This window comes from Callospermophilus lateralis, chromosome 3, assembly GCF_048772815.1.
Source record: "Callospermophilus lateralis isolate mCalLat2 chromosome 3, mCalLat2.hap1, whole genome shotgun sequence".
Classification (NCBI taxonomy): domain Eukaryota; kingdom Metazoa; phylum Chordata; class Mammalia; order Rodentia; family Sciuridae; genus Callospermophilus; species Callospermophilus lateralis.
Genome location: NC_135307.1, coordinates 160,992,298 through 161,119,591, shown reverse-complemented (window position 1 = coordinate 161,119,591; position 127,294 = coordinate 160,992,298). Strand labels below are relative to the sequence as shown.

At 36.3% G+C, this 127,294-nt stretch overlaps 2 protein-coding genes and 2 non-coding genes across 4 annotated transcripts; all 4 read right to left on the bottom strand.

The window, feature by feature from the left end:
* Nucleotides 1-9,878: 9,878 nt before the first annotated feature.
* LOC143394330 (large ribosomal subunit protein eL42-like) lies at nucleotides 9,879-10,212 on the bottom strand. Its single transcript, XM_076848945.2, has one exon. The coding sequence runs from the start codon at nucleotides 10,197-10,199 to the stop codon at nucleotides 9,879-9,881; it is 321 nt and encodes a 106-aa protein (XP_076705060.1). The 5' UTR covers nucleotides 10,200-10,212.
* Nucleotides 10,213-17,184: 6,972 nt separating this feature from the next.
* Nucleotides 17,185-79,880, bottom strand: Sel1l2 (SEL1L2 adaptor subunit of SYVN1 ubiquitin ligase). Its single transcript, XM_076848944.2, has 18 exons — nucleotides 79,718-79,880; nucleotides 66,378-66,480; nucleotides 61,494-61,656; nucleotides 52,531-52,584; nucleotides 52,067-52,126; nucleotides 51,902-51,983; nucleotides 50,434-50,588; nucleotides 49,735-49,791; nucleotides 42,529-42,597; nucleotides 41,451-41,528; nucleotides 36,255-36,317; nucleotides 35,622-35,709; nucleotides 33,065-33,213; nucleotides 31,712-31,877; nucleotides 31,527-31,601; nucleotides 27,263-27,435; nucleotides 17,898-18,026; nucleotides 17,185-17,304 (listed from the first exon to the last, which is right to left on the bottom strand). The coding sequence occupies exons 1-18, from the start codon at nucleotides 79,764-79,766 to the stop codon at nucleotides 17,185-17,187; spliced, it is 1,833 nt and encodes a 610-aa protein (XP_076705059.2). The 5' UTR covers nucleotides 79,767-79,880.
* On the bottom strand, nucleotides 38,147-38,250 carry LOC143396184 (small nucleolar RNA U13). The gene has a single exon (XR_013091056.1). It is a non-coding gene; the product is annotated as a small nucleolar RNA U13 (small nucleolar RNA).
* Nucleotides 79,881-115,329: 35,449 nt separating the features above from the next.
* Nucleotides 115,330-115,402, bottom strand: Trnav-cac (transfer RNA valine (anticodon CAC)). The gene has a single exon. It is a non-coding gene; the product is annotated as a tRNA-Val (tRNA).
* Between the last annotated feature and the right edge of the window lie 11,892 nt (nucleotides 115,403-127,294).

The following is a 127,294-nucleotide window of genomic DNA, read 5'->3' as shown; positions in this document are numbered from 1 at the left end:
CTCTAGGCTGTTTCTACTGCACATATGTTCAGTATGCCCACTGCTAGTCTGTGAGAGCCAGCCTGGCAGAATAACTATCAGGAGCAATTACCAGGTCTGATTGTGAGGAGGAAAATTCCACAGGAGAATTTGTCAACCTTTGGCATAAAACACTGTAAAAGTAGAAGAAAGGGTAGTTGCCTGGGAGTTGGGTGGCCTGGGTTCAGTCCCGGCCCTGCTTCTTAATAAAATTCAGATCTCTTTGACTCATCTCTCAGATCTTAGTATTTTCATCTGTAAAATTACAGTTTGGGTACTCAATCCAACAAAAGGCTACCAACCTTCTTCCAAGTTCCTGTGTGATTTTTTCAAACAAAACTTTTAGCTTCCTTTCCTTGGTTGAGAATCATGATTTCAGGTAGCTCTCATCACTGAGGTGGGAAAATGCTTGTGAGCCATTGGACAGGATGATCTGAGAGGAGCTGTCAGCCTGACCCCAAGACAAAATGGGCAGCATTGTCCTCCCATCTTTTTTTGTTTTATATTTTTTTTAGTTGCCAATGGATTTTTTTACTTTCTTTATTTTTATGTGGTGCTGAGGAGCGAACCCAGGGCCTCACACATGCCAGGCAAGCACTCTTTCACTGAGCCACAACTCCAGTCTCTATCCTCCCATCTTTTCAATTTCTCAAACTCACAGTCAAATTGAGGACTGCTTTTCCCTTTGAAGTTAACTATGATTTCATCCAAAAACAAGGTTTGAGAAAGAAGTATGATTAACCTTGAATTCTCTAATCTTAAAAGTGGCCAGCATGCATTTTTATTTTAATTTTATAAGCCACAAAGGAGGGCTCCAGATTCTTACATATTCAGCATGGATGGTACATTTTCTAAAGAAAATAACATTTTCTCACAGTCATCAAGCTTTAAAAAGTGGGGCCAAATGGAAGTTAGATCATTGAGGCCATGACCTTGAAAAGAATATTGAGACTCCAGCCTCTTCTTTTTTTTCCTCTTTATGTTTTCTGGCCCCCATGAGTTAAATATCTTTCTCTGCCACTCACTCCCTGCCATGTGGTCCTGCCTTGTCACAGGCCCAAAGGCAATGAAGCCATGTGACTATAGACTAAAACACTTGAAACTGAGCTAAAGTGAACCTTTCCTCCTCATAAGTTGATTCTCTCAGGTACTTTGTCACAGCAACAAAGCAAACACACCACCATATTAGCAACATGTTAGAATCATTAAAATGATTCTATCTACTGTCTCCAACATGTTTTGTCCTGTCCCTGAATCTTTGTCCCTGCATAACTGCCTGTCCTCAAAATTCTTTGCCTTGCATTGTAAGCTCAGGCATCTTTCAAGTCCAGCTCAGATTCATTTCACTTGTTCCAGGTCATCTTGGACTTTTGTTTATTCTATCTCATTTAGCACTTTATACAGTTGTTTCCTACCCATAAGTTCTGCTTCTTTAGCTAAAGCTCTTTGAGCATTCACTCTCCTATAACCAGGGCTCCCGTAGCTACCAAAAAAGTCCAAGTGGAGTCACAGTGATCCCTGTGAGTGCAGCAAACAGTACCCTGGCAGAAGAGGCTACATTAGCACATTCAACCGCAAATTCTCAGAATCAGTCACTCCGCTGGAATTCAAGAGTCTTTTATCTCAGGAATCTGGGTACTGAATTGGACAATTAGGCAGAAATATAATTGCTGGGCCTGGGAGACATGGCAGGGCCTGGTCCTAGAGAACCACAATGTGAGGTCAAAGCAGGGCTATCTGGACATGATACTATGGCACAGGCAAATTCCCAGCTCCAGACAAGGTATCTAGCTATCATTAGATACAACAGTGACCTGAGTTCTGAAATCATGCTTCACCATCAAATCCCATTTCTATCACTAAGTGGCCTATCTTTAATAAGTTTTTCAACTGCTGTGAAATGGGTCTTTCTTTTTTTGTTGTTTTTTAAATACATGACAACGGAATGCATTACAATTCTTATTACACATATAGAGCACAGTTTTTAATATCTCTGTATATTATGTTCACACCAATCCATATCTTCATACATGTACTTTGGATAATAATGTCCATCACATTCCACCATGCTTGGTAATCCCCTGCCCCCTCTCTTCTCCTCCCATCCCTCTGCCTATCTAGAGTTCATCTATTCCTCCCATACTCCCCTCCCTACCCCACTATGAATCAGCCTCCTTATATCAAAGAAAACATTTGCCATTTGTTTTGGGATTGGCTAACTTCATTTAGCATTATCTTCTCCAACTGCATCCATTTACATGCAAATGCCATTATTTTATTCTCTTTTATCGCTGAGTAATATTCCATTGTGTATATATGCCACATTTTTTAATCCATTCATCTACTGAAGGGCATCTAGGTTGGTTCCATAGTTTAGCTGTTGTGAATTGTGCTGCTATAAACATTGATGTGGCTATGACCCTGTAGTATGCTGTTTTTAAGTCCTTTGAGTATAGACTGAGGAGATAGCTAGGTGAAATGGTGGTTCCATTCCAAGTTTTCCAAGGAATCTCCATACTGCTTTCCATGTTGGCTGCACCAATTTGCAGTCCCACCAGCAATGTATGAGTGTGCCTTTTTCCCCACATCCTTGCCAACACTTATTGTTGTTTGTCTTCATAATAGCTGCCATCTGACTGGAGTGAGATGGTATCTTAGTTTTGATTTGTATTTCTCTAACTGCTAGAGATGATGAAAATTTTTTCATATATTTGTTGATTGATTGAATATCCTCTTCTGAGCAGTGCCTATTCATGTCCTTGGCCCATTTATTGACTGGGTTATTTGGTTTTCTGGTGCTTAACTTTTTGAGTTCTTTATATACCCTAGAGATTAGTGCTCTATCTGATGTGTGAGGGGTAAAAATTTGCTTCCAAGATGTAGGCTCTCTTATTCACCTCACAGATTGTTTCTTTTGCTGAGAAGAAACTTTTTAATTTGACTCCATCCAAATGGGAGTCTTTCTTAGAAGTAATGTACAACACTTGACAGAAAATAAGCATCAGTCATTATTTCTCATATCTAGAAAGCCAAGCTCATTAGACACTATATATCTGATGCAATACCTTAACAGGATGTTCATAGATGTTAAAAATAAGATGGGGGCTGGAGCTTTGGAGAGAGAAAGTTTCCAGAGGTAATATGGTTGGAAAAGCTGAATTAAAATTAAGCGGGTCTCTCTCCTGTAAAACTTCTAAGAACCTACAAATCTTCCAAAAGAACCTATTTTTTATGGCATCTTTCAGACTTAAATGACCCAGTAACCCTTTTATCAAGGAACATCTTGTAAGACCTTGAACCTGTTTTGGGAAGTATTAGCCTAGCACAATGCTATGAATTGTAGAGACTTATTAAATAGTTTGAATAATTCTGTAAAAACTTGACATGACAGCTGCAAAATTGTTCATGAACTTTCTCAAGGCAGTCAACACAGTATTTAAATCTTGGCCATGGGCCTTGGATAAGTTATTTGACCCTAGTTTCATCTTCTGTAGGAGAGGTGATGGTACAAATATTCTCCCAGAAAGGTAGTTATAAAGATCAAATGAGTTAATAATATTACTTGGTTAGAACAGTACCTGGCACATAATAAGCATGATAATGTTGGCTATTACTTTAAATATAATGAATTTTAGAGTAGCTTTCAAGAATAAATTATTGACTGCTGTTATGCTAGCTTACCATTTGTCCTTACCTTTTGCTCACACTGGATGACTGATTAATAAAAAAAAAAATATTTTCCTTCTATGGCAAACTCCGAATAGAACTCAAATATGAGATGTAATGCTCTGTAAGGTGAAGGTTGAACATTTCTTATTTTAGAGGCACTTTATCTTCACCTAGAAATTATTTTCTGATTAATGAAATACAAGTTAGGATGACTCATTTCACACAGGAACACCAAAAAAAAAAAAATAGGAAATGATTATTTTTGTATCAAAACAGGTACAAAATGCCAGATGAAATTCATTTGGGGCAGGGCAAGATTTCAAATAAGATAGCCTGGAAAATAATTCTGTTCTTGGCACACATGGGAAGATTTTGAACCATTGTTTTTGTTATAGACCTTATTTCTCACCTGACAGGCTAGACTGAATTTTTTTTTAAGTTATAAGACAATAGAGCATTCTGGCTTGCAGTTGAAGAAACTAAATCCCACAGAGAGGGACTGATTTGCCTGCCACAACAAGCTTATAGTAGACACAACTAGAATATAGGTGTTCCACAGGCTTGGACAGCAACTTATGGCAGGCTTGGCATCACTGATGCAACTCCAGCAGAGCTACAGGCCCAACTGGTGCACTTGCCCTGCCCAGGAGATAGAATGGAGAAAGGTGTGGCAAGTGAACGTTATAGGTCCCCAAGGGAGCTGTCCATTCCAAAGGGCTTTAGGATGAAGTCCTTCACAGATTCACCCCTCATGTTGCATTGTTTCAGAGCTCATTTCTAGGTTGCAGGTTGCAATAGACCTCAACCTGGCTTGCATGTTGAGAACTGGAAAAAAATTAATTTGCTTGGTTCTTGTTCCCAGAGATTCTGGTTAACTTTGGAATCAGGGGTTTTAAAAGTTGTACATACTGCTCCAGAGCAAGAGTTTTCTGAGGAAAGAAAACTTCTATGTAAATCACAAATAAACCCCATCTTACCCTATCTTCTGTAACAGTTGGGAATCTTGAAGGATGTCTGTTGTTGTGTTGGTTGTAAAAACACATGTGTCTGGGGCTGGAGTTGTAGCTCATTGGTGGAGCACTTGCCTCACATGTGTGAGGCACTGGGTAGATCCTCAGCACCACATAAAAATAAATAAAAGTATCGTGTCCATGGACAATTAAAATATATATATACACATATGTATGTACACATATATATGTACACATATATATGTATATATATGTTTTAAGTGTCATGAACTTCCTGATGAGGTTGTATTAGGAAGAGTGTTTCAGGCTAGGTCAGGAGTAATGAAGGTGGGTATGTACAAGTTATCATTGTTCAGTACCTGCTGTAGTTTGAATCTTGAATGTCTTCCAAAGGCCCAAGAGGGCCTGGTTCCCAGCCTGTGGTGTTACTGGGAGATAGAGCCTAATGCGAGGAAGTTAAATCATAGAGGGATGCCCTTGAAAGGGCATGACAGACTTAAAGGCAATAGGGCCAAGCAGCCATCAACAAAAATCTCCTAAAACATGGTTAAAGTAAATTTTTTCTTTTTATAAGTTGATTATCTTAGGTATTTTGTTACAGTAACAGAAAGCTAAGAATACTTATTGAGCACCTACTATATATACCAGGCCCTGAACACCTAAAGATGTGAAGGATCTAATTACTGCCTTCAAAGGGCCCAGAGCCCTGCTGTCTAGAGATCATGGTAAAGTTGATGTGCATTTTTTTTAATAACCAACCATACTTTGATTGAGGCACCTATGTGGAAGGCACTATGCAAAACAGTGCATGACAAATCTCAGATAAATAAAATAAGATCCTGTCTCCATTCATTGTACAGGGCAGCACAAGCATCCAACTATAGTTAAGGTAGAGTATGAGAAATGCCAGAAGAGAGGCCTGATAAAGCACCTTGGAAATTCAGAGGAGAGAGAGTATGTGCAGTGTGTGTGGTGGAAGGGTGGTATCAGGGAAAGCTTTGTCCTTTTTTTGTATGTTCTGTGCAATCCACTCAGCATTGCTATACCTCAGGCACTGTGCCACGTACTAGGGCATAATGAACCCAGCCATTAAGGGTCCTCCAGTCAAGTGGAATAGAACAACAATAAATAGTACAATATTTCTTTAATTTTAAATACCTTTGATTATGAGTTGCATCCTCATATTGTAGATGTCAAAATTTGGAAAAGATGTATTTTAGGATTAATGAAATAAAGTATTAATAATCCAGAGTGGTAATGGAAAATCACTGTCCTAAGAGCTTGCATGCACCAAGTTTTGCATATTTAATAAAAAGGCAATGATATGCAGTGAAAGTAGCTTGCACTAAGAAGGCTTTTAGAAAACATGATGAATAAATATGAAAATGAATGAATCCTAACCCTCCGTCTTCTACCATTTGACCATCTGGAGAAGACAGTTCCTTATCTAAAAACTTAAATCCTTACAAATGGTAACTTCAAAACTTTAGTGTTGTCAAGGAAGCCATCAGAGACTATATCTCTGTAAAGGACTCATTATGTATTTCTACAAGTCCAAAAGAAGTAGGATTTTAAAAGAGATATATGTGGGGTGGGGGTGAGGGGAGGGGAGAGAGAGGATACAAAGTGTTTTATTTTTAAATATTTTTTAATTGTCAATGGGTCTTTATTTTTATTTATTTATATGTGGTGCTGAGAATTGAACCCAGTGCTTCACACATGCCAGGCAAGCGCCCTTCCACTGAGCTACAACCCCAGCCCCATATACAAAGGTTTTTGTGTTGAAAGTTTGATCCCAGATGATGATACTGGGGGATTGTGGAACTTTTAGGAAGTACAGTCTAGTGGGAGGAAGCTATTGGAGATGTGCCCTTCAATGGGATACTGAGATCCTATCCCACTCCTGTCTCACTCTGCTTTCTGGCCACCATGAAGTGAGCAGCTTTGTTCCAAACACAAATGATGTCTGCCTTGCTTCAGGCCTCAAACATTGGAGCCAACCAACCATGGACCGAAACTTTGAAACTGTGAGCCAAAATAAATCTTTTCACCTCATAAGTTGTTTATTTCAGGTATTTTGACACAAAACTACTGTCAACAACTGCTGAACATTCAGAACTTGTGAATAAATGAAGAACAAATGAATGAATGAATGAACATACCCTTACTATACTGATTATAATTGTTTATTAGATCTTTATTGTTATATCATTGCTCTTTTTTTTTAAATTTCCTTTTATTATTAAGAATGAGTTCACATGTTTCTCTGTGGAAACTTTGACATTTGATTAAGAACCAAGTTCAAATACACATACTAGTTGTATTATTTTGAGTCTTACATAGTACTTCACTAAGCCTTAATTACCTTTTTTTAAAATGAACATGAAAATAGTATCTTCCTTAAAGAACTACTGTGCAGATGATGATATAACAACACAGTACTAATCACAGTGCCTATAAATAGTAGCACAAATAAATGTTGTTTTACATTGATTATTTAGATATTCAAATACTTTGTGCCATTTTTCTATGTTGTTGTTTATTTTTAAATATTATAGAATGTAACACGTCACACACTATAGATATTTTCCCTCATTTCTCTTATTTTGTATATAGTGGCTTTCTTAAATCACCATAATTTTATTTCATTCTAGTTTTATCTATACAGCTTTTTCTTTGTTATGAATTTCATTGCTTTTATGCTTAAAAATTATTTCCCCATTCTGGGATGTCAAACATTATTTTTAGGTTGCTTTTATTTTTCTTGGCTGTCTCTTCCTCCTCTTCCTCCTCCCTCCCCCTCCTCCTTCTTCTCCTCCTCCGATATTGAACCCAGGGGCACTCTACCACTAAGCTGCGTTCCCACCTTTTATTTTTTATTTTGAGACAGGGTCTTTTTAAGTTGCTGAGACTGGCCTCTAACTTGAGATCCTTCTGCCTCAGCCTCCTGAGTCACTGGATTTACAGATATTGCTACTGCACCTGGCTTTTAGGCTATTTTTAATAACTATACAAAATGGTTTAATCTATCTAATCAAGGTAATTAACATTATTTACTTTTGTTTGTGGTGCCACAGTTACAAATAAACTGGCAGCAGTTACAAATAAACTGAAATATCAGTGGCTTAGTGCAACAAAAGTTTTTGTTTGTTTTTTCCTCATTCAGGTGTCTGTACATTGGGGAGGTGGCCACTATCTAGATAGTAAGGGATCCATACACCCTCTATCTGGTACCTGAGCCATCTCATTCTGTGGTTTCTAAGGTTGACAGAAAAAAAAGGAGGATGGAGAAAGCATAGCTTTTGAATTGTCTTGGCTTTCTAGAATTGGCAGATATCACTTTTACTCACAGTGCATTGGCTAGACCTAGTCATATGGGACCATCATAGCCCTCAGGGAGACTGGGAAATTTAGGGGAGCATGTGAAACATTTTGATAGCACCAATTGTCTATACTAAAGGGAGTGAAGAAATAACCTGTATTTTTTTCTGTCTCAGCATCCCTTGTCTTCTAATGTAATTTAAAAGTTATAGTAAAGTTTAAAGAATAAAATGATGATCACATTCCCCCATGCCCTAACTAAACAAGTGTTAAGATTTTGTCATATTTGTCTCCATTTGATTATTTGTAAAATGGCTATCATGAAGCTATAATGCATGTAATATAAAGTTTCCCCTTTTAAAGGCAATGAGTCGATGGATTTTGGTATAGACACAGGTTGTGCAGATATAGAATGTTAGATCATTTTTATGATCTCCAAGAGAAACACCATACTTGTTAACAGTCATTCACTGCTCCCCACTGATACCCAAGACCTGAAAACAACAAATCTACTTTCTGTCTCTGTACATTTGCCTTTTCTGAATATTTCACATAAATGGAATCATACTATATAAGGACATAAGTGACTGGCTTTATTCACATAGCATTATGTCTATAATTTTCATCGATGTTGTTGTGTATATCAGGACTTTTTCTCTTTTATTGATGAGTAATATTCCATTGTATGGATATATACCATATTTTGTGTCTTCATTCATCTGTTGATGGACATTGGATGTTTCTACTTTTTGGCTCTCATGGATAAAGCTGCTATGACCATTTGTGTACAGATATTTGTGTAAACATGTTTTCAATTTTTGTGGTTATACACTAAGCTGTAGAATTTCTGGGTCATATGGTAACTCTAGTGAAATTTTTTTGAGAAACTGCCAAACTTTTCCACATAGTATAGTCTGCTGTTGTTGGATGGGAGGGTCTATAGTTATCTGTTAGATCTAGTTGGTTTGTAATGTTATTCAGCTCTTCTATTTCTTTATGATCCTTTGAGCACTTATTCCACACCCTATTGGACATGGAGTACTGAACAATTGAATTTTCTATTTCTTCTTTCAGTTCTATCAGTTTTTTCCCCGTGTATTTTTTTTTGTTATGTGTACATATAATTGCTGTCTTCCTCATAAGTTGCCCCTTTTTCATATAATCTCCTTTTCCTCAAATAATAATTTTTGTTTTTATTTTGTCTGATATTAGCATAGCTACTTTTACTTTTATAGTTACTGTTTGCATAGTGTATTCTAACTTTTTGACTTTAAAATCTGTGTGTCTTTGAATCTAAGGTGTTTCCTTATTAAATAAATTTTATTTGTCACATTAAATCTTTGCCTCTCTAGAATTTATTTTAGTATGATTTTGAAGTAGGGATTTCATTTTTTTTAAGCAGGCTAACCCATACTGTCATACAAACAAAATAACTTACTATTTCTCCATTGACTTGAAGTGCCAGTTTTTCTTCATGTACTTGGATCATTTCTAATGCTTTATTCTATTATGACTTATTCAAATGGCATAATTATCATACCTTCATATTTTACTGGCTTATTTATCTATTTTTCCCACATTATCTCCTTTGCCAGGACTGTCCTTACTAGTAATCTATTTTTCCTTACAAATTTTGGAAGCAACAGCATAGTCTTAAAAGTATTCTGGTATTTTTATTAATAATGTTGTCTTAGTCCATTTCATGTTGTTATAATAAAAAAAAAATATTAAGTCTGGGTAATTTTTGCAAAGAGTAGAGGATTATTTAAGTCACACTTAAATAATCTGTGGCACCAGCTTCTGCTCAGCTCTAGTGAGGGCTTCTTTTTTTTTTTTTTTTTTTAAAGCGAAGATAACCTCAGCATTTTATTATCTTCATAACAAAACAAATGATGAAGCTTAGAACTGGATCACTTGGCCCTTTCTCTTCTTATCTCCTCCCAGTTCAAAATCCTTGCATCTCTTAATAGCCAGCATTCTTTTAGATCTGCAGTTAGGCTCAACACACTCGAGCCTCAGCACAATCTTCTTTATAGTTTTAGCCTTTTTCCTGAAAATTGGCTTGGTCTGCCCACCATAACCACTCTGTTTCCTGTCATACCGCCGCTTTCCCTGTGCATACAGAGAATCCTTGCCCTTCTTGTACTGTGTCACTTTATGGGGTTGGTGTTTGCCACATTTCTTACAGAACGTCCGGCGAGTCTTAGGAACGTTCACCATGTTTGCGACAGTGTTATCGGCAAGGAAAAAAAGGAGTGAGGGCTTCTTGACAGATTCCATCACAATGATAGAAGGGCATGCAAGAGCAATCATATGGCAAGATATGAAGCCAGAAAGATTCAGGGGCCAGACTTGCTGTTTTTGTAACAATCCACTCATAGGAACCGACTAGGGTCAAGGGAGCTACATTAATCTCTTCCAAGAGTGATACCCTCACCATCTAATTCCCTTCCACGAGACCCCACCTCTTAAAAATTCCACCATCAATTAATACTGCCACATTGGGAACCAAGTTTCCAACACATTTACCCTGCAGAACAAACCACATGCAAACTATAGCAAATGTACATATAATTTAGAAAAAAATAACCTCTCTGTATTTTGGCATTTTCCTTTTCAAACTCAAAAGATATGTTTCCATTTATTCAACTCTTACAGATGATGGTTTAAATTACTTCATTTTATGTGATATTGTTGTGTAATAAGAAATACATATTTGGTTTTCATTCCCAGTTCCTGGCACAGGACTTCTAAGACCTTTGTAATCTCCTAAGTGATAGAGGTGCTAGAAGCACTTTTTGTTCTACTATTTGGTCTGGTTCCTGATATGGGTCTTCTAAACCCCTTGGAATTTCCTGGGTGATAGGAGTGTATTTTTTCCAATGAGGTGGTTCTTAAAGGGCTTCTTGGATAGCTTTAGGATGGGTGCTGGTTGCCAGAAAGACCCAGTCATGAGTAGAATCTGGAAACTTTTAAGTGTCACCCCCATCTTCCAGGAAGAGCAGAGGGGCTAGCAATTATGTTAATAATCACACCTCTGTGGTAAAGCTTCCATATAAATCCCTAAAAGATTGAGTTTAGAGATCTTTTGGATTGTGAACACATCCACATCCTGGAAGGGTGGAGACAAACAAGAAAACTTCAAGGGTACAGAAGCTCTTGCGTTAAGAACCCTACCAGATCTTGCCCTATACCCCTTCTCTAATCCTTTAATAATATCCTTTTTTTAAAAGAGAGAGAGAGAATTTTTTAATATTTATTTTTTAGTTTTCAGCGGACATAACATCTTTGTTTGTATGTGGTGCTGAGGGTCGAACCTAGGCCGCACGCATGCCAGGCGAGCGCGCTACCGCTTCAGCCACATCTCCAGCCCTAATAATAATATCCTTTTAAAACGAATGTTTCTCTGAGTTTTGTGAGCCTTTATAGTGGGTGGAGGGAGGTTTGTGCAAACCCCTGATTTCTGTCCACATTGGACAGAAGTGGATAACCTGAGGATCTACTACCTCTGATGGCATCAGAAGTGGGGAGCAGTCTTTGGGACTGAGATATTCAACTTGTGGGATCTAAAGTTAACTAATTCCAAGCACTAGTGTCAGACCTGGACACCCAATTAGCGTCCAGAGAGTTGGAGAATTTGTTAATGTGGGAAAACCTTCCACACATTTGATATCAAGAGTGTTCTGTGAGAATAGAGGAAAGCAGTTTGTTTTCTGTTTCGTTCATATTTCTCTTTTATAATCCAGTCCCTTTCTTTGGCATTAATTAGGACAATTTGTCATCTTCATGTTAGGAGAGAACAATGAACCCTTATCTATTAGTTCACTGTTTTATTCATTCATTTATCCATTTAAAAAGTGTTTGAGACTAGGGCTGAATGTAGGTTGGTGGTAAAGTGCTTGCTTTGCATGCATGAAGCCCTGGGTTCAATCCCTGATTCCAGACCCACCCCCTCAAAAAAAAAAAAAAAAAAAAAATGTTTGAAGCCAATTATGTACAGGTACAGTGTTGGGTGCTGAAGATACAATGTTGAACAAATCAATCACCTCGTGTATAATCAAGAGTTCACATTTCATTCTGAGCTGTTAATGATTTACATGACAAAATTAATGATGATTTTCATGTTTTTGTATGTTAGTCAGGTTTTCTCTATGGTAGTTTGATATGTGGGTTATAAGCTGTTACTCCCAACTTGGTTATTATTTCTGTGTCCTCTGTATGTTTAACATGATCTTTCCTTAAACTTTTGGTTTGAGTTCCCCCCAAACCACACCCTGAGATAAGGATTTGAGTGCAAGTTAGTTTATTTGGATAGGGAATTTATTTGGAATGCAAAGTAGTGGGAAAGTGGGAGGGAAGAAAGCCATTAACTGTGTGTTAGTGAGCAGCTTTCTGCAGTGGACAACTGGGGCTCAATCTGCTGGGAACCTCCTGAGAAGCTTTACTGAATACATTCTGTCAATTAGCCCACTGAGGAGCAAGGAAATTAGGGAATCCCTGTCTCTCCCTGGTTGAGGGTTGCTCCCGGGAGTGTATACTCCATGGCACTTATGGTCTGCTTTTTTTGTGGCCAACAGTGATCCTGCAGCCAGAGGGCCTCCTCACCTGAAGGAAGGCAGGTACTGGAGGTAGGAAGCCAAAGATTGCAAGGGGACTCCCTCATAGAAGAAGTCAGTTATTTCAGAACTGTGCTGAGGGCACAAGGGTAGAACATTGATGATAACTGCCACAGACACCATCCATCTGGAGAGAGAGCTGTATCTGAAAAGCACATTTACATAGAGTCGCAAGAAGGAAGAAAATGGGAGGAAAGTCTGTGTAGCTTACAGGACAATTTCAATAAATAGTATTAGTCAATAGTATTGATTGATCACAATATTTCACATTTCATTCTGCTCATTAATGAACTACATGACAAAATGATATCTTTTATGTTTTGTATGTTTTCTCTATCATGCTTCGAAATATTATTTAAAAAGATTTTCCAAAAGAAGGCTATAAATTCTAATTTTTGTCACTATAATACTTTTAATGGAAAAGTTAAAAGATATGACAATGACAGCTATTTTTGACAATAATAAGTTAATAGTTTTGGGGGAGGATAAAATGAAAGAATACTAGTTTGGGGGTTGGTTCCAAGTTTGAATCCTAAATCTGCTAACTGGCAATGTGACCTTAGGTAAATTGCTGATCTGCAGTCTGAACCAAGATGTCCTTATCTGGAAAATATAATACTCTTCAGTAGATTTCCCCAGAAGCAGAGCTTGAGAAGAAAAGCTGTTGGGGCTTAGGAATTGAGAAATTTTAAAACTTCAGGTATAGTGTATCTCTGGAAATGCATAATCAGCACATGACTATTGCTCTTAGAGGAATCACTATTTTTAGTTTTATGATTTTTTTTCTTGTTAATAACAAACTATTGTTAGAATGGCACATTTATTTTTGCTGTGGATTGGTACCTTTTCTTATAAAAAGGCTGTGTCTTAGAGGAGGTGAATACTTTTTCTATTTTAATCATATAAAAACATAACACTATAGCATTCTGACTTTTCCCTTCTGAAGTGAAGGGAAGACAGAAGTGGGAAAAACTCTAACCCCTCATTGAGTAAAATTCATTGTGACATCCAAGGCTCTCCCTTTGTCCCTTCCTGTCTTCTTCTTTCCTTCCTTCCATCTGCCTCTTCTTCCTTACCTCACTTTTTTGATAACCATTACCTCTAAATTAAAAAAAAAATTGAATTCCCTTTCTGGTGCCTCAGATTTTTCTGTGTGACTATAATATTTAGTTGGCAAAGACTATTTTTATGAACCCATTACAAACTTACACACAGGGTTTTAGCTGGTACACAAACATCAATTATTTAGGTTTAAGCAGATTTTTATTTCCAATCTACCGGTAGATAGTCCCTTCTTAGTTCTGAAGGTGCATATATGCATGTTGTTTGTTTTATGGTGATGGAATTGTAAACTCATCCAATATTCTTATTTACCTGAGAAGAAAACTGGCAAGCTGGATATCTAAAATATGGAGGCCACAGCATTGTTCCTGGTATATCTAGGGTTGGAGCAATTCACTGCTTCTCAGCCCAGAAATCTGGGCAATAAACTAGAATTCTTTCAGCGTTGATTTGGACTGAAGCTCAAATAATTTTCAAATAATAATGAGTCCTGGAATCACCTTTCAAATGAGCTATCAGTATTCAAATTCTTGCTTCAGCCTCTGCTTCTGGGAAATCCCAGAAGGTTCCCAGTAGGAAATCTCCAAGAACATCACAGAAGTGCTCCACAGGAGTGAACTTCCATGCTCAGCAGGCCCCTTCACAGGATGACGTCTGTGCCAGTTTAGTAAAATCCTTCTTGTCGCTTAAACCTCCCACCACCCCTTCCCTTCAACCATGAAGGAGCCAGAGACATGTAGGGTGGGAAAGCAGGAGGAAGTAGAGCAGAACTGACCATTCCCCACACTCCCAACCACTCAGAGTTCCAGGCTGAAGCCAGCAAACTGCAGCCTTCTTACAGCATTTAGTTCTTTTGATACATGGCTTACATTTGCCAACCCATTTACTAAATTGGTATTTGCATTTTTTCCAAAGGCAAAAAACTGTTCATCAACTGGTATCACAATACTATAATTCTGCTTTTAAATATCCTCTGCTAATGGTTAGACTATCTGAAGAAATATATCAGATCATTATACTACGTGTCTATAAAACAGGAGGAAGAATCCCACCTCATTGTGTCTAGAAGGATAAAGCGAGGTAACCCTGGGGGGGCGGGAAAGCTTGGCACATGTGATGCCATAATAATAGGGTATTCTTTCTTCTACACCACATATTGCAAACTTCCTGAGACAAGGATTGCACAGAGCTCATATTTGTTTTCCAAATTCTTGGCATAGCTCTTAGAGTGAGTACTCTGTAGATTGTCAGTGAACTGTGAATAGGGTCCCAAAAACGGCCCTAGAACACTGTGATGGTGCCCTGCCCCAGTCCCTCAGCCCTTCCCATTGTTATTGGGAGGCAAAGCACTAACTGTGAGCACCTGCATCAGTTTGAGCAAGGGCTTCCTCTGATGGTTCCACCTGTCTATATGGCAGGTTGGAAGTGATAATTAATCCCCACCCCCAAAAAGTACTTGTCAACCAAACACTTCTAGGAGTTGTAAATAAATGCCTGTTTTATCCCTTGGGTGAGATAATTATGAGTCTCATTTTCTACCCAGACTACTCAGAGATCTCCAGTAAGGTAGAGCTCCATTGACCTGCAGTGGTAACCTTCTTGATAATCACTCTGTTTTTCCTATGTGTATTTCTTGAGATCCTTCCTAAATAGACTGCTTACAATCAAATCTCCCACGGTCAGCTTCTAGGGGAACCTAAACTAAGGAAATCACATCACTTAGATTTGACATGTATGTGAAGCTATCTAAAGTGAGGCCCTTTCCTTCTCTCAGTAACCATCCCTCTTCCTTTGATCTATGTATAATCTGTCAATTACTTGGTCTAACTCACATGCCAAGTCACAGAAGCCTCTGTGGGACTGAGGCAATAATCTACTTTGGTTGGTTGGTTTGTGGAACCAGGCCTGCAGTGGCCCCACAACTCTTGTAAGGAAACAAGTCTCCCTGTTCTCTGGACATGAAGGTAGCCTCAGCTTGCTCAGGAGTCATTGGCTTAGTTTGATTTGCCTGCTGTGGTGAAGACAGAAGCTGGATGTTGTTACTTTTCTCTGGAAACTCTACATTTGCTGTGGGTCAGTGTGCTCTCTCTGCTAAACCATGTGGGAAACAATACAAGGTGGTATTTTGCAATAACCAGGAAATATGGCAGGAGATTCTTCTCCCGTGTCAGTCATCTTGAAACTTCCCCCATGGTGGTAGGAACAACTACAGTTGGTGGCACCAGAGAAGAGGCACAGAAATGGACATTTTAATGAACTTAAATATCTTAATCCCTCCCTGCTTTCAAAGCCTGAACATTCCTCCAGGTTATTCCAGGTTCTCTCACCATCTTGTGCTGTTCCTCACATCATTTTTAAAAAATTAACTCTTTTTGCTTCTAAGTTGGATTTTCAAGTAGTTAAGCAGAGTCTCTTCCTACCAAAGCACCCAGTATTTTGGCTGGAGGACTAATAGAAAAGAACAGAAGCTACACAGATTATCAGTTCAGCTCCCTTCTGAATTCTGATTTGCCCTGAGTTTTTAAAGCATATTCAAAGCTACCACTTACGGAAGTTATTCTAGGTGCCAGGCCCTGTTTTACTCACTTTGCATATATTAATTCATTTAACACTCATACTAGCTTTCTAAGGTATTATTCTTCCCATTTTGCAGATCAGAAAATAGAGACATGGGAGGGCAAATAGCTAGAGAGGTGTGGAGCTGGAGTTCAGTCCTGGCCCTGGACATAAGTCCTGGGCCTCTTGTATTCTCTCTGCTTACTCATGAACCACTCCCTAGCCCTGGGCCCCTGTTTTGCCTATTAGAAGAGCCAGAGAATCTAGACTTTCTATTTCTTTCCCAGGAGGCTGGTATCATCTTCCTATGTGGGGGCTCCAGGAGAGATTCTCCAGGGAGAACAGGGTTCCACTGAGGAGTGGGGAGGAGGTATGGTGCTATATAGACCACCAAGTGGCTTTGTTCATCACCCAACAACTAAGGGAACTTTGGTAGAAAGCCCCTTGGTGAGGGGTCAGGTCAGCCACACTCCTTTCTTTCCATGCACAACATGCCATGAGAAGTGCTGCTGCTCATTAGGGCTGCAATTTGAAATCATCGTTCTTATTATCTTCTGGGTTACCTGTATTCCAGTCTTCCCTGAACTCCCCCTTCTCCTCACCTCAGTATGTCTGTAGGAGCCAAGAAATCCATCTTGAAAGGAGAGGATAACTTTGTGAGGAAACCACTTTTATTACAATTACCATGAAGATGGTGCTCTTTATTCCTAACTCAGGACTAGATCATCAAGATGACAAGTTTGTAGCAAGGTCTTAGGCTGTGACCAGTCCCCAGAATTCCCCCACGTGGCCCCCTCAACTAAACAGGAAGTCTGAAGTTGTTTCTCTAGGATGGGTCTCAGGCCTTGTCCACTTTCCATCACAGGTCTGTGTGGGAAATCAGCAGGCTCTTGATTTGGATGAGGAAATTCTTTATTTAGTGAAGATAGCTTGGCGTGAAACCATGAGCAGGTTTTCCTATGATCCAGATCCTACCTATGCCGGTTTTTAATCAAGAAGATCAGCATGACAACAATTAGACCAATCACAAATAAATCCCAGTATGGTCCAAGCACGTTGTCCAATTTCATCCATTTCCATCTCAAAGTAAACTGCTGGCAAGAAACATTTAGTCAAAACAAACCACAGCTCCCACTTCACTCAGAACCATTATGTCCTCCCAAACCTACCACCATCACCCTGCCCCCTGCATCTGTTCCCCTGCTTGCTTAAGTCTTGGAAGATATGATCTTTGCTGGCTATGACTCTCACATGGGACTTAACTAACACCTTTGAATAATCTCTAAGATTTATAAAATTTCATTTCTACTTTTTGCAATTATAGTTCTTTGTGGTACCACTTGCCACCTGCCATCTGCTTACCAGTCTCAGATTTTGATGGCAAGAGCTATGTTTTGAACAAGTATATATAGCACATGTTACTTTGCTTAAGGCTTTGAACATAGTATATGCTGGAAAGAATATCTGCCAAGTGAATACATTGGTTGTACTATGCAGTGTCAACACATATTCAATATAACAGCAGAATTGCTTGGCAGGGTAAGTATAAGACTTTGAATTCTACTTATCAAAGAAATTCTAGTCCAAAAAAATACTCTTTCCATGAGCCTTAGCACTTTGTCCCTAAGAGTTGCTCACTGGAGTTTGCATTTAGAAATTCAGGACCTATTTGAGACAAACTTACATTAAAAAACAGGATATCTCGGAGCAAATGCATAGTTTCCAGTTTCATGAGGGCAAAGAACACAGGTATGTGAGCATCTGGACTTGTCTGAGCAGCCATGTCATATAATCTCCTGGCCAAGTGAATGTCCTAGAAACAGAAGAACAGCCCATCCTCATTAGGTACATATTCTTAAACAATGAATAGACAGAAACCATTCTTAGAAATATAATTTATATTTGGTAGGCAGATTGCACCCACAAAGATATCCATGATCTCATCCCTAAAGCCTGTGAATAAATCATGTTATGCGATATGACTAAGTGGAATTTGCAAATGCAATTAAGGTTACAGACCCTAAAATAGAGTATCCTGGATTACTTAGGTAGACCCTATGTCATTGTATAAATCTTTTTAATTTATTTATTTATTTATTTTATTTTTGGTATCAGGGATTGAACCCGGGGGCAATTAACCACTGAGCCACATCCCTAGTCCTTTTGAGACAGGGTCTCGCCAAGTTGCTTAAGGCCTCACTAAATTGCCAAGGCTGTCCTTGAACTTGTGATCCTCTTGTTCCAGCCTCCTGAGCCACTGGGATTACAGAAGTGTAATCCTGTAATACTGGTTCATTGTATAAACCTTTAAACAGAGTTATAGAAGTACTGATAGTAGAAGAAATTCAGAGATATGGCACAAGAAATAAGGTCTCAACTTGCCATTTCTAGAAAAGGCCACATTGAGCAGAATGAGAAGGAATTCAAGCAGCCAGCAAGGACGTTGGGACTTCTGTCATACAACTTCAAGGAGACTAGATCAGCCAACTACCTGAATGAACTTGAAGGCAAATTCTTCCCCACAGCCTCCAGGAAAAAACATAGCCTGTGATTTTAATCACATGAGACCATAAGTAGAGAACCCAATCAAGCTTCCTGGACTTTTGACCTACAAAATCCATGAGATAATAAATGTGTTTTGTGTTAAACCATTAAATTAGTGATAATTTGTTACAGCAGCTGTAAAAACTTGCACAATCTCCAAATGCCTTCTTGGATACCCCTAGAACAGCTCATACGTGTAATTCTAATGGAAGGGACAGAGAACACTAGATACTAAGAGTAAATTTCCCTAAAACAAATACAAATATAAATAATAAGTAATAATCATTAATTATATGTAATTATTGTCGTAGTACTTATTATACCTGAAATTATAGAATTTGTTTATTTATTTGTCTATTTCCAGGTCCTTGAAAGACCTGTTCATCCCTAATTCCCAGTGCTTAATAAACTATCTACTACATAGCAGGGCTTCAATAATACTTACTGAATAAATGAGTTAATACTTTTGGCCTTCAAGTTGGCATTTGATTCCTCACATGATACACTACTGTATTTTCAGGGACTTTTTTTTTTCATTAAATTATGGCATAGCAGATACATATTTTTAAAAATTTTCTAACTACTGCGGTTTATTTTGTTTGCTCAAACAGTAATGAAAAGGTAAGAAGCTTTTATTTTAAAGGTTAAAGTATCCTGGCCGTGTCCCAGAATTATGTTGTGCTTGGGTGCCCATGGATTATTTTCAAAAGAAAGGGAAGAAGAGGAAAGGTTCTTCAGAAATTGCCATTCAAATGTCTTTTTTATCTTTCCTGTTCCATCACCTAGGCTTCAATAGTCATATACCTATGGACCTTTGCTAAACCTGTTTCTTGAGCAGTGCCTTCTCTCTGCTGTGTTCTGCTTATCATTTCTTAAAATTTTCCAAAGCTTTGAGGTCTGGTAAATAGATATGTTAGAGAAAGAGGAATGTTCTTGTTTAAAATACTTAAAATTCAGGAGATTGTTTAGAGCAAATCTTCCTGGCAACAGAGAAAATAGATGTCGTAAAAACTCTTAATATGTGTGTGTCTAATTCCAGCATCTTTGGTGAGTGTTCATATGACAGATGCCTGCAGATTATAACAGCTGTGGCAGCCCCACATGTGAAAGGCATATTGACTCAAATGCAAGGTTCAGGGAAAGGCAGCTTTTGTCAAAATGTCATGCATTCATTTTTAAATTAATGATTATTAAATTATTTCTTGAGACACAAACATCACCATTCACTCACTCACTTCATAATATAAAAAAGCAAGGAGTGGGCTGAGGTTGTAGCTCAGTGGCAAAGTACTTGCCTAGCATGTGTGAGGCACTGGGTTCGATCCTCAGCACCACATAAAAATAAATAAATAAAATGAAGGTATTGTGTCCATCTGCAACTTAAAAAAAATAAAAATTTTAAAAAGCAAGAAGTATCCTTAAAGTGGGATGAACTTAGTACTTTCTGAGGACCCCAATGTTTGCAGCATGTTAGAGTAGGATGTGAACATCTTTCTTTAAAATTCCCAAAGAAAGAAATTCCTGTTTGTTTCAGGATAATCTAGAACTTTGACAAAATAATTTTTTATTGCTAAACTACAGGAAAGACTTCTCATTCTTTGACCCTGTTTATTAAAAATCCAAGTTATTGAAACAAAAAAAATCTTCTCTTAATTTGTGTTTTGAAGGTGGCCAGCATCTAGTAAATGGGAAGTCCACAGCATATCGAATCCACTTAGATTTAACCTGTCTGTGATATATTTGAATCTATTTTGCTTTACATTTAGCTATTTAAGAGGTTATGTAAACCAATCTTCAGACTCTTCTTAAATAACCTGTTTCTAACTAAAATGTCAAGTGTGCATCAATATGCTTAATGTTCAAATGTTCAAAATAACTTCTTAAAATTCAAAGATAGAGAATTCTCCAGCAATAAAGAGCTGGTTTATGAAAATTGTTCATTTTCACTATGGAGGGGTTCTCCAGGCCCAATTTTTTGTATGTTATCAAAAATTGATGATTATGAATATACCATAACAGTTTCCTGTATATATAGGCATATATATATACATACACACACACACACACACACACACACACATATATATATATATATACATATACATACATATTCATATATACATCTTTTAATTTCAGGATTATTTTTTTACTCTGCATAAATTTTGGGTGGGGGGTACTAGAGATTGAACTCAGTGGCATTCAACCACTGAGCCACATCCCCAGCCCTATTTTGTCTTTTATTTAGAGACAGGGTCTCACTGAGTTTCTTAGTGCCTTGCTCTTGCTGAGACTGGCTTTGAACTTGTGATCCTCCTGCCTCAGCTTCCCAAGTTGCTGGGATTACAAGGGTATGCCACCATGCCCAGCTAATACTTTGTCTTCTGCTTTTTTAGCCCAACAATATTGTAAACACTATACCATGTTTTAAAATTTTTTATAAAATAATTTTCAGTAATTGCATACAATACTATAATAATGACTAATATTTAATACTGAGTGCTGGTCTTCACTGTCATTTAATCATCATGGTGATTTTATAGGGCAGATGGTAATTTTCTTTTCCTTTTCTTTCTTTATTCTTTGGGTACTAGGGATTGAACTGGGTACAATGATAGAGCTAGGGACACTTCTAACACTGAGCTACATCCCAACTCTTATTTATTTTTTAGATATTTATTTTTTAGTTGTAGGTGGACAAGATATCTTTATTTCATTTTTATGTGGTGCTGAGGTTTGAACCCAGTGCCTCACGTGTGCTAGGCGAGCACTCTACTACTGAGCCACAACCCCAGCCCCCTCAACTCTTATTTTGAGTCATGGTCTTGCTAAATTGCTAAGGCTGATCTTGATCTTGCAATTCTCCTGCCTCAACCTCATGAGTAGCTGGGATTATAGGTATGCACACCTACAACCAGTTGAACAGGTAACATTTTGAAGATGAAGATATTGAGGCACAGAGAGGTCAAGAGATTAAGGAATTTGCCCGAATTCCTCTGAATTTTAAGTAGTGGATCTAGGATTGAAATACCAATAGTCAGTTTCTTGCCTCTCACTTAAGCACCAGGTATAGAAGACATAACACTGTACAATAATTTATATAACATGTCATCTACTTCAGAGCATTTTGGGTTTTTTGTAAGTTTTTTCCTATAATAAATAAAGCTACACACCAAACTTTTTGCATATTTCTGGTTATTTTATTAGCTAATAGACGTTTACTTCATGAATGGTTAAGACATTTTTTTTTTATGGTACTGGGGATTAAACCCAGGGGTACTCTACCACTGAGCTATGTCTCCAGCCCTTTTTAATTCTGAGAAGAATCACTTACTATTCTATACCTAGTGCTTAAATGAGTAGGATAGAAACAGACTATTAAGATTTGAATCCTAGATCCACCACTTAGAAGTCAAGGGAATTTGGCTAAAAGACTTAACCTTTCTTGCCAAAGTTGGTCTCAAACTTGGGATCCCCCTGCTTCAGCCTCCCCGGTCACTGGGATTACAGTCATTCACCACTGTGCCAAGAGGTTGTGACCATTTCACTTTTTTTTTTTTTAAACCAGGGATTGAACCCAGGAGTTCTCAACCACTGAGCCACATTGCCAGCCCTTTTTAAAAATTTTTGTTTGTTTGTTTTGAGACAGTCTCACTAAGTTGCTTAGGGCCTCACCAAGTTGCAGAGGCCAGCTTTGAACTGAGATCCTCCTGCCTCAGCCTCCTGAACTGCTAGAATTACAGGCATGCACCACTGTGCCCAGCTGTCCTACCATATTTCTGGAAGGAACATTTAACTACCTAACTTTAACCTATCCTTTCTAGATGATAATTTTACTCTGGTATCTAAGAATTCAGCTGTAATGCTCCATAGGTGGTCAGAGCAGACAAATGAGAAATAAAAATGTTTTATGCCATAATTACTTTTATTTTTGACAGACCTATTTATAATTTATTCAGTAATGTGATTTTGTTTTCTCTGCAGGACTCCTTAAATATGTTATCTAGTAAATCTCAGTGTGTATGTATATGTATGTGTGTGTGTGTATATATATATATATATATTTGAAATTCATCTCCAATGAAAATTTCCCTTCAACTTTTGTCTTACTTTAAGATAGCTTTCCTAGTCTTTTTTTTTTTTTTTTTTTGGCACTGGGGATTAAACTCAGGGGCGCTTAACCACTGAGCCACATCCCCAGTCCCTTTTAATATTTTATTTAGAGTCAGGGTCTCCCTGAGTTGCTCAGGGCCCCGCTATGTTGCTGAAGCTGACTTGGAACTCACGATCCTCCTGCGTCAGTCTCCCCAGCCTCTGGGATTTCAGGCATCAGTCACCATGCCTGACCTAGTCATTGTCTTTAAGCATATATGCTTTCCTCCCTTTAGAAAAGTTCATCGTGTGTTTCTCATACATACTCCATGTTACAAAACATTTTAGAATGGCACTTGAGAGTACTAATTTCCTCCTCCCATGAAATGAATTGTCCTCTCCTTAACATGTTGATGATACTTTACTTCTAATTCTTTTCAGGTGAACCCACACTCATATACATAAACACACACACCATTTTGGTCTTTACCTATAGCTATGGCCATATCCTTATTCTGCTCCTGTCCTCAGAACCAAGCACAGTGCTTCCTGACACAAAACAAGCACTTCATAAGTATTCTAGTGAATGAATGAATGAATGAATGAAAAGCAGAGCACAATTCCATTGCAGTTTAGAAGTAGGTATCTTTTAAATTGGGGGGATCACTGGAGGCTTCATAGAGATAATGACATCAAACTATTCTTTGAAAAGTGTGCTGATCTTTAATGGTCCCCCAGTCCCGCATAAAGTGTACTATGATCAAGAGTCAGAAGAGTTCAGTTTAAAGTCTTTGGGGGAAAAGAATAAGTAGCTTACAATTTAGGGGGAAAGGTGACATATCAACCATTATTATCAAGGTAGTTTAGGTCAAGGAAGGTTATGAATTTAGGGTAAGAAGTCTAGACTTCATTAGGCAAAAGGAAGCCAATAAGATTCTTTTGTATGTTTGCATTTTTGTGTGTGGGGAGCGGTTTTACAATACCAGAGTTATATTTTATCAAGAAAATCGTGTTAATTAAGGTGATGCTAACATCTATAACAAACCCTGAATTTCAGTGGCCTAATACCACAGAATTTTGTTTCTTTCGTTCAGTATTCCAATATGGGATGTTCCTAGGTGCTGCTGAATTTTCATCACACAGTAACTGGGGACTCAATCTCTGTCCATCATGTTGTTCTGCAACTCCCAGGAGCCTTTGTACCTTCTGCTTCATTCAGTCAATGGAAGAGGAAAGAGTCTAGGAAGAAGCTCCACCTTGTTCTTAGTTCCCTTAGTCCTCTAATGGCATCCTTCTGTTTTACTTCCATACCACTTCTAAGAACTAGTCATGTGGATGCAATGAGTGCTGGGAGAGGTAGCCTCTGGCTAGGCAGGCAAACCCTAACAACTATGCTAAGTAAGGATCTGTGATTCTAAACAAGTCTTTGGTGGGCAGAGCCATCTCTGTTTAAAAGAAAAACATTAGAATGGGAGACCCCAAATAGCCTTTGCAACAAACCCATGTGAGCAGAATTCAGACCCTAACCAGAGTAAAGATAGAAGGAATGGTCAGGAGAGTTGAACAACAGGTTTCATTCATGATTCAATTTCTGAAGTAATTCCAAATCAAATATAATTTGATTAGTCCTTGTCCTCATTTAGGTCAAGCAGCTCACTGAGCTAATGGTTCTCTCTGAAGCTATTAGGATAACTCACCTGCATTAACTAGTCCCACCTTCTTTTCCTAAAGAAAAATGAGAACAACAGTGATCCATATTTTTTTTAATTTTTTTTGTAGTTGTAGATGGACAGCATGCCTTTATTTTATTTGTTTATTTTTATGTGGTGCTAGGGATTGAACCCAGTGCCTCACATGTGCTAGGCAAGCGCTCTACCACTAAGCTATAGCCCCAGCCCCCAGTGACCCATATTTTTACACTGATTTACTGAGAGTTGATTTATTTCTCATTTCTTCCTCAGAGATCTTAAATACAGAGTTTACAAAAACATGATTCCACCAACCTTCTTTGATTCTCAGAGAAACTCTGGTAATATTATATTCATCTTTCTCACTGATTTACAAGAGGATTAACTAATAAGGATTTTTAGGCATTTTGCTTAATTTCACAATCACAAATAATAAGGACTATTCTCCTAACCTCTTTGCTTTCATTGGTAAAGTTTGGGGCTTTTAATTTTCACAATATTTATTTTAAGAATTATAATTTTCTTGTTAATTTGACTGTGAGATGGCAAGATTAATAAACTTTGCCCTTGGGTACTCAGTGATTATTTTTCTAATTGCTAAACAAAGAAAATTAATGAAGATAAAGAGCAATGGTTCCTCATTAGATAACTCTAAAATTCCTTATTCAAATCTGAGGCTGTTTTTTTCCCTTTAATGTAGACACTTTCTATAGGAATAAACAGATCTCAACTGAGTGATCCTGATCAAAATGAACTACCCACAATTTAACAGGAACTCTGTCAGAAAAGAATAGAGAAGGGACCAGAAGGAAACGTCAAAGGTTTTTTCCTGAATGTATGAAATGGCTGTCTCAATAGCTGCTATTTGACATTGGGAAGAAAGTGCTTAGCAGAGAGATCCTTGGTGACTCCAAGGAGGAAAACCAAAGTCTCCACTGTGGTCAGCCAGCTGGGCCCCAGCAAATGGCATGTCCTCTCCTGTACCATTGGTCATGTGTCCTGATAGGATGCCCCACCTCAGCTCCAGGAACTCAGGACAGAAATGGCTTCACAGTGGTGGGGTAGTGGCTTTCAGGGAAACAACGTCCTTTTTGAAGCATAAGGGGTGGGAGAGCTAACTTGAACTTAACACATGGAGTGGAGTCATTCATATCCTTTCTATAAACAATGCTTCTCTCAAGTTATTATATTTTGAATGGGAAATGATGAATAAAAGCTTTAATCTTATTGAAGACTTACTTAGCAATTGCTTAAATTCCCTCCTGATCTAAAAAACAGTCATTCCACACACTGTTTAACTACAAAGCCCTTTCACAAAGGCTTATTTGTTTTATTCTCAAAGCCAGGGGCAGGCCAGGTATGATTAGTTCTGTTTTACAGACGTGGATGGCAGAAGGTCGGGGGTGGAGGGTGGCTAAGTAACATCTAAAGAATCATCTAATTTGGGTATTGGGTCCAGTCCATTCTCTCCAAAAATTTCCACAGTTAGCTCAAATCTGCTAGGTAAAGGGGAATAGGCTGGATTTGGATTTGACATTTTTCTATTGCTTTGGACCCTGAAACCAATGAAAAATGATCAGGCAAAAGGTAGACTGCAGGGGAGAACAAGACAGCAGGAATCTCTTCTGCTGGATAATCAGTACCTGCATCAGAAGCTTTGGCTGCAGTGTGCACTGTCTTAGTAGTTCTCAGATAGGAAATTCCCTACTATTCAATTATTAGCATAATTGGAAGAAAGAAGAGCATTTAAAAAGCCAATAATCTCCACATTATATGATTCTAGAAATGCATCCAGGAGTATAAATCCTGAAGAGAAATGTATACTTGAACGCTAAGAATGATTCAGTATAGGGCCCAAAAAACTTGGGATTATACAGGCCTATTTTGTTGAAATTCTGGCTCCACCACTGATGAACTCTGCTAGGTTGGCCAAATGATCTAACCACTGTACTGTGGTTTCCTGATTCATATAGTGAGGACATTATAGGGCTTACCTCATCAAGTGGCTGTGTGATTTAAAAGGCAGTGTACATAATACATCTAACCCAGTACCTGACTATTATTATCATTATTGACATTTTAACACCCCTTTCTCATCCTGTCAACCTCAGTGCCATCTTCTGAGTAATTATACTTGCTGACTAAAGGATTTGCCCAATAACACCATGTAATGTTAGCTCCCTTTCCTTATGAATATACTTCAAGTCAAATGTAGTCTTTCCTTAGAAGATGGAAAGCCATTCTCTTGGGACTTTTTATACTGCCCAGTGCTGTATCATGGAACTGTGGGTGCTTCAAAAGACATTTCTGGATTAATGCCACCTCAGTCTTCAGCTCTTATCTCATTCTGCTTTGTCTTTGTTACTGAAAGTTTGAGTGTTGGTGGAAATTTCAGTGGAAAATGGCCTGAAAGTGGAAAGAAATAAAGGCAGGGGTCCCACTAGAAAAAGTATGTGCTGGAAAAAGTAGAAAACTATGAATCAAATTGGCCTAGACTATACTTCTCCTATTCATTCATTATGTCCTTAGCATAAATGGAGAAAATAATATAATTTTCATAGAGTTCATAGTAGAGTAAGTAATATGTGTTGGCACATGGGAGAAACTCAGCAAATGCTAAGTCTTTGCCTTTCTCCTCTAAACTGAAGACATGAATGAAATTAAAAATATTTTTAAATGTTTCCTTCCCACACAGCTGTCTTTACTAGGCTCAAATCAATGCAATTACCTTTGCAATACCTAAGCCATGTTCATACATATAGGCCAGATTGAACATGGCTTGTGCACTCTGATATTTGTCAGCTGCAATGCTGTAATGTGTGGCTGCTGTTTCATAATCTTTCTTAGTCCCGTAGCCATAGTAATGGTAATCTCCAATTTTTACTCTAGCGAATGCGTTGCCTAGTGGAAACATAAGAAAGATAACAATCATAACTCAAATGGTTCATGTGTAATTCCCAGTAAGTTAACCTAATGATCCTTGAAAATAACACACACACTCACACACACACACACACACACACACACACACACACACACATATTCAGAATCAGTATTAGATATAATTTATAAAATAAAAAATATATCACTTGATGCTAGTTGTCTTCATTGTAGGAAAATATTCATGGTATAGTATAAGTGTTCTTAAAAAACAATATATTACAAATTTTACCTTTTAAATTCATTTTTTTTGTAGGTAGCTCAACTCTCAACCCCACCCCTTCCATTCCTAGTCTCCATTCCTGAAGACCTACTTTTCTATATCACTGGTTTCTTCCTCTGTACCCTATCAACCGCATTGGATTTGAACATGCTCTGGTATCTTCTAGAAATAAAAATAAATATGCTCTTTTACCCATGGTATTTCCTAGCTACTGCCACATTTCTCTGCTCCTCTTTATGATCGACATTTTCAAAAGTGTGTTCTATACCCACTATCTCCAGACCTTCACCTCCCATGTACTCTTCAACACATTTCAATCTGACCTCTGCCCCTTACACAATGAAAGTGCTATTTTCAAGATGGTTGGTGACTTCCATGCAACCAAATCTCTGTCTTCATATTACTGAACCTCCAAGCAGCATTGGAGCCACAGAACACAACTGCCCAAGAGCTTTCCTTTCTTGGCATCAATGATATGGCCTTCATTTGATTTCTCTCCACCTCACAGATCTTTCCTTTTCAAACTCTTGCCCAACTCCTTCTTCCCAGTTTCTAGATATTAGCATGTCAAGAACTTGCTCCTATTTCTCTTTCTTCTTTTCTCTCCCCACCCGCTCTCCTTTATCTCAATTCTTTCTCTAAGAGACCTTATCTAGTCCCCTGGTCATCTGTATATTAGCTATTTCTGAATTTTTATCTATGTCTTTCCGGGGCCCAGACTCTTATATGTAATTCCTTCTGATTGCTTGGATCTTAAATTTAAGATGTCTGCAGAGATTTCCTAAAACTTTTTCTTCCCATAATACTAGCATCATCATTGTTCACACTATAAATCTAGGGAAATCATTCATACTTTCTCTTTTTACCTCAACTCCATCATCCAATTTGCAAGTCCTGTTGGTTCTACCTCTACAACACACATCTCTTGACATCTCCTCACCATCTAGTTTAAGACTGGAATACTAGAATAGACTTCAAACATTTTTATGTCTCCATATTTCAATCCATTCTCCACACAAGGTGATCTTTTTAAAATGCAAAATTAAGTCACATTATTTTTCTGTTTAAAATCCTCAGTGGCTTCATTTTCTACTTGGAATAATATCCAGCTCTTTACCTGACCTATGAATCATACCTAACATGTCTCTTACCTCCCTGACTTACCTCACTGCATGTCACTAGGAGTCTAGAAAGTTCTAGACTTCTGGCCTTAATAATTATTCAAACACAACAAAACTCCTCTGCCTCAGGGTCCCTCAAGTCCCTCTGCCTAGTGTGTCTGAAATTCTTCCAATTCTTCACATGGCTGCATTTTTGTCATTTGATTCTCAGCACAAGGCCACTTCCCTACCTAGTGGCTTTCTCTGACTACCTTCCTAATGCAACCCCTCAGCCCCCACCCCAATAGTAACCTATCCCATCTCCATGCTTTTATATCCTTCACAATACATATCTTTGTTATCATATTTGTTTCCTAGTTTATTTTCTTTCTCCCTCATGAGGGCAGTAACTCTATGAAGGCAAAACTAAAGTCATCTCAGAACCTGGAATGGTATAAATTTTCATGGAATAAATGAGTAGAAATGGTAGAAAATGTTTTAGAAAATGCTTTCCTCAGGGGTTAAGTAATTTCGGATATTGCTCTCCAACAAACACGAGTATGTCAAGGAGAAAAGAGCCACTTGACGTTTTCAGAAATGCTATCTCAGTCTTTTGAAGACCACGTAGGGATGACTCCTAAATGGGGTGGGGTCCTTATTTCTATTCTCCAGAAGAACATTAACTAAAAAGATGAGGGAAAACGCACCTTTGACATTCATCTCAGCTGCAGCAATCCTTTGCATAGTCAGTCTAGGCTTACTTGGAAAAAAGAGGAAGTAGCCTTTATGGTATAGTCTGAGGTGTTTCATTAAGTGATCCAGGAATCCTTTCAAAATTTCTCCCCATTTTCCTTTGGGGGTATAAATTTCTTTTAATCTTGTATAATCCCATTAAAATGTAAATATCTTTAAGAGAGCCAACTTTAGTTCTCTCAGAGTCCAGTTAATGTTATAAAATTTCTTAAAAGTGACAAAGACATGAGTTATCAGGGTTTGCTCGCCATATGCTTCAAAATGTATAGGCAACTGGGAGTAAGTCCTTTGGGGAATGGTACCAGGAAAGAATCCTAGAAAGGCCTGGAGAGGTAGGAGGTCCATAGAAGCCTAAAGAGAAATGCACTCCATTTCTAATTTTGTCCCAAACTGCCCTTCTTTGTTATAACCACAAAGGGTGCAGACTTTCCTGTGCATTTTCAAGCTTTACAAGCTCCAAGCAGGATCCCAGAAGTCTGAGATTGCAAGGCAGTGAACAAGCTGATTCTCTGAGGATTCAGCTCCACCTTAATGAGCAGGACCTACCAGGGGCATGTGGTGATTCTGACAGGCTCCTGGGGGGATCTGTTGACAGTAGAGGGATTTCTATTTTGGTTTCACAGTTACAAGGTGGTGACTGAGTCCTGATGGCTCAGTGCTCTCTTCACATGAAACAACTGCTAAAAGAAGCACCACTAGTGACTAATTGGAAAATTTCATTATTAGATTTCCTAACCCCCAAGTGAGATACTCACAGCCACATCTTCAGGGACATTTAATGCCTGACCTCTCTGTGACACATAACTCATTTTAGAGGCCTGACTTTTTTATACTGGGGAATTTGTTTAATATTAATGTCCCCTCATTTTCAGTATCTCTCTTCCTTGGTCCAATTCACACCATTTCGTATCTTGGAATAAACCTGCATTTGTTGCAACTAAACTGATTTGCCATGGCTGAGAGGTTGCTAGTGTTGTTTTCCCACTCTAAATAAGGTCTTTATTGCATTTTAGAAAGCAAAGGCTTTCTAAAATGCAATAAAAAAGAAAGGGAAATTCTCTCTAAAATTGCACTGATGGCTTGCTGCTGTGCTACTGGCTCAACTAGATCTGAGAAGGCACAACTGTGACTTTTTCCTCTGCCTCATATTAGCATCAGCTGAGAATCATTTTTTATCCTATTCATTTCCTGTTAAAAGGGATGATTTGGTCTTAGCATGATAGATTTTAAGAAACTTAATTGGAAGCAAAATTGCTCTCTTATTGTAAGAGTTCTCCCCATATCTAAATGCCAATTGTGACAGCTTTATAATATTGCTCTAGTTTTAATAGTATAATTTTAGGAGAAAAATGACACAGTGATGCAAATGCCTCCTGTCAAGGCTTTTCCCACCAATGGTATTTTATATTCTTTACCACATGGAAAACCAATAAGTGGGAGGGACATGAGAATTCCAGGTAAGGGAAAAGGATCTTCCCACTCATTTCTGCTTTGTTTTTGTTTGATTTTTGGTTCAAACGTGTTAATGGTTATAGTAAATATCTGAGTTTTATACTAATCATCAATGTGATATTTTAGAAGATAAATCAAATGAGTCTCAGATACATGACTAATTTTGCTTATAAACTCACAAAGGCATAGGTCCCGATTAGTCCAGTAAACAACTCAGCAAATGAGTGACTGAAGCCAGACTAAGAAAATTGTTTTCTTGAGTAAAAGAAATGTTTCAAACAACTGCTCTGGTGCCATGGAGACAGAGCTATTAAAAAAAAAAAAAATTCCTAGGGTTCGCAAAACCAAGGGACTTTGAGAATAATGAAGAAAATAAATTCCTGAAAATGACCTCTAACATCAGTATAGTTCAAATGTCACCTACTTGATAGTCTGCATGTCCCAAAACATTGCTGAAGCAAATCAGATGAATAATAGTGGACAGGGAGAAGGTATTTTCTTATTTTTATCTAGGTTTTATATACCTTGAATGGCAGCTCGATTCCATAGAAGAAGTGCCATTGGATACATCTTCTCTTTTTCAAGAATTTTAGCCTTTTCTAGAAAAAAAAAAAAAAAAAGACATTCCATTAAGAAGGCTTAAAATGCCTCTGTAGTAAAGTCATACATGCATATGTATGATTAGAGAATTTTAACTTATCTTTCTTACTAGATTCCAAAATGAATGCTGAATTGCTTTGAGCTACTTCATACCCCATTTCTGCAAGCAGTGCATACTGAACAAGAGAAGAATCTATATCACCATCCTTATAGGCAAAGTAAGCTGTCAGGAATTTCTCAGCCCAGTGGCCTAGTTCACAGACACCTTTATAAAGCTGTATGTGGGAAAAGAAATCAAGCAGACTAGTTAGCCAGTATATTTCATCCCAGGAAAATGATAATGAAATTTGTGTTCAGCTTCCACTGGCTGATCAGGCAAGAATTTTAAGCCTGATGCATGGTTTTTGCAAATTATTTAGAGTGAAGAGTTAATACTTTTTACAGGCACAAAAAATTACAAGTGTGTGTGTGTGTGTGTGTGTGTGTTGGTTTTTTGTTTTTGTTTTTTTGTCTTGAGAGAAACTTCCTCAAGCTTACTTTAAATTTGCATAATAAACTTTCCTGGCAGGAGGCTATTTGGCAGGACAAGAATGTACTGAGTTCAGGGTTGTTTGTTTGTTTGTTTGTTTGTTCTTTAAAGGGCCTTTGTGGGTACTGCTGCTCTGCTTGGGCAAGTTACAAGGCCACAGCTGATGTGAAAAGGAGAGAAAGAAGGGAATACAGTGCCTCAGGGTATAGGTGACATAACTGCGAGGGAGGTGTGCAAAGCTCTACAGGGACAAATGTCAACGTAGCTGAATAGCCCTTATGTAACCAAAAGAGGTTAGCCATACATAATTCATTAGGAAGTTGGCAAAGGAGCAAATCTAAAGATAGATTATTAGCTGGCAGCTTTTGAAATGAGTTTCAGAGGGACCAGATTGCAACATGGAGGTATTTATACTGTTGCAGCAGACATATTTAATAAATCAATGAAGGGCAATAGGTCCTAAAAGCTTTTTTTTGAAAAGTCCATTACTGGCTCAGGCTTAAAGAATCCACTCTCTCAATTGTCATCCAAATCATCAAACACCTAAGGACCTGGCTTTCTGGGAAAAAAATGGGCTACATTTTCTAGGCTAAATCAAGCCTTTCGTTTCCCAAGTAGCAATTCCCAATCCCACTAGAAGTGCCAAATTACCCTGGTGATTTGATTGAAGGCTGAAACAGAACTCCTTAACTAAATTCTGAGGCGAGCTCTGAACGTGATAAAAAGCCAAATGCAAAAGAGGAGAGATCACTTCCTTTCTCTTTTCCCAATCCAAGTTACATCACTGTTTTTTCTCTCTGGCAAATGTCAGTGTTCACAATGTCAATGCGAAGAAAAGAGGTAATTCCCATAAAAATAAAAAGCGCCCACAATTTAAGGACAGTATCCCCGTGTGCGAAATGATAAGAACTTGAAAAACAGACCAGTATTTACCTCCACGGCAGTTCTGCAGGATCTTAATACTCCTGTTCCTGTTGCATACATCTCAGCAAGATAATAAATGGCAAGGGGCTGCCCGCTCTGGGATGCCAAGTAAAAATATTTGAAGGCAAGTTTGTAATCCTTCCATACTCCAGAGCCAGCTGAAAATTAAAACTGTTTTGAGATATTCCCTATTTGTTTTTTTTTTAACGTTATAATCTATGACTATAATAGTCATAGTGATACCTGCTAGCTTAAATAGACTGGGAAAAGCCAATCAAAAGTCAAATCCACTCTTGGGGGGTGGGGAGCTGATTTAGGATGCAAGAATTTAGAAATGCGTGAACTTGACTTATCAGAAAACTAAGAAAAAGAAGTTTAATCTCATTAAAATATTTCCTCAATATGGTATAATTCATTAATGAGAAGGAGACCAAGTGGTGGTCTCTAAGGAACAGGAGTTTCACCATGATCTACTCACCATCCTTGTCATCTTTCCATGCCAGGATACCAGTATAGCTTACCCAGCCACAATCATGGAGCATGGAGAAGAAAATCCCCAGCTCCAGGAAACCCATCTCTGACCCAACTCATGGTTGGAGCAAGGAGAGGCATTTGGTACTGAAGCAAATGAATCAGGAGATTCCCAGCATTAGAAAATCTTGTCCTGACTCTCCTATTACTCCTCTTTTTGAGTTAGACACACCTGGCATTTTACTTGCAAAAGCTTTCCCTAAATGGTCCTTAAACTTCCTCCCAGCTCTAACATTTCTTGGCCTTTAGAGGCAATGCCATGTAGTGATTAAAAGTAAAAGTTATGGAGGCACATTGCTTGAATCCTAGCTCCACTAACTGTGTGGTCCTAGACAACATGTCCAACTCAGTTTGTTCATCTATAAACAATGTGCTATGCCCCCCACCCCACTACCTGGTGTGTTGAGAGGATTAAATGAGTGAAAGCATAAAAAGATTTAATATACATTAGGATTACTATTACTCTTTCCCTGGGAGCTTTAGGAATGACAGATCCTGACCTGAGGACTTGGCATGAATTACAAGAAAAAGTCCTCAATGCTCTCCCCAATATAGTGCAACAAAAAGAGCCTTTGTGTGAGCTACTTTGGAAAATGTCAGCTGACCTCTTGACCATATTTGACATTTATGATATGGTCAGTTGCATTCTGGCTACACCTCTGATATGAAGGACTTGGTGGGGATATGTTCAGTTCTCTTAATATTTGTCCTGACCACTCTCTCAGCCTCCAGAGAGATTATTAAAAACACCCTACCCCAACCTCTCTACCTCTGCTTTCAGAAGACAATATTTTACCTAGGAAATTATTGAGGAAAACTTCATATTATCCTTCCTCAATAAATTCTGAGGCGAGCTCTGAACATGATGAAAAGCCAAATGCAAAAGAGGAGAGATCTCCCCATCCTCCTGCCCCATATTTACATTACACCATCCTTTCCTCCCTCCTTCCAGTCTTCAAGGATGAGAAATCCTACTTCTCTATCAAGGTTAATGAGGTGTCCACTGACATGGGCCCAATCAGATCCTAATACCATTAACTTTTCCAGAAACTTTTTTCATCAATTATAATTATGTTTAGGTCTCTCATGCAAAAACAACTTGCTCTTGGTTCTTGTCCCCCTTTGTTCTGTAATTCCATCTCTCTCTTTTACTTTAAAGGTGCACTTTTTAAAAATTAATTTTTATTGTTGGTTGTTCAAAACATTACATAGTTCTTGATATATCATATTTCACACTTTGATTCAAGTGGGATATGAACTCCCATTTTTACCCCGTATACAGATTGCAGAATCACATCAGTTGCACATCCATTGATTTACATATTGCCATACTAGTGTCTGTTGTATTCTGCTGCCTTTCCTATCCTCTACTATCTCCCCTCCCCTCTTCTCTCTCTACCCCCTCTACTGTAATTCATTTCTTTTGATAAGAACATTTTAATTCATGTATTTCCTCACCTTCCATTCACACTCTAACCCATTGTCATCTGGCTTCCACCCCAAACAGTCTAATATTCTCACCAAGATTCTCCATATTGCCGCTCATTCATTTACTCTCTATGGAAAGCTCTGCCTCTTTGGCTATTTTTTAGATCATTTCCCCCCCTGTCCCTCTGACCATGCTGTTTTATTCTTCCTGATGATCTCTCTTCCTCTGCCTAGCCTTTAAAAATGACTTGGAGGATCACCGGATTTCTGGCCAGACCTCACTGTGCTTCTCTCCATACTTTCTTTTCCCTTTGTGGTCTCAGATACTTTTAACTCACACCTATTTTGTTGATGCCTCCTAAATCTTTCTCTTCAATTTCAACTTTTCTCGTGAGTTTCATACTTGCTTTTGGATATGTGCATTGACTAACACAAGAACCTCAAATTGATGCCTTTTCTTCAGTCTTCCTCAAATCCCTCTTCAAATTGCTGCCTGACTGTTCCTTCTAAACCACTCACACCAACCATTTGGTTTTTGTTGTAAAAGAAGCAGACTTGCTAATGCATATGTCATTCTAAATAAAGTATCTGTATTTGTAGTACCTACAGTAGTACATGAAGCCTAACTGGAACTGTGCATTGGGCCATCCTTTTTCTGCAGCTTTCTGAAAGTATTTAAGTGCTTCGGCATAATTCTGCAAGATAATTACACTCTATTACTCAAAGCTATATGTATAACTCCATGGTAACAATTGCCTTCCACTTTTTAAAAGAGTGCCATATGGGCTAATTAAAATAGCATCAGAAATGTAATACATTTTATTTTATTATTACATTAGATTCTGTTAGGAAATAATTATCTCATTTTCAGTGTAAATTACGTATTTTTCTACATTGTCAGTAGGTTTCCTTAGATGTCAGGAGAAGGTCACTCAAAAGACATGTTAAACTAAGATGACAAATTTCTCTATCAAAATCCTCAGGAGACAGATATTTCTAAGGCTATTTAGAATCTATGATTCTAAGATATAATTAAAGTTGCTATTTTTGTCACAAGCTTATTCTCCTACGTCTCTTTGGCAAAGATTCTACTGAATTATTTTTTTCTCTATTATCAAATACAATAGTTTGATGAACCAGGTAATAGAGACTAATTCCCATAAATTAATGAATTACCATGAATTTTACCTTATAAATTGCTAGAAATATGTTGAAAATATAATGAAATTATTTAACTTACCACAGGAACTCCTTTTCCATAAAAGTAAAGGAGACCAAGTCCATGAAGACCAATTGCATTGCCCTAGAAGAGTTACAAAAATCTAAGTAAAATCCCAGAAGAATTCATGATAAGGAAAATTACTTCAAAGTCATTTAAAATGTTTGAAATGTACCCAGTAAGAGATTAATCAAGGCAGGTTAATCAGGCAGCTGGCAACTTATTCTGACCCTCTCTAGTTTATCTTTTATACCTTCATAACCCCCTCTGACAAGAAAATAAGAGGGAAAAGAATGTCAAATCCTTACTCCATTCTTTCATCCAATGCTCATTTAGTATTTGTTATGTGTGTGATTCCATAATAGGCATTGGGCAGAAGAAGTAAGAGGTTAAAAATGAATGAACTGTGATCCCTGCCTTGAGGAGCTTACAGACTTGTGGATTCTGAGCCATGTCAGAGGGACGGGTCAGATTTCTAAAAGTCATGTCAAATGTGCTAACTTCTAAAGTGAAATCAATTGAGAGAGTTGTGCTCACCTAGAAGAAGGACATTCAAATGCCCAGAGAGGCTAGGAATTGAAGAGGATTGAATTGTCAGGGTGAAGACATTTGAGTTGGATCTTGAAGGACATACAGGAGCTTTCCAAAAGGGGAAAGTGTATCCAGACAGTTCTTTCCTACTTTGGTCAAAGGAGGTTGCCATAAATAGCCAAATAACATTTTAGAGACTGTGGATTTCAATCCAGCCACTACAGATAGTGAAGCATTGTTGGTAAATGTTCCTTCATTCAAATTTGACGGCTCATAGTGTCAAACAATGTTTTCTTTTCCACTTGATGCTAAATTAATTACCATTTATTTTCTGATTAATGTCTCTGAGTACATTTAGCACATTTAGTACTAGAAGACAGTGTTCCACAAGCAAGTGTTCAAATATATTGGTATTTAGCATATCAATCCCAGGGGAAGAGTGAACCTTGAAAGTGACTTCCTCAATTAGAAAACTCTCATTTTCTTTCTATCTCCCCTCATGTGCTTCACTCTCAGGTAACTGTGTAAGGAGCCATGGCTTGGCCCCCTGGCTTGCTTTCAGCATATCTATATGTTTGTTTGGCAGGTTTATGATATTTCCTCAGGAACTTAAGTTCTAATAGAAAGCTTTCTGAATTTCTTCTTACCATCTAAATTTGGTTATTATGGATTCAAGCAGAGTGTTCTTTCCATTTCAAAACTGTTTCAAGAATCCAAACTTTGGGCCTATGCATGTAACCAAAGGACCCAGTATTATAAGAGTTCTTAAGGATAATCAATCTGTATTTAAAATAAATGGCATCTCTGTTCTCTTCTTCCCTTTTCTCTCCTGACCATGTCTACCTGTGACTTATCTCTAGGAATCATGTGTCATGCTGTTTGGGGAGTATTAAGACTTTGTATGAGGGGTTTGGCAAAGATTAGTGAGCCTATCTTCTTCTAATTAACTTCTTTTAGATGTTGAGAAAAATGGAAGGGAAGGGGATGAAAATGAGAGAAGGTTAAAAAAAAAGGGGAAAGAAGAAGAAGAAAGTTAGAATAGCTGGAACAAATATTTTTCTTCTTTAGGAGAGTCCCTGGGAAACTGAGGCTCTTTGGACTACTCATCACCTGTTTAATGCCCAGAGTGCTTGTTTAGAACATTCAGGTCAAGGGTAGCCAATTTAGGCATCTGCAGGAGCCATTCTGGTAATGTAAGAAGTATATTAAGCCAGGAGAGAATGGTGGAGTCCAGTGCAAACCAGAGTGTGCCTCCCCTGTCCAAAGACAGCAGCACTTACTTGACCACTCTGATCCAGCCAGTCACACAAAATGGCACTCCTATACAGTCACTCTTGCCATTTTCCAAGAAAATCGGAATGTCCAAATCAATTCTTTTCTCACATCTGATGAGTAATATGCTGGCATCATAACAAATTTTGAGGAAGGCCCATCTCACACAGTAGTGTGAACACTCAATCATCATGCTTACAAATCACAAAAGAATCTCAGTGTCCAAATTTCAATGTGAAATTTATTTGTTTTTCAAACTGCTTCTGAGCCAAATAAAACATATGTGCAGTAAGTCACCAGAATATACAACTTCCACATTAGAGCTTAGGTTTAACTGACACGAACCTAGGGAGAAGATAGTTCTTTATTAGACAGATATTTAATGAACCCTGGCTATGTCCTTGTTGAGTTGAGGAGATATGGCCTTCGGACAGGAGGACAGAAGCCAGAAGATAGAAAGCTGCAGAATCCCAGCAGTAGAGAGTGATTGTGGGGTGAATTAAGAAGGGAAAGATGATGTGAGTCAGCAGGGGTGAGGAGGCTTTCTAAAGAGAAAGAGGATTGAGCTCTATAGGATCTGGAATGGGGGAATCTGGCAAGGGAGTAGGTATGACAAAAGTATGGATATGGGGTTGGGCTGGATATGTTCAGAAGTGTAAGAAGAGTCTAAGGCATATGATCCCATACAGGCTTAATGTCCCATAATTTTTAGATTTTAAATTGTTTTCTACATACATTGTTTTTGTTTTTTAACATTAGTGTTTAAAGTAAATTAGACCAAAGTGGGTATAAAGTCTGTAACTTTGTGTCCTGGTACTAATATTACTTTCAAAACAAAATTTAGTATGTTTTTTTAAAGTAGTAAAAGGAAAATATGCATGAGAAATCTAACAGATTGTTCACACAGTGACCAAGGAGTATGTGTCTGTATCCACCCAGTGTCATTAAGAATAATTACCTTAAGTACAATTTTATATTTCTTTCATAAAGAAAGGAAGCTCAGGTTTTCAATGGGGTGGCACAAATCACTGCTAGTTACAAAGCCCTGAATAATTAGGGAACTGACTTAATCTACATACCCAGCTTCCCAGCATTATTCCTTTGGACTGACAAATCAGCATTATTTGCCAGTTTATAGGAGATCTTCCTCAGTTACCTTTTTTTTCTGTCTGCTGTCCCTTGTCCTTCTAATGTAATGGTACTCCAGATGACTGTCTTGCTGAGCAACAATTTCATATAAATTACAAGGGAGAGGAGCAGAGTACTAGCTTTCCCAGTAATTTACACCACAAGAGCAGCAGCTAGAGGTGCTAGTCATGTATAAATAGGCTCCTAAGCAGCGTGTAGGCTTTTAAAAACTGAGAACGGTTGAAAATACTCCTCAATTTGAAGACACCTTTATTGCCAGTGTTGCACTACAAAATTCTAAGACAAATAAATGATTCCTACTGTGTAGTGGATAGAAAGTTTATAAAGGCCATTTGCCAAAATTAGGTTGATGGTTGTTGGGATGAGGACATTCTTTAGGTATTAAAGGGTCAGAATCATTAACTAATTTTTTACTTGACTGATAACAGCTTCCTGGTGCTAAGGTTTTGATAGCAAGTGATGTCTATCACAGTCATCACTCAGTATGAAGCAGTTTAGTTCCAGGACCCCCAGAAATACCAAGATCCACAGGTGCTCGAGTCCACTATGTAAAATGACAAAGTAATTGTATAAACCTATGCACCTTCTCCTGTATACTTTAAATCATCTCTAAATTATTTTTAATATATTTCTTTTAGTTGCTGATGGAACTTTATTTTTATTTATGTATATGTGGTGCTGATAATCGAACCCAGTGCCTCACACATGCCAGGCAAGCGCTCTTCCACTGAGCTACAACTCCAGCCCTTTAAATTATTTTTAATATCATGCTATATAAATAGGTGCTGCACTATATTATTTAAGGAATGACAAGAAAAAAATAAGTCTGTACTAGTTCATTCAATATAGATGCAATTTGTTATGGCTCGGGCATAATGTGTCCCCCCAAAACTCCTGTTAATGCAGGAATATTCAGAAGTGAAGTGAATTAGATTATGCGAGCTGTAAACTAATCAATAAGTCCATACTAATTTGAACGGACTGACCGGGTGGTAACTGCAGGCAGGTAGGGCTAGGCTGGAGCAGGCAGGTTACTGGGGGAGTGCCCTGGAAGGGTTCATTTCCCTTATGGCCTCTTCCCCTCTTTCTGCTTTCTGACCCCCATCATGAGCTGAGCAGTTTTCCTCCACTGGGTCCTTCCCCCATAATGTGCTGCCTCCACTGGGCCCTTCCCACATGTTGGGCGGCCTCACCTTGGGCCCAGAGCAATGTAGTCATCCATCTATGAGCTGAGACCTCTGATCTGTGAGCCCCAAATTTTCCACCTCTAAGTTGTTCTTGTTAGATATTTTGGTCATAGGAATGTAAAAGCTAACTAAAACACAGTCTTGTTTGTTTTGTTTTTTTGGATACATGGTTGTTGGAATCCATGGGTATGCAACCTGGTATACACAGGGCCAACTGTTACACCATTTCTGTATTCCCTCATAGTTCCAATCCATTCTGCCTTGGTTATATTTCTAAGTTCAGTCTACCTAACTGGTCTCAAACTTCAAAAGATAATAACTGATTCACAGCACTTACTATGTGCCAAGAGCACTGCTTTAAGTATTTTATGATACGAGGTGTGTGTGTGCGCGCGCGCGCTTACGTGTACACGCGCGCTCACGTGTACACGCACGCAAGTCTTAAATTCTGATGACAATGTTATCCAGAAAATTTTTTTATTTGCTATTTTTGGATAGTGAGGCACAAAAAGTTTAAATAGGTTAGTCATAGTCACCAAGTAGGTGGCAGGGTTGACATTCAAGTCAGGAATTCTGTCTCCATTACCATGTTCTTGATCTCCTTGCCCTGACCACCTTCCTGACAACCTCCTTCCTGGGCCAGGAAGAGCTCTGGCTATTGGGTGAGATATGACAGGAGAAAACTGGATATTCCCTGGTTTTCTTCATCCCGAACTTACTGCAGTTATTGACTGAACTACCCCTTCCTCTCTCTCCATCTTTTTCATTTCCTGTTCTTGAGCTAGAAAGCATCACCTACTACAGAGAGGAAAAGAAAGCAGAACTTTTGTTTGGGTTTTTGCTAGCCCCAACGAGGGCAGCACAAGTCACTCTCCTTTTTGTTTACCAATAAGACAAATGGTGTCTTCCCCACCCAACCCATCTTTTATTATCAAACCCACTCATTGCTCTAAGACACAAAGCTTCCAGGCCCATTATCTGGGCTTGGGACTTCAAAGTCAACTCTTGGGCATCAGTCTATATACTAACAAAAGCCAATTAAATTTTATGTGTTTATAGCAGTAATTTGAGGACCTACCTTACTGGCTGCCATGGAAAAGTATTTAAAGGCAGTAGCATTATTTTGAGGTGCAGCAGCATTCCCCTCTAAGTACATCTAGGAAAAAAGTAGAAAAGGGTGTAAAAAACAAAAGAATTTCAGGGTGATATAAATATTTTTGAGCTAAATAAAGTTAATGATTGCACAACATTGTGAATATAGTAAATACTACTGAATTGTACACTTTGAAAGTTAATTTTAAGCTAATTGAATTTTGCCTTAATTTAAAACATAAAATAAAAAAGACTAAAGATACCATCTACTATATATATTCCAAAGTGACCTTGCCCAAGGGCAAAAAAAAAATGGACCTTATTTGTGTTTTCTCATGTTTCTTGCATCTTAATTACTATAGGTAGCCCTTCTGGAAGCAGGGCATTTATCCCCTTGGTTACTAATGCAAATTGGCTGCAGGGAGCCAAGGGCAGCATTGGGGAGGTGGGAGGGAGTGGTCTTTGAAGAGGGAGAACACTTCTCTCTAGAAAAATCCTCTACAAAGCCTGCTCAGCAGTGGTAGGAGACTCCCAGCAGAGGTGGCATAAGGATAGACTTTGGTTAGTGCAGAACTGGGTCTCATTCCAAGGGTGGGAGAAACCTGATAGGCCAGCTTCATTTTCAAGGCTATTCCTGCTGCCTCAGATAAAGGTGGATGGAGCTTCCTCTCAACCTGTCAACTCAAGAAAACCACCCTCACATTGCATCTGAATAGCCCTCAGCTCCTTCCGGGAAAGAGGGGGCAGTCCTGTCACCCTACACTAAGTTTATTTAACTGGTACCATTCATTTCTTAGGCTGCTTGTTTGTTTTTTCAGTCCTCCGGATCAAATCCAGGGCTTATGAATGCTGGGTAAGCTCTCTATCACTGAGCTACACCTTGAAATCTCTTTTAAATTTTTTCTTGAGACAAGTTCTCCCTAAGTTTCTCAGGCTGGTCTCGAACTTGTGATTCTCCTGCCTCAGTTTTCCCAGTAGCTGGAATCACAGGTGGGTGCCACCAGACCTGGCCACTTCTTAGATTTTTAAGAAATGAAAAATATCGACCAACTTGAAGCATGTACCTTTCCTATAAATGCCATGGCATTTGCACTCCCGGCCTTTGCTGCCTTTAAGAAGTAGTATAATGCTTTCTGGAGAGAAAAGGAACAGTATTATTTCCAGTCACAAATAAATCTTATGCAGTGGTCTTTTGAACCATGCTTTATTTATTCAATATGCATTCAAAAATATCTAAAATGCCCACTTCTTTTCAGGGCACTATTCCAAGTGCTATTTCAGGCATAAGCAGGAGAGGGAGAATATATATCTCAGAATTTATATATGAGAATATTTATATACATACATATATATATTCTGAAGAGTGGGAGATATATCACATATATATGTATGATTATATATATTTATCTCACATATATAATTTTAGAAGCTGAATATTCATTTTTCACATTTGGGAAGGCATGATAGGCATGTGGCTTGTAAGGAAGAGATAAATCCCAGTTATAGAGCTAAATAGTTCATTATTTTTAAAAATATAGGCGTTTATGTTAACAGTGTGTACTTATTTTATAAGACAGTTTGTACTACAGTTAGCAGTAGTATGTTTTTAAGATAAAATAAAACCAGACATACCTGGCTGCCTGCTGAGACTAGGTCTTTCTGCAGAGGTAAGCTTCAAGGCAATCTCTTCTAAATCAAATTAAAGGGGGCGAGCAAAGCCTCTGATTTTTGTCTAGGTCATGACATTCAATGAAACACTCAGTCTAGAACACATAGGGCTGCACTTGTCCCTTGCTACCACATTCTCTAGGCCTCGTCCTGACCTCCTAGAAAATCCTTTCAGAAGAAACCACATGAAGTAATAAAAGAGATCAGCCCCACGAATGAGACATAAAAACACTTTCCAAAATGACTTATTAGGACACAATTCTTCTGTTCTTTGACAGGTTTGACTGGGTTGATGTGTAAGAATGTTCCTTCCCAAAAAGAAGAGAATGTTTGAGGAAGAAGCAGGCAATTTTTTTTTTTTTTTTTGGTACTGGGGATTGAACTCAAGGGTAATCAACCACTGGGCCAAATCCCCAGCCCTATTTTGTATTTTATTTAGAGACAGGGTCTCACTGAGTTGCTTAGTGCCTCGCAGTTACTGAGGCTGCCTTTGAACGAGTGATTCTCCTATCTCAGCCTCCCAAGACGCTGGGATTACAGTCGTGTGCCACTGTGCCTAGCCAGGCAGAACTTTATACAAAAACTTGCTCTAGACACGTTGCCAACTTATTTGAGAGCCACACCCTTATTACTAAAATCAGTCTGCCTTGTAGACATACATACAACACCACTTTTGCTGAATCTCATTGTATCATGGATCCATTCATCCATCCATCTCCATTTATATATCTTCATTTATACTTTTTCAAAAACTTGATTGAAATCTGATATATGCATGGTGGTATGTTATGTATTATAGGTGATTCATACATCAATAAAAGGACCATGTTTTCTCCCTGACAATGATGCTGAGAAGAAAAAAAATATGTTAATAGCAATACAGGTGTAGGTGATAGATGAGATCAAAGGAATGCCATAAAGAATTAGAAGGGTGTAGAGTAACAGATAATAGAAATTTACCTAGTTTTCTAATATGGGTTTACAAACCATTTCTTTCCTGATCTTTACAATATCACCATGAAGCAGGTTATTAATATCTGATGCTATTTTATGGCACCTAGAATCATGTGGCTAGTACTAGAGTCCCATAACCTGCCTGAATAAAATTCCCATTATTTGGCACCCTGCCTCTATGGTATAAAGCATAAAGCAAAAATGATTAAGTTGGAGATGAGTCACCAATACAGAGGTCATTACAGGCTAGGGAAATGTCAGGGGCCAGGGAATGGTGATAGGAACCAAGCTGTGTCCGGAAAATAGAATAGTAGGAAAATAGAAGGAGTAGGGAAAATTTTAAAAGTAGGAAATAGAAATAGCATAGCTGAAATAGAACATCCAAATTTAAAAGTTGTAAAAGTTAGAAGGGGCCTTACTTAGACTTGAATACCAGGCTTTTATTTTATTTGGCAAAATGCAGAAGTTATTGGAAATTTGTGAGCATTAGGGAATTGTAAAGCTAAAACATTTGTTATAATCCAAGTGTCAATTGGATGGGAGAAAGTTATAGTAATGTATGATTTGCCAAATTAGAGAATATTAATATAAAAAAGATACTTCTTATGACTATCTCTATGGGCCAGACCTGAATACGTCCCCAGATAAGTGCATAATTTATTCAAGTCCCATTATCTCCATGTTTTGGTTTCCTCATTTAGATTCTGCTCCTCTGTACTCTCAGGGCCCCCTGACCTGTCTCTACCATGACATTCATCTACTGATTTAATGTCTTTGTCTCACTGAATGTTGGATCCTCCATACTTAGCATAGTGTCTGCAATATGTTAAGCACTCAGAAAATATTTTAAGAGTGAGTGAATGAATAAATGTTTATGAATCTCTAAAATGAAGGAGCTGGACTTTAATCTTTATGGGTCCTTCCAGCTCAAGTATTATGAGGCAGTGAAATTGTTTTCAAAGTCCAGTTTAGTAATTTGGCTCTCAATTGTCTCAATTGAACTCTCAATAGAGAGTTCTAAAAAAAGTTTCATTCTGGGAAAACAGATTTGAACTTCTAAAAGAAAATACTATAGTCGCCAGAAGCAAATAAAACTGGGATTTCCTCCACCCTTCAATATTGTGTTCCCAGAAAGATCAAAAGTTGAATTTTTCTCACATACTGCTCCACTGTCATGGCTTTCTTGGAATTTCAATTATCTGTTCTTTTAAAATTTACTTGTCCTTAAAGGTGTTACTTCCATTATGTAAAAATGTACTAGATACCGTGTCAAAGTTCCATGCAAGCAATTTTGATAGGTATATATGTGCCAATATGAGTTCTTGATCTTAAAGAGTTTAGATCAGGTATTTTGTATCCATTCATCCATCCATCCATCCTTCACATATTTACTGAACACCTATCATCATGTTTTAGTAATTCTAAGTTATACCTCTCTCTCTATCTCATTTTAATCAGGACACTTCTATCAATAGCATATTATAATTTATTTTGACAGTTTTTTCTTTCTCAGTAGAACATAAAATAATGCTGTGTCTTACAATTGATGGTATCTTAGATTGAAAGTTAATAAATTCTTAGGTGGGCTGGGGATGTAACTCAAGCGGTAGTGCGCTCGCCTGGCATGAGCAGGGCGCTGGGTTCGATCCTCAGCACCACATACAAATAAAATAAAGATGTTGTGTCCACCGAAAACTAAAAAATAAATATTAAAAAATTCTCTCTCTTCTCTCTTTAAAATAAATAAATAAATAAATAATTTGGTTGAAAGATAATTATGTTAAGTAATGTTTTAGTATTTGAACTCATGTCTTGATGTATTTTTTTATTGGTGCTTTATAACTATACATAAGATTTATTATATCATAGTTGTACATGCACATAATATAATTAGATTAATCTTATTCTTCAGCACCTTCCTTTTCCCTTTCCTCCTTCCTCCCCTGATTCACTTGCTCTATTCCACTGATCTCCCATCTATTATTTTTACGGTTTTGTTTTGTTTCGTTGTGGGTTTTTTTTTTTTTTTTTTTTGTAGTGGGGATTGAAATCAGGGCACTCGACCACTAAGCCACATCCCCAGTCCTATTTTATATTTTATTTAGAGACAAGGTCTCACTGAGTTGCTTAGCACCTCACTTTCGCTGAAGCTGGCTTTGAACTCTTGATCCTTCCACCTCCTGAGCTGTTGGGATTACAGGCATGTGCCATTGCACCTGGCTTTTTATTGTTATTTTAATTAATGTGTTATAATTAAGTCAGTCTATCTATCTATCTAAGATTCATTGTAGTATATTCATATAGAGACATTGTATAATTTTAATATCCCAGTATTTCCCAATGCATTCCCTTCTTCCCTTTAAGACTCATGTCTTTAAAAAAAAAAATGAGTGTGATTTTTCATTTGCTCTAAGAAAATCCATAGTTTAATCAGTTTATAACATTTCCCCTAGAAAGAAGTGACAAGAAAATGTATTTTTCTAAAAACATTTTGAACACTTCTTTTATCCCAACCTCTGTAAATCATCCTGAAATAGGATGATATTAGCTTTTTTTTTTTTAAGTGAATGATAGGGTAAATAAAACATTTGTCCTTAAATATTTGATATTATTCCTTTGCCAGGTTTAATTTAATTATGCTTTATCTTCTTTAATAATATGCAATCAAAACCCCTGATTTTCTAATCCAATTCATCTGAACTTTCAGATCCATTTGCATTTAGGAATGCAAATGACATTAAAATTTATGTGTAGAAAAATTAAAGATAATGTCATCAAGAATTTCATACACAATACTTTCCAATAACTAAGAATTTGGTCAGGAGAAGGGTAAAAATGTTGCCTATGTTGACCACTCATAAGAGAGGTTTATTTAACCAAAGTGAGAAAAGTCGGGGAAAGGCAAGGTAATTATTTCCAGGTATTTTGATATTGACTAAGCAGTAAACTTGGGCTTTGCACTTACAAAGAGCCTTTAACTAATAATTTCTTTGGTGGACTAAAACAGCATATTGACTCAAGTGGTGGTTTGCAGGTGAAAAGGAACATATAATGTTTAGCATTTAAGCATCTTAAGTGCAGCAGGCACTATTCTAAGGACATAGTAAAAAAAGACAAGAATGTTTACTGCATTGTGGGGACATAGATAATAATAAAAATCAGTACAACTCAAGGAGTTATTTGTGTTATGAGGAAAATTAACAACTGTGGTAAGATAAGTGATAGAAAAATAGGTCAATCAAAATTTTCTCTGAGGAGATAAAACTTGAGGATGAGAATCCTGGCTTAGTTAAAAGCTGCCTTTCAGAAATGAGGTTTATACTTACTTTTATCTTCCCTCTCCCTTATGATTCTCCCCTGCCCCTCCAAGTTGATTCTGGTGCCACTAAATTATGGGAATTTTGAAAACTGACTACAATACTTTGCTACTCTGCCCTCTAAGAGAAGCCCACTTCCCTGTCCCTTCAATCTTGCTCAGATGAGTTCTCATCTGAGGTGTCAGGAGACTTCTGCTCTTGGTTTTTTTAGAAATGTTGACTGCCATGTAAAAAGCTAGGATCAGAGGGCTGGAGAAAGAAACCACTTGGAGAGAGGCCCTAGCCAATCTAGGTATATAACAGATAAAACCAATATAAACCAGGTACCTCTGGCTAATACTCTAGCTAACTGCAGATACATGAACAAATTCAGCTAAGATTAGCCAAGCCTGGCCCAGACCAGTATTGTTAAACCAAGCATAGCCCAAATCATTGACCTCTTCAGATCATGAATTAAGTAAATGACTATTGTTTTAAGCCACCTAATTTTGGAAGTGGTTTTTTTTTTTTTTTTTTTCATGCAGACTAAGATAACTGATACATAAACCTCTCAAGTCTTAAGGTTTGAGATTTTAACTGGAGCCTCCTATCAAGTTCAGATTTATTAGGTTGAGGAAAGTAGAAAAGACCAGCTTGAGTTGACCCAGAGAGTGACAGCCTGAGCCACTAGAATAGTTCTTGAATATAATTTGCCTTCTTGGAATGTCTGAATTGGAAGCAAGAAGCCCAACCCAAGATAAAGGAATCTTTGAGATCATGTTATTCCTTCTTGCTTTTTAAACAGAGAAACAGATGATAGAGGATTCCTTTTGGGGGGCTTAGGTCATAAGGATATAAAGTTTAACAGGAAGAGCATAGGTTTGGAATGCTTAAGGTCTGAGTTCAAATTCTGCATAAACAACCTTACATTTCAGCTGTGAGCCTTGAAGCAATTACCTCTACAGCTTCAGGTCCTCATTTGTAAAACATATAAGACATCCTCTGTGAAAAAGCCTTACTAAGCGTCTGGTGATGACCAGCTGCTGGGCTGTTGCCACTACAGCCCTGGAATCCTTCAGTGCTGGCCCTGGGCTTCACTCTCACCTGAGGTGGCTTCAGCTCGAATCTGGATGTTCATGGTGGATTAGGTTTGACTGGAAGTACATAACTTTATAGGGTTTATTGTGCTGTACAAAATTGGTGTGGCATCCTTATGGTTGAGGTATGGATGACTTGACACCCACAATTAATGTTTTTGGAAAATGAGAAACTCTTCCCAGTTATGCATCCTATGATTAACATGAGAAACTCATTGCAGGTTGGAATCTGACATCGGAGTAATATTATGAATTCAGAACTTTCCATCTAAGAAGCTAAAAGCTTATTTATGATTAGAATTTTAGAAATCTGAAAACCTTCAATTGAACTAACTTGTAATTTAAATGCTAATTTAAATTGCTATGTATTGTATCACATTTTATGAAATTAAATTTGATATTTACCTGATGCTTATTATACCTTATATAAAATACAAAATATAGTATCAAAGACATTCATAAAATACCAATATAAAGTGAAATGGAAAATAATAACAGATCCTTTTTTATGTAACAGCCTTATAAAGGAGTAATTTTCATCACTTAGCCATTGAGATTATGTTGAATAGTTTGTGTTCCTTTGAGACAATGAGTGCATAGCTCCCATAAAAATGACAAGGACTACAAAATCATCTTTTCAAAAGAATTCCAATATTTTCCTAGGTCTTTGATATGATTAGGGCTTTGAAACTGCAATCATAATACAGACAAAAACTTCTCCTGTACTCTGGCATCTTACTGAGGATGATCCTGTGCAGGTCAAGTTTATTTGCTTTTTTTTTTTCCTCTACTCTAAATTTGACTGGTTAATTAATCCTCTAACCTCATCAGGATAAGGTAAGTTTATGCAAAATGATTTAAAGGAGTTTTGCAAATTTATAGATGTTTAACATATTTTTAATTATATTAAAAGCAGTAAGTCCTCAGTTTAAACCAAAGAGGGATGAGTGTGGTCCCCAGGCTTTTCAGCAGGAACTTCCCTGGTGGACTTTCTGCAGAATTGCTAACCATAGTCCAACAGTTCTGTTGTAGCATGGATACCTCCCCAAATGCTCCTCAGAAGTTCCTACCCCTTTGTACTTCAAAACAGCTAGGAAAACACTCCCTGTGGTGAAGCAGATCTGACCAAGGAAACAGCAGGGGTGCTTTCCTTAGCAATTCTTCCACCTTTCTTTCTTCCCCTTTGACTGTTGCACCAGCCTCCTTCATCACTATCCTCCCCACCCCATATGACTGAATTTTGAGATTGACTTACATAGTAATCCTGATCTAGACCTTTCCTCCCAATTAGATGTAATTGTCCAAGAGATACCTAGGAATAATGAATTTTAAAAATGATTTAGCAGTAATATTAATTTAGATAAAAGAAAACATTGGTGATTTTACTACAGCATGTTGATTCAGTTTGATACAGTTGACATGTTTTGAAAGAAGCAGGGAAACATTCCAGACTATATCTTGTACTGGGTAATTGGTTGCTCTTGGGCATATGGCTTCCTCAGTGGCAGGAAGCCTGGTAGCTGGTGTACAGCAATGCCCAGACACATGAACCTAGGTTCCTTTAGTCTTGGCTCGCAAAGGTCACACAAATGCTGTTCCATTCCCAGAGACAGAATGCTCCTGGATCCTTGTAGGAATTCATTTGTATTAAAACCAACATTGGATGGTACTTTTTTTTCTTCTATAATTTAAACCTAGGGTTTTTTTTTTTAAATGAATTTTTCAGAAAGAAATGAAAAAAAAATTTTGCTATTACTATGGCAACTAGCTCTTCAATAGACCAAAAGAACTTCAAATGACAGGAGACAAAATAGGAGTAGGGCAAAGAGGGGAGGGTGTCTCTTTCCATTCCCATTCAGGATGGGGCATTGTTAACCCCCCCCTAGCACTCAGAGGAAACCAAGTCCCTCTCATTTGCATGTTCTAAGAATTCAGTCTCATCTGTATACATTACTTGTATCTGAGCATCTCCTCTTTCTGCCAAAAATTTATAGTATTGGTATATGTCCCAATCCAATATCTCACTGTTAGAACTCAGATTTTCAGGTCTCTCAGTTAGTCTCACTTTTTCCACTGGAATACCTTCACTTTTTTCCAAATTGTCAGCAACTGTGAATAGAAACAAGCCAGAGAACAGCTAGAAAACTCAGGCTGCAAGAGATAACAGTCAACTTAGAGGAAACAGTGTTAGGTTTATTCTGCTTAAATTGCACAGAAATATGATCTTTTGACAGAGAAAAAAGATTCATGGGAAACCAAAATTTGCTGAATTTTATTTGGTTCAGAGAAATGTGAAAGAAACCTAATTTTTCTTTGCAATCCTGTAAATATTGTTAACATATATCAGATGCTCCTGAATATGTTGGCCAAGGGTGATCAAGGAAGAGATTTTAGAAGCAAACAACTGACCCCATCTATAACTCTGATATTTCTAGGACTGAAATATAGAAATAATAACTTCTCTTTAATTATTTCTTACAGATAGTCTGAAAAGAATATAAATGTGTTTGAATACACCTAACAAACTGTGCAGTTCAAAATATATACACAGGGATTCCCATTTTATTGAGCATATGAAATGATCTTGTTATACACAGCATCTTGAATTTAAAAAGAGTTTTTTTCCTCTTTCTTTTCTCCGATCCCAATATTGCCAAAGGTATATATTTAGATGTCATTCTAATTACAGAAATCAACCAAATGGACTTCACATTATTCACTTCTTGGAAGACTTATATTTAAAAAACTCTATTATGTAAGCAACTTCAGTGATGTTGCAAGATGAAATGTCCCAAACAACTTTCAAAGTGATTCTAGAAACACAGCCTCATGCTCTATATTTTTTTTCTTTTTGTAGACAAAAGGGCAATAGAATAATTAGTACCTGAATTGTTCTCAAGTGCAGTGATAGATATCTCTAATGTATGCATCTTACATTCATTTCATTAAGAACTTTTAACAAGCCATTTCATATTTTAAATGTTAGATTTAGGGGAACTGCTTAATATTTATTAGTGCTACATTCAAATTCTTGGTTTAAGAAATGAATATCACAAGAACAAGACAAAAATATTTGGGGATTTATGTACTAACAAAAATAAAAGAGAAGCACAATCATTTAAACTTTTTGAAAAATATTAAGGGAACAGAAACTCCATACTGTATTACATGAATTGCATTATAGTAGATGTTAAAAACATAGATCTTTAACATTTTCATATGTTTATGTCAACTGGTATTTATTTATTAATTTAATTTTAATTCCTTGGCAAGTATGATTTGGTTTGTCGTTCGTTTTTTTGTAGTGTTGGATACTGAATACAGGTTTTTGCGCAAGCTAGGCAAACACTCTATGAACCACTGAGCTACATTCCCCAGTCCCAAGACTGTTTATCTTAAAATAAATTATTAAAATTACTCACTATAATCTGCCACTTTCTTGTAATGATTTAGGGCAACTTCACAATTCTGTAGAACATTGATTCCTGACAAATATCTGTACCCCTAAAACACAAGCATGTATATTCTTAATTAATGCTATCTTTATAATATACCTACTTTGGCCCGAGAATATTTCATTTACAAACCAAAATCATCTGGGACATCATGCTTCCTCCAGCACTTCCAAAAGTATAATATATCAGAGCCTAAAAATAAATAAATAAAATAAAGTAAAAAATAAATAAATAAAATGAAAATATATTAGTTTTCTAAATTTGAAATTCAAACAGACCATTGCTTTTTTACTTCTACCCATAATGAACCTTGAGCCATTTCAAAATAAATTCCAATTTTTCACTCTGTTTTATTGAGATGGTTACCATCTTTTGGGGAGTTATCAGGCTGAGGAGTCTGTGAAAAGGGCAGTACATATGATATTTCATCATCCAAAAATCCCTATAAAGAAATTTATGGTAGAAGAATGCTTAATTTCTGTTGAGTGGTGCTGCCAACCATCACAGTAGAGTGGGCCCCTTTATTTAAAGAATAGATTCTGTTCAATGCCTCTTTTAAAGAAATCAGTTTTGCTTTAGAAAAAAAATAACTTTACCTTGGCTTGATCATATTCCATTCCTATTCCATAAGAAGACAAAAATCCTAATGCCTAAAGTGAAAAAGAAAAAAATGAAATTCAACGAATCAATTTATTTCACAATTCCATCTATATTGATAAGGCACACTTAAAACACCTGCTCCATAAGAGCATAAGTTGTAATATTTTTTTCTTATGCCATAACAAAGTGTAAGACTATAAGATTTTGGAAAAGGTCACAGTAGTGAGAGGATTGTATAATATATGTGAATATAAGTTAATTCTTACTGTACTTTAGAAAAGATCATGATAATCAAACATTATAAACCAGTGGTCTTGCCCTGTGCAGTAGCACATACCTATAATCCAGCAGCTTGGGCAGCTGAAGCAGGAGGATCACAGGTTCAGAGCCAACCTCAGCAACTTGGCAAGACTCTGAGCAACTTAGCAAGACCCTGCCTCAAAATAAAATATAAAAGCCGGTGCAGTGGCACACGCTTGTAATCCCAGCCGTTCAGTTCAGGAGGCTGAGACAGGAGAATCATGAGTTCAAAGCCAGCCTCTGCAAAGGTGAGGAACTAAGTAATTCAGTGAGACCCTGTCTCTATTAAATAAAGACAAAATAGAGTTGGGGATGTGGGTCAGTGGTCAAGTGCCCCTGAGTTCAATCCCCAGTACCAAAACATAAAATAAAATAAAATATAAAAAAGGGTTGGGGAGGGGCTGGAGCTAGGGCTCAGCAGTAGTGCACTTGCCTGGTGTGAGTGAGGCACTGGCTTTGATTCCCAGCACTACTTGTAAATAAATAAAATAAAAGTCTATCAACAGCTAAAAAAAAAAATACACATTTTTTCAAATATTTTTTAGATATATGGACCTTTATTTTACTCATTTATTTATATGTGGTGCTGAGAATTGAACCCAGTGCCTCACACATGCTACAAGCACTCTACACTGAGCCACAGCCTCAGCCCCTAAAAAAAAAAAATATTAAAAAAAAAAAGGGGGCTGGGATGTGGCTCAGTGGTTAAGTGCCCCTGGGTTCAATCCCTGGTACTGTGGGAAAATAAAACCACAGCAGTGGTCTTTATGTGTTTTTCTTTCCTGGAAATAAGTTTTTTTTTTCTTTCAGTATTTTAAGAATTGAATTTAGATATTTATAATTCATATTTTTAAAATAAAATGTGATTGATATAAAATATTAAAACATTAAGAAGCATATTGATTAAAAAGTGAAAGTCCAATCACAGAGCAAAATGGAATAGGAAGCCCCAGATTGCGTCCCACAAGAGACACATAATATATGATTCAAAAGCCTTTCTGAGAACTTCAGAACCCAGTTAAGAAGTCATCCAGCATCAGGATGGAGCACTAAACTGAGCAGGGATCTGTAAGTCTAGGATAGATGGTTTCCAACTTATGATGATCTAGCCTATGTATGATTTTTCAGCTTTACACTGGTATAAAGCAATATACATTCAGTAAAAGCTATACTTCAAATTTTGAATTTTGGCCCTTTCCTTGGCTAGTAATATAGGACATAATACTTTTCTTGGTATGCTGGACTGAACAGTAGCAGTGAGCTACACCTCCCAGTCGGTCATGTGATCATGGAGGTAAACAACCAATCTTCTACGTATACTACGTTTCTGACCTATGATGTTGGCAGGTGATGTGTATTAAATGCGTTTTCAACTTACGGTGGATTTATTGGGATTTACTATCTCTCAAATTCATTTCTTCCAGTACCTTTCTGCTGTGAGCTATTCGTACCTGGACTAGTACAAATCTCCAGGCTTGTTCTCCTCCTATCCATTCTTCAACTATCACTTACTATAACCACTTTCCATCTACCATTATCAAGCCCACATTTATATTTTTTCATCCAAGTTCTTGAGAATGTCATGTGAGCCTTTGTCAAATGACTAAAATCAAGATGCATCAAGGTCTAATAAATCAATCAAGTAAAAAAATGAACAATTTCTTAAACTTTTTACTGCAATTTCTAGGATAAAGAAATTTGTTACTTTTTAAATTAGGAAATTGACTGAGAGTTCACTTTCCAAAAGGATAATAGCTCTAATATGTATGAATCATTTATATAAATATGCTGAAAATTAAAAATATCTTCTATGATTTTGCAAATTCCTCTTTAGTCTTAAAAATTCTCTTTTTAGGAAAGTTAATCATAAAGGCTATTACAAATGGCAAGCATCTGCAATCCTTTTACTCCTTTAACCCTTGCAATATATGTTTTAAAATGGCTAAATTGGTTCTTTTTAAGGACATCTCTAGCCAATATTAGATTTTTAAATTTTTCTTGCGACTCTTTTTTATTTTGCTCAATTTAGAATCTTGTTCAGTTATTCAGAAACTTTGACAGTAAACAAATATTCTGACCTTTATATAAGAAAATGAAGGTAGAGTTCTATTCAGTAAGCTTGTATTTTAAGATACTTTCACCAATAGTGTATCTTTTTGTGCATAGCCTATCACACAATTTGGTCTGATCCCCCTGGGAAAATATGTGACCTCATGAAGTTGTAAAGAGGGATTGTGTGGAGTTACAATTCCACTGTGACTGGGGAGGGGAGTGTTCCTCTGTATAAAGCTCACTCTAAAAAAATAGGGTTTAAAACCATAATAACCAAACCTTGGTTATACTTACTCTTCAATAGAAAAATAACACTGAATGATTTTGAACTAATTCTATGAAGGACTCAACTTTCATTTCATTTTATTTTTTTATGTTGCTTAAAGCATGCCAGAGAACTAGAGGAAATCAAAAGATGTGAACTGTAAAGTAGTAAAATATACTGCTCATTGTCAGCATTATCCTAGTTCTCTACATTTGGGGATTGTTACCTCACAACTTCACAATCACCAGTTTTTAGTATTCAATAATTCAGAGGTAAGAGTGAAATAAGATGGATTGTTGAATGATTAAATCTTAATCCAGTAGAGAGAAAGGTCTGAGTCAAAGGGAAGTTACAAAATAGTGATGACAGCAAGGACACTTGCAGTGGTTTTAAAAGGTCAAGCTCTGCCAATTGGATTGTTCATAAGACTTGACTCTGAACTCGACCATTGTGGCATGGTTTCTAAGGAACTGTTTCAGTAGTTGAGATTTAAATGTAGAGTTGCGTGTAAAGGATATTTTATTGTACTTCAAAACAAATTACTCAGGTTCCATAATAATAATTTGAAAATTAAATATTCCCTCTTTTACCTTTTTATAGAAGAAATTACTAAAGGAGAAAAAAACTTAGACAATGTTCCTTTAATTACTGTATGAGGCTTGAAAGCACCTGTGATCATTAGTTTTTGCTCAAATCGCATACCAAAGAAAAGCTTGAATAAACCCTAATGAGAAACTCAGATACTGTCTGTACTCTTAATAGAAAAGGTACATAAACATCCAGGAGGAATGTCCTATACAGGTAATCCTAGAATTATCAAACTGATCACCAGATTGATACTAAAGTGACCCTTTTTCATTAGTAGCATAGTGCTAGTAACTGTAGTCCTTCCACGAAACACTTCAAGAAGTGCCAGGCTCAGAAAAGTATTTTTTTAAATAAGAAAATAATAGTCATGCATAATACTAGCACTTAGAGATCATCATCATGAACTTAAATGTTAAGAGTAATAAAATGTGAATTATCCATTTCTTGATTCCTAAAGCAAAAGAGGTTTAATTTTAGTTTTCTGTTTGGAAAATTAACGAATTTCCTGTTGAGCACAGTTCATCAATATGAAGGGACAAGAGAATTTCTAATTCTGGAGTAAAAAAAATAAATAACTTGTCTACCTCTAGCCTTTTAAGACACAATATCTTGGGACATCCACTAGGATCTGACTGAAAAATCCTCAATTTCCATTATTTTCATGAAGATTATTAATTACTAGTTCTCATTATTATAGATCCTTTGAAAACCAATACAAGGACTGTCTTTATAACTTTAATTACTTTTGTTGTTCTTATCAGGATTTCCTTCAGTTTATTTGGATTTTTACTAGGTGAATGAAAAGAAGTAAGTATGCCTCTTTTCCTCATTTAGCTTCCCTTTGTACAATAGCCTGAAATTGCATTGTCCCTATCCCCTCAATGCCACTTTCCAATATGAATTCTTACCTTTTTTTTGGTTTTGTTTTTCTTCATTAATTTGTGTCTGTACTAGATCTCTGACACTCCAGGGTCCTCTCATTATTATATTTCAGTATTACTGATTTCTCTTTACCTTCTTTCCATTTCCCATGAGAGTTGGTAGTTTTTCTCTCTCCCTACCTCTGCCATTCCCTTCCTCCCTCTCTACCCCTCCCCGCCTCATTCTTTTTCATTATCATTCTGTCACATTCCAGTTTCTTTAGCCATGTTTTTGTTGCAACATGGTTCTCACAGTTTCCAGAAATACTTTCAGCAGTGCAGGCAAGATTCCTATATCAGATTGGCATAAATAGTAGAAGAAGTCCCATTTCAGAGTTGTAATCAATATGGATGGCCTGTATCAAGCTTGATCGAGTCATCAGTCATCAAATTAAGCATTGTTTGTGGCACAAAATCTCTTTAAGTAGTTGTTCTTTGTACAAAAATAAATAAATAAAGTGCAAGAGGACTTGCTATTGGAAACAGATTTTCCTATAGTGATGAAGAAATGGTAGTCAAAATATGGACTCAGAGCCACATTAGAATTAGAATTGAATACAACTGTTGTGCTGAAGCAGGGTCCTGAAATCTTCCTGTTCATGGAGAGTTTTGGATGAAGAGCATCTGAGTGAGGAGTAAGGGTGTCCACGTCAGGGAGGGCAGAAGAGGGACTTGGTAGAGGCTTCTTACAATATTGTATTTCAGCATTTCAGCAGTGTGGCTGAATTTTGCACATAGGATCTTTTGGATCATAAACTTTTTCTTCTGACCCTATCCTCCTTGAGACCATACACACATATACTAGACAAATATCCCCATTTTACAGATGAGGAAATTGAGACTCAGAAAAGATAAGTCATGAGGAGCCAGTGTTGAAACTGAGATGCAAAGAAGGACTGACTAACCCCAAAGATGAAACTGTTGAGACTAAAATTGTTTTACAACAGTATTCATTAATGTTTAGTTCTTACAGCAACCTTATGAAATATTATGGATATTATTATCAATCCCTTTTTTTAGGCTTGGGAAATTTGAGATTTGGGGAAGTAATTCTTCAGGGATACCAAAAGAATAAACAAAAGATGTTAGAAATACTAGGTTTTAGAATCTGGTGTCATCAACAATCAAACCTACTGGCTTGGGAATACCTGCTCTGCTTCCTACACCATGACACCCTGAAGCCTGTAACTGTACATTTCCTGGAACACTGACCCTATAATGCCTGTTTCTCTCTTAAAAAAAAAAATGACTGTGATAATACATGGCTAGTTGTCTTATATGTAAAGCTGTTCCCTCTGGCATTAAGTTAGCACTCAGCCAGTATTCTCCCATTGTATTCTCCTTAAAGCCAATGGCAAGCAATTGGATTAGAGAGTGGTGTGTGAATGTATAATAAGCACTCTAACTAGGGTAACAATAACGAGGTATAACTGACTAAAGGTAACCACATTAACTGAAGGAATTAACTGGATGCAATAACCACATGAGCTAGAGTGAAACTGTAGTTACTCAGGGTTGCTTCGGCTATTCTGGATCTCTTATTATTCCAAGTGAATTTCATAACTGCTTTTTTCTAGTTCTGTGAAGAATGTCTTGGGTTTTGATGGGGACTGCATTGAATCTGTATACTGCTTTTGGTAGTAGGGCCATTTAAACAACATTAAATCTGCCTATGCAAGAACATGGAAGGCCTTCCCATCTTGTGGCTTCTTGCTTTTTTTTTTTTTTTTTCTGTTTTCTTTGTAGAGGTCCTTCATATTAATTAGATTAATCCCCAAGTTTTATTTATTAGGTCATTGTGAATGGGATAGTGTTCTGATTTATTTTTCAGCAGTTTCATTATTGAAGTATAGGAAAGGGATTGATTTGTGTATGTTGGTCTGGTATCCTGCTACTTTACCACATTTGTTTATCAACTCTAGAAGTCTTCTGATGGAGTTCTTTGGGACTTCTAAATATAAGATTGTGTCATCAGCAGAGATAATTTGAACCCTTCCTATTTGTATTCCTTTAATTTTCTTCTCCAAATCCATATCTTTTATGTATAAATTATATTAATGTAGAATTTTGGGGGGTAGTCCTATTTTGACCTTGTATCAAAAGCTTTTTAAAAATATAGACAAGTATTATCTTTGATATTGCTTTGAGCCCATTTTCTAAACTCAAGGCAAATATTACTTCCTTTACCTGCTCCAGGCAGAACTAGTCTGAATCTCTTCTATCCCTAAAGCACTTTATGTATATGCATTAACTGTGGTCCACCTAAATTGTGCTAAAATTATTTGTTTTTATTTCAGATTGACCCAGAAGAACTTTGATCTATTTACCTTTTTCTCTCCATCAACTGGATTATGTTAGGTACATAGTGGGTATCCAAGAAGTAATTGTTGACTTAATTAATGTGTTTATATATCCTCTAAAAAAAAAATACATCTTCTCTACTTTGAAAAGGAATTAGGTGACATAATTTTTAGTGGTGAAAATGGTGGTAATATAATTTGTTTTGTCTTGGAAATTTATAGTTTTGGTTAACCAAATATGGAAAATTAAGATTTAATAATTTTTCACATTTTATTATGACCCTTACAAGTCTGTTTATGGAATTATTTTACATCTATGTGCAAGAAAAATGCCCTCATTAAAAACAGCATTCAACAACATAAATTAATTAAAATTGTATGAATCTCTAAAATGATAATGCTGATCTATTTGTATTTATATGTAAAGACATCAATAATATATCAAGTGAATAAAGAGCAGATTATGAAAAAAATATAACTTTTAGTTTCAAAAAGCATATTATGGGAGCAGGGAATAAATATGATCTCACTTCTGTAAAAATAGTAATTCTGTATAGTCATAGGGAAAATTATAGAATAATAATAGTGGGAAAAATCATATTTATATCATCCTCTCTGACTGAAATTATGTATGATTTCACATTATCCCCATTTTTTTTTTTTTTTTGGCTATGCTGGGGATTAAACCAAGACTTCATGCTCATGCTCAAGCAAGCACTCTACCACTGAGCTACACCTCAATCATTTAAAACTTTGATTATAAGACAGAGCCTTACTAAGTTGCTGAGGCTGGCCTCCCAACTTATGATCCTTCTGCATCAGTCTCTGAAGTTGCTGGGATTACAGGCATGCACCACCTCACCTGTCTAATCTCCTTTTAAAATCATGAATAATTACAGTGTTCCTGGTATAGAACTGAATGCCTTCACACATTATTTTAATTCTCATAATAACTTCATTAAGTCATTAATCATTGATTAATAACTCACTTAACTTATATTTCTTGTCCCAGACACTGTGCCAAATGTTAGAGATATACCAGTGAAATAGACATGGTACCCAAATTTTTATCATTAGCTTAACTTTACAGATGAAGATTAGAGAGGTTGCCTCACCCCACAGGAGTCTTCTGGTCCAACTTTTTTTTGGTTCAACTAAACACGGACTCACAGGAATCCCATAGGCTACCTTTGCTGCCACTTATTCAGGTGGATAAGGTACAGGCACCACAGTGTGCCAGCAGGGCAGTCATGCCTTGTTTTCTGTGGAAGTCCAGGTGCAATTCACACAACCCTCCAGGAGCCATCATCTTTGATCCCTCAGAAGATGACTCCCATGCAAGGAGGTGAGACCTACCCTGGGTGATTATGAAAGCCACCCTGATGTAAAAGCCTCCTTCTCTACAAGGCATAGTACACAAGGTCCCCACAGGAATTACTACAACCATCAGGTTTAATGATTCATTACAGTTTCTCCTACGCCCAAGGCAGTTTGCCAACCAGAAACCATTTCTATCATAAGAAATGCTAGCTAAAAATAGCATTTTATTTCTATCAGATTACCTGGGAAACAGAATGAGAGAGTGAACCAAAGGTCAAATTCTCATGCAGGAAAGGGGAAAGGGTTTTGTTAAGTAGATTATCCAATAAGCAAGTGTCACAGTGGATTCAAATTTAGGTCAGTCTGACTCCAAAGCTTAATTCTGGATCTTCCTGGATGATTAAAAATAATAATAATAAAATAAAATAAAAAAGCTCTGGGTGGGGGCTTTTAGATTACTTTCTTCTTTCTGAAGTCTGGTTCAGAAAAAAAGAAAAAAGACTATAGCAATATGAAAATGTGCTTTTGCTACAACATTAAGTGAAAGTAGCCAGAAATAAAATGATATATGCACTTGCATTGTAATTAGGATGATGTAAAAAGAGAAATGCACAGAGAAAGAAGCCAAGTGAAAGTATAAAGCAGTTCTAACAGTAGTTGATTCAGGATGGTTGATTTGTGAAGGGCTTACTCATTTTTTTAAAATTTGTTTTCTGGATCTTCTATCAAATGGCTATGTTATTCTTGGAATAAAGCGAAATACATTTATTAAAATAGAAGAAGAAACATATTTAGCTTGTAAAATATTTGAAAAGTAAAAATCAGGCAAACATATCACCCTAAGATAATAAATTCAGTTTCATATTTCTTCATGTAAATGAACACACTTTATATAAAATGTTAACTATGTTAGGGGTTTGGAGGTCTCAAGTGATGTCAAAACACACACATGGATGTGAAAGATAGGAAGGTGGATTAAAGAGCAGTTCTGTTTGGTTGCTGAAAGTCACCCATGGAGCTAGAAAAATTTACCCTGGGTTCCTGCAGTCTTCCTGCCTAGACAGACTTTTTCAGTGCATTCTGGTGATAACCTTTGTAGGTCTGGGTTTATGCATTAGAGTGGGAATATGTTGCTCAGCTCCTTTTATATGTGGCTTGTCTGTAGTTATTTCAGGATATGGCTATTTAAGGTTTTATTTTCTTTCAAAACTCACGTTTTGGGCTTTGTATGATCCTTCTTTAGCCAAGGACTCATATAATTGGATCGCTGCTGTTATGTTTTGCATGCCAAAATTTCCAAATAGCAAAGCATCAGCCATTTTCTCCATAGCTTTCAAATTTCCCATGTCAGCTGCTTTGGCAAAAAGCATGTAGGCTCTGGTTCGAGAATATAAAGTCAGAGGGTTGATTTACAAAAATGAAATTTTCTGTCCTTCCATTATATGATATATAATGTCCTTCCATTATATATATATGTCCTTCCATTATATTTCTCCCTAACAAGTAAGACCCAGTTGTCGTGATACTAATAATGCAGTTTAGCTGAATCCATTACATCTCTAGTTAGACCAGTAGGTTTCTTTTGTCTCTAGATAAACATAGGATTATAATTTCAAATATATCTTACAAATAATAAAGCCACTAAAAAGAAAAATATATAGACCATTTCATGCTCAAGCTTATATACCAAATAAAGTGAAAAATTTAGTTATTTATTCTAAGAATGTGAATTTCCCCATAGCCACCCCCACTATTTATAAATATTTGTTTTTTAATGAAATATAAGAATAATATTACAAAATTTCCATGTCACATCTAAGAAATTTATGAAAATGATGATTTATTTATGTTTAAAAATAATTTTCTGAAACAAAACTAATTTTCAATATAACAAAGCCAGGCTGTTTGGAAAAACAACAGCCAAACAAAACTGTAATGGCCAGGGCTCTATAGAAACTGATTTCCTGGGTTTGAAACCTGGCTCTACCACTTATTAGTTGGACTTGAGTCAAGTTATTTAATCTCCTTCAGCTTCTCCTTACTTCGTAGGGTTACTGTGAAGATTAAAAGAGATAATCCATGCATAGTGCCTGGTTCAGAGTTATCACTCAATACATTTAGCTATTACCATTAGGACAATTGCACTGATTCTAATGTTTTATGGCACAATAATTGTTCTGTAATTAGGTGGTAAGTGGTATGAAAAATTAGTGATTAAAAATAAAGATGTCATAGCATTACCTTACACAGCATTCTTAGTCCTAATCAAAAGTCACCTGGACTTGATGTGTATAACAAGTAGTGATGGAGAGTATCACAAGGTCAAAACGTGTCAGAGACAAAGAGTACTTTGGGAATTTATTTTTACTTTTCTAACTTCTATTTTTTGATAGTTGCAAAACCAGAAAGCATTAACCTCTATCCATGACCTTGACTCAAATATAGGAAAATACACACACAAACACACATACACACACACTCCCTACCATTCCTTCCACGTCAGAATGATCAGGAGACTCAATTTTGTGTACAGCCTCTCCACACTGATGCTAAAAATGGGCTGCCCCTGGGCAAAGGCTGGATTATAATAGGCCAGACAAGAGCACCTCAGACAGAGAGACATCCAGTTAGACATCAGAGTCCTAGATGTTAAAACAGTTAATACTCTAGTGGAATGAAAATAGGTAGAAAACCAGAATTTAGGAGATCAAGAAAGAAATTAACATTGGTTAAAACAAGCTGAGATTCCGGAGGCTGAAAGACAATCAAGGAAGAAGGTAAATGTCTGACACCCTGCTTCTGTATCAGGAAAAGAGCCTGATATAAGGATATAGACCCCCTTGTGCCCTTATGTCACATGGCTTGCTGATGCAACTACATAACTTACTGGAACAAAAAGAGTACCAACAGACACCAGGGCACAGAAACTTGAGATGGGCTGTGGGGGGATCCCATAGTGTATCCAATGTGGTCCCAGGAGGCAACAACAGGCTATGAAACAAATCCTTGTTAGATGCCTTTGATTCAGTGGTCAGAGGGGGCATTGGCCTCCCTGTCAGAAAAATCCAAGGTGATATAAGGGATACCAGAAACAGAAGACAAGGCCAGGGAAAGATGCTTCTGGTTAGATAACATTAAAATCTGCGCTGAAATCCCCAAGAAGGAAAAAGTGGGCAGCCTGAAAAGATTTCAACAATAAAATTCAGTTAGCTGTCTTTATCATCTATAAACAATCTGGCATTGGATACTAATGTGAGTGGGTTGGGGCGGGGGTTAGGCCAAATGCTTCATCAATGCACACCAATGAGTTGGTATGGAGTGGCATCTTTTCCCAGAAACTTCTTTGCTGATGGACAGTGATTATTAAGGAAGGACCAATGCTGGCAGTCACTAAGGTTTCCTGATTCCCTCAGACATGTTTTTGTCTCTTTGATATTGCATAATATCTGTTTGTTTGTTTGGTTCTGAGAATTGAACTCAGGGGCACTTAATCACTGAATCACATCCCCAGTCCTTTTTTTTTTTTTTTTTTTTTTTACTGTTTTATTTAGAGACAGGGTCTTGCTACGTTTCTTAGGGGCTTGCTAAGTTGCTGAGGCTGGCTATGAACTTGCAATCCTCCTGCCTCAGCCTCCTGAGCCACTGTTATTATAGGCATGCACCACCATGCCTGGCTAATATCTATATTTTTAACAGTGCTGACTTATTCAACAATGTTCCCCATTCATATATAAGAAGCTGGCCAAGTACAGTGGCATACACCTATTATCCCAGCTACTCAGGAGACTGAGGCAGAAGGATCGCAAGTTCAACGCCAGCTTTAGCAAAAGCAAGGTGCTAAGCAACTCAGTGAGACCTTGTCTCTAAATAAAATACAAAATAGGCCTGGGGATGTGGCTCAGTGGCCGAGTGCCCCTGAGTTCAATCCCTGGTACAAAATATATATATTTTATAAATGAAGCTGAATTAATGAACAAATGCACTGGTCCAGAATGTGGATGTGAATGAGCCAAAAGAACTAATATCATTTTTATCTGTGCCACTTCCATCTTGGGAAGTTACAAAACTAGGAAGAAGTAGGATACCTTTACAAAACAAGGAAGAAGTAGGATACTATCTGGGAAGAAATGATTCCTCTTAAGTCAGTAGGGTATGCATTCATTTTTCTCTCCCCCTTCCTGAATCTTAGACATGATTATACAGGTATGATTGATGTAAGGACAGAATGGGCTATCCTGATAACAGAGGGGCTTTGCCTGGCTTTCTCACCAACTCCTGGAATCTCTTTTTATGAACAGATTTGATTTCAGTTCTCCATTGCTTCCAACTCAGAAGAGTCAGGAGATTCAGCTTTAGATAACCTGTACCCATAAATGCATCTATCCTACTGTGAAAATATGCTGTTCTTCTGTCACTTTTGGGAAAGGATTGGATCAAGACAGTCTAGATAAGAATAGCCTGGCATAAAGTGTCCCACACTGATGGATAGTTTACTATTGTTTAAGTCAAAGAGGAACACTCCTTTCAAGGCTAAATGGATAGTTACTTGGGACATTCTAAGAATGATTTTGTCCCAACAGACAGAATCTAGGGTTTCCCTGGGGTTGAAAATTTGCCATTTTCACTCATTTACTCAGTGGATGCCTTAGTGAAATGACTTCCCTGTTAGGCTAGATTGTGCTTTGGGGACCTGATTTTATCCTGTCCTCATCATAATAGCCCCCAGGGATGTTCAGTGTGATGCCCATTGTTGGGGGGTATTTCCCTTGCTCTTTTATAGGCTTCTAAGTCAATTTCCTCTAGAGAGAAGAAAACTCCTTCACCTCTTTCTTTTTATCACTGGTGAAGAATTACAGAAGCTTTTGAACTCTTCATTTCCTGTACTATAATATGGAAATAATAATCTATGCCTCACAGTATCATTGTGAGCAATGGAAAACATTACACATGCAACAGTAACTAGCGCAAAGTAGGTGCTTGATAAATGGACATTGACGATGTTACAGCCAGGTTCATAGTTGACTGCCCCTCATCCTTTTTACTCTTACACTCTCCTCAGAGGCTGGGTTTTAAGAGAGAATTCATGGATTGTGCTCTTGCTGTGTCTAGGGCTGGCTACCACAGCTCTAGGATTCTTCTCCAGGACTAATGTGCCTAATCTGTGTGAAAACTAGAAGTCTTATTAGGGGTTCAGGGTCTATTCTTTCTATCGTTGTTTCAAAACACTTGCTTTCTTTGCCTTCATGCCTTTAATTTACCAATTAGGGGGCCAGAAAAAAAATAGCACTTTTCTACTGATGACTATGTGTCAGGCACTGTTCAAAGAACTTGATTATAGTATCCAGTGCACAAAGAAGTTTAGTAACTTGCTCAGGACTACACAGCCAGTAAAATAATAGAGCTGGGATTTTATCTTAAAGTCTTAGTTAGAGCCTTGAAGGGTCACCTCAAGTTGTGCCCTTCACTGGGAGAGAAGAGAGAGAAGATATTTCTGTCTCCCTTTAAATAAGTAAAAGAAAAAGAAAGGATATAAAGTAAGACCATGTAACCATAGCCTGGTCACCTCTCAGCTGTGTATCTGTAGTCACCTCACTTTAAAATCGTTGAATCTCTGTTCCCAACTTTTTAAAGGGGAAAAATGAAGTGCTTCTTGCCTCCTAAGACTGATCTGAGGATAAAATAGAATCACATATATGGAAATTCTTTGAAACCATAAGGTACTGTGCAAATGCTCAGTTCGGCAGAATAAAACATGCTACAACAGCAACTGCTCTAATTCAAATAACACATTTTATTTCATTTGAAATATCCAATGAATTAAAGCCAAAACAATATTTTGCTTGAATATTCAGATCAGTGCCTAAATTCTGTGTTGCACTTAGTGTAAAGGCACCCCAATCTCTTCCACAATTCTTCTATTTGTTTAGGGTGATAATGTATGGGACTCTTTAAGTACCAGTAGATCCCTTTAGAAGCGAAAGTTTATGAGCAAATAAATGTATTATCCTAATAAGCTTTAAGTGATAAACTAGGTTTGGGACTTTTCCTCACTTAACCTGGAAATTGAACTTGGCTAAGGTAACTACATAAAGACTTACTCTGCTTTTTGTTTTTGGCTTTTAGACTCCTGGAGAATCTTGGTGCCCATATTAAATAGAACATCTCCTTCATCTGTGAAATTTTTCTTTTCTTGCTCTTTTACTGCATGTGGACAAACAAGGAAATGAAAATAGTATTATTTCTATGTTTTACATTTTTAAAATAATGTGCTGATATTGTGAAGGCACTGTTAGTTGAGCTTTGCTCTACTTGTTTTTGTTTGTTTGTTTGTTTGTTTGTTTGTTGTTGTTTGTTTGTTTTTAACATCTGCATTTCTAAAAGATCATTTGGTACTATTCCCTAGCTAAGGACATTGGTAGGGCAGAAGGCAGAGAGGTGGGAGGGGAAGGTAGGGGGCAGAGGGTTAGCAATGATGGTGGAATGTGATGGACATCATTATCCAAAGTACATGTATGAAGACATGAATTGGTGTGAATATACTTTATATACAAACAGAGATATGAAAATTGTGCTCTATACATGTAATAAATATTATAATGCATTCCACTGTCATGTATTTAAAAAATAAAATCAATTTTTTAAAAAATGGTAACTTCTCACTTTGTATAAGGGTTTGGGGGATTGGGCAGATTCAGAAAAATACTTGATGGCAAGAAGGAGAGAATTGTTACCAGCCTAGGAAAGGGGTTCAAGGTTCTGCAAAAAAGAAGGCAGGTTTGCCTAACATACTCTAGAAGCATGCTCTTAGGCACCAGCTTCTTAGCCCCAGCTATCAATGCTTCCTTTGTTTGATTATGGTCCATATGTTTCAGAGCCATAAGATTCCAAAGGAACCTGGGGACACCGGCATAAGCATCTCCAAGATGACCAATGTGTACCTAAAAGTAGAGGGGACACTCTCCTTGAAAATTTTGCTCTGTCCAGGGCTTCTCTTCCTCCTTAGAACCTTCCTAAGAACTTAGAGAAGATACACAGGCTACCAGTAATAACTTGCCTTGCAGAGTGGGGATTCAGCATCAATTTTATGGGATTTAAGGAAAAAATTTAAATGAATTTTTTTTTTTTTTGGTGGTAGTGGTACTGGGGATCACACTCTGGGGATGACACCCTGGACCTCATACATGCTAGGCAAGCAGTCTACCAATGAGCTACATGCCCAGGCACAAAATTGGAATTTTACCTGCTATAATACTGGTATTTCTCAAACATTTATGTAACACTTTACAATTTTTAAAACATTGTCACCAGTTTATTAATGAGGAAAGCTGGAGGAAGAGTCAGATTTACAGTTCCTCCCCACCCTCTGACATACAAATACACACACACACACACACACACACACACACACACACATACATACAGAGCACACAAAGCCTTTCAGAACATCACAATGCTTCTTGAAGTCCATTACAGCACTCAGAGGAATCTCTGATTAGGAGAACAGTGCCTGAAGCCATTTCAAAGGAAAGCAATCGGGATTCATGCTTCATTAAGGAAACCACAAAGAACTTTAAGTGGCTCTTATTTTTTATCTTCCTGACAAGCCATCAGGGTTGTCCTTTTTCTTTTTTTAAATTAAAAATAAATTAACTTAAAAGCCAACTTAAAATTCTTTTTAATTCTAGGTTTTTCTATCAATTTAGAAACACCAAGATATTCTAGCATCTAATTCTGCTTTGAGTTATATTTTATCTATATTCATGATTAAAAGGGGAAAAACAATGGAGAAACCTACTAATCTGTGTGTGAGCTAGTAATGACTACTATTAATATTTTTTTCAAAGAGTGTGAATAAATTTTAAAAATTTGCAGAAATATGAATTTGAGAAATTATTTACATCACAAATTTCTACCAATGACTTTTACTTTTATTTGTAATTCTTTTTTTGGTATCCCAACTGTATTGAACTAAATTTTTTCTTTATTACAAGAGGACTTAATTGTCAGATAAATTTATTTTGATATTGCTTTATATTCTCCCTTTTTCTGTTTGTTTTGTATTGGGGATTGAATCCAGGGGTGCTTTGTCACTAAGCTACAATTTCAGCCTTTTTAAAATTTTTATTTTGGGGTAGAGGCTTACTAAGTTGCCCGGGCTGATATTGAACTTGCAATCTTCCTGCTTCGAACTCTAAAGTAACTGGGATTACAGGACATGCACCACCATACCCAGCTAATTTCCTTCTATGGTTTTACAATTTCCAGATTTGGGGAAAGCACAATCAGAAAATGATTTGAGGACTTGATGTAAAGGGCCTCCCTGAGTCTGTAGTGCTTGAATAGCCAACTGGTAGATGCCCATTCTGCTCTGACCAGGCACCAACTAGGTAAATCCAGTGATCCCTAGACCCAGATCACCTCTCTATGGGATAATAGGAGCATTGGGAATCTATGGTTTCTCTTGCTGGCATTTCAATTTTAAGTTTTTCTAATCAAGTGTATTCCTTAATCATGCCACTATCACTGTGGAATTCAGGAAGATCTTCATGTTCAATAAAATCCAAAAACAAATCTTTGGGAAAAAAAAGGATCCAATTGCTTGTTTCAGATATTAATGAGAGAAAAGAAAGCTAGAGACAACTTGTTTTATGTCATGCATTCATTTATTAATTTGATCAGCTAAGTATTGAACATGTACAATGTGTTAGACATAATGCTAGATATTGTGAATAACAAGATGATCAGATGATCGGGACACTGTCTCAGTCTGTCAGTAAACACAGACTTGTTTACGTAACATTGCCGTGCTGTGTGGTAGACACTATATCTAATAAGGCACTGTGGGAGAGCACAAGAGGATTCTCTGTAAAGAACAGAAACCGAATCCAATTAACTTAAGAAAAAGAAACTTATTGGGAAACTGTTGAATGCTTATAGAATCAATGAATTTCTAGAGGTAGAGAGGCAGATGCTGCTAGATGGACTAGACTCAGTCCTTGTAGGATGTTCCCCTCTCTGCCACAGACTCCATGGAAAATGAGTCTGACAGACCTGATTAAGGATGACAGAGCTTTTCAATACATTCCTATTAAAAAAATGAGTAAATGGGGAAGACCCAATTCCTCAAAAGGAAATTTGGGTGGTAAGAAAGGCAAAAAAGATGACGAAAAGCCCCAAATAACAAAATTCCACTGTATGCATTGTCCCCTGGCTACATGAAACAAGACCTCTAAAGAAAGTGACATTTTAAATAGCTGTTCAAAGGTAAGTAGGAATTGTCAAGCCAAGAAAGTGAAATTAAGTATTCCATTTGAAGAAACCTGTCTGCAAAAGAACCTTAGGTATAAAAGGATAGGTTGATGTGGCTTAAATGAAGATTGAAAGACCTGGTTGGTTATGTGGTCCAGACTGGATGTAAATATGATAGTGAGAGGAATGGACTGAGGCATGGAAAGAGAGTAGGAGGGAGGACTCGTGGTCATTATGAAGGTGAAGGCCAGTCTGATATGAGAAAGGGAGAAAAAACAGAGTGGCAGGAAGTTGTCTCTGATCAGAGACAGTTATTTAATAGAGTTTAGAGTTTGAAATCACATTGGTTAGTCCTGAATGTGGCCAAGAAGAAAAGCAGACAAAGAAGACTGGAATTGAGAAGGTCTAGGAAATAAGGCAAGGTCTTCAACAGGCTGCTTAATCCCCAGTGTGGCTGGTGGGGACCTGTTGCCATTTAGTAACTGATGCAGGGGTTATAACAGCCCAACTCCCTCGCTATGGGTTAAAGCATTTCTCCAATATAATCCACTCTTCAAAGATCTAACTTCTCCTGAAACCCTAGCTTTGGTCTGCTCTTTTCTTTGCTCTGTCCTGTGTTCCTCACTCTCTTTTTATGTTTCTCTACAAAATCCTAAAAGCTTAATACTCAAAGAAAGTAAAAATAAATAAATAGCCTCTAAATCTGAAAGAAAAATAAAATTATTATTTTGAATTTCAAGTTATATTTATATCATAACTATATAAAGGATCATTAGCAACAAAAGGGACTACCAAATGAGCTACAGGATGAATATCTGAGTCTGACTAAAAATCCGAAGCATTTACAAAATGAAACAAAGAGTTTAAAATAGGAAATTCTCCCCCCTTGCAGCAAATCTTTTCTACACAGGTGTACTGTAGCCTTCTCACCTAATTCCAATTGTATCTTATTTAAAAAACAAAACAAAACTTTAGTTTCTGATTTTCAGAATACTGCATCAGAAGATCTCTTCACATTTGCCCTTATGTGTGCCCGGAAGATAAAATACCAGATAAGGAGGCAGAATAACGATCCATTACTAAAAATAACATTCCATCTAAGAAAGAATGACTCAGCAAGGTTAGTCAGATACAGATGCAATCAACTCAAATACACTTGAATAGAGCACAAATATTTACAATAACAAAGTTTATTCACACTGTCTCCAGATCATTGTTGTCAAAAGTAAAGACCTCTAGTTATATTGCTGGGAAATGGTAGACTACTTGTATTATAAATAGAAAAAAATATTCCTTTTCAAATATCTACTAAGAAAAAAGTTGAAATAACAAGGATTGGGACTTGCAAGTATTTAATTCACTGTTCTAAAACTCCTAATTTAGCAAAAGTATATTTTATATAACAAATGAAGAATCAAATATGATATGATATAATCATATATATAATAGAATAGAAGTTAATGATTGCAAAGCACCTATCAGACAGTTTTCTTATCTGTCTATTCTTCTCACTGACTATAAGAGAAAGGGGGTATCATTTCATTTTACAGGTGAGGTGATATGTAGGCAGAGATTTAGTAATATTCCCAAGATCATGTAATTGGTATACATTAGATGGTGACTTAAGTCTAGGCAGTCTGTCTCAAGCCTGTGCATGTACTGTTTCTACTTTGGAAAAACAAAACAAAATTTTGGTAGACATTAGGCCTCATTTTTAGGTATTTATAACAGGAGGAGTTTCATATTGGATTAAGCCCACTATTTTGCTGAAATGGAAGATGTTTATTAATTTTCTTTTAAAAACAACTCATTTACATGTAACTGTGTGTTGATTTGAAGAAAAATGTTCACTAAATAATAGGAAAGGTATAAAGGTGAGTAAGTTGGATCCCTGATGAGCAGACTTTTGAGAATCCAGGTGTTTAAGAAGTGTCTTGGAAGGCTTGAGTCTTGTTACTCCTTCTCAGAATTGGGTACAGCTTGCACCTTGGTGCAGGGCAGGTGAGAAGCCCTGACAAGGAGAAATTTGAAATTAACACTGTCGGGAGAGTTGATCTGTAACTCTGAGGTCCAGCCCCCTAAACCCTGTAGCAGTGTCAGGCAGCTATGTCTTTGTTACTGCCTCTGCATGGCCCCCAAACCCCATCCCCGACCCCATTCTCCTATAACATAAAAAATCTTGATAGTTGTCCCCTTTTGTTTTCCTTCCCCAAAGCTTACCCCAGCACCGAGGATTGACACCTACCAAAAATACTCTTACTGTTCACACTGTACCAACCTAAGCCTGGCTTATGCTTTGGGGGCTTACCCCTCCAGTTCAAGAGGGTACTCCAAGGGGGATGCTGCTCATCCTTAACTCCCAGTTTCCTCCCTGTTCCTCCCCACTCTCTATTGAAGTGCCTTAGGGAACCACATCTGGGAAGAAGTTGGATAAGAAGAAGGAGAAACTGATGAGGGTTCAACAAAACACTGGTTGACCCTCCAGAGTGTTCTGGAGCTAAAATGGACTTGCAGAGTTGTCCCAGGTAGGGTGAGATGATCGGGCTTTTGTAATCTGCATTGATCAGCCCTTGGAAAGGGGCTGTCTTTGGGGAGAAGTAACCTTGGGTGTGTAGCATTCCACATCTGAATACAGTCCCTTTGCCAACTAGTGGCTGAAGGCTGTCTGCAGACTGCACTCCCAGCAACTGGGCAGAGAGTCCCTCATTGAAGAAGGGTCTGCACAGCACTTCACAGTGTCTGCTGTGAATACTTGAAAGAAAGAAAGAAAGAAAGAAAGAGAGAGAGAGAGAGAGAAAGAAAAAGAAAGAAAGAAAGAAAGAAAGAAAGAAAGAAAGAAAGAAAGAAAGAAAGAAAGAAAGAGGAATGCAAATGATAAACAGTCTAGCCAGTCATAGGTCTTGTAATAGTGGTCCACTTCACCTTTTGAATATAGCCCTCATTGCTTATTTTAAAAGGAGCATGTTTTCTTTTCCACTTCTCCCTCTCACCCTCCCTAAACAGGTAACAAGATTACCTTTTCCCAACCAAGGCAGAGTTATCTGTCCTTGAGCACACACCCACCACAAAAAGGAGATGTCACCAGAAGATCTAGGAAGTGACTATCTCCCAAATAACAAGTGAATTTCAACACACCATCAGGGTGCACCTGGGACCCCTCCATCAGGACCCACCTGGAATGCAGCCCTTAAAGAGCTTTTTTAAAAGCCCTCTGTTCTCCATGATGGGCTGAAATAGAACTTTTGAAACTGGAGTCCCCTGTGCTTCTCTTTTGCTAGCAAATTAATAAATCTTTTCCTTTTTCTCACAACGGTGTTCTCCTTATTAAATTGGCATAGGGGACAAGACCAAGTTTTTGGTGACAATCTTACAAGTGAGAAAAAGGAATGCCAAGACTGGCTTAAGACAAGGTTCCAAACATCCCCCTTAAACCAAGGACACAATAGTGCTGGGTATGATCACTAAAATCAATGATGATTAATTCCCAGGAATGCCAGAAAGGACCCAGTTAGGAAGGAATGGAAGGTAGTGTTCCAAAGGCCTGCAGGAATAGCTTCTATTGTTTCTACTGCATGATTGGTTATTGATTTGTCTTATTAACAAATTAATAAGTATAAATACTTTTAAGACCAAATTCTGACTCAAAACAAACAAACAAACAAACAAAACTGTTAAAATACCCTGAGTGAAAAGGATGGGAAAGCATCATGTTCAAGTATAAAACATCATTCAAGTGTGCTCTAAAATGTGAGGCTTTATTACTTTTATGTAGCATGTATACTATAGTATATTATAGAGAGAATGCTGAGCATGGAGTCAGGAGATCTATTTGCACCCTCGCTCAAGACAGGAAGAATTCAACTCAATTTAATTTAGCAAATATCTAGTCATTCTAACTATATGACAGATGTAGCTTCAGGGACAGATCTTGTTTTTCAGTAATGGAGGTACAAGGCTATTTATTATATTTGAAAAATTCTGGGTTAAGGGACAATTGGCAAAGGACTCAAAATTGGTGAATAATTCCCATTTTCAAGATGTGGAAAAATATATACCATATTCTAGAAACTTCAGTTTAATGTTGATCTCTTTAATTTCTAGAACACATTATCTGTGGTTTGTGAGTCTTCACTTCAGGTCATGTGGTCACTAAGAATTAGGAAAGGTTTTTAAGAACAAATTAGATTAAATCTCATTTGATTTTTTTTTTTTTTGAAGGACCACAAGCCTGAGAAATAGGATTTATATTGAATACCTGTATCCAATTTTAAAAATGATGTCCTGTGTACTAAATGTTAAAATGAGAATAGAGTTCAACAAGATTTTTAGTAAGCTTGGTAATCATGTATAACCCTCATGTGAAGGGTTATATCCCACAGCTTGTGAAGTTTGAATTCCCTAGGGAAATTATTTTTTTCATGGTGTCCTCCTTTTTAAACTCTTGATTCTCGCTTGTAAGATTGTTCCAAGATTTCTCACTTATAAGACTATTCCTGGACTGTATCACACTGGTCCACAGTGAAAATCAACATCTCTTTGAGTTGTTCTGAAAGAAAATTCTTTCTTACAAAGCATTTATGAATAGCCAATCCCTAAAAAACAAATGCCAAATGTCTTCTTTGATATAAGGAGAGTAACTAAGAACAGAGTAGGGAGGAAGAGCATGAGAAGAAGATTAACATTAAACAGGGATGAGAGGTGGGAAGGAAAAGGAGAGAGAAGGGAAATTGTATGGAAATGAAAGGAGACCCTCATGGTTATACAAAATTACATACAAGAGGAAGTGAGGGGAAAGGAAAAAAAAGGGGGGGAAGAAATGAATTACAGTAGATGGGGTAGAGAGAGAAGATGGAAGGGGAGGGGAGAGGGGGGTAGTAGAGGATAGGAAAGGCAGCAGAATACAACAGTCACTAGTATAGCAATGTGTAAAACAGTGGATGTGTAACCGATGTGATTCTGCAATCTGTATACGGGGTAAAAATGGGAGTTCATAACCCACTTGAATCAAAGTGTGAAATATGATATGTCAAGAACTATGTAATGTTTTGAACAACCAACAATAAAAATTTAAAAAAAAACAAAGCATTTATGAAGAAAGCAGACTTAAGATTTCACAAAACATAAGGTGATTTATCACAGGAATAAAAACAGCTATGATGCTCATGGCATGGCTGATTTAAAAATATTAATTGGGGTTCCCCAACTTTGGCACAATTATCTTCTTTCTGACTCCTTATATCTGCTCTCTCCATATTTCTTGTCCCATTCTTTTCTTCTTACTTTTTCAAAAGCAAAATGAATAAATTCCTCTCTGTGGCTCTGCAGAGTGATTTTTTTTCTATCCTTGAAGAATCAGCACCACCTGACATGAAGTTTCTGTGTGGGAGGGAGGTGGGAGATCAGGAGGGGATGCTGGCCTCCTTTTATCCACACATAGTTATTAAGGCAGCTTTCCAAACACAGGCATGCATGCTATACAGTGCATTCTGATAAACAAAATTTCTCAATTTCATCACATGTAGATTTCTACCTGGTTATCAGTAGGTAAGTATAATTCTAGAGATGTATGGTAGATTATTATGGGCTCTTAGACTCTACAAATTTGGCCCTATCTTGCTAACTTTTCTAACAGAAACATGAGTCAAAGATTAGAAGGCAATGAATTGATTGATGTAATAAAAAAATCCAAAAATTAGCACAGTGAAAGTTCTCATTTTTGTGGTGTTGGGTATTGAACCCAAGCCCTTGAGTATGCTAAGTGCAGGCTGTACCACTGACCCACATTCCCCATCACAGTGAAATTTAATAGGCATAAACCTTACATTTAAATTCAAAACTTAAATGGGGACTGGAAGTATAGTTCAGTGGTAGAGCACTTACCTAGCATACAAAAAGCCCTGGGTTCAATCCCCAGGATCACAAGGGGGAAAAAAAAGAAAGAAAGAAAAAAGGAAAGGCTTAGATGAACACATAAAGATTAGGGAATATGTGGCTTGATCATCAATTTTGTGTGTCAACTTGGCTTGGCTACAGTTCCCAGTTGTTCAATCAAACACTAATCTGGATGTTGCTGTAGGAAAGTATTTTGTAAATCTGATTAAAATCTGTAATCAAATGGAGATTATCCTGGAGAAACCGAGTTGGCCTGATTCAATCAGTGGCAAAGCTTTAAGAATGGAACTGAGGCTTTCCTGGGGGATGAAGGTGGGAATTGCACCTATAGACAATAGTTTCAGTTCATGCCTTAGGGTCTCAGCCTGCTTTTCCTAACAACCCATCCTGCAGATTTTTTACTTGCATAGCTATCCTCCATGATCATATAAGCCAATCTCCTTTAATGAATCCATTAGTATATCTCTCTGTCTCTCCCAGGTCTGATTAAACACACCCTGACTGATACACTGGCTTAAAACTCTTTAAGTGAGAAAAGGTTTCAGTTTGCCCTGAATTTGTTATACCTCCTTGCTGTGAGTTGGTATCAAAAATAACAGGATCTTAAAATCAATATGCACGAGCCACAGTGCTTGGAGAGGTAGGCACAACTCCACTGTATTCTACTGTATTCCATATGGGCCAGTCTATATCAGGATTGTTATATCCAGCTCCAACTGCCATAATTTAACACTGACAAAGAGCACTGTTGGGAATGGATTTTAGTTCAATGTAAGTTAAGAACTTTGTAAGAAAGAAAAATATTTTTTAAAAAACTCCACAAGCTGCCTCGTATGATTTGGTCAGATCACAGGTACTTAAGTAAAACTGGTGTCATAATGCCAGGGATACCTGATAAAAGGTATCAGACTAGATGACCTCTGAAGTTCCCTTTTTACTCTAAAGGTCTGTCATTTTGTCTTTAAGAATTATACTTCTCCTCAGTAATTTAGCGAGGCCCTAAGCAACTCAGCAAGATCCTGTCTCTATTAAAAAAAAAAAAAAAAAAAAAAAAAAAAAACAACATAAAAAAGGGCTAGGGATGTGGCTCAGTGGTTAAGCATCCCTGGGTTCAATCCCCAGTACCAAAAAAAAAGGAATATTGTGTGCCCATAAAAGCCATTTGTCCTTTTAGTTTATGATATCTAATCTGAAAAGCCAGTGTGTTAGATGTCTTCCAATTACCTTTCTAGATCCACTCCATCCTGTCCTGTGTTATATGAACCACACCAATGGGCTCCCATCCCCTCCCAGTTCTGGGTAGGTTTGGCCAAAGGCACCAGCAAGGAGGTATAAAGGGTAGGCAGAGAGGGAGGGAGGGATATTTATTTCCTGCCATCCCAGTGTGGTCTCTGCAGTCTGGCTTTGTCTGGTGACCCAAGGGCATGGTTCTGTCAGAGAGTCTTGTCTATATGCTTTTGCTTTCTTTTTCAGCATTCCAGTAACCATTACTGTCCTGTGGTCCGTCAGGACTTATCCAGAGGTTGTGATACCATTTCTGTTATTAGCCAAGGGAAACTGTGGTTTCCCTACATCCTATAAACAACTTTAGAAAAAAAAATCCCTTTATTAAACTTTTCTCAAGTGACTCCATTTAAAAGTGTCATTTGTTTTCTATAAAAACTCTATTCACACTTCAAGTAGCTAAGCTTGTAGGAGTTTCCAGGTTCTTGCTGGAGCCAAATCTTCAATTGAGCAGTGAACCAGCCTTTTGGAGATAAAAGGTGGCTGGAGGGATACCCTTAAAGATATAAAGATTTATATAAAGATTTAGAAAATGTAAAAATCCCATTAAATCAGGAATCTCAAGAAAAAGAGAAACGAGGATCAATAAGAATCCAGAAGCCTCTAAACCAATCTCCCCCTTTGGAATCCCATGTTTTTCAATTTCTCTCTATTGCTCTTATTAGCAACAATCACTTTTCTGTATTTACTTCTGTCAGAACAACATATCTTCTAATTTATGTAAATCTGTTTTTTAATTTTAAAAAAAATTTAAGTTGTGAATGGACACGATGCCTTTATTTTGTTTATTTATTTTTATGTAGTGCTGAGGGTTGAATCCAGTGCCTCACATGTCCTAGGCAAGTACTCTAACACTGAACCACAACCACAGCCCTAATTTATGTAAATCTTGATGAGTGGATGACTTATAAGACAGGGTTTCTCAAATGTTCTTGAAGTACTTTACTAGCCAGCAGTGATGAATGAATTCCCTGGAGGTCTATAAGACAAGGTATTTGTTTGAAGTCTTAGGTTTGATAATTCAAGATGTGAATTTGAAATCTACTTGCATGTACCATAGCTGTTAGTTTTAAAATAAAAATTTCTTCAATTATTTGTCATTATTTATTTTTCCTTAAAATCTTCAAATAAATTTGGAAGTTGCAGCATGTTTATCATATCATTCAGTATTTACCCAAAATAATTTTGAGAAGCTTGGGATTGACATTTTTTGATATTCTAGTCTGTTTTTGTGAAAGGCACAATGCCTAAGAGCTGGAGGACTTTGGGACAATACTATCCAAGTTTGAATCCCAGTTCCCCTATGAAATACTTTTATAATGCTAAGCAAAGTACCCCTTATCATGAATTGAATAAAGCACTTAAAACAATTTAGAAAATGATCAATTAGTTAGATTGTTGTATATTGTTATTAGACATAAGATAACTACTTCTGTGTATGGCAAAAAGATCTCATTTGAATGGTGACATTACTCTTTTAAATAACAGAATCTCTCTTAAACAACTTCTATTTACCTTATTTGCCAATTTAATCAATGCTTTACATTTTTCCTCTCCAACCTATTTACTGAGGTCCATGGGACACTGAATGCTTGCAGCAGGTGAGATACTCTCTATTACATATGTGTACTCTATTTCCTACCCCTTGTAGTTTACAAAAAGAACTTGTTCCCAAACCTGTGTGTACCAGTTGTACTGCTATTATAATTACAGATTTTAATTAAACAATATGTAAACTTATTAAATACAAGTACAAAAGAATATGTGATGTATTGATGTAAAGTCATTGAAATACTTTGGAAAAATGTGATAATGTAGAGCCAACAGAAATTATCTAATTAAATGTATAGTTGAGGCAACTTTAAATGACTGGGGGAAAGTCTGCAAACATCTGGTAGGTTTCTGTACAACATTGCTCCAAATGTCTTTAGTTCCTCATTTTATCAGAAACCTGAGAAGGGAAAGTATAGGTGAAGTAGTTTTATAGTGGTTTATACTAGAAAGGTCAATCAGTAGAACGATGCTAAATAAAAGGCAGACCAGGGCCAGGGTTGAGGCTCAGTGATAGAGCACTTTTCTAGCATGCATGAGGAACTGAGTTTGATCCCTGGCACCACATTAACAAGTAAATAAATAAAAACAAATAAAATAAAGATATTGTGTTCCATCTACAACTAAGAAAATATTTTTTAAAAAGGCAGACCATAGTTTTTATGTCAAATAAATGTTTTAGTGTATGTGATTTAGATTTAAAATAAATTTAGGAAACATTTGTTCTTAATTTCTTTCCCAAAGAAATTTTCCTCTCTTTAGAAAAAATATTAATAAAATAGAAATTTATAGTCTTTTAGAAAAGAGAAAGTTTTCCTGCTTTAGACTTAAATCAAATGTTGAAACTGATTCATAAACTTTCTAATTGTGGGGGGCTGGGGTTGTGGCCCAGTGGTAGAGTGATTGCCTAGTACATGCAAGGCCCTGGGTTCAATCCTCAGCACCACATAAAAGTAAATAAAATAAAGATATTGTGTCCAATTACAACTAAAAAATAAATATTAAAAAATTTTCTAATTGTGCATCAATTAAATTCTGTGTATAGACTCTATGGAGACATCATTTATATTTTCTACAACCTTTATATATGCAGAGAAATCTAACTAAGCAAATGTATTTTTACTGGAGAGAGTTTTAGATTGCTATTCTAGAAATATAGGATACTATATTAATTTTGAATTCCTTTAAAGTTTGAGTTTCTATTAGTAGAATAACTGATTAATATTTTATCCACATGATTTTGGTGATTTGTCCCTCATGATAAATAATTGGCAATCTTGCTTATTATCATTAGTACAAATTCTAATCTAAGACAGGGGACAGATCTCACAAAATATAATGTTTTTGTGTGTATATGTATTTACGACTATATCCTAAGACTTCTCAAAGAGCAGCTCTAAAATTTGACTTTCGATTACCTGAAGTCATTTTAAAGTCATATGGCAGAGGATATTCTACTTACAATGATTTTTGTTTCTCTTCAAGAAGTCTTTATTTTGAATTCCCTTCATTTTTAATTTATGTTGCTTCTTTTTCTTTCCTAAAAGATTTTCTCTTTTATTGATTACTTTCCTCGATCTTCTTCGTTCCAATATATGTGATAAATATTGTTTAACTTCGTTCACTGATACCTACAAAGAAAAATATCTTTGTTCATTTCAAACTTTTATAAATGAAACAAGAAAGTGAAAAATTCATCTATTTATGACAAAAATACATGCTTAATGTAATTACTCTAATTCTTGCTTTTTTATTCAAGTAAAAATGACATGTGGCTTACTTCACTTTAGGAATCCATATATTTTACACATAAAAACCTTTTAAACCTATTACATTGTCATCTGAACGGCAGAGCTAAGCATTAGGAGCTGAATGTTATAAATAAAATAGTAGGAGAATTTAACAAATGTACTCTTCCACTGGTAAGTTGTCATGGTGATATCAATTGTGTGAGCTAGAAAAAAAATGAAGATGTTTATATTGCCTTACCCATTTTAAGAAATATATAAGGAATTGTGACTATTAATTTTTTTTTTTAGCTGGGCATGGTGGTGTGCACCTACAATCCCAGAGCTTGGGAGGCTGAGGCAAGAGGATTTTAAGTTCAAGAGCATCTTCAACACTTACTGAGAACCTAAGCAATTTAGGGAGACCCTGTCTCATAATAAAAAATAAAAAAGGGGCTAGGGAAGTGGCTCAGTGGTTAAGTGCCCCTGGGTTCAATCCCTGAATAAATAAATAAATAAATAGATAGATAGATAGATAAAATAAATAAATAAATAAATAGATTAAAATTAATTAATTAAAAAATTAAAACCCCATGTTTCCCCAATGTACTTTTCAAAAGTTACATAATGAATCTATTTTAATTATGGTGATGAGTTTGGGGCTGTTTTTGAGTAGTAGAAAATAATGCTGATATTAAGAGAAAATTTTAAAACTTTATAGATAAATAGTCATGATTTACATATGTACATTTGCAAGATAAGTTACATTTAAAAGTTTCTATCCATTAGTACTTCTAACAAGAGCCAAGTTTTTCTTTTTGCTCCTTGCCCCACTATCTTATAATTTAATCTCCCTCTCCCTAAAATAATTTTCTGCAGTACTTAAATATTTTCTATGTGGTAGCAAAGACAAAAAAGCATTGATCCAGGGGCCAGAACATGTAAAGATATGTAGCCATGTAAAGATTTTTAAAAAACAATCTTATTGAGATATAATTCACATACTATAAATTAGCCAATTTAAAGTATACAATTCAGTGGTTTTTGGAATATCTGCCTATCATCACAGTCAATTTTAGAACACCATTATTACCTTAAGAAGAAACCATAAATACATTAACTATCACCCTTCCTAATCCATCATCCTTCTTATTCTCATTCTATGCAAACACTAATTTATATTCTGTCTCTATAGATTTCTCTACTTTGAAATTTCATATGAATGGAATGATATAGTTTTTTTCTCTCTCTCTCCCTCCCTCTCTACATGCCTCCCTCCCTCCCTCCCCCCACCAGCTTTTCTTCACTTTGAATAATGTTTTCAAGATTAATGCACGTTTTAGCATGTATTAGTGTTTCACTCCTTCGTAGGGTCAAATAATATTCCTTATGTAGATTATCCAGTGATAGACATTTGGATTGTTTCTACCTTTTGGCTATCATGAGTTGTTATAAACTTCCATGTACAAGTTTCAATGTGGGTATGTAAGAACTTTGAGTGGATTCTTCTTATTGTAGGGTAGACAGCTTCAGCAAATAAAAATATAAAAAGCCTAGTTTTATTTGGACTTCAAATAAACAAGATTTTTTTTTTTTTTAGTATAAGTATGTTCCAAATATGGCATCCTAACAAATAAAACCACAATCTCAAAATCAGCAAGCAGGTGTTCAAGTCAATTAGTTCACTGCATGCTGTCATTCAGGATCTTAGGCAGGCAGATGTTATGCCAGCTTCAAGATGTGAATTCCAAGGTCTCCCTGAGTTCCAATATTTAGAAGGCAGAAAAAGAAAGAGCCTAAAAGGTAATCCTCAGAAAGGGCTTTTGTTTCATTTGGTTTGCTTTGTTTTCTATTCTTTACTAGGTCAGACCTGAAAGTGGCACATCGTGTTTTCAATCACTTTCCATTGGATGAAACTTAGTTCTATGTCCCCATGTAACTGCTGGGAAGTATAATCTATCTAGATATTGGAAAGAAGATAACATGAACTTTGATGAGCTTCCTGCATTCTCTGGCGTAATGGAATTATCATGTTATTGCCATTAAAAGAGGGCATTTCATTTTTCAATTTAAAAATAAGTAGTATCCAAGCTGGCAAATGCTTATAGTTTTCTAATATCTACATCTTTTTTTTTTTTTTTTTTTTTACAGAGGCCAGTTTTCTGACTGGTTTTCTCTCAATCATTAAGAGTGGAACAAATAATGAGGTAAAGCAAGGATTAGGGTCCCTTGGAAGACAAGAGGCTTTCTCTGACTTTCCAAAGCATCCAAAGATTTATAATTCAATAACAAGTATGTGTTGAACATCTATTTTAGGCCCTGTTCTAGGGGCTGAGGATATCATGAAGTTGATATTCTAGTGGGAAAAATTATAGTTGACTGATACAATGACATTTAAAAAAAAAAACACTTAAGGAGATGGAAGTGATTAGAGTTAGTTTCATTTATTACAGGATAGTTAGGGACCAGATCCTCCCATAACATTTGAGTAGTCTCCTGTGAAAAGGGAAGGAATTAGTCATACAAGAGATGATTAATTTACGTCATTTATTCATAGATGTGCAAGGAAGACGGCGCAGTGGCAGCAGAGTGAGTTAGGAGGGAAAAATGATGAGCAATGAGGCAGAGAGACAGCTCTGAGGTCAGGCTCAGGATTGTGAATGATGTTCTATGTGAATGGGAGATTTCTGGAGGATTCTTTGGCTGCCGAGTGGAAATACTATATGGTGGAAATAAAGTAGGAAAGAGAGGAGGGCAATTGAAATAAACCAGGTGAAAGTTGTTGATGGTGACATTAAGAAGAGGACTGGAGGGGTAAGTAGTGATAGTGGTTGTTTTCCGCATATATTTCAGAAGTATTGCTCACAGAATTCTCTGATAAAGGACTTGTATATTTCAGTTTTCAAACAGCAAACCCAAAGTAGTGTGTTAAAGTATGGTTTTAAACTCTCAAGACCCATTTAATCAACTGAAGCTGTATTTCATTAGTCTCTTACCTCATCATTTAGCCTATTGCCTCTTTACTCCCTTGTATCTTCAAGATTCATGCTGAATGAGTGTCTCTCAAGCATCCCATCTGAACATATCTTTCCCCACTTAGAAGCCCTCAGTCCTCAGTAAATACAGGATAAATTCAAACTCCTTTGCACAAAAGCTAAGATTCTTCAGTCTGCCCTAAAAATGTCATGGTGACCTTATTTCTTACTACTCCTACACCTACATAAACATCCTCAACAGCCAAACTCTTCTACTCACTGTTCCTTGAATAGTACATGTTAGTTCCTACTTCCTTGCCCTTGCTTATATATTTTCATAGCTCTTCTTATCTACTATGCTAAATATTACTCCCGTGCTAAGGCCCAACTCAAGTTCCTTCTCTCCAAGTCCCTCCCATATCCTTGCAACCCACACCAATTTCCTTCCTTCTGAACTTGTGATGTCTTTCCTTCTTGGTTAGCAGAACCTCACTGCTCTACAATCTCTAAAGCAACATTATTTTACATCATTTATTCATGCTTTATCTATTCAATTCATTTTGGACACTTTGCACTTTTTATTCTGTCATTTAAAATAGAGTGTGCCACATGTGATGCACACCTACCTGTAATCCCAACAACTCAGGAGACTGGCAGGAGGATCACAAATTCAAGGTCAGTCTGAATAACTTAGCAAGATTGTGCCTCAAAATAAAAAAATAAAGATCTGGGGATGTAGCTCAGTGATGGAGCACCCCTGTGTTCATTGCCAGTATCAAAAACAACTCCTCTGACAAAAAAAACTCCCCTCCCGAGAGCAAAACACCAATACAGCGCCTTAGGAAGAGGGGAACCTAATGAACATGTGAGTTTCTTTATTTGGGGAAAAATTCCTTGTTTCCTCAAAGGTCAGGAATATTAGGAACATTTTCTCACTAAAAGATCAGTGAGCTTTGAGGAAAAAAGGTTAGAATTCATCTTTCTGTACATTTAATCTTAATTTATTTGTGGCTAACTCATAGTTTTTGTTTTTGTACCTAAAATTATTCCCAAAGTAGGAACCACTCCTATAAACTTTGCCTGAAGTCAACAACAATAAAACTGTATTAGCATGCAGAAATCCTTCCAATTTAAAAATCAGTTGTTCTAATGCTAGATATTGGACTTAGAGGTTTCTACATTGTTTTGTCTGGATTATAATTAACTACCTATATTCTGAAAACAACATGCAATTTTGCCTTTTAAAGATAAAAAATCTGAGTACTTGTTAATACATGAATAGATATCCACAATCATCCATTCTAAGTGCTCAAAATAAATGTATTATAGATTTTTTTAAGAGATAGAGAAAATTTTTTTAATATTTATTTTTCAGTTTTCGGTGGACACAACATCTATTTTTATGTGGTGCTGAGAATCGAACCCAGTGCCCCGTGCATGCCAGGCGAGCGCGTTACCGCTTGAGCCACATCCCCAGCCCCATGTATTATAGATTTTTAAAATTTGTATTTATATTATCTTCGTAGGATTGGCTGTTCATGTATTAGCTGTGTCTAACTATGGGCAAGTTAATCCCCTTGACTCAGTTTACCCTTCTGTAAAATGGGGGGTTTTAATATCTCATCATTGGGCTGCTGTAAGGACCAAGTAAGTTAATCTATGTGAAGAACCTTGTAAGTAGTAAGCATTTGGTTAATATTAGCTATTATTATCATTAAATGGACTGTATATATTTTCTGTGTAAATAAATGTATCTGTGTTTTTTTTCCAGATTCTAAACAACTAGAACATATATCCTCTGACTATTCACTCTGTTCCTGTTCCTCAGTGAATGAAATCTGGTAAATCAGTAAACATTATTTGTGTTTTTGAAATACACTTTTTAAAATCTTTTAAGAAGAATATCTAAAAACCTTTTTACTAGTAGAAAATACTTACATGCCATACATTTTTGACTGATTTTATTCAAAGGCACTGAACAATAATTTTAACCTCTCTTAAGCTCCTTTTGCTGCCTGAGCTGCATTTGATGCTAAATTTCAGTTAACACCCAAATCACATACTTTTTCTTTAATAGAATTTCACAATAACGTGAGTGATGATAAAGGGATTTTAATAGTCTCTTCAAATAGTTTTTGAGAGGTAGCAAATGTAAAATAATCAACTTTTGAAGCAAACTTGTGGCTGAAGCTATATGAAAATACTGATTCATTTATCAACCCATTCATGTTTGACACCCACTAGTAATTGAAGAGATAGTAGCAAACAGGGCAAAAATATTTTCAGATCTTAAAGAGTTTCCATTTGTCTGTGAGAAGACAGTAACTAGTACATAAATATATAATCAAGTTCATATCAGGTATCAATACTTTAAGGGAATAAAACAAAGATATGATATGTAAAGAGTAAAATGCAGGGAGAAGAGGGGATGTTAGCTAATTTAGATTTGGTGCCTAATGAAAGTTTTGGTGAAAAGATGACTTTGCAGCCAAAAATTTAAAGACAAGAAAGCAATACCATGTAAATAGGGAGAAAGCACATGCCCAAATGTAACAGTGGTTCACTTTATGCTTTGAATATATAGTCCTTGCTGCTCTGCCCTTACGATTTATTTTTAAAACAAACATGTTTCCTTCTCTTCTTGTCTCCCTCCTCCACAATAATCTCTCCCCCTTTCTAATCTCAGGGGAAACAGGATTACCTTTCTTCTCTATTTTAGGCAGATTTATCTGTCCTTGATTACACACCCACCACAGGAAAGACTTTGGGGATGGCACCAGAAGATCTCAGAAATGACTATCTACCAAATTAACAAGTAAATTACAACTCAGAGAACATGTAAAATGTAGCCTTTGAACCACCTCTTTAAAAGCTCCTGTTCCAGCTGATGGGCAGAATCATAGCCTCTGGGTCAGGAGTCCTCTGTATTTCTTCTTTGCTAGCAAAGCAATAAAACTACTTTTTCCTTTTTCTCAAAACCATGTCCTCGTTATTGGATTGGCATCAGGGACAAGGCCTGAGCTTTGGGGAATACTAATATAGAAACAAACTTGTTTTCCCAGGAATATAATTAAGGAATGTAAGTGACTGAAGGAGTGTGAACTAAGATAATTATAAAAGAAAGACACAGAGAAGGGCAGGGGGTTATGTCAAACAGAAACATGGTAAGGAGTTGGTGTTTTATTCAAAGCACATGAGGAAGCCACTGAAAAGTTTTAAGTGACACTCTCATTTACATTTTAGAAAGAAAGACCATTCTGGCTGATATGTGAGGAACAGATTGCACAGCATTAAGAGTGGGAACAGGAAGAACAGTTTGGAGACTATTACTGTCAACTACTAGGTGAGGGATGATATGACTCAAATGAGTGCAGAAACAATGGAGATAAACTTAGAGTATGATTTAGAAATAGCCAAATAGATATTGCAGGTGAATTGGATATACAGGTAAGAAATGACAAAGTCAAAAATAACTTATTGGGTTTTTTGACTGGATGAGCCAGTTACAGAGATGGACAAGAATGGAGGCAGGAGAGAATTTTAGAGGGAATCAAAGTCTCCTCCTTCCTACCCACATACCTATATTCTCTCCAAATTATACAAGTATACTGTACATAGAAAACAGGAGGCATGTGTCTAAGAGTGGAGTAAAAATGAATTGTGTTTGGTATGAATTGGGAACTGAGTTTCATTCTTTGCAAAACATAAATAGGTGAGAAGTTAGAGAAGAAATGGAAGGTAAAGGTTCTTTGCCTGCCAGTGACTTACTTTTTTTTTTTTTTTGGTAGTACTGGGGATTGAACCCAGGGGCAGTCAACCACTGAGCCACATACCCAACTCTATTTTGTATTTTATTTAGAAACAGAGTCTCACTGAGTTGCTTAGCACCTCGCCATTGCTGAGGCTGGCTTTGAACTCACAATCTTCCTGTTGAAGCCTCCCCAGCCTCTGGGATTACAGGTGTGTGCCACCATGCCTGGCAGCTTTTTCTAGGGTTCAATGATCAAAAACATTTCTTGCTTTCCTTAATTGTCTGAGTCCTTTTATTTTTCCTGGCTCACTTCTGCCCAGATAGTTACAGTTCCTTGGCACTGTGAAACACACTAAATTTTGCTAAATAAAAATACTCTCTGAAAAATGAGCAAATTAAAAATAGATTATTGAAGTCACCAAAGAAGCAGCAAACAAAGGCCAAAGCAGCATCTAATTGGATGACAAAATTCCACAAGGCAGTGATGTGGCAGAGAGAACACAGTCAGCTGCCATTGGTTTGCTAATTGATTTCTTTTGTGTTTGCAGTCTACCTTATAATGTCTCAAAACAATAACATTAGAGATATCTAAGGATAACTTTGAAATGTGAAAAGTAGTAGAGTAGAAAGGAAAAAGGGAAACAAAATAATGCAAGTGATACTAATAATATAGTGCCAATGTAAAATTTCTAATTCTTAAGTACATTACATTACAAGGGTAGCTTTCTATAAATTCAGATAACATTAAGAATTGGTACATATTAGAGTCTGTACTTCTATTCTGCATTTAAATTCAAGAAGCAGAAAATTATAATTAAATATATAACCATTTTAAATATTCATGGTATAGTAGATAGTGGATTATAAAAACTCCAGTAATATATTTTTAATTAATTTTATTAATTAATTAATTTTATTGATATTAATTAATTTCAGCACCTCTTTTTCTTAACTTTTACTAGAGGTACTAACAGTTTCTATCACTCCATGATACAAGTATTGCTAAGTAATGCACAAGTGTTAATAAGTAAAGCTAATTATTCCATTCACCAATATTTATCAAACCTTTATTAAATTCTAGAGACTAATCAAGAGTTATCTACATCTCTGAGACAAATAACAACAACAAAAGTAAAAGGCATGTGTTCTTGCAGCTTAGCTTCCATTGGGAGTCAAATAATTAACAATTATATAGATCTAATGAGGTACACATGAGGATCCAAAAAGAATAAGAAATTTGAAAGCAAAGAAGTGTTTTATTTAAGACAGATGACCTAGGGGGAAAAAGTAAGGGAGAAATATTTGAGTAGATATCTGATGAAGTGTGTGTTGAGGGGAATAAACTATGTGATTATCTACCTGATCATCCCTGGCAGAGGGAACAATAGGTACAAAGGTCCTGAAATAGGGATATATTGGGGTATTCCCCCAGAAGACAGCACGGAGGCCAAGGTGATTGAAATGCAGCCAGCAATGGGAAGAATGGTCAAAGTTCGGAAAAAGAGCAAATTCCAGGCCATGTGAGTCTTGGATTTTAAGTATATTGGAATGTATACTGTGATACTTAATAGACTGCAATAGGGCAGAGGATCAGGGAATTGGCTACCATAGAGTCCAGATGGGAATGATAGTGGCTGGCAATGGAATAGTTAAAAATGGTTAGATTCAAGATATATTTTAAAGACTAAGCTAACTAGCATGTTGAGTATGAGTTAAAGAAGTGCAAGGTGACTTTAAGATTTTTTTCTCCAAGCATGTGACGGGTGAAGGAACTATTTATTAGAATGGGAGACACAAGGGGAGAAACAGGAGTAAGGGTGAGGAAAACCAAGAGGTCAATGGTCAACATGTCAAGTTTTAGATGATTTTTAGGCATTTTAATAGCGAGTACTAGGCAGTTTGTGTCTGGGTTTGTAACAGTGCATATGGTTAAAGATGCTGGTAGGTTAAAAGAGTTGCTAGTGAGTAGATATAGTATTGTTCTTCAGACTGTTTCTATTTTTTTCAATGAGAAAAATAAAAATAAGCCCCAGCAAAGTCATCAGCTGAAAGTGAGGGACAGATATGTTGAAAATTTGAGAAGAAAAGAGAAGTTTGCTGGGAAACACTGAAGGCCTACTTGAGGCTTGTAATCATGAAATTAAAATGAGACTGGTTGTATAATTGTGTGTATTCCCAGTCATGTTCAGCTACTCAGCTACAAGAATTGAGTAGATAGAGAATTGCATTTGTGATGGTTGAGATTTTACCATTAAATTAGATGCAACACAGAGAAGCAACTAAATTGACAGTCTATTTAAATAAGTGATTTTAACAGTACCCAAAACCTATCTGCAATTCCCTGATCCAAACAATATCTGAACACTGAAAACTTTTTTGTCAATTTAGTGCTTAAAGTTAGTTGGTGTGAAAACTTGATACTAACTTCACGTGAGGTTAGTTATATTCTTTATTGCACTTAATGTGAGTATTCATATATTTTACTGAATAAATATAGATGGCTTCAAAAACAACACCTTTCCTTAGTCCTTTCTGGAATATTCTATAATATATGAGGTATATGTGTATTTTTCTCTCTCTGTATCTCTTTCTCATGTGCATACACATACACACATTTATAGTTTCTATATTTTTATTTTACATTGTATACATACTTTTTTCACATTTTAACACATTTAAATTTTAATATATATTTACTTTTACATCTCTAAACTTTAAAAAGACCCTGAACTTTGCCTCAGACTCTCTCCAAAAAACTGAAGAGGAAGGAATACTTCCAAACTCATTCTGTGGTTAGCATTACTCTGATACAAAGTGAGACAAGAACATTACAAGGAAAGAAAATTGCAGCCAATATCTCTGATACTGATGCAAAAAAATTCTCAACAAAACTAGACTGAGTTCAGGATGACATACCCTGACCAAGAGAATTAATCTTGGAATGCAAGAATAGTTTAACATCCTTGAAAATTAACATATTATATCATGACAATGAATGGGGAAAAGTTCATATGATATATCAAACAGTGTAGACAAATCATTCAACAAAATTAAACACACTTTCATGATAAAAACACTTAACAAATAAAAATCAGAAAGAAATTACCTCAGCTGGGCATGGTGGCACACACCTCTAATCCTAGCAGCTCCCGAGGCTGACGCAGGAGGATTGCAAGTCTTAGCAAAAGTGAGGCACTAAGCAATTCAGTGAGACCCTGTCTCTAAATAAAATACAAAATAGGACTGGGGGTGTGGCTTAGTGGTCAAGTGCCCCTGAGTTCAATTCCCAGTAACCCCCCAAAAAGAAATCACCTCAGATATGAAAAACCCACAGCTAAAGTCAGGATTGAGGCAAAGATGCTCAATTTCACCACTTCTATTTAACATAGTACTGAAAGTCCTATCCAGAGCAATTTAGCAAGAAAAAGATACAAAAGTCATACAAATTGAAATGGAGGATGTAAAATTATCTGATTGCAGATGACAGAATGTATATGTAGAACTCCTTTAATTTCTTTCAGCAACATCTTGTAATATTCTTTGTACAATTCTTTTACCTTCTGGTCTACATGTATTTCTAAGTACTTTATTCTTTGTGATGCTATTGTAAGTGGAATTGTTCTCTTGATATTCTTTTTGGATTGCTCATTATTAGCATATAAAGTGTGACTATATGGTTGCTGACTTTGTATTCTGAAACTTTGATGAATCATGTCTAGCAATTTTTGTGAAGTCTTTAAGAATACAAAAATCAATGGAAGGACATCCTATGTTCATGGATTAGAAGTTTTAATATTATTAATACATCAGTACTACCCCAAAGTGATCTACAGATTTAATGCAATTCTTGGCAAAGAACACAAAAGCATGATCAGTAAATGTAAGGAGACACAAATTAGATAACATCAAATTAAAAACTCCCGTGTGTTAAAGAAAACTATTGACAGGGTGAAAAGACAAATCATAAAATGGAAGAAAAATACTTGCAAATCATATAAGGAGTTAATATTCAGAATACATAAAAAACTATTACAATTCAACAATAAAAGACAAATAACCTGATTTTAAAATGAGAAAAAGAACCTAAACAGACAGTTCTACAAATGGACAATAAGCAACATGAAAATAAGATCAGCATCACTGATCATTAGAGAAATATGAACAAAATCACAATAAGATACCATCACTTACTACCCATTAGGATAACTACTGTAAAAAAACTAAACAAAGGGGGAAATGTTGGGGAGCGATGGGCCAAATTATATTGCTATTGTGTGCATGGATGAATATGTAACAAAGAAACCCCATCATTATGTACAACTATAATGCAACCTAAAAAATGTGCAAAGATAAAACAATCAACAAACAAAATAAAGCTGCTGCAGTGGCACACAACTGCAATCCAGCAACTTGGGAAGCTGAGGCAGGAGGATCACAAGTTCAAGGCCAGCCTGCATAACTTAACAAGATCCTGTCTAAAAATAAAGATGTAGCTTGGTAGAGTGCCTCTGGGTTAAATCCCCAATACTACAAAATAAAACAAAGCAAAAATCAGATAAAAAAATCAAAAACCCAAAAAAGAAGAAGTGTTGAAGAAATTGGATCTCTTGTTCACTGCTGGTAGAAATGTAAAATGATGTAACCACCGTGGAAAACAAATGGCAGTTGCACAAAAAAATTAAAAATGAATTAACATATAAATTAGCAAGTCCATTTTGGGATATATTCTCAAAAAATTGAAAGCAGGGCCTTGAGGTGATATTTTTATACCCATGTTCATAGCAGCATTCACGATATCTAAAAGGCACAAGCAACTCAGTATCACTTGATGGGAGAATGAATAAACAAAATGTGCTACATACATGTTTCAGCCTTAAAAGCAAGAAGATTCTGACACATGGATGAATATGAGGAAACTATGCTAAATGAAATAAGTCAATCACTAAAAGAAAAATACTGTATATTTTCACTTTTAAAAAGTACCTAGACTAGTCAAATTCGTAGAGACAGAAAGTAGAATGTTGGTTGCCAGGAGCTAAGGAGAGAGGAAATGGAGTTATTTAAATGGTATACAGTTTCAGTGTGACAAGATAAAAAGAGTCCTGGAGATTAGCTGCTAAAGTATGTGATTGTAATTAACACTACCAGAACTATACACTTAAAAAATGATTACGATGTAAATTTTGTTATAACTAAAAATGTTTGCATAAATATGTCAAAATATACTCTACTGTCATGTGTAACTAAAAAGAACAAAATTTTAAAATGTTTCAAGGAAAACAAAAACAAAAAAACACCTGAATTCTGATTTACATTTGTTCCTACAGGTTTGGGAAAATGGACTGTGGTCCTACAGAGATGAAGGGAAAATGAGGAAATGAGAACATCAGGCAGGCAAAGAGCAGTTCAAAGAGTAAATGGATTTGAGTCTCTGATGAAAATGAAGCATTGTTGGAGCAACTAGGGAAGACACCAGTGGTCATTAGAAACTTGGACACTTGAAATTTTAATTTGGAAATAACAGAGTCTAGACTGTGACCACAGAAGAGGAAAGAAGATGAGATTATTGGAGGCAAGAAGACCTAAGTAATGGAAGTGAGAAGCTAGTATTTATGAATATTGACATCTCTAAGAATAAAACAAGACTAGAAAAGGAGAAAAAGATCACAAACTACTTTTCTATCTGCATCCCTTATTACTTTTTTTTTTTTTTAAGAGAGAGAGAACTTTCTTAATATTTATTCTTTAGTTTTTCGGTGGACACAACACCTTTATTTTTATGTGGTGCTGAGGATCAAACCCAGCGCCCCACACATGCCAGGCGAGCGCGTTACCGCTTGAGCCACATCCCCAGTCTCCCTTATTACTTTTTGATGATGATGTAGCAGTAAGGAGGGATGATACACTCCAACCTATCCTGGACCCATGTAAGTGGGTTGTGGGAGAAAGTGCTTAAAATGGCTGCAGAAGTTCTCAGGAGATAATTGGGTTTCAGTTAAAATGAAGGTAAAGGTAACATTTGGGGAAGAATGACCCCAAGAGAGGTGGTAAAAAAGAAAATAAATATCCAGAGGATGAAGTCCTGAATACATGGTAGCATATTTAATCAAATATGTAAACCCTTATTATATCTACTACACAAAATGCATAACACTAAAAGAAGTGACGAAATACTGTCTTATACATCAGAAACTCACACAAATCAAGTTTAAGGAATGTCAAACAGAGGTTTAATAAATCTTAAAACAACATTTGTACTATCTTAAAAATTCCAGGGGCTGGGGATGTGGCTCAAGTGGTAGCGCGCTTGCCTGGCATGCGTGCGGCCCGGGTTCGATCCTCAGCACCACATACAAACAAAGATGTTGTGTCTGTAGAAAACTGAAAAATAAATATTAAAAAAAAATTCTCTCACTCTCTCTTTAAAAAAAAATCCCAAATTCTAGTAACTGTAATGGCACTTAATAGGCATTGTGTTACATGAATGAATATACTGAAAATTTGCAATACTTAAATCTATTAAATTTTAATGAGCTTGACTATTCTAATTTTCTAAATGTAAATAAAAATTTGCTAAATGTAAAATAACCCATTATCCTTCATAAAAATGTTAGGAGGAATGAATAACACATGTGAAGGTGTTTTATAAAGTTTGAAATGTTGCTTAACTATAAGGACATAATTCTGAATATAAATTCTAAATATAATATAAATCATGATACCAGAAGTTGCTTTTGAAAAAAAACTGTAATTATTGGACCAAGATGTTAATCTAAGAACAAGAATGGATCTGTTTGGATTAAGTAGAGAATTTAATTAAGCAACACTCAATGAAAAATCACTTGATGCTGAGAACAAGCCTACTTTTTCTGGTTTTCATTTTTTGTTGTTGATCTTTGTGGTGGTCATTGTCAAAATGGCCCATCAGCCATGATTTGAATTGCTCCATTACACAGCTTCAGTTATTCCCTCACAGCACATTAAATACCCAAAGGAGTTATTACCTCTCTGATCATACTCATTCTTTAATACTGAAGGAAATACATGCACCTCCTGAAAACATTAGATCTTTAACACAAGACAAAGTACCTTCAAACATTTTTTAAAGTGTGTGTATATTTTAAAAAGTGCATTGGGGGATGGTGCAGATGATGTGAGTGTGTGGAAGAGGGAGAATTGTAGAGTTTTATGGGGGAAAGATTTTTTTTTTTTTTTTGGTCACATGCTAGGTCAGCACTTTCTCACTGAGCTACACCCCTGGCCCTGAAATTTATTAGAGTTTTAAAGCTAGAAAGAGATGGGCTGGAGTAGTGGTTCAGTGATAGAGCACTTGCCTAGCATGTGTGAGGCACTAGGTTCAATTCTCAGTGCCACATATAAATACATGAATAAAATAAAGGTCCATCAGCGTGTAAAAAAATATTAAAAATAAGTAAATAAAGCTAGAAGAGGAAAAACTAGGGAAACAGCAGCTCTATGTAGGTGGGGTTTAAATTTTTATTTAAACCATAATGTAAATGATAAGTATTATGACAGACAACCAGAATTTTCCAGGTCTACAATAGAGATAGAGATAGGGAAAGAAAATTTTCTGTCAAATAGTATCCTTTTCATTGCCAAGGAGTCATGAACCACTAGGGCAAGTTCAGTGAGAACTATTTTTTTTGGATGTGGTATAGATTGGATATAAAGGAACTTTGCATTTGAGCCATCTGTAGTCTTTTCACTTCTGCAATCTATGTTCTATGGGGTTAATGCCAAGAAAGTTTTAAAGGCACATGCTCCAAGGGACTGGGTGAGAGATATAGCCTACAAGCAGGCTATCCTGGCAAATTACTCCCTTATGTTTGATACCAAGTAGTATTTTAGAGCTGGAAGTATAGCTGAGTTGGTAGCAGTGTTTGTCTTGAAAATATAAGGCCCTGAGTTCAATCCCCAGCATCACAAGAAAAAAAAAAAAGTAGTACTTTGATAATTCCAACATTCTAAGATCTCTTGGAGTAGTTTTTAACTTGCTTTTGTGCCTAGGATATACATGGAGAGAGTATGTTCCCTCCCCATATTTACTCTATAGACTGCATTTACTAATGCTGAACATTGTGAGGACGTGAATGGGTCTGAGCAGCATCTTGGATCTCAAGTGGTAACAATTCCTAAGAGGGATTTCAAGTGCTATTGGGCAGACAATGCATATCATAGATAATAAAAGCCAACCAGAGAAAATAAGACCACCATGATGAAACTAATTTCCCTTCAACCTCCACTTGCCAAAAGGCAAACAGATTTAGGCAAGGCTCATTCTGCTTTTGCTGATAGTAACACTATAGTAATACTAGTATTAATTATGGGATGGGATAATATAGTAAAGGGAGAAGAGCAAAACATGGAGGGGTTTCAAAAATGTTGCAAAGAGATAGTTTTAATTTACATAAACATTTTTCACGTCCATTTTATTCCTTCAACTTGGAGTTAAGTTTTATTCATTAATTCAATAAACACTTATTTTGTATCGGTATGTGCCAGGCACTGTTCTAGTTGCTGCGTACAACAGCAGTGGAGATCAGACAAAAATCTCAGCTGTCATTGTGTTTATATTCTTGTGGAGGGACAGTGGTAACACACGTTTAAAAATTGTGTACTATATGGTAATTATTCCGAGGGGAAAAAATAAAGCAGGGAAGGAAAATGGAAGGAAGTGTGGTGATAGGGTTTGCAATTTTAGATGAAGAGATTGTGAATTTAGCATTCAGGGAAAGACCCTCTGAAAAGATGACATTTGAACAAAGCCCTAAAGGGGAGGGGGATATCCAGGTGCAAAGGCATTGAAATCAGAAAGAAAGTTGACAGATGTCTGGGGTTTCTGAGGAGTAGCACAGAGCTCAGTGTGTCTAAAATAGTGTAAAGGGTACAGTGGAAATAGATTATATCAGAAAAAAAAAAATCAAAACAAACACTGGAACCAGACCTCTGAGTCCAATAAGAAAGAAATTGTAATGACTTTGGTTTTTCACTGTGTGTGAGATGAGAAGGGTTTCGAGTAAAGGAGTAACTTGAAATGACTTTAAAAAAAAAAAAAAAATTAACACTGGTTGATAGACTGAAAATAGACTGAAAATTGGATTCCCCTGTAGTAGAACCCCCTTCTCCACAGAAAATCTTAACTAAGCTTCTCTGAAAATCTTCACCATAATTGATTTTAGGACTATCAGCAAAAGAGTCTCTACAAAAGAGTTCAATGTAGTTAAACTTCCTATTTTCCTGTTGTTCTATTTTAATTGGCCACTGGCCTGGAAGAGATCAGCACCTGGAGCGCTGATCTCTTTATTTACTAGTTTTTCAAAAACATTTATCCAGTTTAGTAGTTTGTAGAAGTGTTTGCAAATGCAAAATGTGATTTAAAAAAAAAAGACAGATCTTTTAACAAGGCCTCTGGCCTTGAGCTAGAGCTTTACAGAGATGTCTACATTTCTAAGATAAGAGAGCTTACCAATTGGGCTCCATGGTAACAGCTTGCAGTGGGAGGAAAGAAAGGGGAGGAGAAGCTCTCCCTTTCTCAGGCGCTGTCCTTGAAGGGTTAACTTGCCCAAAACAGTGAAAGAAAAAGGTGCTTTTATGTTAACTTCTGCAGACTGGGGGCTTCTGAGCCCCTCCCCTTAATGCTGGGTATGGTGGGTATAAAGTTCTTAAACTATCAGAACTCAGAGTTCAAGGGGATTGATTGATTACAGTGAAAGCTTTGCCCTCTGAACCTGGCTATAGCCAAATAAACTGCTTCCTGTTCTTATTTGGGGTCTTGCCTCATCTGTCCCCTGCAACACTCCTAGTTCCAAGATGTCTGAAGACATCATGAGGTTTATAAAGTTTCATAAGCATCTGTAACTCTGCCCTTCTTGCCTTAATATTTAGGACTTCAGACAAGTTGTGACTTAACAAAAAGCTCAGGGCTGAGAATAGTATTATATCTCTTGCAAAGGACTGAGAAAATGTTTACTGAATAAATGATATTGTTTTAAAATTTTAAAAATTACAGAAGCAATAATTAATATTGATTGTTTAAGAAATTCTTAGCATGCTGAATAAATACTAACTATACCTATAGCATAAATTTCCTGTTGAAAAATATGATTTAACAAAATATTTACCTGTGTGGTGACATTTGTTTCTTTTTGTCTTTTATTATGTTTTTCTGCTTCAATATCTGTAATACATAAAAAATTTCCATAAAATTTGAAAATGTTTTCATTTTAAGTACATTTTCTTATCTAAACATTTTCTATAAAACTTTTTAAATTCTCATAGTAATTGAAAATGATTTACAATTTAGAGTTACTAAAGATCTGTTAAAGTAATCCCTTCAGTGATGATTTTTATTTTATTTATTTATTTGTTTATTTATTATGTATTTATTTGGCAGTACCAAGGATTGAACCCAGGGCCTTGCACATGCTAGGCAAGTGCTCTACCACTGAGCTACATCAAAAACTTGGTGATAATTTTTAAAGATATAACTTGACAGCATAAAAAATCTGAATACTTTAACAAAACATTCTGAAATTGAGTTAACATGCTAGAGTTCTACAAATAAATAATAATAATTCTACAAATAATTACAATAGTGAAAAGCTTTCTGACCTGGAATGTAATTAAAATATATCTATGTAAATAAATATTATGTATTAATAGAGAATATTAAAAGACAGAAGGGAGACTATGATTCTTTATATTCTTATAGATTTATGCATATAACAGAGATACTAAAAATTATTAAAATTGAATAACAAAGTAATCTGCAAAAGGTAGACTAATATAATTACATCAGACTTTGAAATTTTAGAAAATAATTTTTAAAGAATCAGTTTCTCATGGATCCTTTTATGAAGAAAATATGTATTACACAGAATGCATTTTAATTGGTATATTTAATTTATGCATAGTGCTGCTTTGCATTGAGCTTCTTAACTTTCATGTTTAGAAAAACAAGTCTTTGAAAACCTGATATGACAAAGTGATACAATATGATGTGTCAGCTTTATTACAGTATCAGGACTGATAATTTTCAATTACTACAAACTAATTTGATGCCTTATAAAAATGATCCTACATGTTTTGTGAAGTAAAATATGCCTGGTATAATGTATTCATTTTTTACCTGGTATAATGTATTTAATGAATGCATTATACCAGGCATATTTTACTTCACAAAACATGTAGAATTTGACTCAGAATAAATATGGGGTAGTCAAAATTATATATTTCAAAAATCTCATGAAATTTTATTCTAAGAGTAGGTCATGAATTTTCTACTGTTATCTCTAATATTGTATTTATTAATTTGATATATTTTATTCTTTCTCTCACTGATAAACTTTATTTTTAAATTTCTGCCCCAGTATAAACCATTAAATTTTTTAAAAGTTTTACTTATTTAGTTTTTTTTGTTTTTGTTTTTTTTTTTAATGTGGTGCTGGGGATCCAACCCAGTGCCCCATACATGCTAGGCAAGCGCTGTACCACTGAGCCATAATCCCAGCTCTCCAAAGTTTTACTTATTTATTTCTTGATTTATACATAATAATTTATAGATAATAATTTATACAATATTTGTGAGGTAAGATGTTATGTTTTGGTCTTGGCAACATCTTCTCAATGTTATGTCCTATTTGTTTTGTGAGATAAATCTCGTAGAAACTGGTACCAGGTTGTTTGATATGTAGTCTTCTGTCAAATTAGACAAATAATCATCACATTCTAAATTAAAATTAAATAACTACATGGTGACAAATGTATTAATAAAATATTTCAAATCCTTCCAAAGATTATGCATAGACAATACAGTTATGTACATTATAATTTTTCCTTAAGTTCAAGATGTGACATAAATTATACTAGAGTAAAAATATTACAGATGAAACTTTCTCTATACCAAGTTTGTCAAATGATCATTTGGGGGTCATGAATACTTATTATTGAACACAAGATTGCATTATAGTCCACCTGTAGCCTTTAAGTCAAACATGCCTATGCTCTAGCCCTGGTTTTGTATCTATTTTATTAATTTGCTATGAGAAAGGAAATAATCCATGTATTTAGCATAGTACTTAATACATATTCAGTGTTCAATAAATCTTAGCTATATTGTAATACTTCTTTAAGGGATTTAAGATGATTTCAATATAACATGTATACATCAATAGTTTAAAAGGACTATTGCAAATAAAACAGTATTAGCAACTTTATATGTTATGAGCTTATGAATGTTTTGCCGATATGACTTCTCCCTCAATTACAGATTTTGCTTCAAAACAAATTACTTAACCTAATTATTATTTTGTTTTAGAAATCATACACTGTGACAGATATTATAGTCACAGTAAATGTCTAGTAATTTTTTTAAACTCCATTATCACAACTAGAAAAAAATAAACTGGAAAAAGCAATGTGATTTGGTAATTTCTTTATCATCTTCCTCAGAGTACATAGAATAAAATTAGAGCTGGTATGCAAAGAACGTACAGACACAGAATAAAAAGTACAAGGTGTCATGTGTATTTAAATGAGAGGAGAAAATTATGGATATTAAATAGAGTAAAATTTATATTCTACACTGGACCAGAATATCAAACTGTCAGTGGTTAAAGAGTAACATGAAAATTATAGGGCTAAAAGCAGTTATCAAAAGTAGAATGAGCGTAAAATGAAGAATTAATGAAATGGGAGGAGGTATGAAAGTAAAACAGAAGGAATTAACTATTCAGTAGCTCAAAATATAAAAGAAAGTAAGTGCAATTGGACATGATTCCCAGCAGAAGATGCACAATCCTACACACTTGCAAAATTCATCAAAAATGTGATTCTTTTCTACATTCATACTTTTAGATTTCACTTAAGAAAATAAAGTTTTGATTGGCTGCCGCAGTCTCTGGCTGGGCACAAATCACGAGTCTCCACACAGCTTGTAGATTCAAACAGCAATTCTTTATTCCCGAACAGCAATTCTTTATTCCCGAACTCACACCAGCCGTCTACAAACACCTTCTGGGGGAATCCACGTTCTCTGCCCAAATCCACACTCTGCCCTAATCCACTACTCTGCCCAAATCCACTCCACATGGGCTTCTGTCTCCCAAAATACTGTCTGACCCTAAGAACTCAAGAGGAACTCAGCAGCAGGATACGCCCTATTCTAAAGGGGGAACACCCTAATCTCCTATTATGCTAAACTGCCCTATTCTAAAGGGGGAACACCCTAATCTCCTATTATGCTAAACCGCCCTGGTCCTTGAGCAAGGTCACCTTTCAGAAGTCCTTCCACTAGACAGCATGGGAGTAAGCTGGCAAGGAGATTGTCATACCTACTTGGCTGATGGCTCCCAGCAATTGGCTACTAGGGAAACATTCTATTGTCAATGATATAGCCTGCAATATTTTCTAATAGGTTATTTTACATCATGTGCAAAACATTCCTGATTGCTAGAGATCCGTACCACTGTTTCATCACTTTCCCCCACAAGAATGCTGACCTTGCCAGAAATCCAGCACTCCCTGTGAAAACTACAATCTACCAGTTGCAGAAAGAAAATATTATACTTTTAAATTTCTATCTTTGGGATATATTTTGCCATACATATACTGTAATAGATCAGTACTACTGTAATAGAACAGTACTACATCATTATCATCATAAATAATTTTATAAATGTAATACAAATCACATATACATATAATGGAGTGTATATATAGATAGATGTGTGTGTGTGTGTGTGTATATATATATATATGTATATATATGCATATATATACATATATATTTAAAATACATTTAAAATATTTATTTATTTTATTTTTTATTTACTATATATTTAATATATTTATTACATATATATATATATATATATATATATATATATATATATATACTGATAACCACTGGTTACCAGTAATGAGTTCTGCTTCTCTACATGTTGAAGTATAACATTAGAGAAGCATGCCAAGGCAAGCATATAAGCCAAGGTTTATTTAAAAAGTGGTGGGCTGGGATGTGGTTCAAGCAGTAGCGTGCTCGCCTGGCATGCGTGGGGCGCTGGGTTCGATCCTCAGCACCACATAAAAATAAAATAAAGATGTTGTGTCCACTAAAAAATAAATATTAAAAAATTCTCTCTTAAAAAAAAATGTGGTAACATATACTTCTTCTGAGAGGGAAAAGGGGGCCATAGCTGGTCTCCTGGTATCCCAAGAAGTGAGGGTGTTCTGCCTTTTTATATGACCTAGGCTTCCTTTGTTCTCCTGCTCTCTTCCCCCTTATCTCTCTCTTTCCTGACTGGGCTCAGGAGATGCTCAGGTGGGATGGCCAAAAGGTGAAAAGCGGATGAACAGGAGTGGCCAAGGTGGAGTGATCAGGGCAGGAAAGGGCTTCAGGGTGCATTAATTAACAACTTCTACAATTCCCTGTAGAGGGGGACAATTCCTGGGACCGGTCACCTTTAGCAACAAGTTGGAGCAGGGGCAGGTTATCTTGATAAGGGTGGAGGAACGGCTCTGAAGGAAGTAACAAGTTTCAATTCCTCCATTCTCTGGATTAGACCCCTTGCCTATCTGCCCAATTCTGGCTTCAGTACCATCCAAAACATTTGATGTAGAGTTAGCCTTGGAAAGAAATTAAAGTTTCATTCACTTGTAGTTTGCAGCTCTAATTGTTAGAAACATCAGGGTGCCTCAAGAAATCAGGCATGTACTCAAAATTTACTCAGCAAAGCAAACTTTACTTTTGCAGAAGGGTGTGCTACTGAACAAAATCTGGCAAGCACACACACTTGGGTGGGCAGTCTGCCTGTTTTCATCTTTAGCACAGCATTGCCCCTTGCTCTGATAGAAGGAGCTCAGGGTTACAATCTGTGCAATTGGTTAATTTTTTAAATTGGGGAGGGCAAAGGGAAGGACCAATGTTAAAATGTCTATGATTAGATCTTACATCCCATTTTTTACTTTTAAGGCTAAATACTATATTCTGAAAATGGACCACAGGACTCTCTCTCTTTTTTTTTTTTTTTTTTTTAAATCAGAAGTTGCCCAGAGCAAATAGCATGAGGACAGGTGTTGTCTTAGATAATGAGTTACTTGAAGCTCTCTTTTTTTTTTTTTTTTTTTTTTTTAAGAGAGAGAGAGGAGAGAGAATTTTCTTAATATTTATTTATTTATTTTAGTTTTCAGCGGGCACAACATCTTTGTTTGTATGTGGTGCTAAGGATCAAACCCGGGCCGCACGCATGAGAGGCAAGCGCGCTACTGCTTGAGCCACATCCCCAGTCCAGACCACAGGACTCTCTATTTCTCATACCAACTACTATTTACTGTGTATCAGTTTATTTATATTATCTCCAATCTCCATAACAACCTAACAAGATATTTGTATTCATATTTTACTGAGGAGGAAACGGACATCAAGTTAGAATGAAAAACTTGTCCAAGGTCACATGGCAAATGAGATTCATATGGAGGTCTGACTTCAGAGCTTTCCTGTTTTCTGTGTTACTGTTGCTCATAACTGCCAGAGGATTCAAAAAAGATTGATTTTAAGTGTCAAGTTACTATGATGACATAAACTAGTGACATAAACATTTGGTTTACAAAAATTTGACTTGTGCACCAAATTTTATCGGAGACATCTATTTGCATAATATGAAACAGGCCAGTTTATATACACTAGAGTTTTGATTTACTATACCCGCCCCTATGATATAAAAGCCTTTTGAAGTTTAAGAAAGCAGCTAGTACTTCAGCCCACTGACTACAAAAGAATTGTCCACTTTGTTTTGGGGATATAAAATGAATCCAATCTGAAAGGAAAGTGACCACAACACTCGGAGCAACCAAGAGATCTTTTTGCAGCAGTGCAACAGAGGAGAAAAGAGAGAAAGAGAAAGAGAAAGAGAAAGAGAGAGAGAGAGAGAGAGAGAGAGAGAGGGAAGAGCAGGCGTGCAAGGGAGACACATCAAGAGAGAGAGACAGAGCAAGAGAACAAGAGAGCAAGAGAGAGAGGGGCCCAGCAGGAAGGAGTTTTTATAGTCCAAATCTAATGGGACCTCTGGGTCTGCAAGCTGCCTTGTTGGCACAAGGGGGGGTTGAGTGTTCAGCCTTGAGTGGGAGTTGAATGTTCAGCTTTGACGCAAACAGGTGATAAAGGACCAGACAGAGGGGGGTTTGAGTGCGTGGGCCATCCTGCAGCTAACATTTGTTCGGCCTGCCCTGAAGATAACAAAGATCAGCCTGTCCTGCACCTAACATTATCCAATTCATAGAAAAGGCATAAGGTTTTTAAAGTATTATGTTAAAAGAAAACACCACTAACTTGGGTTAAAAGAGATTGAGAAAGTTCAAAAGATAAGGCCTCTGGTTCTCCAGGAAGCAGGATAAGAAAGCAAACATGGGCCATTTTTTTAATTAATATTTTTAATTGTCAATGGACCTTTATTTATTTTCATGTGGTGCTGAGAATCAAACCCAGTTCCTCACCCATAGTAGGCAGTGCTCTGCTGCTGAGCACAGCCCCAGCCCGACATGGGCCATTTTTATATAAAAGATAAGACAATTCATGGTACAAACCCAGTATAGTCAAGAGCTAAGGAGAACAATTGTGAGGATAGCCTTAGGCCTGAGCCTAAGCAACTCCATTTTAAAAACTCCAGTTTGAAACCTGCAGTCTCACCAGGCACATCCAACAGATCCCCCCAATATGGCCTCAAACAAGTTACTTCCTCTCACCCTGATAAACAGAGTGAAGCTTCTGGCAGGCTGTCCTCGCCTGGTAAGAGGGAAAACTGAGAAGATCAGGGTGGAGACCACCATACCAGACCCAGGGTAAATGATGTCATGGAGAAATCTGGTGGTAGCTGATAAGAATTGAAAGTGGGGTCAAAAGCCCCAAAATTTAGTATAAATAATAGAGCTAATGAATAGGGATTCAGCCAGCCAAAACAAGGATGCACTTGAGCTGGAGAGCCTGATGAGGACCTGACATCCCATCACTTGTCATTGTTTCCTAATCCTCTGCATGATCCTTACTGCTCTCAAACTTTACCGCCTCATCTGGACCTTGGTGAGAGTCGCAACTTCTCCCTACAACACTCTCCTCAACCGGTCATCACTCCACACCAGGAAAAGCCTGCCTTGGTTCCAGACCTGATCACCAAAGTCTGAATGAGTGTACATCTGCTGGACTTAAAGCCTAAGGTTTAAGACTTTAACTTAGCATGCAGAGGGAATGTCTGTCACTAGCCTGTCATGATTAAGTGCGTTTCGCAGTTCTTAGAATTAATCTAGAATTGTTTGCTGTGAATTTAATTAATCTAGAATTGTTTGCTATGAATAAATTATGTCTATTGCAGTGTCTAGCATTAAGGATTGTCGTTTTCTTGATTAAGAACCTATAGAGTGAAATTGTATTGAGTAATTCAAGGGAATAAAGCATTGCACAGGGGTAGAAGCACATAGACATTCTTTATTTCTCCCCTTGACTGCATACATCGAAATTTTGCTCCCTTTTGACAACAATAGATTAGGGAACCACTCCCAAAGGGTAGAACAGGGTCCTCCCTAATCAATGATCATTGCCTACCCTTTGAGTAGAGAAACCTGCAAACACGAGTTTAGTTGAATTTCCAAGTTGCCATAGACCATTGACAAATAAGTCTCCTTTCCCCCTTTTTGAACAGTAGTGTCTTGTGTGATTTCTTTCACTCTAGTATATATTGAGTATGTGAAGAAATGGGAGGATAACTTGTCTTTTTAATTTACAAGTGTCTGAATCAAAGAAGTATACCTAAGGAGCCCATCCACATATTTTCCTGTCATAAGATCAAGGATTCTGAGTTTGATGCTATGATAGAATGAGACTTAGACAATCTTAGGAGGGTGAGAATCTTGTGGGAGCATGTGAATCTTTGAGGCCTGAGGGTGAACTACTATAGATTGTTACAACAATGGCCACCAAGAAAACTAACTCCTACTGTTCACATCCATTTGCAGTGTAACTTTGCCCAATTCTCCCATTAAGACTTGCAGACTATTTTGCCAAAATTTTAAATCTGGGTTCCCCATATAACTTTTTTTGATCAACAGATATGTGGCAAGTGATACTGCTTATTAACTTCTCAGGCTAGTCCTTAAGCTTTATAGTCCCCTCTTGAAACAATACCCTGAGACCATCATGCCCTGAAAAAGTCAAAAATAATAGAACAGGAAGAAAGAAAAGCCCACCCATTCCACCTGTCTCAAATGACCACTGGATGAGTGAAGCTGCATGAGTATAGGTGAGGTCAGCAGAAAAATCACTCAATCTAACAGATTTTGAGGAGTAACCAATCTTTGTTTCAACTCACCATGTTATGAGTTGTTTGTTAACATGGCAACTGATAACTGAAATGACCATTTCTTCAGCCTACCAGGATTCCTTGGATAGAATTCTCAGTTCTCAGAGGCTAAGGTAGGTCAAAAGTAGTGCCAAAATATATCATTTAGGATATATTCACAGCATTGAAAAAAAAGAATTAGAGAAAAAAATAAATCTAAAAACATTATCTTGATCACAGTTTTTTTTTTATAGAACTGCTTTCTCATGAGATGCTCAATATACATTAACTTGTGGCTTAGCTATTTATTTCCAAATTATAGACTCACCTTCTTTTTGTTGCTGTAATTATCTAAATCTAACCGGTCTACCTTACTTCACTTTCAAGAACTATTATTCCATTCATCACTCTTTGCTAGCCTATATCTTGTCTTTCTCATTCTTCCTTAAATTCTCCCCTTTCCTTTAAACATTTGCCATTTTTCTCAATCTAAACAAACAATATGGAACAACCCCATGTTCAGTCCTAAAATTTGTAAGGCCTACAGTAGGTTATATGTCTAAATTCTATATGCCTAAATATTTAAATGTAATGAATCAAGTTAACAGCTAAATAACAATCTTTCATAGCTCCCTATCTTGTCAAATATGTTCATTAAAATCTGAAAGTCCAGCTTCAAATTTAGACTCTTTGCAATGCTTGCTTTTGTCTTAAGAATTTGACAGTGAGAAAAGCCTCAGATATCCCGAATGCAACCTACCTTCCTTCAATGGGCACTTTCTAAATGTGTGGTATGACCTCTACTTCTGCTTCTTAATCAGTTTCCTCTCTCTCTCTCTCTCTCTCTCTCTCTCTCTCTCTCTCTCTCTCTCTCTCTCTCTCTTCTCTTTCCAATTTAAAAGTTTAAAATCTAGCTCTGAACCTTTCTGCATACAGAATTGCTTTCTCAAAGACCCATAACGACCATTTTACTGGTTTCATCCAATGCTATACTTGCCCAACATATCCGCTTTCTTTATACACTTAGTGTTGTACGCTGGCTTTGGTGACTTTACATTATCCTAGACATCCTTCTTCCTTTCAAACCTCTATTCTAGAGTTCCTTTTTTATTTTATGTCTTCTAATGATTGTGTATTTCTTAACATTCAGTCCTCAATTCTTCTCTTGGTCATGATCTAAAGGTTGAGCTGAGCCATCAAGGAATTTGGAATGGACAGCTGGTAAGTGCAGGAGTTCAGGAACTAGGAAATAATGCGCTATTTCCAGGACAGGCAGCCACTTAAGAGATAAAGCCTGGAAATAAATCTCTAATGACCCAAAAGCAGAAAACTACAAGTCACAGGTGAATCCAGAGAAGGAATCCAAGATGATGGAGGTGAGACAAATGATTAGAGACCAACAAGGCAGTTCTAAAATCTGAAACAGAGTCCTGAGAGCAAGTCAGACTGGAAATAAATAAATACAGATAAATCTAAGTTACTAAAAATGGGTAGACAACTGGAGAAATGTAGAAGGCATAAGTAAAGATTTTCACTACGAGAGTCTACAAAATTTTCCCTAAGGGATTTTTATTCATGGTGGTAAGTATTCAGCTTTCTGAGGAAGTGTGGCATAAATAAGACCTTTATCACTTTGTAGCTGCATTAATATAATAGCTTCCTAATGGAGTTAAACATGATTGCTTTGATTGTAGTCTAAATTACATTCACCCTCAGAATAACTGTTTCTATCAAGATACACATCTGGTTAAAAATCCATAAGGCCTGTTGTTTATTGTATAAAAATGAAATCCCTCTGTTGTCCAGTTTCCTCATAATCAAGTTTAATACCACATTCACAACCACTTTTCAAATCAAAGTAATCTCTACTTCATTAGCTATGAATTACTTCTTTGAAAGTTTTCTTCCTCAATTTATCTAATATCAAAAATCCTACTGAATAGACTAAAGATTATTTAAATTTCTAATAAAACATAAATATGAGTCTATTCCTTTATTAGTTTGATTTTTGAGCTGCTAGATTTGTATATGATGTTTAGAAAAACATTTCATATTCCTGGGCTGGGGTGGTGACTCAGTGGTAAAACACTTGCCTAGCATGTGTGAGGCACTGGGTTCAATTCTCAGTACCACATATACATAAATAAAAATAAAGTTCTATCAAGAACATTTCATATTCCTTATTTAACTGTGGTAAATTATGAACTTGGGTAAGTTATTTAATCTCTTTAAGTCTTGTTTTTCTGTAGACTGGAAATGGCAATATTGTACTTACCACTTATAATACATATAAAGACAGAACAGAAGTAAAGTATAAAGTGTTTGGCAGAGGTGAGTATGGAATATAGGGCAACTAAATAACTAATATCAGTTCTCTTTCCTTTCCCAAAGGCCTATCTTTTGAGAGCAACTGTCATTAGCATCTATGAAGAAAGTATTTTCCTTATTGAATTAAAATGAAGAAATTGAACTTTGTAAGCACTGGAAGAAGCAACTGCTGCTGAATTTTACTTTCTCTTTGGTTTTTACTCATTCTGATTACTGCTGCTTCCTCTTTTCCCTTCAGTCGTCTTTTCTTCTTTTACCACATCTAAAACTGGCTGGCACTTTCAAAATAAATAATCTCAAGGAAGAACAAAAATATAAAAGGCATACACACAATACAGTATATACTGATAGATCTCTAGTTATATATATCTCAACTGCCTCCTCTCTAGTCCCAGGTAATTCCTTTTCTTGGCTGAATTTCACAATGTACCTTTCCTCCTCTCCCTAGTAGGAGGAAATGTCTTCTCACTTTCCACCACAGGGGGTGATTCTCCTTACCACCTTTCTTTCTCTCTCTCTCTCTCTCTCTCTCTCTCTCTCTCTCTCTCAGCACTGGTAATTGAACCGCAGGGCCATGGCCATGCAAGGCAAGCACTCTACCACTGAGCTACATTTCCAGCCTAACACCTTGTTCTCTTTGGTATTAAGGGAAAGAACACAAATTCTAACTCTACCATTTACCTCAAGCCCTCCCATTCTGAAAAACAGAGCTTTTCTCTTCTCCAGATCCTTGGCAGGATTAGCACATTATCACCCCTCAGAAGACTCCACACTGTGGAGACTCATCTCAATCCTCCAATGATTGTAACATCTATAGTGCAAGAGTTGCACATGTATAGAGCTATTCCATTATTCTCTCAATAGAAGTGACTTACAATCATTATTTCTACATAGCTAGACTTGATGTGGATAAAATTAAGTTCTATAAATATGCATATAAAAGAAATTGAGATCTGTAATAAAAGGACTGTACATAATAAATGATTAAACTTTTAGTACACTACAGTAACTTAATCAACCAATACATATCTATGTATTATATATTTGGTAATAAACTATTGATACAGTTATATAAGTTAATACAGTGATATAGTTGATGCTTTGTAACAGTCTATAATTTAGTGTCAGTGTCTGGAAAAGGTAAGTATTTTACAACCTTCCGTTCTCTCTTTCACAACTGCCTTCTTCAAGGATAAAGATAGTAAAATTTCCATCTTTGGAAAACAACTAAAGTAACTAGCGGACTAGAATAATAGTGAGTGAAGAGTTCTATATTTGTTTTAATTTATATAGGTTTTAATTAAACAGAGAAGGCTGAATGACCCTAAGGATTGTTGAGAATTTACCTTCCAGAATTCTAATTAGTAGATTGAAGTAAAGAGCTTAACAGCAAACCTGAAAGATGGTTGGATAATTTATACAATATGCCTGGCATAGTAACTGGCCTATAATAAGTGCTTAGTAAATGTCATTTCTATTATTAATTTATAATTAGATAAAAAATAATCTGGGAGGAATGCATCGGAAAATATGACAGAACATGTTTGGCAATGTTAACTGATGTTTTTTCCTTGTACCTGTGGCCTTTTGTTCATTACTCATTGCTTTAAAAGAAAAGAAGAAAGAAAAGCCTAGAAGTGGCGGAAAGAAAGGAATAAGTCTTCCTGGATGTTAAGGAGTAGCAGAAGAAAGGATTTACAACCTGAACAACAGAACGTATGTAAAATACCCAGTGTATAACATCAAGGTAACAACAAAGCTTTCTGGGCCTCATTCCCCCCAAAAGAAGACATTTTCTAGACCAGGAGTGGGGAGAAAGCTGGAGGGGTAGCAAAGAGGAGTTTATACTGTGATAACCCAAAACAGAAATTAAATTCCACTATTAAAAGATTAAATTGTAGGGGCTAGGGTTATGGCTCCATGGTAGCATACTTGCCTGGTGTGTGTGAGGCAACTGGGTTGGATTCTCAGCACTACATAAAAATAAATAAATAAAGTAAAGCTCTATCAACAGCTAAAAAATTTTTTAAAAATCTAAAAAGATTAAATTGTATATCTTTCACTCATGATTTTACATACTAAAAATTAAAATTGATGTGCTAATTATTTAGTTAATTATATGTAAAAGTGCAAAGGCTGTTTTATGGTTAGTGTATAATTCCATTTTCCCTCTCAAAAAGGGCAATAAAGCTTTTAAACTTAGAGACAAATGGAGTGGTTTTCCTTGAGAAGCTGAAACTGTAATTGATTGGAGTTTCTGGTTAGAGTTTTCATAAAGAATGGAAATCCTAAACTACCTGTTCAGCTGTCACCAGTCAATACTGAAGTGTTTAAGACATGCCTATTTTATTTATATATGTATGTATGTGTGTATGTACCAGGGATTGAACCCAAGGACACTCAGCCCATTTTTCAAATTTTGTATTTTGAGACAGGGTCTCACTAAGTTGCTTAGGGCCTCCATAAGTTGCTGAGACTAGCTTTGAACTTGTGATCCTCTTGCCTCAGTCTGCCGAGCTTCTGGGAACATGCCTAAATAGGCAGCAAAGGAACCTGGATAGATTCCCATTGCCTCTAAGTTCCAATGTCCTCAAACCAAATCATTATTTCTCATGAGGCTCCTCCCTAAATCAACTTTGGCTCTCGAATTTTCTGTCACTGTCAAAGGGATCATCAGAGTAAAAGCTTGAATCATTTTTTTATGCATTCTGTGCACATCCCTTGGTTAAGCAAAGTTTTGTATTATTTTTCTTTGAATTGTACAGTTGAGGGTGGAGTGTGGGAAGAGTTGTTCCAAGAACTAAGTGAGATCCTGGGTGTGAAAGTGCTTGATACGGGCTGGGCACTTAGTAATGTTTTCTTCAATTTTTTTGTCTGACAAATTAAGCCTTGCAAAAATCTGACCTTAGTTTTCTTAACCATGTTATTTCTCATGACATAGCTCTTACTGAAGTGGTGTATCTTTCTATCCCATTAAATACTTTGCTTATAACACAGCATATAATTCTCTAAACTCTAAAATTCAACTGAACTGCCTTTTAAGTTACTACTGAAACTTAGAATCAATGAACTTCAGTGCTGGGATTGTGGTTCAGTGGTAGAGCGCTTGCCTAGCACATGTGAGGCACTGGGTTCTATCCTTAGCACCACATAAAAACAAATAAATAAAATAAAGGCATGTGTCAATCTACAATGAAAAAAATATATTAAAAAAAAGAATCAATGAACCTCAGGTATGGAATTGTGATATTAAATTCTGTAGCTACAAAAATAATTTTTTAAACATAACAATAGTGGTTTTCTTCTTCAAAAATGTTTTGTTTTGTTCTTGTACTAAGAATTGAACCCAGGGGCTCTTAACCACCCACCCATATCCCCAGTCCCTTTTTGTATTTTATTAGAGACAAGATCTCACTGAGTTGCTTAGAGCCTCGCTAAACTACAAAAAGTAATTAACCAATAATTTCAGGTAATCTGATGTAGATGATTTCCCCTAGGTATTATAAGAACTAGTTTCAAAGCAGGGTTAGAACTCTTGGAGCTGTAGTTCTCATGTCCTTTCATTATTAGTGGGTCTCTGTTTAAAGGTAAAGAAATGCGAATTATCAGTAGAGCAAGGTAACAGGATTTAGAACTCTTCAATTCTAGTCTTAGTACCCTTTGCAAATGGTTGTACTAAGTCACAAAGATTACCATGTCATCTTCTCCAATTGTCCAAATGACTGAAGCATTATGTAGTGTCATCCGATATTATCATCGTATAATTTGGAGTATTGAAAGTACTATTTAAATAAATGATGTAATGGGAATTAAAACTCGCAGATGTTGAAAGGTAGATATTTTACTTGGTACTAATAAATTAACTAACATGGGGAATAACTTCATAAAAAATTCCTAAAGTTTTTGTATTTTATAATAACTCATTATATTTTATATGGATATATTAAATAAGAAATTATATATGTTCTTAGAAATATATGATAGTTTGGATACTATAAGCACTTGTAACATTCGGTATACATTGAATGCAGAGATGAAAAATTAGTTTGTGTTTATGTGCAGGAATTCTTTGTCAATCACCTTGTACTTGAAGACTTTTTATTTTATTTATTTATTTTTATTCTTAAAGACTTTTGACATGCTATAAAATAAAATCTATAATTCAGGGTTGTAAGAGAGTTGTCTCTATAATGGTGTTACCATTTAATCAGTAAACATGGATAGATATTTGTGGTGTTTTCTCTAATTTTGCTGTTGCAGCAGTACTATATGAATAATTTTGAACATGTTTGCATGAAATGTGTGAAGGTTTGCTGTCATAAACAAGAAGAAATGCATTTTTGCTCATTTGAGAGTTAGTATGCCCATTTTAATTATTAATAGATAATGCCAAATTGGCATCACCAAAAAGCTACTCTGACTTGTACTTTCACACATTTACATACTAATTGTTTCTGACCTTACCAACACTTTGCAGTTGGTGTCTTATTGTTCATTTTCATTTGCATGCTTACTGGTACAGTTAGATATTTTCCCACTTGGGGGCGTTTGTATTTCCTTTCCAAGTAACTGGGTGTTAGATCATTTGCCCATCATTCTATTAGGCTTTAAAAAAAAATCCTTGAGATGTCTTGATATATTCTAGATATTATTTGATGGTATGTATGTTGTAAATATAGTCTTCCATCTATTTTTCATCTTTGAACTATTTATTGTGTCTTTTTCAATAGAAGTCTTAAATTCTGATAGAGTCAAAATTATCAATCTTTACTACAACCTCTTAGTTTGTATTTTGTTTAACAAAACTTTCTTGTGAAGCACTTGGATCTATATTCTCTTGTATCTCCTTAAACTATTTGTGTAATTATGTATTTACTATTTATGTTTTTAATCCATCTGTGATCTTGTGTGTGTGTGTGTGTGTGTGTGTGTGTGTGTGTCTGATTATTGGTATAAAGTGGGATTTTTTCTTTTTCCCTAAAAAAATGGACAGTTTGTCTGTAATATTCATATTGTCCATCCTTAACCCTCCTTTCAGGTACCAAATTTCCATTCATAACTTGGCCTGTTTTTGAACTTTCTATCCTACTTTCTTGATCTACTTGTCTGTCTTTATGTCAATACTCTAATTACTGTAAATTTATAATTCCATGTTTTACCATATTGTTGAAAAGGAAACTCTGTGCAGGGACATGCATGTGTGCACATACAAAGGCGCACACACACACACACACACACACACACACACATGCTTCGTGTTCCTCTTTTGACATTTATTTTGAGAATTCTAACGTAATTTATTTTCTAGATGAATTTTAGAGTGCACTTCTCAAAAATAAATGAAAAATCTGTAGATATTTTGACTAGGCTTTCATTGGATTAACATTAGTGTACAAAGATCTGGCATGTTTATATTAAGATTCATTCAGGTGTATAGCCTTAATTTTTTCAGTTTTCTCTTTAATGATGATTTTCCCCTTATATGTGTATTATTCCACCTTCATTCAAGTCATTCTTAGCTATTTTATAATATCTGTTACTACTGTAAAAGGGAGTTTTTCAATGATATTTTGTGATGTTTATATTTTTAAAAATTAAAATGACCATTTATTTTAGACTTATCATAACTCCTAAAGGTTTCTTAGCTTATTATAAAGGTTTGGATTCATGTTTTACTTTGCTGGAGCATTTTTCTGGTCATTATCTCAGCTAAGGCTTATGGGTAATAAATTTTCTGAGTCCATTCAGATCTGAAAATGTCTTATTTTATCATTATATTTGTCTGATAGTTTGCCAGATTATAGAATTCTAAGTTCAAAATCATTTTTTAAGAGAGAGAGAGAGAATTTTTTAATATTTATTTTTCAGTTTTTGGTGGACACAACATCTTTTATTTTTTATTTTTATGTGATGCTGAGGATCGAACCCAGCACCCTACGCATGCCAGGTGAGCGCGTTACCGCTTGAGCCACATCCCCAGCCTAGTTGAAAATCATTTTGTCCTCAATACTTAGAAAATATTTCTCCAATGTCCTTTTATATTCAATTTGCTTAATACATTTGAAGTCAACATAATGCTTTTTAGTTTCTTATTTCCTTTGGAAGCTGTTAGGATTTCCTTATTGTTCATGGCATACTAAAATTTTAGCACTATTTTCTAGCAGTGAGTGTTTTCTCTTTCTTCTTGCTTGGCACTCAGTGAAAGTCAATCTAAAAACTTGAATCTTTTTTTTTTTCAGATCTGGGAACATTATTTGATTTCTTTATTTTTCTCTCTCAGTTCGATTTTTTTCCTTCTGGAAATCCTATTATATGGATGTTAAAACTTTGGGACAGACCGCCCCCGCTCCAAGTTCTTAACTTTTATTTCATACTTATATTCCATACTTATCGTCTCTCTATTCATTTGCATTATGATCAGAAAGAATTCCTTAGTTTTATCTTTGATGTTCTCATGTTGCTCTTCAGCTATGTCAATATTGCTATTCATTCTTGGAGTTTTTATTATATTTTATATCCAAACTATCTAATTTTTTTTCCATTTAAGTCTGCTTTTGATTCATGGATACAAACATCTTTAAATACACAGTATGTAATTATTTTATGTTTTAAAGTCTTCAACAATTGTGCTCTAATTACTCTGTTTCCTCAGGTATTATTTATGTGTGTACATGTGTAGACTGATGCTTTTCTTTAATGGTATTACTTTTCCTCAAATTACAGTGAAGCTTTATTGCACTCCGGCTTGGATCTTCCCTGTTAATCTGTCTGAGAATGTTTTAACTAATCATCTCAGCTTTCTACCAGTGTCTTTTTGAATATTGTAGAATGTGCTATATGGGTGTAACAAGAGCCAGTCTGGGAATAGGGGCTTCCTGAATGTCATTACCTGTTGATAGCAATACCCTGTATCTTTGTCCCAAATACCCATTCCAAAAACTCCCACATTGGGGCCGGGGCTGTAACTCAGTGGTAGAGGTCTTGTCTCGCACGCATGAGAGACTGGGTTCGATCCTCAGCACTACATAAAAATAAATAAAGATATTGTGCCCATAAAAAATATATATTTAAAAAAAAAACAAATCTCCCACAGAGTGATGCTTTGTCTCCTTTTTCTACCTTCCCTCCATATCTGTGGGAGATTGGTTCTAGGACCCCTGTAGTGCAGTATATACATATATCCTATGCATATCCTCTCATATACTTTAAATTATATACCTAATACAATGTAAATTCCGTGTCTGGGAATACCCAAGCAAAGTAAACCTAGGCTGCACATGGAGTGTCAGCCCATGACTACAGTTTCTCAGAGATAAATTTTTCCTTTTTCTTTCTCTCTGCTCTACTAAGAGTCATGTCTGGCAGATCCTTGTATTTGGGCATGTGTTTGCTCTTGTTTTAAAAGCATAACATTTTATAGTTAGGGTAATGTTGAAAAGGTCTTATATTAACCTCTTCACTTTGGACAGGTCCTGAATGTTGGATTCTGTCTTCTTTCCTGTGAAACCATTAAAGCAAGAGCTGTTGGTGGCACAGACCTGTAATCCTAACAGCTTGGGAGGCTAAGGCAGAAGGATTGTGAGTTCAAAGCTAGCATCAGCAATTCAACAAGTCCCTAAGCAACTCAGCGAGACCCTGTCTCTAAATAAAATATTAAAATGGGCTAGAGATGTGGATCAGCGGCAAAGTGCCCAGGGGTTCAATCCCTAGTACATAAAAAGAAAAAAAAAAAAAAAAAAAACAAGAAAAGAAAAGAAAGAGAAGAAAAAGCCAGTGCTACACTTGTCTGACTGAGGGCAAAAGGTCATTTGATATTTGGGTGCTGGGCTAACACCAGGGGGAGGCAATACTAGGTCTGATCAGATGCTCTGTGCTTACTTACTTCCTTTTAATTCTAGCTTTTTCTTCATTTTTTTTTTCCTTCTGTGTGTGTGTGTGAGGAGGGGAGGGGTTACAGGGGATTGAACCCAGGGCCTTGTGCATGTGAGGCAAGCACTCTACCAACTGAGCTATATCCCCAGCCCCTTAGAGTTTTTTTGTTTTGTTTTGTTTTGCTCGTTTTTTTAATCTTGTAGTTCTTTAATCTTCTCAACTCTTTGATGCATTGAAAAAATTTGTTTCTAGGTGCAATGGTATCTGCCTGTAGTCCCAGTTATTTAAGGGGCTGAGACTGAGCCCAGGAGTTTATGGTCCAGCCTGATCAATTATGTGTGTGTGTGTGTGTGTGTATGTGTGTGTTATCTCCTTTGTTTTCAGTGGAAGCATTGGTCCAAATAACCTAGTTACTTAGCATTCCATTACTAGAAATGGAAGTCCTGCTCAAGAAGTGGTGGTGGTAAAATATGGATTAGGAATGCTGAGCTCCTCCTACTGTCAATTCCAACCAATCACCCTCCTCTTTTGCCCCAGTACTCCCTTCACTTTATTCCCCTACCCGACTAATACATCTTTTCTAACAGCATTCTGCACATTTTGGGCAAAAGTTTCCTCTTTCAGTCCAATTCCATCTCTTATTTATCTTTTAGGTATTCCTAATAATTTTTTTTTTCATCAAGGGCACCTGTACTTTTTTCCAGAGTTACAGATTTTTTTTTTAAATCTCTTCACTGGGGAAGCTGCAAGATATAAATCAATTTATTCAATCTGGGAATATTTTCTTCAATCCCAGCCCTGTGAACTGTAGCCTTGATTCCAAAATTGTGGAGATGGGCTAAAAGAAGTCTTAAGAAACCAAGACTTTAAGTTTTCTTGCCTATCATATCTCATTGGCTAATAAACAAAACAGCAACAGTAAGACTCCAGCAAATCACAAAGTTAATTTAAAAAATGGATAAAATGCAGCTGTTGGAATTTACATAATCATCATACTGCCTGAGGCAAATGTCCAAAACCTTCCTTTGGAGAATATAGACTTAGAATAACAAATAGATAATATTGAGTAAAAACACTTGCTTCCCATTAAAAGATTTGGGTCTTACTGAACTCTGTATTTCAGAGTTTAAAAATATCTGCAAATTTGAATAGTAAAAATAGGGGCACGACCATTATGAGTTTGGGAAGGCATTTTACCAATTTCAGTGTTAAATGGGTTATAATTATTATTTAATTTTACAAGTGTTTTTGAGCATCTACTAATTGTCAAATGAGCCACAGAAGACATAAAATTCAGGTAAAACACAATCTCTGCATTCAGGTAGTTGATAGTTGAGTTAAAAGGTAACTCAATTATGATATTCTGATGCATAGGACAATAAAGGCACAACGTGTTATAAGAAAGGAGTTGGGATATTTTGTTGTTGTTGCTGTTGTGGGCTTTTTGTTCTTATTTTGTTTTTTCTTTTTGGAAGAAGAACTTGAGATGGACCTTAGAAGATTTGTTGTAAATTTATAGTGGTGATGGGTAAGAAGATAGGATGACAGTCCATTCCTGCAGACAGTCCATCTGCAGAATAGATTGAAAAAGACTTGGGAATGAGAGATTTAGGTAGGTTTAATGAGTAGATAATAATTTGAATTGGTTGAAATAAATATTTGTGTAGCAGAGAAAAAATAGAAAGGAAGTTAGAATCTAAGTATACAGGATTTTGACTACTGGGCAAGATGTTAGCAATTAATTTGCATAAAATAGGTATTTGAACAGGGGAAAACCATGATTATATTGGGATTTTAAGAATACTATTTTGGTCAGTAGTGTACTATGGATAAGAGAGAGAAGAATTAGAACTGAAATATTTTAGTTAAAAGATACTAAAATGAGATTTAAATTGAGACAGTAAAAAATGCATAAAAGAGAGAAGCATTGGGAGTATAGAACATACAGGATTTGGTGAAGGAATAAAAGAATTAATTTATGTGAAGGATTAGGAGATTCTGTTTCCATACTGGCTTTGTAGAAGGACTGAGGAAGCAAGTTAACCATTCTGGGCCTCAGTCTTATCTGTGAAGATATTAAATTAGATGATATTTAGGGAATTATAGCCATGTTATCATACAATTTTAATGGTTTGCACTTGAGAACTAGGGAATCAGGGAATGATAGTTGGTGCCATTAACAAGAGAAAAAAAAAAAAACATAAGAAAGGAATTAACTTGGAGAAGTTGAGCTTAAGACATATGCAAATGTTGTTTGCTACCATCACGTAGTTGGACATGCAGTTCTAGAGATCAGGAGGAGGGCCTAAGATTTACATACACTAGCAAATGAAGTTGTGGAGCTTATGAGGGAATACTAGATTGGTAATTAATGAGAAATTGGCATTCTTTGAGAAAGCGGTTCCAATAGATGTAGAGTAGGTCTTAGAATCTTTTAAGAGCAGGTATAAGGCTATCATTGGCAGAGAATATTCTTGGGGTAAATATGTGATGAGAGATATATGAGAAAATTGAGTTTGAAGTGGGAATAGTGATTTCTGGCATGATCAAAAGACAAGTCAGGGAGGGAAGTTCTTCAATGCATGGATACATATGGACTCATCAGGGGTAATGCTGAGGGCTATATTCTCTGCATTGGTCTTTTTCCTACTGGATGGATAAAAAAAAACAGTAGTAAGTGATTTATATAGAAATCATTATGACCTGTATACATAAAACAATAATGAAAGAAATGACACAAATAAATGGAAAGATAGCTCATGTTCATGGAATGGAAATATTAATGTTGTTAAAATGTTCACACTCCCCAAAGTAAGCTACAAATTCAATGCAGTCTCTGAAAATTCCAATGTAATTTTTCATAATAAAAGAAACAATCCTAAAATTTATGTCAAACTACAAAGATCAGGAATAGCTAAAAAAAAAAAAAAAAAAAAAAAACTTGCAGCAAAAAAGAACAAAGCTATCAAAACTATACTTCATGATTTCAAGATATATTACAAAGCTATAATAATCAAAAGAAGCATAATACTGGCATAAGAGCAAAGATATTAACAAATGGAACAAGATAGAGATCCCCCCAAAATAAACCTACACATTTATAATCAATTGATTTTTTTTTTTTTTTGAGGTAGTACAGACTGACTCAGGGACTCTCTACTCATGAGCTACATTCTCCAGCCTTTTATTTTATTTTTTATTTTGAGACAGGATCTTTCTCAGTTGCTAAAGCTGGCCTTGAAATTGTGAGTCTCCTGCCTCAGCCTCCCAAGTTTCTTTAATTATAGTTGTGCACCACCTGTAATCACTTGATTTTTGACAAAGGTGCCAAAAATATAGAAAGGACAACCTCTTCAAAAAATGGCTTTTAGAAAATTGGACATCCACATGCAGGAGAATGAAATTGGACTTATTTTAAAAATATATTTAAAAATCAACTAAAATGCATTAAAGACTTAAATTTAGGCCTGAAACTGTAATACTACTGGAATAAAGCAATAGAGAAAAAAAATTTATGAAATTGAATAATGATTTCTTGGATATAATGTCAAAAGCACAGGCAATAAAAGCAAAAATAGACAAAGGGAATTGAGTCAAACTAAAAAGCTTCTGCACGGAAAAGGAAGCAATTAACAGAGTGAAGAGAAAACTTATGAATTGAGAGAAAATATTTGCAAACCATAAAACTTGGTCCCTAACTTACAATGGTTCAAATTAGAATTTTTCAACTTTATGATGGTGTGAAAGCTATTTTCAACTTTATGATGGGTTTATTGGAATGTAACTATATTGTAAGTTGAGAAACACCTGTGTATCTGATAAAGGGTTAACATTCAAAATATGAGAGAAACTCAAAGAACTCAATATCAATTTTAAAAATTCCTGATTTAATGGGGCTGAGATTGTGGCTCAGTGGTAAAGTGCTTGCCTGTCACATGTGAGGCACTAGGTTCAAGCCTCAGAACCACATAAAAATAAGTAAATAAAAACAAAGGTATTGTGTCCATCTATAAGTAAATATATATATGTATATGTGTGTGTGTGTTAAAAAAATGCTGATTTAAAAATGAGCAAAGGTCCTAAGTAGTTATCTTCAAAAGAAGATAAATAAATAGCCAAAAAAAGGAAAAAATTCTAAACAGCATTAATCATCAGGGGAATGCAAATTAAATGCTCAGTGCAATATAACTTCAAACTGTTAGAATGGCTATTATCCAAAAGATAAAAGATAACAGTGCCAGTGAAGATATGAAGAAAAAATAAAACTTGTACACTGTTGGTGGGAATGTAAATTGGCACATCCATTATGAAATACAAATTGGAGATTCCTCAAAAACTAAAAGTGGAATTACAATATAATCCAGCAATCCCTTTTCTGGATATATATCCTAGAGAATTGAAATGTGTATGTTGAAGAGATATTTGTACTCCCAGGTTCATTACAGCATTATTCACAATAGCCAAGATTTGGAAACAACCTAAGTGTCCATCAATGGATGAATAGATAGAGAAAATGTGGAGTATACATACAGAATGGTGCAGCATTCATCCTTAAAAAAATAAAGAAATTCTTTCTGCCATTTCCAACAATATGAATGGACCTGGAGGACATCATGCTAAGTAAAATAAACCAGACACAGAAAGAAATACCACATGTCACTTATATGTGGAATATAAAAAGTCAAACTCTAAGAAGTAGAGAGTAGAATGATTATAGTGGGATGGTAGTTATCAGAAGTGGGGAAGGGGATAGGAATAGGGAGATACTGGTCAAACAAAGGGTACATGTTTCAGTCAGACAGGAGGAATAAGTTCAAGGCATCAATTGCACAACCTGGTGACCATAGTAAATAATAATGTATTTTACATTACGAAATTGCTGAAAGAGTACATTGAAATGTTCTTACCACACAAAAATGGTAGGCAAAGTGATAGATGTATTAATTAGCTTGATTTAATCATTCCACAATGTATACATATAGCAAAACATTGCTGGGGGTATAGCTTAGTGATAGAGTGCTTGCCTAGCATGTGCAAGATCCTGGGTTCAATCCCTAGTACTGTAAAAAAAAAAAAAAAGATCACATAGGGTCCCATAAATACACAATTATTATATGTCAATTAAAAGTAACAAAAAGTATAAAACCTTTTAGATCAATCTAAGAGATGAATGCAAGAAAAAAACATATCCTTCAAGAAACTCACAAATGGGAACTGTACTTTTTTACTGAGTCCTTACATAACACAGTAATTAAGCTTTTTCTCTTGAAATCCTTGACCCCACCATAACACCTGCTATCTCCTGCTTCTTTTCAGGGAAAGATGCTCCAGATACTTGCATTTATTCTTCCCCTGTTTAGAGGAGTAACATAAAGAACTTAATGGAAGAAAAAGTAGCTTGGAAGTCCTCAATTTCATATTATTCACAACAGCACATTGATAATAGCAAGAGTATTTCTGAAGCAGGCAGAATATTGCTCACTGGTTCTGTTTAGTTAGGCTCAGCCTCTTCTGAAACATATTCAGGATTTGGTTTTTATGTGTCACTTTCTGGACCAGAGAGGAACTTAGATAGGATTGCTGGACTACTGCTTGTTGATTTCATCAGATGGGTGAGATAGTTGCCCTTTTCAACTGGGATAGAGTTGCTGGGTGGGTTGGTACAGAGGAGAGACTTGCTATGAACTTTTTGGGTTTATTTCTTCTGTTTTTCTAATCAGAGAAGTGCATGATAATGAGGAGTTACTACTAGAAAGAGATGGACAAGATAAAGGAAATCTGATCCTGGATGCTGTGAAGTCAGAAATACCAATAATGCCTTATTTCTGTCTCTGTTATATATCTTTATATGACTTTAAATCTGCAGCTGGCTTTGTGAATTTCTAATTCATGCATTTTGGGATAGACTGCTCACCTTTCCAATCATCAATTATTTTATTCTCAGGATTTGCCAAAAGGGAAAAACATTCTCAGTAATTGTTTCAGATTTTTTCTTAGGTGATGTAGAGAAAAGGATAGTTTTGACACTCTTCTCAACATTTTCATAAAGTGAAATCAAAGTGAAATGAATATCAAGTGAAAATATATAAAAAAGGCAATTTACAAGCTTACAAAGTGTATAGGAGCAGAGGAAAAAAGGATGAACTTGTGTGTTTTGCCTTTGAGAATGAGGGTAGAACGGCAGAGAAGGGTGCGGGGAATGAGGGCAAGAGCTGATTTTATATATGAATCCTTGGGTCTTTTAGCACTAGCTTGAAAACAAATGCCTTCTCCCCAAATAATGACTTTGGGTTTCTGTACACCTGCAATCAATAAATGATCTGTTGAAAACCTTACAAAATGGCATAAAACAGAAAAGGTTCTATAATTCCTTCTGTTCTCTAAACTTCTTCTGTTCTCTCCTACCAATCAAAATCAGGTCTCTGTCACTGCTTAAAAATTTTCCAGACACTAAATTGAGTAGTGGTCACTTATTGACCCTGGCCTTATCTCCCCACTCTCTCTGGCATTTGTCACTATTGGCAATATTTTCTTCTTGGCACTCTCTCACCCTGGACATCTGTGCCTCTGTTGTCTCTAGCCTGGTTATCTATGTCCCCCTCTTAGTGCCCACTGAGACTGCTCTAACTTAAGCTCTCATTATTTCTAGTTTGGGCCATTATACAATCTCTTACTAGTTACTTTGCTATTAGAGTTATATGGCTAGAATCATCCACCCCTCTACTGTCAGTGACATTTTAAAAATATTTATATTTTTAGATTTAGGTGGACACAATATCTTTATTTTTATGTGGTGCTGAGGATAGAACCCAGTACCTCATGCATGCCAGGTGAGCTACCACTTGAGCCATATCCCCAGCCCAAATGTCATTTTTCTAAGACATAATTCTATGAGTAAATCCTTACATGTCTGCCCATTGGTCACAGGATCCAGCTTAAACTTCATGGTCTGTCACAAAGAGTCCCTGCCTACCAACTACTTAAGCTTCATATGTTTCTTTATTCCTTTTTACATCCTACACCACAGTAAACTGATATACTACACAGAACATGCTGTTTTATTCCTTGTGTCTTTGTTCCCTGTTTTTAGCCTGAAATGTTCTTCTTTTTCCTTGCCTGCTTGGTGGTAACTCACAAATCTTTGAAGATTCACTTTATGTCATATTTCCATTATGAAGCCCTTCTGGCCACTCCACACAGTGGCAATAGAATTGACCTCTCCCACATCCGTGCCCTACTGTACTCTGTAAAAACTTCTGTTTTAAGATCTACAACACTTTACAATTTAGTTATTTGTTTGCCTTTACTTTTCCCTTCTAGACTCTAGGCGACTCAAGGATAGGTCTATGTCTTAGATATTTTTTAAAAATTTTTTTATAGTTGTAAATGGACAGAATGTCTTTATTTTATTTGTTTATTTTCATGCGGTGCTAAGGATTGAACCCAGTGCCTCACACATGCAAGACAAGTGCTCTGCTACTGAGCTCCAGCTCCAGCCTGAGTCTTAGATATTTTTGTATCCCCAATCCTCCTGACAAATAAATTTCATTAAATACTTCTTCTTTTCCCTGTAATCCAATGATCTTTAGGCTATTTGAAAAATGTGTGCAATCATTACCACAGTGAATTTTAGAACATTTCTATTACCCCCCAAAGAAATCCTATCTCCCTTAACCATCATCTTTCCAATTTCCTCTTATCTTCCAGGCCTAGGTAATTAGTAATATAGTTTCAATCTCTGAATTCGTCTATTTTGGATAATCCACATACGTGGAATTGCATAATATGAGGTTTTATGTGTCTACCTTCTTTTGTTTAACAATGCTTTTAAGGGTTTTGTGTTTTTGGAGACTCTTATTCAATTGTATGGATATAACATATTTCATTTGTATATTCATTAATTAATAAAACCTTGGAATATTTCCTCTTTTGGCTATTATGAATAATGTTGCAATTTTTATGTTAGTTTCTATATAGAAGTGTTTTTCATTCTCTAGAGCATATACCCAAGAGTGGAACTGCTGCATCAGACAGGAACTGTATGTTTCGTCTGTTGAAGACTCACCAGACTGTTTTTCAAAATGTTGTAACATTTTTTAAAAATTGAATTGAAATTCATATAACATACAATTACCCACTTAAAGTGTGAAATTTAATGACATTTAGTGAATTCACAATGTTATGTCACCACCACCTCTATCGTTTCAAAACTTTTCTATCACCCAAAAGTATACTCTGTACTCATTAAGTAACCATTCATTACTTCTCCCTTTCCCAGCTTCTGACAACTACAAATCTGCTTTCTGTCTCTATGATTTGCCTATTTTAGCTATTTTATGTAATAGGAATTGTTCATAGTCTTCTGTGTCTGGCTTCTTTCATGTAGCATAACGTTTTTTATATATCAGTACTTCATTTCTTTTTTATAGCCAAATAATATTTCATTGTATCTATGTACCATATTTTTTAAATCAATATTTGCAATTTTATTTATTTATTTTTATGTGATGCTGAGGATCCAACCCAGGGCCTCGCACATGCTAGGCGAGGACTCTACCACTGAGCCACAACCCCAGCTCCCATATTTTATCTGTTCCTCCATTAACAATATTTAGATTGTTTCTGCCTTTTAACTACAATGAATAATGCTTCTATAAACATTAATGTACATATCTATGTGGACATGTTTTAATTTCTCTTCAGTATTTATATTTTCTTTGGTTTTCCTTGTAATGGAATTAATGCATAATATTCAAAATCTATGTTTAGCTTTTCGAGGAACCACCACACTACCATTTCATATTTCCATCAGCAATGTATATAAGAGTTTCTATTTCTCCACATTCTTGCTGAAACTTGATATTTTCCTTTTTTTTTTTTTTTTTCTTTTTCAGTCTAGAGATGTAATCTAGGGTCTCATGCCTGCTAGCAAGTGCTCTACCACTGAGCTAATCCACAACCCTCTATTTCTGTTTCTTTTTCTTGTTTAAAAATTAATTAATTTATTTTAATTAGGTATATATGACAGCAGGATGCATTTTTATTCATTGTACATAATTGCAGCACAACTTTGAATTTTTCTGGTTGTACACAATGTAGCATCACACCATATGTGCAGTTATACATGTACCTAGGGTAACCATGTCCATCTCATTCCACTATCTTTACCCCCTCCTTACCCTCCCTACCCTTAGCTGAATCAAATTTCCTCCATTTTTTCCCTTGCCTCCCACCTCTCCATTATGGATCAGCATTCACTTATCAGAGAGAAAATTCGGCCTTTGTTTTTTTGGGATGGAGTTGGAGAATATCATGCTAAGCGAAGTAAGCCAATCCCTCTATTTGTTTTGTTTGTTTTTGTTTAGAAGATTTCTTCTATACAAATGAAGCCAGAATTAAAGACAGGCAGTCAGTGCAGGTAGGCAAGGGTGAGATCCAGAGAATAGAGGCCAGTTTGGGTCTGGGAAGTTGGAGACTGCTCCTGAGGAATTTAAATGTTAATGCCTTCAGAGCTCTTCCTCTATCCTTATCAAGATAACCTGCCCCTGCTCCAACTTGTTGCTAAGGTATAACTGTCCCAGGAATTGTCCCTCCCTACAGGTTGTTTCCTGCCTGGGTCGCTCCACCTTGGCCCCTCCTGTCCATCTACTTCTCATCTTTTGGCCATCCTACCTGGGCCTACTCATGCATGCAGGAAAGAGTGAGATAAGGGAGAAAATAGCAGTAGAACAAAGGAAGCCTGCAACATATTTTTTAAAAAGCAGAATGCTCTCACTTCTTGGGATATCAGGATACAGCTATGGCCCCCTTCTCCCTCCCAGTAGAAGTTGGTATATCGCCACCTTTTAAATAAGCCCTGCTTTATATGCTCGCCTTGGCATGCTTCTTTAATGTTCAAACTTCAACATGTGAGGAAGCAGAATTCATCACCGATAATCAGGAGTATCACAAGGAGCTAGTACAGTTTTTTTCTTTGGGTAGATTTTATGGATAACCCACTCAAGGAAGATCAGTTAGTCCTACTCAAAGAAGCCTGTAACTTTCACGTACAGATGGAAACACTGGCAGCACATGTTGAGGCCATATTTTTGGATCACACTGTGCAGGTTTGAGCACATTTGGCAAAAGTGAGAACACTGGCTGTATTTTCACAGGTGGTTCCAGTAGAGCTGCTGGTGACCCACTTTGCTTTCAGGAATGTGAAAGGCCCCATTTCTTAATTATAGCTAGTCTAATGGGCATGATGTGGCTTTTCATTGTGGCTTTTGTTTTCATTTCAATGACCAATGATGTTGAACATCTTTTGTGTGCTTGGCCACTTGTAGGTCTTCTTTGGAGAAATGTCTATTCAGTTCTTTTGGCCATTTTATTTGTTTTGTTTTTGTTGTTGTTGTTCTTACTAGTTATATATGGCATAGAATGTATTTTGATATATTACACATATATGGAGTATAACTTCCCATTCTCCTGGTTGTACATGATGTGGAATTATACTGATTGTGTATTCATAGATGCACATAGGAAAGATATGTCAGACTCATTCTACTGTCTTTCCTATACCCATTCCCCCTCCCTTCCCTTCATTCACCTTTGTCTAATCCAAAGTTACTTCTATTCTTCCCACATCCCCCACTTATTGTGTGTTAGCATCTGTGTATCAGAGAGAACATTTGGCCTTTGTTTTTTTTTGGGGGGGGGGGTTCAGTTTATTTCACTTAGCATAATAGGCTCCAGTTCCATCCATTTACCTGCAAATGCCTTTGGTCATTTAAAAACTGGGTTGTTTGTCATTTTGTTGATGACTTCTAAGAGTTCTTTATATATTCTGCTTGTTTTCGTTTTTTGCTACTGGGGATTGAACCCAGGGCCTCATACATGCTGAGCAAGCACTCTGCCACTGACCTACATCCCCAGCCCTTCTTTACATATTCTGAATATTAAACTCATACTGGATATATAAGTTGTATTTTCTCCTTCCATTTTGATAATAAATTAAACACAAAATTTTTAAATTTTGATGTTCAGATTATCTCTTGGGTGGCACATCTAAGAAATCATTGCCTAATCTAAGGTCAGGAAATTTATTCCTTTATTTATAAGAGTTTTAAAGTTCAGTTTATGTTTAGGTCTTTGTTCCAATTTGAGTTAATTTGTGTATATGATGTGAGGTAGAGATTCAAATTCTCTTTTGCATATGACTATCAGTGGTCCCAATACCATGTGTTGAAGAGTTTATTCTCTTCCCTGCCCCAACATTGAGTTTTCTTGGCACACTTGCTGAAATAGATAAATATGAAGGTTTACTTGTGAACTCTCAGTTATATTCCATTGATCTACATATTCTTCTCTGCCAGTAAAACACTGTCTAAATTACTGTAGTTTTATAGTAAGATTTGAGATTGAGAATTTTGAATCTTCCAAGATTGTCCTTTTTTCCTTCTTCTGCAAGAGAACTTTTTGTTTGTACCAGGGATTGAACTCAGGGGCACTTAACCACTGAGCCACATCCTCAGCCTTTTTTTTTTTTTTTGTATTTTATTTAGAGACAGGGTCTCACTGAATTGATTAGGATCTTGCTGAGTTGCTGAGGCTGGCTTCAAACTCCGGATTCTCCTGTCTCAGACTCCCAAAAAGCTGCAAATACAGGCATGCAACACTGTGCCTGGTGCAAGAGCACAATTTGTTTTTATCTGAACTTTAAGATGCCTTTGTGTATATCTGCAAAGTCAGTCACAATTTTGATAGAGATTGTATTGAATCTGTAGATTGATTTAGAGAGTATTGTCTTTTTAAGTTTTTAACCTCATGAATGTAGGAAATCTTTTCACCTATTGAGGTTTTCCTTAACTTCTTTATACAATTGTTATAATTTTTATTTTTATTTTATTTTATTTTTGGGGTACCAGGGATTGAACTCAGGGGCACCTGACCACTGAGCCACATCCCTAGCCCTATTTTGTATTTTATTTAGAGAAAGGGTCTCACCGAATTGCTTAGTGCCTTGCTTTTGCTGAGGCTGGCTTTGAACTCAGGATCCTC

Coding starts and splice junctions, on each gene's coding strand:
- Sel1l2 (XM_076848944.2), bottom strand. CDS start 79,766: ATGAAGGGAATTCAAAATAAAGACTTCTTGAAGAGAAACAAAAATCAT. Junction 52,585..61,493: donor GATCATACAAAGCCCAAAAC/GTGAGTTTTGAA, acceptor TTTTCACTTTAG/GCATTAGGATTTTTGTCTTC. Junction 17,305..17,897: donor GAGATATCCTGTTTTTTAAT/GTAAGTTTGTCT, acceptor TCTTGCCAGCAG/TTTACTTTGAGATGGAAATG.
- LOC143394330 (XM_076848945.2), bottom strand. CDS start 10,199: ATGGTGAACGTTCCTAAGACTCGCCGGACGTTCTGTAAGAAATGTGGC.